Raw genomic sequence first — 143870 nt, forward strand, 5'->3', positions numbered from 1 at the left:
ATCTGGGGTAAACCTACCGAATGGGCTCCAGCCAGCCAATGTCTGACTAATGCCATCAAAGGAAGAGGACCAGTGAGTCTTCTAAACTCAGGTTTGCAGGCTGTGGAGTTGCGTCCTCAAAACAGCACTGCAGAGGTACATTGGCCTGCGGGAGTGGTTCCTCGGGTGAAGGTAACATTTGAGGAGAATGGAAATGAGCTGCGGGTGACAAGGAGGGAGAAGGGAGGACGAGTTCCCTTTCCTCGAGAAAGACGTGGTGAGAGACTGCCAGTTCCAGTTCACGCAGCACTCCAGGGGCTGATGCCTGCACAGGTGGCTAACTTAAGAGCGTTCCCAGAGAAGCATCAAGAAGTCTTTTTTGAGGATTCGGTGAACATTTTAGATGACTGGGTCAAAGGTCACCATGACAGGCTGAAGACAGCCTGTGAAGTTCCTCTCAATACAACTAAAGACACAGCCCAAAGCAGGAAAAGGACTTAGGGTCGCAAGTCCAGTAGGGCTCTCCTCAAGCCTTGTGACCATGTACTAGCTCATAACCATAGACACCAGGGGCGTAATAAAATACAGGACAAGTGGGAGTCAAATCCCCACATTGTAGTTCCTCCCAACCACTCCAGACTCCTCCAACCCCTGCCTGCCCAACAGGAGGAAAGGGACGACCTTCTCACAGCAGGGCTCCGAGCATGATTGCATCTGAGATTCCTAGCTGAATTTATGTCGTTCAACGTCACATCTTCTGTATTCCCTTCCCTGACTCCCAAACCTAGTCCTCACTCAAATGATAAATTCAAACCCTGACCTGAACACTTATTGTGACATTCTCTGATTAGAATATGACCATTTGGATCGTTGTTGCAACAACCATTACATATTTGAAGCAAATATTGTATCAAGGTTGTCAAGAGAGGTGTCTATGAAAAGGTTATGATTTGCTGATGATAATTAGGCTATCTATATACAGGTATCATTTTTGTATGTGAAGTTATCAGTATTGGAATATCCACCTGTTTTATGGGGACTGTCTGCCCCTTTCTTTGCAGTTCACCCAAGTGGAGTGACCATAGCTATCCCCCACTGGGATGCCAGTCACAGCCAGATATGCCATGTAAGATATCAGCAAAAAAGTTATAATTTGGCAGGTGTGATGATCTTGTTTATATGTTTGTATCACCTTTGTCTTATGAGTTATAGCTATGTCTGTATGTCTGTATTTCAAACTTGTGCTATGCTTCTGGTGACACCCCAGGCAGTTTGGCATCAGCACTGCCTAGCCTGCTGGATGGCCCATGAAGGACCCTCAGCGATTCAACTGACCCATTGAGAGAAGGCAGATGCACCTTGTGACTCAGCAAGGCAGGCAGGGACATGCCCAAGGTCAGAACTCTAAGGGCTTGTCTACACTGGCACTTCACAGCCCTGCAACTTTCTGGCTCAGGGGTTTCTCATGAAGGTGGGTTTTTTAGAGCCCTGGGAGAGCTCTCCCCCAGCACTGTGCCATGACCGCACAAGCCACAATAAAGCGCTGCCACGGCAGCATTGTAACGTTGCCAGTGTAGACTAGCCCTGAGGCTTCCCAGCCACGTGCTGGGCAGCTTGTGTTTGAAACAAAGGAAGCACAGGCCGCATGGCAAAAGACTGTAAAAGGCAACTGCATCTTCTCCATTTGGTCTTCAGTCCTGCTTCTTCCCTCTGGAGGAACTTTGCTACAAACTGAAGCTCTGAACAAAGGACTGAATGACCCATCCGGGCTGTGGGTGTCCTCCAGGGACTTGACTTAAGACAGCAGATTACTCCATCACTGCTACAAGCCTGAACCAAGAACTTTGCCGTTACTGGATGCCATTGATTCCTTTAACCAATTGTAACTCTCATCTTTCTTTCTTTCTTTCTTTCTTTCTTTCTTTCTTTCTTTCTTTCTTTCTTTCTTTCTTTCTTTCTTTCTTTCTTTCTTTCTGTCCCTTTATGAATAAACTCTTTAGATTTTACATACTAAGGGATTGGAATCAGCGTGAATTTGGGGTAAGATCAAAGTTGTATATTTACCTGGGTGTGTGGCTGACCCTTTGGGATCAGAAGAACCTATTATTTGATGAGACTGGTTGTAAAGAACCACTCATCTCTGAACCTAATGTTTTTCATGGTGATATAAGAGCTGGAACACCTGAGGAAACTGCCTTTATGTTTTCTTGTTAGTCACTGTGGTGAACCAGGAATTTACTTTTGTGGCGGCTTTGGTATATCTTATAAAAGAATAACCACCAGTTTGGGGCTGTGTTTGTCCTATTTCTCAGCAGTGCATCCAGTCTTTGGCATTTTCAGTTGCGACCCACTAAAACACAGTTGCACTTCTCTTAACCTTAAAATGACCAGAGCTTATTGTGTGACTGGGGAGGCAGGGGTAAAGTGGCATGCCCAAGGTCACCCAGTAATTCCCTGGTAGAGGTGATAACAGAACCCAGGTCCCCTGTGTCTAGTGCATTACTGCAATGGGGCAGCTTCTGCAGCCAGCTGCAAATCTGTGAGGGAATTAAAGTGTAGGCAAAGGCAGTGGACCATCTCTCTACACTGAATTCATTTTTCACTCAGTGCTGGGTAAAACTCTGGTTTCTGTCACTCAGCACAAATTGAGAATAATGATATTTACTCAGGGGAAGTGACTTCATATTTAAAGCAATGTTGCTGGGAGGAGAATTTGGTCCATTCTCTTTATGTTCGATTCATACAGTAATTGTATGGAAGTGTCTGTTTGGGTGTTTGTTTTTATATGTGTTTGTGTGAGAGTTTTCTCTGTGTGGAAAGACCAATCTGTTTGTGTGTGTGTTTAGGTGTGTATATTTGTGTAAGGAAGGGTTTGTTTGTGTCTCTGAGCTTGCTTTTTGTGTTTAGGTGTGTGTTGGTTTTTTGAGTGATTGTGTATATTTATGTGTTTGTATGGGTGTTTGCATGCTGTCTCTGTTTGTGTTTTTTGTGCAGCAGTGATTGCCTGTATGTGCTTATGTGTCTTTGTGTATTTTTCTGTATGCATCACTGTTTTGTTTGTGTGTCTGGAATCGAAGAAAAAGGGAGAGAGAATAAATCTTTCCAGCACCCTGTCTGACGCTCAGAGGAGTTCCAGGGGGAGTGAGTGAAACCGATTCTGAAACTGCTCCAGTCTGCAAGTATTTCGAGCCTGGGAGACTTTCTCGGGGCTGCTCCCATCGCCTGTCCCGGGCAGTCGGGGGCTGGTTCGCGCCCTCAGCAGCGGACACGTCGCGCTGTTACTGAAGGGGGAGGTTTTTGGCTGAGCTCAGACTCGCTTCCCCTCGCTGTGTGTCTGGCGCAGGAATACACGGAGGTGTCCTCCGCTCTCAGGCCGGTCATTTGCAGGGAGAAGTTGGTGCTGTCCTTGGAGGCTGTGAACCGACCCTGGACGGAGGAGGCGTAGTACTTGCTTCCCTCACTGTAATAGTCAGCCAGCCACTCCAGCCCCTGTCCCGGCTCCTGTCTGATCCAGCCCATCCAGGTGCTGCTAAGAGTGAACCCGCTGGTGGCACATTGCAGTTTCTGGGACTCTCCGGGCTTCTTCAGCGCTGCCCCGACTGGGTCAGAACCACCTGCCAGAGGGCCCCTGCGGGAGAAGGGAAATGGCAGATTGGAATTAAAGCTCAGTCACCACATGAAACCAGCCATTAGCCCCGGGTTCAATGGCAAGTGAACAGGGAACAGTGGGAGAACACTTTCCCTACAATCCCACACATCCACCAATGTGATATATGCCATCATGTGCCAGCAATGTCCCTCTGCCATTTACATTGGTCAAACTGGACAGTCTCTACGTAAAAGAATAAATGGACACAAATCAGATGTCAAGAATTATAACATTCATAAACCAGTCGGAGAACACTTCAATCTCTCTGGTCACGCAATCACAGACATGAAGGTCGCTATCTTAAAACAAAACACTTCAAATCCAGACTCCAGCGAGAAACTGCTGAATTGGAATTCATTTGCAAATTGGATACTATTAATTTAGGCTTAAATAGAGACTGGGAGTGGCTAAGTCATTATGCAAGGTAGCCTATTTCCCCTTGTTTTTTCCTAACCCCCCCTCCCCCCCCGGACGTTCTGGTTAAACTTGGATTTAAACTTGGAGAGTGGTCAGTTTGGATGAGCTATTGCCAGCAGGAGAGTGAGTTTGTGTGTGTGTTTTTTGGAGGGGGCTGGGGGGTGAGAAAACCTGGATTTGTGCAGCAAATGGCCCACCTTGATTATCATGCACATTGTGTAGAGAGTTGTCACTTTGGATGGGCTATTACCAGCAGGAGAGTGAGTTTGTGTGTGGGGGGGTGGAGGGTGAGAAAACCTGGATTTGTGCTGGAAATGGCCCAACTTGATGATCACTTTAGATAAGCTATTACCAGCAGGACAGTGGGGTGGGAGGAGGTATTGTTTTATGATCTCTGTGTGTATATAATGTCAGCTGCAGTTTCCACAGTATGTATCCGATGAAGTGAGCTGTAGCTCACGAAAGCTCATGCTCAAATAAATTGGTTAGTCTCTAAGGTGCCACAAGTACTCCTTTTCTTTTTGATGATTAATGAAGAGAACTAGACCCAGAAAGGGGTGTAGTTTGGAAAGTGTCTCTAGCGGCCTTGGCTTTAAACAGATGGCTTCCTCCGTGAATTTGCATGCTTTGTTTGTGGTGTATAAAGAGCAACTGGATGGGGCTGTGGTTAAAGCACTGGACTGAGGGCTGGTTTACACGTACACTTGCAGGAAAATAATTGTATTTGTTTCATTCACACCTTTACAAACTGAAGCTTGAAATAGAACACCAGGCCAAAAGGAATCCACACAGAGACTTGCATTTCAAGTTCAAAGGGTTAACATCAGTGTAGTGATATGGGTGAAAGTTTATGGCACAGGTATAATTTGCAATGGGAAGTCAATTGTTAGCATAGAATCAGACAGGCTGAGAGTCTCAAACTGGCAAAGATCCTCTGCCCTGTTTTCTGCAGGAGCTTGGACTATGCCCTTAAATCTCTGACACTAACAAAGGAACCTAAAGGAGTTAGGAACACAGATTTCATTTTGTTGTTTTAGTGCAATTTGGACACCTAAATCTCAGGGCATCTCCCAATCCCAGCCTTTATCTATTGGGGCCCGGTTATTAAAAATATTGAGGCAAATGAAGAAGCAGATAAATAGCTAGTCAGATTTTTAAGATCACGATGGAACCTAACTTCTACTGAAATCTATGGGAGTTAGGCACTCATCTGATTCTGAACTTCCCACAAGGTGCCTTTCTGATTCTTGAGGCATCTACAGACCAGAGAGTTCAAGGGGTTTAGGCTGAGAGTTTTCAAGGTGTCAGTCATTGCTTCATTCAGCGGTTCAATGCCTAATCGATTTAGGAGCCTGAATCTCATGATCAAATACGGAGATGCCATGAAAAATCTGGGCCTTAGTGCTGCAGGTTTCCACCTATAAAAAGGAGAGATCGCTTCCCAGGGGGCTCAGGGATATAAAGATAAATTGGTATTTGAGGTGTTGTGATATTGGGTTGATGGGGTCTATATAATTATCTAAATAGAAAAAGTGAACTTAAGCTTGAGCTCAGAATGGTGGAATTCCGCTTGTCATGTCACTGATAGAAAAGGTTTCAGGCTAATATTGTTTGTGTTGCAATAACACCAAGAGGACCCAGCCGAATGCCAGGCCTCGGCCCTGTGAGAACGTCCTTTGCACAAAGCTCTTACCAGGCTGAAATTTTTTTCAAAGCTCCTAATGGACATGGTTGCCCAAATGAATAAGAATTGAGAATCCCGATCTCTTACTGGGCTTCGAAAATCCCACGGTAAATAAGGAAAGGGGGGCACGGAGAAATAGAGGCACAGGTCATGGAAGGGAGTGGCCCAGCAACAGGTGAGTGACAGAGGCTGGGAAAAAATCGCTGTCTCCTGACTCCAAATCCAACAGCCTAACAACTAGTAGACAGGTGGAATTTCAGGGAGAGCCAACAGCTTTATGAAATACTGCTAGTTAATTTAATTTGTATCATTTGGGTTTCTCTGTGTGAAGGTGGAGGTCGTGGGGATGGTGTTCCACAGAGGATTTAATATTCATTCAAAAGGGAGAGAATTTAGAATTCAGATTTTCCTTGTACTGTGGGCTTCTCATCTGACACACAAGGAGAGGATCCTGGGGAATGACCAATTGTTTTTCTTTTGCACCCAGAGCACTCCTAGCCAGAGCTTTTCTAGTGCTTTAATCAGTCCAGCTCTAGGCCGTTTCTCTGGGTATTTGCCCAACTCTGTACAGTGCTACAAACCCAGAGAGCCATAGGCTGCTGTACAAACTGCTGGGTAATTCTTGCGCAATCTTCCTCTTTCCCTGCCAGCGGCAGCTTCTGAATGTGGAACAGGAGCTTGGTCAGCACATGACTGAGCCGGGCTGTAGGATAGAAAATTTGAAACACAAGATCAGGCTAAGTAAAGTATTTCAATTGGGTGAAAGTGGCAAGAATCCAGTTCTGCTGATTTACCACTGCCCCATGGACTTCAACGGAGCTCTGGTGGATGGACACTGGCTGCATGGCCACCCGCTGACATTAACACCTGTTGACATCCATTTGAGCACCTGGCCCGCTGGTTCCAGGAAAGCTGGGCTGATTCACACTAGCTGTGGATCTGGCTTTCTCTGCCCACCAGCACCGGCTGCAGTAGACAGCATTGGGGCAGGTAGGAGCTAAGTGGCTGCAATTGTTTGTCCCACAAGTGCGTTAAAAGGCTCAGTTCTGCAAGGGTCAAAATTCAGCCCGTGTGAGTGGGAATGGAGGTGTCTGAACCGCTCCTTCTGAGATGCGTTTCGCAGCATGGGCTGTGCGGGGTGGGTTGCTCAGAGGCTTTGATAAATGAGCTTTGATTGTGAGGTGCGCAGACACCAGAGGGTGTTGGGAGACCTACGTCCCAGACTTGTCAGATCTAAGGTGCATTTAGGCTGTTACCTTTTCTCTGGCAATGGTCAATAATACGCTTCAGAGGAAGATGTAAGAACTCTGGAGGCGGAAGTGGGCCAGTCTGCCCCATACATCTCCCCCTGATCTAGAATAGAGACTAGATTAAACCTTCTTGCTTGAGGTTTAATGACCCTTTCAATTGTATTATAACACTGAATATTATACCCATGTAAATATCCAGTCCTCTTCTGAACATTCTTAAATTCTTGGCCACGATGACTTGTCTTGAGAATGGATTCCACAGTTTAATTACATGGTGTGTCATGTCAATACCCGCTTGTCACAGAGTCCCTGAGCGATGCTCTGGAACTGCTCCCCATGAAGCCAGTCAGGACTCTGGGGCAGTTGCCTTCCTGGGAGCAGCCTGTCTGCAGGACACACAGCTGTTAGCCGACGGCCAAGGATGTTTGGTGAGGTGCCAGCTATGCCCGTTTATACCATCCGTGACTTTAACCGCTAGGACGCACTGTCCCTTCGCGGCGGGCAGCCCGGGCTAGGCTGACGGATGCCCCAAGGTCCTAACCACCCGTGACTTTAACTGCTAGAGCTCAGAGCTCCTTCGCAGCGGGCAGTCAATACTGACTGACAGGTGCCCCAATGGCAGCACTAAGAGCCTCTCCACACCCGTGACTTTAACTGCTAGAGCTCAGAGCTCCTTCGCAGCGGGCAGCCAGGATTGACTGACAGGTGCCCCAAGAGTTTGCCCCGTGGAGGCGGCACAACTCAACGCTAGGCTCTTAGTACTCTCACCTCATGGCCAGGCTTTAGAGCCAAAACGGCTGAGGTTCTTTCATTGTGTTGGCTGCTTTACAGTAAACCAGAGAAAACAAGTCAGGCTTATGCATAAATGGTTACCAAAATTTATTAAGCTAGATTCTAATCATGTGGTTACAAAATTGCTAGTGCCTACTTATTTAAATGTAGAGATGTTACACACACAAACAAGTTACAAAACTGAAGCCACAATCCCAAAGAAAGAAAACAAAGTATAGAGCTCTATTTCAAAATATGTGTACACTAAAGATAGGAGATCAGGTGTGGGTGCTTCTTACCCTCCTTGCATCTCTCGATTCCAGCGGTGCCAAGCCAGGATCGGTCACTCAATTCCGCGGAAAGACGAATAAGGGACAAGGCGTAGGGACCCTCTTAGCTGCAGAAGCCTTGGGAGGCTGTCACTTATCTGACCAGCAGATAGATAGTGAAAAGCACTCCAAAATCATGGTGCTGTAGGTCCCCTACTTATACCTCTGTACTCCTTTATTCTCTTTCTCCTTTCTTATGCCAAATTGAGGCTGGTCTGTCTGGGTGACGCCAGCTTTCGCAAGAGTAGTTTACACTTGCAAGGGAGAGAAACAATAAGTGTTGACTACTGGACATTTCTTTTATCAGGGTAAATATTTTCCCAACTAGGATGTTGGTGTGTGTGCATCACGCTAGTTAGTAGGGGCTAAGAGCCATGTCTGTCACAGGGCCTCTGCCTGCTGTGAGCTTAATCGTTGTATCTGCCCCCAGAGGCACACCTGTGCTTTCACAGCTTCAAAGGCTGTGCTGGAATATATGTTAAGTGCCCTGTTCCGGCTTCCTCCTGTGTTTCCAGCAATGCTGGTCTGAGGGGGGCGGGGCTGGCTGTCTGGCTACAACAGCTCACCCAGCTTCCACCTTCCTGGGTCTGACTTCGGAGCATTCAGCATCCTCTGCCCCTCCGTGCGCTTCCCACAGCGAGTCTGCTCAGGTGGGGCTCCTGGGGAAGCCAGAGGGTCCTGCACCCCAACTTCGCAGTCAGACGGGACTCTCAGCCAGCCAGTAAAACAGAGGGTTTATTAGACGACAGGAACATTGTCTAAAACAGAGCTTGTAGGTGCAGAGAACGGGACCCCTCAGCTGGGTCCATTTTGGGGGGCAGTGAGCCAGACAACACGTCTGCACTTCACTCCACGCCCAGGCCAGCCCCAAACTGAAACTCCCTCCAGCCCCTCCTCCCCTTGGCTTTGTCCCTTTCGTGGGCCAGGAGGTCACCGGATTCCTTTGTTCTCCAACCCTTCAGCTCTCACCTTGCAGGGGGGAAGGGCCCAGGCCATCAGCTGCCAGGAAACAGGGTGTCGGCCATTCTCTATGTTCAGACTCCTGCACACACCTGCCCCCTAGGGCTCTGCAATGATCACACACCCTTATCCCACCACCTAGATACTTAAGAATTGCATAGGGGAAACTGAGGCACCCCCACACTATTCAGAGGAAACATTAAGAAGAGTCCCACCTCATCACATCTCTCCCCCCTTTGAGATTGAACTGAGCGGGGTCACTTTAGCCACCAACGTTCCCATGGATGCCCCAGCATTTCTCCCATTCCTTGGTAGGAGTTACACCAGGCCCTTCCAGTTTCACGCCCTCCCTTAGGTCAGAGGTGGTCGATAGCACTCACAGGCCGCATGTGGGAAGGTTTATGCGGCCTGTGCCCTTTGGCCACCCGAAAATCCCAGGGGGTCAAACTGGGATTGGGTCTTCTCCCCAACAAGCTGGCCAAACACAGCCACTTGGTTATAGGACTGTTTAACTTTCTTAACAGCTTTCCCTTCATCTGAGACCTTCTCAAAGCTATCCACACTGGGTCTTTCAACAGGAAAGTCAGTGGATCCATTCACAACAGAAAATTTCTGGCTGTTAGGAACTGAAACTTTCTTGATTAAATTACTTTCACACCCTTCAGTTGCAGTAAACTGCTTGCAAAGACTCCATGAGGATTCCTTTCCCTAGGGCTTTTCTATGCAACAATTCACCCCTCACAGACATTCTGCTCTTACCCTCTTTTCCTAGGGCTTGCTCTAGAGAAACACTTTCCTGAGCAACAAGAGGCTCTTTCTGGGTCTCCCTTACAGCCAGAATTACCTCTGGCCCATCTGGCGGATTCCTACACAATCCCCTTTCAGGCAAACTGACAGACTTCCTAGATAAAAGGTCAGAAGCATTCTCCTTCCCTTTGCCACACACAAGTTCAAAAGGAATCTTTTCCTTCTTGCTACAGGTTTCCACACCCTCAGTAGGTAACACAATCACATCACCTTCATGCTCTCCTTGTGCCCTGGCTAGGATCTCACCCTGATTAGACAGAGTTGTGACACCCTTTCCCAGCCACACACTAGCAACGGGCAAAATACAAGCACCAGAATTGTCTGGTCTCTGGGATTTTACATAGACACTAACTGGATGCAACCTAGTTACAGGGCCATTCTCCCGAGCGGACACAAACTTAGGACCCTTACCTTCCTGGGCTTTAGCTGGATCCAGAACCAACTCTGAGACAACTGCAGGACCCTCAACCATCACAGGCTGAAAGGCCCCTTTTGTCTGCTCCACAGACAAAGAAGAGCCAGACACACTTTTTTCTTTCCCAGACACCCAGCTTGGGATCTCATTCCCCTGGTCCCAGCACACAAGGCTGGTCACAGACAACTGCTTGGAGATCAGGGTAGCTCCCTCCCTAGGCAAGTCAATACCCCTGACAGACACAGGCACGTTTCCTTCCCTGTCACAATTCTCCACCCAGCTAACAGGTAAGGTCCAGGGACACTCAGCTTCCACTCTCCTCCCCTTCCCACCCTGCTGACTAGACACAGCCATCAGCTCACAAGGCTGCCTAGGCTCATCCAAACTTTCCTTACCAAGCACCTTGCCACTCCCAACAGATCCCCTGCCCTGCCTGTGTCACCCCGCAGTCAGCTTGGGTCTCAGCTCCCCCTGTGCTCAGCGCTGCCCTTGCTTTCCCAGTGGGGGTAGGCAGCGAGCTCTCTGCTTTCCTCACTGCATCAGAGCCAGCCTGAGCCCCCCGCTCCGGTGTGCAAGGGGGGCAGGGAGCATCTCTCTGTCCCACCTAGCCCCAGGGGTCTGGTTACAGGCAGGCAGGTAGCCTAAGCCTAGCCGCTCCTCCCCACTGCCAGCCAGGTCATCTGCATTTTCACTGACCATTTCCCTCTCTGCCGATTGGTTCCCTGGATTCAAATTCAAACCCTTGGCAGTTACAGGAGCAGGGCCTGGATCCTGTCCCAAAGAGACACAGTCACCCCACAACAGGGTCTCGCAGCTGGTATCCTGTGTCACTTTAGCCACCAACGTTCCCATGGATGCACCAGCATCTCTCCCATTCCTTTAGGTGGCTTTTTTTAATTGAAACTCAGCCAGAATTAATACTAAAAAGGGGAGAAAAACCCAACTGGTTTCAAGACTGAGCTTGATAAATGTATGCTGGGTGGTGGTATGACGAGATGGCCACATGCCATTGTAGGCACATCGACAACTGCTGGTAGCAAATATCCCCAATGGCCAGTGATGGGACACTAGGTGGGGAGGGCTCTGAGTTACTACAGAGAACTCTTTCCCAGGTGTCTGGCTGGTGGGTCTAGCCCACATGCTCAGGGCCCAACTGCCTGATATTTGGGGTCATGAAGGGATTTACTGCTACCTCCCCCTGCCAGAGCCTTTCGCTGCCGGGTTTAGCTACACAGACAGTGAGTGTGGAGGCAGCCTATGTATTTCAAACCATGTCTCTGGTTTATCAAGCTCATTTTGAATTCTAATCCTGATCTCTGAAGTGCTTGCAACCCCTCCCAGATTGGTATAATCTGAAAACTTTATAATGTACTCTCTCTGCCATTATCCAAGTCATTTATGGGGCTATTGAATAGAAGTGGACCCAGAACAGATACCTGTGGGACCCCACTCGATATTCCCTTCCAGCTTGACTGTGAATCATTCATAACTACTCTCTGAGTACATTTTCTAACTAGTTCTGCACCTACCTTATAATAGGATCATCAGTCTATATTTCCCTGGTTTGCTTATGAGAAGGCGATCTGAAACTGTATGAAATGTCTGACTAAAGATGAGATGTACCACATCTACTGTTCCCATCCCCTCCCCCATCCCCTAGTCTTGATACCCTGTCAAAGGATGATATGAGGTGGGTTTGACGTGATTTGTTCTTTACAAATCCATGTTGACTGTTACTTGTCACCTTATCTTCTGGGTGCTTGCAAATTGATTATTTGCTCCATTCTTTCTGGGTACAGAAGTGAAATTTTTGGATTATAATTCCTGGGTTGCCCTTATTCTGCTTTTTATTGAAAGGTACCACTTGCCCTCTTCCAGTCCTCTGGGATCACTCCTGTCCTGCGAGAGTTCTCAGAAATAAATTGTTAATGGCTAAGGTCTCTTTGGCCCGTTACTTAAGTATTCTCTGGTGTATTTCATCTGGCCCTGCTGACTTGAGGATGTCTAACTTGTCTAAGGAATTCTTAACTTGTTGTTTCCCTATTTTAGCCTCAGATCCCACCCCATTTACACTGATGTTCACTGTTAGTCCTCGGATTACTGCTAACCTTTTTGGTGAAAACCTAAACAAAATGGTATTTAATATTTCGGCAATTGCTGCATTTTCTTGTGACTGTGTTTCCCTCCTCATTGATCAGTGGTCCTTCCCTGTCCTTCATCTTCCTCTTGCTTCTAATGTATTTGTAAAATGTTTTCTTGTTACCCTAAATACTTCAATGGTTGTGATGCTCAGACACTACAGTAATGTGGACAATATAAATACCAAAGATAGCTTGAGGACTCGAGCTCAAACATGGCTTATTAAAAAAAAGAGAAAAAAGATATGCAAATGCATATCCTTAATGCCGTGCCTAAGTCATTTAATAGGTCTGCACCTGCATGGCTGGGACACAAGGAGGGGTCTGGGCAGCTAATGCTGAGACACCATGAGCACTTTATCCAGCATCAGCAGCATATTTTGGCTGAATTGTTTCTTCAGTCTAGTGGCCTGTAAAGGAATGATGGTTTCTGACCTTTTCTGGAGATATTGGGGAATATTGTGCATTATGGGCCTGGTGCAAAGTTCACTAAATGCAAGGGGAGGACTTCCCTTGGTCTGAGTGGGATTTGGAGCAGGGCCTACTGGAATGTTGATTGACGTTTTTGAAGGGGACTTAAGAAATGGGGTATCTAATTCCCTTTGACTGTACCCTTTGAAAATTCCAGATGTGATTCATGATATTTTTTCCCCCCTAGGGGCTCTGTCAAAGATTCAGCTGGTGGAATGCAGAGGGGATGTGAAAAAACCCAGAGACTCTCTCCGCCTCTCCTGCAAAGCCTCCGGCTTCTTCATCAGTAGCAACTGGCTGGATTGGATCCGTCATGTTCCTGGGAAGGGACTGGAGTGGGTCTCCAGCATAGATAGTGCAGGTACCCCATATGACCTGGACTCAGGGAAAGGGCAATTCACCATCTCCAGAGATGCTGCCAATAACCTGGTGCATTTGCACATCAGCAGCCTGAAACCTGAAGATGCCGGTGTGTATCCTTGTGCTAGAGATATGGGATCCCACAATGATTCACTTCATGACAAATACCCTAATGGGATCCTGCCCCGGAGAAAGTCCCTAAAGAAAGAGAAATACTCTGACTGCCTTCTGCTTCAGTCACAGAGTACAAGAAATTCAGAGAATCCTAGAAAGGTAGGGCTGGAAGAGGGACTTCAAGAGGTCAACTAGCCGACCCCCTGCACTGAGGCAGGATTCGATATACCTAGACCACCCCTGGTTCTTCATCTGTTCTTAAAAACCTCCAGTGATGGGGATTTCACAACCTGCCTAGGTAACCTGTTCCAATGCTGATAGTTAGATCTGCTTATCCTTAAAAACTCCTCCCCCCACCCCCCCCCATAGCTAACCTAAATCTCTCTTGATGGATTTTGCATTTCTTTATTTTCTAAAAGACACAGAATCATACAGACGATAGTTGCTAGTGACGGAGAATCCACCATGACTCTTGATCAGTTGTTCCAATGGTTAATTCACCTCAATGTCTTTTTAAAAAATCACCTTCTTTCCAGCTGGACATTGTCTAGCTTCAGCTTCCAGCACTGGATCCTGTTGTACCTTTGTCTGCCAGACTGAAGAGCCCATTATCAAATTTCTCTTCCCCACCTAGGCTCTAGAACCGGCATCAGTGTAAAGACTCCTTGTTTATTTCCCCAGTCGTGGGGTGGAAGAATAACCTAGTGGCTCTAGCTTGAGTCTCGGTATGAATATTCCCGGGGCTCTTTCCCACACACACAGGGATGGGACCCGGGAGAGCCAACGTGCCAGGTCTCCGAGGGGAGAGCGACTCAGAACAGGACTCACTCCGGCTTGGAGTTCACAGATGGAGCGAGGGGTCTCTGCACCGCAGCCCAGCGGGGCTCTGGGCAGGCAGGGGAGACACATTGCCCGGGAACCGAGAGTGGTAGCGGGCGGTGCCCCTGGGCTTCAGGCTGGTCATTTTCAGAGGCAGCAGGTTGTTGGGATTGTCTCTGGAGATGGTGAATCTCACTCAGGGGGAGCTGCGCTCTGTGACCCTCGTGCCCCCTGCTCCCCCCCCCCCCACGGGCCTCTGCTTCTCCCACAGCAGCCTCCTCCCCCTGAGCGACCCCATAAAATCCCACCGTGTCCCTGTCCACAGCCCTTAGCCCCCTGACTGTCCCCAATGCCCTGCCGGCCAGCGCTGGGCTGAGTGAGGCCATCGGGGCTGAGGGGCGGGGCCTTTTATCTCCATGGTGACTCTGTGACATGGGGGCCCTTTATTGGGGGCAGGATCCTGAGCGGCACCGTTTACACCGGGGCTGTGATTTCCAGCTGTCAAATGGATGGAAAAAAATGCTCGAGTCACTTTGGAAAGTCCCGGCGGTGCCCTATCCCCGGGCTCAGCGGAGCGGGGTTTATTCCGGCGCCGGGTGATCTCTGCCCCCCAGCCCCGCCCGGACCCTGCATGGCCCATTTCCACACCCCGCCCTCCATCTCTGGGGTAGGGAAATGGGCCATTCAGAGTCCGGGAACGGAAGGGTTAAACTGGCGGGAGGTTTGTGTCCCGTTCCCCCGGGGGCCGGGTCTCCTGCCCGAGCCCGAAGCGGGGGGTGTCGCTGCTGCCCCCGCGCGGCCGCCGGGAGAAGGGCGATTCCGCAGCCTGGGTTTTTGTGCGATCACAAACCGGTTTGGTGTCACTGTGTCTCGCACAGTAATAGCGGGCGGTGTCCTCGGGCTTCAGGCCGGTCATTTGCAGATACAGCTCACTCTTGCCGTTATCCCTGGAGATGGTGAATCGCCCTTTCACTGCATCGAGGTAGCCTATACTACCCCCACCGGGGTTTATGTAAGCGACCCATTCTAGTCCCTTCCCGGGAGCCTGGCGGACCCAGTTCATCCCGTAGCTGCTGAAGGTGAACCCGGAGGCTTTGCAGGAGAGGCGGAGAGAGTCTCCGGGCTTTTTCACACCCCCTCCGGACTCCACCAGCGTCTGGGACCGGACACCTGGGAATAAAGACAGGCCATTAATATCGGTATAAAAACAGCAATATGACAATATTCTTCTAACTCTGTCAGTTCTTCAGAGGAGGAAAATACCTTCCAGAGCTGCTAGAGCGACAATGACAAGGAGCAAAAATCCCATTTTCCTGGGTGCTGGAGGGGGAAGTTCTCAGGGGACTGGCTGGTGACTGCACAGACCCAGGGGGCTGCGGATTGTGTCTGCGGGTGCAGCCGGGGCAGGGAGAGGCTCAGATTTAAAGAGGAAACTGTCTCCCTCATTTGCATGCCCCGCTTTATAAGAGACACGCTCCTGCTGTCAGTGATCGGATTGACTCGCCCCAGGCCTCCGGGTGCAGGAGTCAGACTGTCCCGTCCTGTGTGTCTATGCAGCGCCGGGCACAGGGCGCTGGGGTCCTCCTGACACTTTCGGACCCTGGGAAAAATGAACAGCTCCCTGCAGGGACTGTATTTCCTCGCATGGGAACTGAGGGTCTGGCTTTTTTGACCTGATATTGAGGACTGGGGGGACTCAGCTCTGGAGCCCGGTTCCACAAGCATAAGCGCCATGCAACATCCGGTCTGCGGGGGTCACTGACCGATGTGGGGGAGGCGCGAAGTCTTGTCCCAGGGATCCATTGGGCTGGGCCCCCCGCTGGAGACGGAAGATTTCCAATGGCGATGGGAGGGAAGCCCCTTTCCCTTCCCGGCAGTGACCGGCTACATTGAAATGATCCATGACACTAGGGACGTGCTCGTGCTTTGGAGCAGGTCTGGGGGCCCGCCTGTGGGTGCAGGTGAAAGAAGCTGCGGGGGGGCGAGGGAGTCTGAGGACAGAGTTAAGTTTTGCAGTGAAGCCTCCCTGACATTCGTGTGCCAAGAGCAGCATCTCTGGGTGTTGTTCTTCAGGGGAGAGTCGAGGAGGATTCAGGCAACAGTGAAGGAAGATTATTATGCATGGTTGATATTTATATTCCTGTTTATATTTCCATTCCCACTCCACTTCCCATTTACACTCAGATTGTAAACTCAGCAAGGGAGGTCCCATCTGGACCTGGAACTGGAATTCCCTAGGTCCATCAGAGTGGGGCTGAGCTAAGAGGGTAAAGATAGTTGGAGTGAGGACTCAAATCCTTTCGCTAGCCCATTTCACCGGGGTAGTGTATAAGCCAGGAAAGTTCCCCACAGTAGCTGGACCATTCCCCTGCTTACATAATTGGCATCACGAACAGGATCCTATCCACAGGGTCCACCCCACTGGTTTACTGGTTGAGTTCTGACAGCACTGTCCAGGCCTGCTCAAGAACCCGACTATGGCTGGAATTGAAGAACTATGGGCCCACTTTGCTGAACTTGTGCGCAGATGATCAGACCAAGCTGAGGCATTACAACAAGCTAGAACAGAACAGAGAGAAGCCTTATCACTGGCTAAGGCAGTAATGGAGCATCAGGCAGCAGAAGCTCAGAAACCCCCTACTATTTATGTGCTATGGGAGCAGAAAGTCACAGAGTTTGGTGGCTTCCCAAGAAGACCAGGAGACATTACAGTAGAAGAGTGAGTCAAGTCTGTGAAGGCAACTCTCTGTGTGCTAAGAGTACCTGAAGAGGATCATATGGACTTCATAGAGGAACACCTCAAGGGCCAGGCCAAGGCCACAGTTAAGCTCTTATGCCAAATGTCAATGGCAGACATGAAAGATGTGGAAAAGGTATTCGAACTCCTCCTAGCAGTGTACAGAGACAAGATGTCACAGTCACAATAAAATAGCCTCATGGGAATGTCCCAGGCACGATAAAATTGCCCCCCATGAGGTCTCCTGGGTAAGCACCAGCATTGTATATCCCTGACGCCTATATAGGCATATGCATGGGAAAGGATTTTGGGAGGGGTTGAAGGCGTGAGTGTGGAGTGAAAGATTCCTTTGCAGGTTGTGAGAGGCCAAAAGGGAAGGAAGGGAGAAAGGAACGGGTTTACCTGGCGATCCAGCTGGGGCCGAAGTAAAGAAGCTGACTCCAAACACTCAAGGCCAATACACCTAAGCAGACTCTCTGATGCCAAAAAAGACAGGGGCCTGGATTCCAACCCTAACCAGCTGTGAGAACAGAGCAGTAAACTGAACAAGACTACAGGGGATTGCAAAAACTAGTGAGAAGGCAAAGGTCAGCGAATGGGAACATAACAACCCTCTAGCCGAAGTGTTTTGGTGAAGCCAAGGAAGCCTTGGAATGCTGGTTTGGGCTGATACAAAGAGCACAGCGGACAAAGATCCCTGGACAAAACGCACCCAGAAGAACCCAGGACTTGAAACCTTCCCGAGAGCTTAAGCAAGTCGGAGATCAACAGCGAACCCTGGACGACCTGTGTACGGGACAGAATTCCCATCCACCTCTTCCCCCGCTTCTTCGAATGTTACACCTGGGCTTGGCCAGCCTCGGGTAGTGCATGTGTGAGTATGAAAGTCCATTAGGGCTCGGGCATTATCGCTTCCTTTCTTCCTCTGAGTGACGTAGGGAACCCTCAGCACTCTCCGCTGTTATTTTACTTTATTTTATAAATAAAGCTTTAAACTCAGTCACTTGGTGTCCTCTGTCATCTCCTCCCCTAACGATCCTGCGGCCTCAGCCTGATCACCTGACACCTCAGGCAGATTGGTAACTTAATCTGTCACAAAGGTCCCTATTGGAACCAGACAAAAGGAGTTATTTGAGAGCAAGCAGGAGCCTGGTGAAACTGTCTGGCCATATGCATATGAGCTCCAGGAGAGAATGAGCAAAGTGAAGGGGCAAGACCCACGACGAGTTTTAGACCCAGATACGGTTCTGAAAGAGCAGTTGGTGCTGGGGCTCCAGGATGATTCTTTCCACCGTGAAATGAAAAGGAGGTTTAAGGAAGAGCCCAGTCAGAAGTTCCATTAACTCAGGCTGGCTGCCATTATGTGGTCGGAAGAAGAGGAAGTTCCTGTGGCAGAAACGGCCAAGCCGAAGTCCTGCCACGAAGTGGGGGGCCTAGTGAATGCAAGTGCTGGGGAAAAGACCCTGCCCCAAACACAGTTAACACTGGAAAGTTTAAGTGAAGCTGTCCAAAAACTGGCAGTCCAACAGCTGAAAGTGATGACTGAGGTGTTGAAAGGAAAAACCTCCACTAAAATGCCAAAGTATCCAAGGACACCAGGATCCTGAAGACCCCCACTGCAGGATGAGCAGGGAAGGTACATTTGTTACCCTTGTGAAAGGCCAGGACATACTAGCCGAGAATGTCCACTGAGAAGGAGAGGAGAGTCCCAGGCACTGAAAACCAATGGGGCACCAGGAGCAAGTGGTCCATCTACAGTAGAAGGCCAAGCAGTGGCAGAAGGATTCCTCGGCCTGTCGTTGGTGGAAAATCACTCTGCATACAGTGTTGAAAGGAACACGGGCAGTGCCAGCATATCTAGCAACGTCCGTAAGTAAGCATTTGGAGACTCTCTAACTGCTGAAGTATGTATAGTGGGGTGGAAACCAGATGTTTGTTAGATACTGGCTCAGAAGTCACCACCATTACTGAGTCGCATTTTAAAATTATTTGAAAGACAAGGAGCTGACCATGCACAGCACAAAGTTTCTATGTCTAACAGTAGAGAATGGACTGGCAATCCCAGTGGTGGGATGCCTCGAAGCAGACATAGACTACATGGGTCAGACTCTGCCAGGGAAATGCATCTTCATCCTGAAAGACAAAGCCTGTGAAGGGAGCCATGTGGGAGAAGTAGTCCCAGGAATTCTAGGGATGAACATCATTAGTGAGCTGAAGGAGCTACTGTTGCCGGTAGAAGGAACCAGGAGGATAAATTGCCATGGGCACCCCGAGAAGAATGCTGTGCTGAGTCGAGTACTGGCTCGAGCGGAGAGACAAAACCATTGACTGGGCCCTGCAGGGCAGATTGGAAATGTTAACGTGGGCAGAGAACAGAAGAGTGTTGTTCCTCCTCGGAGAGGGAGGGTCCTTGATGAACACTGCTGGGTCCCAGGAAATACCAATGGATATGGAGCTCTTGTAGAGCCTACATCTGGGGTAAACCTACCAAATGGGCTCCAGCCAGCCAATGTCTGACTAATGCCATCAAAGGAAGAGGACCAGTGAGTCTTCTGAACTCAAGTTTGAAGGCTGTGGAGTTGCCTCCTCAAAACAGCACTGCAGAGGTGCATTGGCCTGCGCGAGTGGTTCCTCGGGTGAAGGTAACATTTGAGGAGAATAGAAATGAGCTGCGGGTGACAAGGAGGGAGAAGGGAGGACGAGTTCCCTTTCCTCGAGAAAGACGTGGTGAGAGACTGCCGGTTCCAGTTCACGCAGCACTCCAGGGGCTGTTGCCTGCACAGGTGGCTAACTTAAGGGCGTTACCACAGAAGCATCAAGAAGTCTTTTCTAAGGATGAGGTGAACAGTTTGGATGACTGGGTCAAAGGTTACCATGACAGGCTGAAGACAGCCTGTGAAGTGCTCTCAATACAACTAAAGACACAGCCCAAAGCAGGAAAAGGACTTAGGGTCACAAGTCCAGTGGGGCTCTCCTCAGGCCTGGTGACCTTGAACTAGTTGATAACCATAGACACTGGGGGCGTAATAAAATACAGGACAAGTGGGAGTCAAATCCCCACATTGTAGTTACTCACAACCCCTCTGGACTCCACCAACCCCTGCCTTTCCAACACAAGGAAAGGGACGACCTTCTCACAGCAGGGCTCCGAGCATGATTGCATCTGAGATTCCTAGCTGAATTTATGTCGGTCAAAGTCACATCTTCTGTATCCCCTTCCCTGACTCCCAAACCTAGTCCTCACCCTCATGATAAATTCGAACCCTGACCTGAACACTTATTGTGACATTCTCTGATTAGAATAGGACCATTTGGATCATTGTTGCAACTACTGTTATATATTTGCAGCAAATATTGTATCAAGGTTGTCGAGTGAGGTGTCTATGAGAAGGCTATGATTTGCTGATGATAATTAGGCTATCTATATACAGGTATCAGTTTTGTATGTGAAGTTATCAATATTGGAATATCCTCCTGCTTTATGGGGATTGTCTGCCCCTTTCTTTGCAGTTCAGCCCAGTAGAGTGACCATGGCTATCCCCCACTGGGATGCCAGTCACAGCCAGATATGCCATGTAAGATATCTGCAAAAGAGTTATAATTTGGCAGGTGTGATGATCTTGTTTATATGTTTGTATCACCTTTGTCTGATGAGCTATTGCTATGTGTCTGTATCTCTGTATTTCAAACTTGTGCAATGCTTCTGGTGACACCCCAGACAGTTTGGCATCAGCACTGCCTAGCCTGCTGGATGGCCCATGAAGGACCCTCAGAGATACAACTGACCCATTGAGAGAAGGCAGATGCACCTTGTGAGTCAGCAAGGCAGGCAGGGACATGCCCATGGTCAGAACTCTAAGGGCTTGTCTACACTGGCACTTCACAGCCCTGCAACTTTCTGGCTCAGGGGTTTCTGGTGAAGGTGGGTTTTTTAGAGCGCTGGGAGAGCTCCCCCCCAGCACTGTGCCATGACCACACAAGCCACAATAAAGCGCTGCCACGGCAGCATTGTAACGTTGCCAGTGTAGACTAGCCCTGAGGCTTCCCAGCCACGTGCTGGGCAGCTTGTGTTTGAAACAAAGGAAGCACAGGCCGCATGGCAAATGGCTATAAACGGCAGCTGCATCTTCTCCATTTGGTCTTCAGTCCTGCTTCTTCCCTCTGGAGGAACTTTGCTACAAACGGAAGCTCTGAACAAAGGACTGAATGACCCATCCGGGCTGTGGGTGTCCTCCAGGGACTTGACTTAAGCCAGCAGATTACTCCATCACTGCTACAAGCCTGAACCATGAACTTTGCCATTACTGGATGTCATTGATTCCTTTAACCAATTCTTTCTTTCTTTCTTTCTTTCTTTCTTTCTTTCTTTCTTTCTTTCTTTCTTTCTTTCTTTCTTTCTTTCTTTCTTTCTTTCTTTCTTTCTCTTTATGAATAAACTCTTTAGATTTTAGATACTAAGGGATTGGCATCAGCGTGATTTTGGGGTAAGATCAAAGTTGTATATTGACCTGGGTGTGTGGCTGGTCCTTTGGGATGAGAAGAAGCTATTATTTGATGAGATTGGTTGTAAAAAACCACTCATCTCTGAACCTAGTGTTTTTGGTGGTGATATAAGAGCTGGGATGCCTGAGGAAACTGCCTTTATGTTTTCTTGTTAGTCACTGTGGTGAACCAGGAATTTACTTTTGTGGCTGCTTTGGTATATCTTATAAAAGAATAACCACCAGTTTTGGGTTGTGTTTGCCCTATTTCTCAGCAGTTCATCCTGTCTTTGGCATTTTCAGTTGTGACCCAGTAAGACACAGTTGCACTTATCCTAACCTTAAAATGACCAGACCTTATCGTGCGGCTGGGGAGGCAGGGGTAAAGTGGCATGCCCAAGGTCGCCCAGTAATTCCCTGGAAGAGGTGATAACTGAACCCAAGTCCCACGAGTCTAGTGCATGACTACAACGGGACAGCTTCTGCAGCCAGCTGCCAATCTGTGAGGGAATTAAAGTGTAGGCAAAGGCAGTGGACCATCTCTCTACACTGAATTCATTTTTCCCCCAGTGCGGGGTAAAGCTCTGGTCTCTGTCGCTCAGCACAAATTGAGAATAATGATATTTACCCCAGGGAAGCGAGTTCATATTTAAAGCAGTGTTGCTGGGAGGAGAATATGGTCCATTCTCTTTATGTTCGATTCATACAGTAATTGTATGGAAGTGTCTGTTTTTGTGTTTGTGTTTATATGTGTTTGTGTGAGAGTTTTCTCTGTGTTAAAAGACTAATCTCTTTGTGTGTGTGTTTAGGTGTGTATATTTGTGTAACGAAGGGTTTGTTTGTGTCTCTGAGCTTGCTTTTTGTGTTTAGGTGTGTGTTTGCTTTTTGAGTGATTGTGTATATTTATGTGTTTGTATGTGTGTTTGCATGCTGTCTCTGTTTGTGTTTTTGTGCAGCAGTGATTGCCTGTATTTGCTTGTGTATGTTTGTGTATTTTTCTGTATGCATCACTGTTTTGTTTGTGTGTCTGGAATCGAAGAAAAAGGGAGAGAGAATAAATCTTTCCAGCACCCTGTCTGATGCTCAGGGGCATTGATGAGCTGCCAAAATCTTAACAACTGGTTCCTTATAAACATTTCTGATTTAAGGGATGTGTCCCAGTATGTATTTTTTGTACCAAAAGGGTTACCATATGTCCGTATTTTCCCGGGAGGAATTTTTAAAATTTCTCAAGGATGGTGATTTAAGAACCAAAAAACCTGACCTGTCTGGGAAAATACGGATGTATGTTAACCCTGCCTAAAGTTCTTTTATAAAAAGATGGGCTTGAACTAGAAATGAGCTCCGTTTCACTTGTGTGGGTCCCTGCCACTCCCTGGGGGTGTGCTAGGGTGACCAGATGTTCCAATTTTATAGGGACAGTCCCGATCTTGGGGTCTTTTTCTTATATAGGCTTCTATTACCCCCCAACCCGTCCTGATTTTTCACACTTGCTGTCTGGTCGCCCTAGGGTGTGCACATGTGTGGGTCCCAGCTGCTCCCTGCCCCCCTCATTGAAGCAGGTGTGCAGGGTTACTGCCCTGGGAACTGCAGGGCACCAGTGGACGTGGGGCCAGCTGCAGACAGGGACGTGGCGCAGGGCTAGCTGGAGGCAGGGGGTGCAGGGCTGGCTGCGGGAGGGCAGGGGGTGCGGATCTGGCTGGAGACAGGAGGGTGCAGGGTTGGCTGGAGGCAAGGGGGTGTGGGGCTGGCTGGAGACAGGGGCAGGCTGCGGGCAGGGCAGAGGGTGCGTGTGGCAGGGGCTGGCTGTGGGCAGGGCAGGGGGTGCGTGTGGCAGGGGCTGGCTGGGGGCAGGGGGTGCATGCGGCAGGGGTTGGCTGGATACAGGGCAGGGGGTGCAGGGGTGGCTGGAGATGGGCTGGCTGCAGGCAGGGAATGGGTGCGGGGGTGGCTGGAGGCAGGGGGTGCAGGGGTGGCTGGAGACAGGGGCTGGTGAGACCAGGAGTGCCGGGCTGGCTGCAGGGTGGTGGATGCTCACGGGGAGAGCGGCTCAGAGCAGCCCAAGCAGCAGGACGCAGCCCAGGCCCAGCAGAGCAGCCGGGGACCCACCCGGCAGCAGCGGGAGCCCCAGGGCCAGGGGAGCAGCCGCAGCACCAGGGCTCGTGCCCAGGGCCGGGGGCAGCCCACGTGGCTCCCGCAGCGCAGCGCCCCCGGTGGCCAGAGGAGGAATTACATCACGGGTCCCAACCAGAGCCCAGTAAAGCCTCAGCGCCCCCTGCAGGGAAGCGGGTTAACAACCGGTTCTAAAAACGGTTCAAAATTTAACAATCGGTTCCGCAAACCGGTGAGAACCGGCTCCAGCTCCCCACTGCTCAGAGGAGTTCCGGGCGGAGTGAGTGAAACCGATTCTGAAACTGCTCCAGTCTGCAAGTATTTCGAGCCTGGGAGACTTTCTCGGGGCTGCTCTCATCGCCTGTCCCGGGCAGTCGGGGGCTGGTTCGCGCCCTCAGCAGCGGACACGTCGCGCTGTTACTGCAGGGGGAGGTTTTTGGCTGAGCTCAGACTCGCTTCCCCTCGCTGTGTGTCTGGCGCAGGAATACACGGCGGTGTCCTCCGCTCTCAGGCCGGTCATTTGCAGGGAGAAGTTGGTGCTGTCCTTGGAGGCTGTGAACCGGCCCTGGACGGAGGAGGCGTAGTACTTGCTTCCCTCACTGTAATAGTCAGCCAGCCACTCCAGCCCCTGTCCCGGCTCCTGTCTGATCCAGCCCAGCCAGGTGCTGCTAAGAGTGAACCCGCTGGTGGCACATTGCAGTTTCTGGGACTCTCCGGGCTTCTTCAGCGCTGGCCCCGACTGGGTCAGAACCACCTGCCAGAGGGCCCCTGCGGGAGAAGGGAAATGGCAGATTGGAATTAAAGCTCAGTCACCACATGAAACCAGTCATTAGCCCCGGGTTCAATGGCAAGTGAACAGGGAACAGTGGGAGAACCAGCCACACGGGGCACTTTGTACATCAGTCGGTGGGAGAGGACAGAAGAAAGAAGTGTCCCACCTCACATCGATATCAGCCGCAATAGTCCCAGATACCCGACCCCTCCTGTGTATTAATGGGGGATAAATTACCTTCCAGAGCCGCTGCAAAGAAAACCAAATGGAGCCAAAGTGTCATTTTCCGCGTTGTTGTTGGGGAAAGTTTTCAGACTTTTGGCCGGTAACTGCAGAGACCCAGGGGCTGCAGATTGTCCCTCCGGCTGCAGCCTGGGCCTAGAGAGGGACAGATTTAAACAGGAACCTGTCAGTCCTATTTCCATGTCCCCCTCCTTATAAGAGAGACAAGCTCCCTAAGAGCGGCCTCTGAAAACCTCGGTTTGGGGGTTCAGGGAGGCGCAGTCAGACGTCAGTGGTTAGGGATCCAGAGTGGAGTTAGGGGTATGGGGATCCACCCCCCTTTTCCTCCACAGACTCCCTGGGTTACCCGGGGCAAGTGTAACTTGTCCCCTTGTGTTTCAGGCCCCCACCCGTACCTTGGACACTCCAGCCCTTTCCTGCCTCACAGCGCTGTTGTGAGGACAAATTCATGAAAGACCAGGAAGTCCCCAGATGCCATGTGATGTGGCCACGAGAGGGCCTAAAACAGAGGAGTGTCTCTTCACCTGGTCCTGCTCCTAAGAGCATGGCAATGAGCGGGGGTGTTTTCAGTACCACACGGGAACATTTCCAGCCATTCATCGGGTGGATTCACCTTACCATGGGAAATGTGACTGGTTTCTGCGCTGGGTAACTTGAGTCACGCTGCGTTGTTGTGGGCAGTGTGCTGTAAATACTCCAGCCCTGCTACAGACTGATGGGAAGCCCATGAAAGTCAGAGAAACAAACAAACAAACCCAGAACCACCGGCTGGTTAGTCCCGTGTTCGCTGGAGGCCGCCCTGTGTGCGCGCAACTAAGTCCCGACAATTCTGCCGCGATGGCTTGAAATTTCTGTGCAAGTGTTTGCAAAACAGGGAAGGGAGTTATCATAGAGCCAGAGCTAATGAGGATGATTCCTACAGAGACTCAGCAATTCTGATTGAATGACACACCCCGGTTAGCAATAAGACTAGAGAAATATTCCTGTGCATATCCCTATGCGGGCATGAAATAATCAAATCCTGTGGGCTTTATTCCCCGTGTGTGTGACCCCATTGATTTCATTGGGCCCGGTGGGGGGAGTAAAGAATAAAGAGTCTTGCAGAAGATTAGTAAGGACATTGGCTCATCAAAGCACCAATCATTTGCTATGCATAGTTGGGATTTTGCTTTCCCATGTGCGTTACTTCGCATTTCATAGAATCATAGAATATCAGGGTTGGAAGGGACCTCAGGAGGTCATCTAGTCCAACCCCCTGCTCAAAGCAGGACCAATCCCCAATTAAATCATCCCAGCCAAGGCTTTGTCAAGCCTGACCTTAAAAACTTCTAAGGAAGGAGATTCTACCACCTCCCTAGGTAACGCATTCCAGTGTTTCACCACCCTCTTAGTGAAAAAGTTTTTCCTAATATCCAACCTAAACTTCCCCCACTGCAACTTGAGACCATTACTCCTCGTTCTGTCCTCTTCTACCACTGAGAATAGTCTAGAACCATCCTCTCTGGAACCACCTCTCAGGCAGTTGAAAGCAGCTATCAAATCCCCCCTCATTCTTCTCTTCTGCAGACTAAACAATCCCAGTTCCCTTAGCCTCTCCTCATAAGTCATGTGTTCCAGACCCCTAATCATTTTTGTTGCCCTTCTCTGGACTCTCTCCAATTTATCCACATCCTTCTTGTAGTGTGGGGCCCAAAACTGGACACAGTACTCCAGATGAGGCCTCACCAAGGTCGAACAGAGGGGAACGATCACGTCCCTCGATCTGCTTGCTATGCCCCTACTTACACATCCCAAAATGCCATTGGCCTTCTTGGCAACAAGGGCACACTGCTGACTCATATCCAGCTTCTCGTCCACTGTCACCCCTAGGTCCTTTTCTGCAGAACTGCTGCCTAGCCATTTGGTCCCTAGTCTGTAGCGGTGCATTGGGTTCTTCCGTCCTAAGTGCAGGACCCTGCACTTATCCTTATTGAACCTCATCAGATTTCTTTTGGCCCAACCCTCCAATTTGTCTAGGGCCCTCTGTATCCTATCCCTGCCCTCCAGTGTATCTACCACTCCTCCCAGTTTAATATCATCCGCAAATTTGCTGAGAGTGCAATCCACACCATCCTCCAGATCATTTATGAAGATATTGAACAAAACTGATCCCAGGACCGACCCCTGGGGCACTCCACTTGACACCGGCTGCCAACTAGACATGGAGCCATTGATCTCTACCCGTTGAGCCCAACAATCTAGCCAACTTTCTACCCACCTTATAGTGCATTCATCCAGCCCATACTTCCTTAACTTGCTGACAAGAATACTGTGGGAGACCGTGTCAAAAGCTTTGCTAAAGTCAAGAAACAATACATCCACTGCTTTCCCTTCATCCACAGAACCAGTAATCTCATCATAGAAGGCGATTAGATTAGTCAGGCATGACCTTCCCTTGGTGAATCCATGCTGACTGTTCCTGATCACTTTACTCTCATGTAAGTGCTTCAGGATTGATTCTTTGAGGACCTTCTCCATGATTTTTCCGGGGACTGAAGTGAGGCTGACTGGCCTGTAGTTCCCAGGATCCTCCTTCTTCCCTTTTTTGAAGATTGGCACTACATTAGCCTTTTTCCAGTCATCTGGGACTTCCCCGGTTCGCCACGAGTTTTCAAAGATAATGGCCAATGGCTCTGCAATCACAGCCGCCAATTCCTTTAGCACTCTCAGATGCAACTCGTCCGGCCCCATGGACTTGTGCACGTCCAGCTTTTCTAAATAGTCCCTAACCACCTCTTTCTCCACAGAGGGCTGGCCATCTCTTCCCCATTTTGTGATGCCCAGCGCAGCAGTCTGGGAGCTGACCTTGTTAGTGAAGACAGAGGCAAAAAAAGCATTGAGTACATTAGCTTTTTCCACATCCTCTGTCACTAGGTTGCCTCCCTCATTCAGTAAGGGGCCCACACTTTCCTTGGCTTTCTTCTTGTTGCCAACATACCTGAAGAAACCCTTCTTGTTACTCTTGACATCTCTTGCTAGCTGCAGCTCCAGGTGCGATTTGGCCCTCCTGATTTCATTCCTACATGCCTGAGCAATATTTTCATACTCTTCCCTGGTCATATGTCCAACCTTCCACTTCTTGTAAGCTTCTTTTTTATGTTTAAGATCCGCTAGGATTTCACCGTTAAGCCAAGCTGGTCGCCTGCCATATTTACTATTCTTTCGACTCATCGGGATGGTTTGTCCCTGTAACCTCAACAGGGATTCCTTGAAATACAGCCAGCTCTCCTGAACTCCTTTCCCCTTCATGTTAGTCCCCCAGGGGATCCTACCCATCCGTTCCCTGAGGGAGTCGAAGTCAACATTGAATTTCATCTGCCATTTTATTGCCCAGTCACCTAGATTTGAGAGAACCTTTTGAACACGGGTCTCCAACCTTTTATGCCCAAGATCACTTTTTGAATTTAAGGGCAACCCACGATCTACCTGACCCCTTCCCCAAAGTCCCACCCACTCACTCCGTCCCCCACCCCTTCACTCCCTCTCCCCCACCCCCACTCACTTTCACAAGGCTGGGGTAGGGGGCTGGGGTTTGACAGGGGGTGTGGGCTCTTGGCTGGGGCTGAAGGGTTCACAGTGTGGGAGAGGGCTCTGGGCTGAACCTGGGGTGGGGGTTGGGGTGAAGGAGGGGGTGAGGGGTGCAAGCTGTGGGAGGGAGTTTGGGTGCAGGAGTTGGCTCCGGGCTGGGGCAGGGGGTTGGGGTGAAGGAGGGGGTACATGGTGCTGGCTCTGGGATGGGGTCAGGGCTGGGGTTTGGGGTGCAGGAGGGGGTTCAGGGTGTATGAGGGGGTATGGCAGGGCTGGTCAAAGTTTTTGGCCTGAGGGCCACATCTGGGTATGGAAATTGTATGACGGACCATGAATGCTCACAAAATAGGGCGTTGGGGTGCATGAGGGGGTGAGGGGTCTGGCTGGAGGTGCCAGGCTCTGGGGTGGGGCCAGAAATGAGGAGTTCAGGGTGCGGGAGCAGGCTCCGGGCTGGGGCAGGGTGTTGTGGTGCAGGTGGAGGGGTGAGGGCTCCGGCTGGGGGGTGCGGGCTCTGGGGTGCATGAGGCTGTGACAGAGGGGTTCGGAAGGCAGGAGGGGGATCGGGGTGCAAACTCCGGGTGGTGCTTACCTCAAGCAGCTCCCAGAAGCAGTGGCATGTCTCCACTCCGGCTTCTACATGCTCCCCTAGTTGCCGGGAAGTGCAGAGGTGGCAGTTGGGGCAGGGGCAGCCTGTGGAACCCCCTGGCTGCCCCTATGCATAGGAGCTGGAGCGGGAACATGTTGCGGCTTCCTGCAGCCACGTGAAGCCATGGCACATGTGGAGAGGGCAAGCCCCAGACCCCACTCCCCAGCAGGAGCTCAAGGGCCGGATGTGGCCCCCGGGCTATAGTTTGCCCACACCTGGGGCATGGGGTGCTGGCTCCAGGAGGGGGCTCAGGGCTGGGGGTTGGGGTGCAGCCTCCTGCCAGGCAGCATTTCCCTCCAGAGGCTCACGGTCGGTGGCACAGTGTGGCTGCCACTAAGGCAGGCTCCCTGCCTACCTGTGCATGGCGCCACTCCCGGAAAGGGCCAACGCACCCCTCCGGCCCCTGGGGAGGGTCAGGCAGCACATGGCTCTGTGCACTGCCCCTCTCTGTAAGCACCACCCCCGCAGCTCCCATTGGCCACAGCTCCCCATTCCCGGCCAATGGGAGCTGTTGGGTTGGTGCTTGCAGATCGGAGCAGCATGCAGAGGGAGAACCCTGTCTCCCCACCCACGGGGCCATGCTGGCCACTTCTGGGAGCGGCGTGGGGCTGGGGCAGGCAGACAGCCTGGCTTAGGGGCAACCCGCTGCACTGCCAGAGATCACGATCAACTGGAAGATCCTCTAGGATCGACCAGTTGATCGCAGTCGGCCGGGGTGGGAGAGACCACTGCTCTTGTAGCTCTTTGCAGTCTGCCTGCGACTTAACTATCTTGAGTAGTTTTGTATCATCTGCAAATTTTGCCATCTCCCTGTTTACCCCAGCAGGTTCTGGGTGTTGTCTCTGGAGATGGTGAATGGTCCTTTAACCGGGTCCGTGTAGTATGTGGTGTCACCAGCCCCATTTGTAATTGAAAATCCCCTTTCCAGTCCATTTCCTGGAGACCTCTGTGCCCAGTGAATGCCGTGGCTAGTGAATGTGTGTCCAGACACTTTACAGGAGAGTTTTGCAGAGTCTCCTGGCTTTTTAAATTCTGCTCCGGACTGGATTAACTGGATTTGAGAGAAGAGACACCTGCAAATAGACAAATATTAAAGATCTAGGCCATGATTCAGCAAAACACGTTCTTCAGTGCTCTGGAGAATCAATGATTCCTTTTGGCTGCATTTGTTTCCTCCTTTTACCCCAGGTGCCTCTGAGGTTCTTACCTGAGAAAGCTGCCAGCAGGGAATGAACAATGAAACACAAATTTATTTTTGAATCAGAAACCTACCGGAACAGACGAAGGAATACAGCACAAATTAAGTTACTTGGGGTGTGCCGGAGAAGGAGAAATTCTCTGGCTCTTAAACAAAGAAGTTGCCCTCCTTAATCTGCATGAGGCCTGAGGCAGTTCAAAAAGCCTTCAAAGCCAGGCAGCAAACAAAGGGGCAGGAGAGAGGGAAGAGGAGGTAACAATAGGGTAGGTTACCAGATGACTTGGGTTAAGATTTCCAAAACTGCCTTTCTTCCTCATATAAACCAGGCATCTAAATGCCTTTAGGTGGCTTTGAAAATCTCAGCCAGAATTAAAACGTGGGGAGGGAGAACCGAACTGGTTTCAAGACTGAGCTTGATAAACTTATGTGGAGGGGGATGGTATGATGAGGTGGGCACATCGACAACTGCTGGTAGCAAATATTCCGAAAGGCCAGTGATGGGACACTAGGTGGGGAGGGCTCTGAGTGACTACAGAGAACTCTTTCCCCAGTGTCTGGCTGGTGGGTCTTGCCCACATGCTCAAGGTCCAACTGACTGATATTTGGGGTTGGGAAGAAATTTACTGCTACTTCCCCCTGTCAGAGCCTTTCCTTGCCGGGTTTAGCTTCACAGGAAGAGTGTGTGGATGCAGCCTATGTATTTCAGACCATGTCTCTGGTCTGTCAAGGTCATTCTGAATTCTAATCCTGGTCTCTAAAGTGCTTGCAACCCCTCCCAGATTGGTATAATCTGCAAACTTTGTAAGTGTACTCTCTCTGCCATTATCCAAGTCATTTATGGAGCTATTGAATAGAAGTGGACCCAGGACAGATCCTTGTGGGACCCTTCTCCGTATTCCCTCCCAGCTTGACTGTGAATCGTTGATAACTACTCTCTGAGTACATTTTCTAACTTGTTGTGCACCTACCTTATAATAGGATCATCAGTCTTTTTTTCCCTGGTTTGCTGATGAGAAGGCGATCTGAGACTGTATGAAATGTCTGACTAAAGTTGAGATATATCATATCTACTGTTCTTGTCCCCGCCCCCATTCCCTCGTCTTGTTACCCTGTCAAAGGAGAATAGGAGGTGGGTTTTGTACGGGGAGACTTTGGCAAACCAGTAAAGTGCCTGAAACCACTATGGCTTATTGCTAAAAGCAGCCAAGTCAGCAGGCTGTAAATTGGCCATTCAGCACTCTCAGTTTGACCAAGGCAGGAGCGGGAGTGATGGAGGGGAGTTTTGGGTGCCACAGAGAGGGCAGATTGACCCCGTGTCCTTCCTGATAAGAATTGTGTTGAAGTTGCTGATACATGCATCTTAGAAGACCAGAATATGCCTCAGGAATGTCTATTGGGGCCCCAAGGCTGCAAACTCTGGAAAAACCCACACCTGGTTAATTGATAATCAGAAGGAACCTCTCACTTGACCATTGAAACTGCTTACTTAACAAGTTTGCTTTAAGGGACATGTCATTCTATTACTAAGGTATAAATAAGGGGGGAAAGTTTTTATTTACTGACAGCACCTCACACAGAGTAAAAGTTACCAAGAGTTTGGGGTTGAAAGGGTAACAGGTTTGATGTGATTTGTTTTTATAAATCCACGTTGACTGTTAGTTGTCACCTCATCTTCTAGGTGCTTGCAAATTGATTATTTGCTCCATTCTTTCTGGGTACAGAAGTTAAATTGAGTGGTTTATAATTCCTGGATTGCCCTTATCTGCTTTTTATTGATAGGTATCACTTGCCCTCTTCCAGTCCTCTGGGATCTCTCCTGTCCTCCGAGAGTTCTCAAAAATATTCTTTAATCGCTATGATCTCTTTGGCCAGTCCCTTAAGTATTCTCTGGTGTATTTCATCTGGCCCTGCTGACTTGAGGACGTCTAACTTATCTACATAATTCTTAACTTGTTGTTTCCCTATTTTAGCCTCAGACCCTACCCCATTTACACTGATGTTCACTGTTAGTCCTCTGATTAATGCTAACCTCTTTGCAGAAAACCTGAACAAAAATGGCATTTAATATTTCGGCAATTGCTGCATTTTCTTGTGACTGTGTTTCCCTCCTCACTGAGCAGTGGTCCTTCCCTGTCCTTCATCTTCCTCTTGCTTCTAATGTATTTGTAAAATGTTTTCTTGTTACCCTAAATACTTCAATGGTTGTGATGCTCAAACACTACAGTAATGGGGACAGTATAAAAACCTAAGATAGCTTGAGGGCTCGAGCTCAAACATGGCTTATATATATATATATATATATATATATATATATATATATATTCCAATGCATATCCTTAATGCCCTGCCTAAGTCATTTAATAGCTCTGCACTTGCATGGCTAGGACACAAGGAGGGGTTTGGGCAGCTAATTCCTAGACACCATGAGCACTTTATCCAGCATCAACAGCATATTTTGGCTGAATTGTCTCTTCAGTCTAGAGGCCTTTAAAGGAATGATCATTTCTGACATTTTCTGGAGATATTGGGGAATATTGTGCTTTATGGGCCTGATGCAAAGTTCACTCAAGGCAAGGGGAGAACTTCCATTGGTCTGAGTGGGGTTTGGAGCAGGGCCTATTGGAATGTTGATTGACATTTTTGAAGGGGACTTAGGTAATGGGGTATCTAATTCCCCTTGAATTTACCCTTTGAAAAGTCCAGATGTGATTCATGATACTTTCCCCCTCTCTCTCCTCTCCTCCCCCCCCCTCCCCCCACCATCCGCCCCAGGAGCTCTGTCAAAGGTCCAGCTGGTGGAGTCTGGAGGGGATGTGAAAAAGCCAGAGACTCTCTCCGCCTCTCCTGCAAAGCCTCCGGCTTCTCCATCAGTAGCAAGTGGCTGGATTGGATCCGTCATGTTCCTGGGAAGGGACTGGAGTGGGTCTCCAGTGTAGACAGTGCAGGTACCCCATATGACCTGGACTCAGGGAAAGGGCAATTCACCATCTCCAGAGATGCCTCAGGTAACCTGGTGCATTTGCACATCAGCAGCCTGAAACCTGAAGATGACAGTGTGTATCCTTGTGCTAGAGATGTGGGATCCCAGAATGATTCACTTCATAACAAATACTCTAATGGGATCCTGCGCTGGAGAAAGTCCCTGAAGAAAGTGAAATACTCTGACTGCCTTCTGCTTCAGTCACAGAGTACAAGAAATTCAGAGAATCCTAGAAAGGTAGGGCTGGAAGAGGGACTTCAAGAGATCAACTAGCCGACCCCCTGCACTGAGGCAGGATTAGATATACCTGGACTACCCCTGGTTCTTCATCTGTTCTTAAAAACCTCCAGTGATGGGGATTTCACAACCTCCCTAGGTAACCGGTTCCAATGTGGATAGTTAGATATGCTTATCCTTAAAAACTCCTTCCCCCACCCCGCATATCTAACCTAAATCTCCCTTGATGGATTTTGCATTTCTTTATTTTCTAAAAGACACAGAATCATAGGGACGATAGTTGCTAGTGACGGAGAATCCACCGTGACTCTTGATCAGTTGTTCCAATGGTTAATTCACCTCAATGTCTTTTTAAAAAATCACCTTCTTTCCAGCTGGACATTGTCTAGCTTCAGCTTCCAGCATCGAATCCTGTTGTACCTTTGTCTGCCAGACTGAAGAGCCCCTGATCAAATTTCTCTTCCCCATCCAGGATCTACTGCTCTGGGCAGGCAGGGGAGACACATTGCCCGGAACCGAGAGTGGTAGCGGGCGGTGCCCCTGGGCTTCAAGCAGGTCATTTTCAGAGGCAGCAGGTTGTTGGGATTGTCTCTGGAGATGGTGAATCTCACTCAGTGGGAGCTGCGCTCTGTGACCCTCGTGCCCCCCACGGGCCTCTGCTTCTCCCTCGGCAGCCGCCTCCCCCTGAGCGACCCCATGAAATCCCACCGTGTCCCTGTCCACAGCCCTTAGCCCCCTGACTGTCCCCAATGCCCTGCGGGCCAGCGCTGGGCTGAGTGAGGCCATCGGGGGCTGAGGGGCGGGGCCTTTTATCTCCATGGTGACTCTGTGACATGGGGGCCCTTTATTGGGGGCAGGATCCTGACCTGCACCGTTTACACCAGGGCTGTGATTTCCAGCTGTCAAATGGATGGAAAAAATGCTCGAGTCTCTTTGGAAAGTCCCGGCGGTGCCCCATCCCCAGGCTCAGCAGAGCGGGGTTTATTCCGGCTCCCGGTGATCTCTGCCCCCCAGCCCCGCCCGGACCCTGCGTGGCCCATTTCCACACCCCGCCCTCCATCTCTGGGGTAGGGAAATGGGCCATTCAGAGTCCGGGAACGGAAGGGTTAAACTGGCGGGAGGTTTGTGTCCCGTTCCCCCGGGGGCCGGGTCTCCTGCCCGAGCCCGAAGCGGGGGGTGTCGCTGCTGCCCCCGCGCGGCCGCCGGGAGAAGGGCGATTCCGCAGCCTGGGTTTTTGTGCGATCACAAACCGGTTTGGTGTCACTGTGTCTCTCGCACAGTAATAGCGGGCGGTGTCCTCGGGCTTCAGGCCGGTCATCTGCAGATACAGCTCACTCTTGGCGTTATCCCTGGAGATGGTGAATCGCCCTTTCACTGCATCGAGGTAGCCTGTAGTACCCCCACCGTAGTTTATAGCAGCGACCCATTCCAGTCCCTTCCCGGGAGCCTGGCGGACCCAGCTCATGTAGTAATCGCTGAAGGTGAACCCGGAGGCTTTGCAGGAGAGGCGGAGAGAGTCTCCGGGCTTCTTCACATCCCCTCCGGACTCCACCAGCGTCTGGGACCGGACACCTGAGAATAAAGACAGGCCATTAATATCGGTATAAAAACAGCGAGAACACAATATTCTTCTAACTCTGCCAGGACTTCAGAGGAGGAAAATACCTTCCAGAGCTGCTAGAGCGACAATGACAAGGAGCAAAAATCCCATTTTGCCGGGTGCTGGAGGGGAAAGCTCTCCGGGGACTGGCTGGTGACTGCACAGAGCCAGGGGGCTGCGGATTGTGTCTCCGGGTGCAGCCTGGGCAGAGAGAGGCAGAGATTTAAACAGGAAACTGTCTCCTCATTTGCATGCCCCGCTTTATAAGAGACACACACTCCTGCTGTCAGTGATCGGATTGACTCGCCCTCGGGCTCCGACTGCAGGAGTCAGAGTGTCCCGTCCCGTGTGTCTGTGCAGCGCCGGGCACAGGGAGCTGGGGTGCTCCTGACACTTTTGGACCCTGGGAGGAATGAACAGCTCCCTGCAGGGACTGTATTTCCTCTCATGGGAACTGAGGGTCCATCTTTTTTCACCTGATACTGGGGGGACTCAGCTCTGGAGCCCGGTTCCACAAGCATAAGGTCTATGCAACGTCCGGTCAGGGGCGTCAGTGTCCGATGTGGGGGAGGCGCGAAGCCTAGTCTCAGGGATCCATTGGGCGGTGCCACCCGCTGGAGGAGGAATATTTCCCATGGCGCTGGGAGGGATTTGGGAGGGAAGCCCCTTTCCCTTCCCTTCCCAGCAGTGACCGGCTACACTGAAATGATCCATGACACTAGGAACCTGATCTGAGCAAGCCTGGCTCCCGCTTTGGAGCAGGTCTGGGGGCCCTCCTGTGGGTGCAGGTGGGAGAAGCTGGCAGGGGGGGGGAGTCTGAGGACAGAGTTAAGTTTTGCAGTGAAGCCTACCTGACATTAGTGTGTCAAGAGCGGGGTCTCTGGGTGTTGTTCTTTAGGGGAGAGTTGAGGAGGATTCAGGCGACAGTGAATGAAGATTATTTTGCACGGTTGATATTTATATTCCTGTTTATATTTCCATTCCCACTCCACTTCCCATTTACACTCAGACTGTAAACTGGACAAGGGAGGTCCCATTCTCTGTGTGAGCTAGAATTGCCTGGGACAGTCAGAGTGGGGCCAATCTAAGGGGGTAAAGGTAGTTGGAGTGAGGACTGAAATCCTTTCGCTAGCCCATTTCACCGGGGTAGTCTATAAGCCAGGAAAGTTCCCCACTGTAGCTGGACCATTCCCCTGCTTACAGAATTGGCATCATGAACAGGATCCTATCCACAGGGTCCACCCCACTGGTTTCCTGGTTGAGTTCTGACAGCACTTTCCAGGCCTGGTCAAGAACCCGACTATGGCTGGAATTGAAGAACTATGGGCCCACTTTGCTGAACTTGTGCGCAGATGATCAGACCAAGCTGAGACATTACAACAAGCTAGAACAGAACAGAGAGAAGCCTTATCACTGGCTAAGGCAGTAATAGACCATCAGGCAGCAGAAGCTCAGAAACCCCCTACTATTTATGTCCTACGGCAGCAGAAAGTCACAGAGTTTGGTGGCTTCCCAAGAAGACCAGGAGACATTACAGTAGAGGAGTGAGTCAAGTCTGTGAAGGCAACTCTCTGTGTGCTAAGAGTACCTGAAGAGGATCATATGGACTTCATAGAGGAACACCTCGAGGGCCAGGGCCAAGGCCACAGTTAAGCTCCTGGCAATGGCAGACAAGAAAGATGTGGAAAAGGTATCTGAACTCCTCCTAGAAGTGAATGGAGACAAGATGTCACAGTCACAATAGAATAGCCTCATGGGAATGTCCCAGGCACGATAAAATTGCCCCCCCCATGAGGTCTCCTGGGTAAGCAGCAGCATTGTATATCCCTGCCGCCTATATAGGCATATGCATGGGAAAGGATTTTGGGAGGGGTTGAAGGCGTGAGTGTGGAGTGAAAGATTCCTTTGCAGGTTGTGAGAGGCCAAAAGGGGAGGAAGGGAGAAAGGAACGGGTTAACATGACGATCCAGTTAGGTCTGAAGAAAAGAAGCTGACGCCAGCCACTCAAGGCCAATGCACCCAAGCAGACTCTCTGATGCCAAGAAAGGCGGAGGCCTGGATTCCAGCCCCAACCAGCTGTGAGAACAGAGCAGTAAACTGAACAAGACTGCAGGGCATTGCAAAAACTAGTGAGAAGGCAAAGGTCAGCGAATGGGAACATAACAAACCTGAAGCCGATGTGTTTTGGGGAAGCCAAGGAAGCCTCGGAAGGCCAGTTTGGACTGATAGAAAGAGCACGGTGGACAAAGGTCCCTGGACAAAACGCACCCAGAAGAACCCAAGACTTAAAACCTTCCCGAGAGCTGAAGCAAGTCAGAGATCAACAGCAGACCTTGGACAACCTGTGCACAGGACAGAATTCCCGTCCACCTCTTCCCCCAGCTTCTTTGCACGTTACACCTGGGCTTGGCCAGCCTCGGGTAGTGCATGTGTGAGTATGAAAGTGGATTAGGGCTGGGGCATTAACACTTCCTTCCTTCCTCTGAGTGACGTAGGGAACCCTCAGCAGTCTCCGCTGTTATTTTACTTTATTTTATGAATAAAGCTTTAAACTCAGTCACTTGGTGTCCTCTGTCATCTCCTCCCCTAACAATCCTGCAGCCTCAGCCTGATCACCTGACACCTCAGGCAGATTGGTAACTTAATCTGTCACAAAGGTCCCTATTGGAACCAGACGAAAGGAGTTATTTGAGAGCAAGCAGGAGCCTGGTGAAACTGTCTGGCCATATGCATATGAGCTCCAGGAGAGAATGAGAAAAGTGGAGGGGCGAGACCCTCGACGAGTTCCAGACCCAGATATGGTTCTGAAAGAGCAGTTGGTGCTGGGGCTCCAGGATGATTCCTTCCACCATGAAATGAAAAGGTGGTTTAAGGAAGAGCCCAGTCAGAAGTTCCATTAACTCAGTCTGGCTGCCATTATGTGGTCGGAACAAGAGGAAGTTCCTGTGGCAGAGACGTCCAAGCCGAAGTCCTGTACATGAAGTGGGGGCCTAGTGAATGCAACTGCTGGGGAAAACACCCTGCCCCAAACACAGTTAATGCTGGAAAGATTAAGTGAAGCTGTCCAAAAACTGGCAGTCCAACAGCTGAAAGTGATGACTGAGGTGATGAAAGGAAAAACCTCCACTAAAATGCCAAAGTATCCAAGGACACCAGGATCCTGAAGACCCCCACTGCAGGATGAGCAGGGAAGGTACATTTGTTACCCTTGTGAAAGGCCAGGGCATACTAGCCGAGAATGTCCACTGAGAAGGAGAAGAGAGTCCCAGGCACTGGAAACCAGTGGGGCACCAGGAGCAAGTGGTCCATCTACAGTAGAAGGCCAAGCAGCGGCAGAAGGATTCCTCGGCCTGTCGTTGGTGGAAAATCACTCTGCATACAGTGTTGAAAGGGACACGGGCAGTTCCAGCATATCTAGTGACTTCCGTAAGTGAGCATTTGGAGGCTGTCTAACTGCTGAATTATGTATAACAGGGGTGAAAACCAGATGTTTGTTAGATACTGGCTCAGAAGTCACCACCATTACTGAGTTATTATTTGAAAGACAAGGAGCTGACCATGCACAGCACACAGTTTCTATGTCTAACAGTAGTTAATGGACTGGCAGTCCCAGTGGTGGGATGCCTCGAAGCAGACATAGACTACATGGGTCAGACTCTGCCAGGGAAATGCATCTTCATCCTGAAAGACGAAGCCTCTGAAGGGAGCCATGTGGGAGAAGGAGTCCCAGGGATTCTAGGGATGAACATCATTAGTGAGCTGAAGGAGCTACTGTTGCCAGTAGAAGGAACCAGGAGGGTAAATTGCCATGGGCACCCCGAGAAGAATGCTGTGCTGAGTCGAGTACTGGCTTGAGCAGAGAGACAAAACCATTGACTGGGCCCTGCGGGGCAGATTGGAAATGTTAACGTGGGCAGAAAACAGAAGAGTGTTGTTCCTCCTCGGAGAGGGAAGGTCCTTGATGAACACTGCTGGGTACCAGGAAATACCAATAGATACCTGTGGGACCCCACTCAATATTCCCTCCCAGCTTGACTGTGAATCATTCATAACTACTCTCTGAGTACATTTTCTAAGTCGTTGTGCACCTACCTTATAATAGGATCATCAGTGTTTTTTTCCCTGGTTTGCTGATGAGAAGGCGATCTGAGACCGTATGAAATGTCTGACTAAAGTTGAGATATACCATGTCTACTGTTCTTGTCCCCGCCCCCAACCCTCGTCTTCTTACCCGGTCAAAGGAGGATATGAGGTGTGTTTTGTATGGGGAGACTTTGGCAAACCAGTAAAGTGCCTGAAACCACTATGGCTTATTGCCAGAAGCAGCCAAGTCAGCAGGCTGTAAATTGGCCATTCAGCACTCTCAGTTTGACTAAGGCAGGAGCGGGAGTGATGGAGGGGAGTTTTGGGTGCCACAGAGAGGGCAGCTTGACCCTGTGTCCTTCCTGATAAGAATTGTGTTGAAGTTGCTGATACATGCAACTTAGAAGAACAGAATGTGCCCCAGGAATGTCTACTGGGGCCTCAAGGCTGCAAACTCTGGAAAAACCCACACCTGGTTAATTGATAATCAGAAGGAACCTCTCGCTTGACCATTGAAACTGCTTACTTAACAAGTTTGCTTTAAGGGACATGTCATTCTATTACTAAGGTATAAATAAGGGGGAAAAGTTTTTATTTACTGACAGCACCTCACACAGAGTAAAAGTTACCAAGAGTTTTGGGTTGAAAGAACCCCGGGTAACAGGTTTGACATGATTTGTTCTTTACAAATCCATGTTGACTGTTAGTTGTCACCTCATCTTCCAGGTACTTGCAAATTGATTATTTGCTCCATTCTTTCCGGGTACAGAAGTTAAGTTGAGTGGTTTATAATTCCTGGGTTGCCCTTATCTGCTTTTTATTGATAGGTACCACTTGCCCTCTTCCAGTCCTCTGGGATCTCTCCTGTCCTCCGAGAGTTCTCAAAAATATTCTTTAATTGCTAAGATCTCTTTGGCCAGTCCCTTAAGTATTCTCTGGTGTATTTCATCTGGCCCTGCTGACTTGAGGACTTCTAACTTCTAACTTCTAATTGGAATTCATTTGCAAATTGGATACTATTAATTTAGGCTTAAATAGAGACCGGGAGTGGCTAAGTCATTATGCAAGGTAGCCTATTTCCTCTTGTTTTTTCCTACCCCCCCCCCCCCCGCAGATGTTCTGGTTTAACTTGGATTTAAACTTGGAGAGTGGTCAGTTTGGACGAGCTATTACCAGCAGGAGAGTGAGTCTGTGTGTGTATGGGGGTGGGTTTTTGGAGGGGGGTGAGAGAACCTGGATTTGTGCAGGAAATGGCCTAACTTCATTATCATGCACATTGTGTAAAGAGTTGTCACTTTGGATGGGCTATCACCAGCAGGAGAGTGAATTTGTGTGGGGGGGTGGAGGGTGAGAAAACCTGGATTTGTGCTGGAAATGGCCTAATCTGACGATTACTTTAGATAAGCTATTACCAGCAGGACAGTGGGGTGGGAGGAGGTATTGTTTCATATTCTCTGTGTATATATAAAGTCTGCTGCAGTTTCCACGGTATGCATCTGATGAAGTGAGCTGTAGCTCACGAAAGCTCATGCTCAAATAAATTGGTTAGTCTCTAAGGTGCCACAAGTACTCCTTTTCTTTTTGCGAATACAGACTAACACGGCTGTTACTCTGTAACTCGTCTAAGTAATTCTTAACTTGTTGTATCCCTATTTTAGCCTCAGATCCTACCCCATTTGCACTGATGTTCACTGTTAGTCCTCTGATAACTGATAACCTTTTTGGTGAAAACCTAAACAAAAATGGCATTTAATATTTGGGCAATTCCTGCATTTTCTTGTGACTGTGTTTCCCTCCTCGTTGAGCAGTGGTCCTTTCCTGTCCTTCATCTTCCTCTTGCTTCTAATGTATTTGTAAAATGTTTTCTTGTTACCCTAAATACTTCAATGGTTGCGATTCTCAAACACTACAGTAATGGGGACAGTATAAAAACCTAAGATAGCTTGAGGGCTAGAGCTCAAACATGGCTTATTAAAAAAAGAGAAAAAAGATATGCAAATGCATATCCTTAATGCCGTGCCTAAGTCATTTAATAGGTCTGCACCTGCATGGCTAGGACACAAGGAGGGGTCTGGGCAGCTAATGCTGAGACACCATGAGCACTTTATCCAGCATCAGAAGCATATTTTGGCTGAATTGTCTCTTCAGTCTAGTGGCCTGTAAAGGAATTATGGTTTCTGATATTTTCTGGAGATATTGGGGAATATTGTGCTCTATGGGCCTGGTGCAAAGGTCACTAAAGGCAAGGGGAGGACTTCCCTTGGTCTGAGTGGGGTTTGGAGCAGGGTCTACTGGAATGTTGATTGACGTTTTTGAAGGGAACTTAGGTAATGGGGTATCTAATTCCCCTTGACTTTACCCTTTGAAAATTCCAGATGTGATTCATGATACTTCCCTCCTGCAGGAGCTCTGTCAGAGGTCCAGCTGGTGGAGTCTGGAGGGGGTGTGAAAAAGCCCGGAGACTCTCTCCACCTCTCCTGCAAAGCCTCCAGCTTCTTCATCAGTAGCAAGTGGCTGGATTGGATCCGTCATGTTCCTGGGAAGGGACTGGAGTGGGTCTCCAGTGTAGACAGTGCAGGTACCCCATATGACCTGGACTCAGGGAAAGGGCAATTCACCATCTCCAGAGACGCCTCAGGTAACCTGGTGCATTTGCACATCAGCAGCCTGAAACCTGAAGATGACAGTGTGTATCCTCGTGCTAGAGATATGGGATCCCACAGTGATTCACTTCATTACAGATACCCTAATGGGATGCTGCGCTGGAGAAAGTCACTAAAGAAAGTGAAAAGAAAAGGAGGACTTGTGGCACCTTAGAGACTAACCAATTTATTTGAGCATTAGCTTTCGTGAGCTACAGCTCACTCTTTCCACGGTATGCATCCGATGAAGTGAGCTGTAGCTCACGAAAGCTTATGCTCAAATAAATTGGTTAGTCTCTAAGGTGCCACAAGGACTCCTTTTCTTTTTGCGAATACAGACTAATATGGCTGTTACTCTGAAACCTAAAGAAAGTGAAATCCTCTGACTGCCTTCTGCTTCAGTCACAGAGTACAAGAAATTCAGAGAATCCTAGAAAGGTAGGGCTGGAAGAGGGACTTCAAGAGATCATCTAGCCAACGCCCCTGCACAGAGGCAGGATTAGATATACCTAGACCACCCCTGGTGGAACCTTTCCTCATCTGTTCTTAAAAACCTCCAGTGGTGGGGATTTCACAGCCTCTCTAGGTAACTGGTTCCAATGCTGATAGTGAGATATGCTTATCCTTAGAACGTTTTTTCCCCCTGGTGTCTAATCTAAATCTCCCTTGACGGATTTTCCATTTGTTTATTTTCTCAAAGCCATAGAATCATAGAGGCGATAATTGCTAGTGATGGAGAATCCACCATGACTCTTGTCAAGTTGTTCCAATGGTTAATTCACCTCAATGTCTTTTTAAAAAAATCACCTTATTTCCAGCTGGACATTGTCTAGCTTCAGCTTCCAGCATTGGATCCTTTATATCTTTGTCTGCTATACTGAAGAGCCTGTTATCAAATTTCTCTTCCACATCTAGGTACTTGGAATGCAAGCAAGTCACCCCTTAATCTTCTCTTTGTTTTAGATAAAGCAGATTGAGCTCTTGGAGCTTCTCACTATAAGGCAGGTTTGTCTAATCCTTTAATCATTGTGGTGGTACTTCTCTGAACCGTTTCCAATTTATCAACATCCGTTTTGACCTGTAGCCACTGGAAGTAGACAAAGGAGTCCAGCAGCCATCACACCAGTGCCAACTACAGAGGTAATATAACCTCCGATTCCAACCAGAGATTCCCCTGTTTACCAGGGGGTAGCCTTTCAGGGAACTACATGAGTCTTTCTTTAAAATTGTCCCTGGGAATAGGATATTTCAGGAACTGTGCCTTGTGTATACTTCTCTGAGGACATGACTCTTACACTAGGCTTTTCAAGCCCCATTAAGAATACCAGCCAATATGGTTACACACGTGGGTAAAGGTCAGCATGGGTGTAAGTGCTTCCAGGACTGGGGCCTGAGTATTGCTGTGTCACAATAGGACATTTTAGGGGCTCTGCATATTTGATGCCATAGTCAGCGATGACTTCCTCTCTCGGGGGCGGGGGTTTATGAATGGCCGTGAATGTGTTTTTTCTCACTGTGTGTTTTGCACAGTAGTACGCGGTGGTGTCTTCAGATTTCAAGCTGTTCATCAGGAGATACGTTGTGCTGATGGAGCTGTGCGTGCTGATGGTGGTTCGCCCTTTGAGTCTCCGGGTAGAAAGTGTTGAAATTATCAGTCCTAATCGTTGCTACTCACTCCAGGCCTTTCCCCGGAGCCTGTCGGACATAGCTCATGGAGTAGTCAGTAAATGTGTAACCGGACGCTTTGCAGGTGAGCTTCACAGACTCTCCAGGCTTTTTAATTTCTGCCCCAGGCTGAACCAACTGGATTTGGGACCCGACACCTGTGGATAAACAGGAAGAATGCTTACTAATGTCTTTGACTTCTCCACCTTTCCCCTTGTAATTCAACAACCCCTCTGTAAAATATTGATAGTAACCCTTTCTTTCTCCCACCCTTTATCTACCTGGTCTGTTTAGATTTTAATCTTTTTAGGGCAAGAACAGTTTCTGTCTGTCTGCACAGAGCCCAATGAATGGGGCTTTGATGTCAGTCTGGGTCACTACAAGCTACCTTAATACTGCTTATGAGAAATTCATAGATCTTTTTGGACATGCTCACCTGTTAAAGTTGCTAGCAGGAAGAGAAAGCAGAGCAGAGGGGCCATGGTTGCTGTTCTCAAACACCAGCTTCTGTGGACCCAGAGAGAGCAAATTGCCTTTGCAGGTGAGTTTTTTCTCTGAGGTTTTAAACAGGCGATTCGCCTACTTCATTTGCATGTGGACAGCGCAGTGGACTTAAAAGTCCTGCAGGCGGAAGATCTAGGGCTGGCTTGATGCATCAGTGTGGCTTGTCAGCCCGATTATTTCTGTTACATGATCCCATTGCTCTTCTGTCTCGTCTCATCTGTTCTTCTGCATGGTGCTTGGTCACTTTTGGCACAGAAAGCAACTCTTGAGATCTAAGGGAGTAAAGGGCTTTAGACCCTCAACTCCCATTGCCTTACAATGGGATTTGGGCACCTAACTCCCTTAGGTTCATTGTGCTTGGTGGAGGGAAAAGAGAACCTCTACTCTACCTTGATTTAAATCCAACATGTCATGTTAGAGCTCCTTGCCTTATTTGAACTTTATTTTAGATCTTTGCACTTCTGGCTGGAAAGTGTAAGAATTACAAATGCCCTGTATGGTAAAGAACAGATGAACTAGTTCTGAGGCGCACTGAGGATGGACTAGATGGGGGTAAAAGGGGTTACAGAATTCAGGAGAAACGTCCCAAGAAATGGGAGAACCCAACGGTCCCTCTCGTTCAGTCTATTTGCTCCAGCACCAGCTGCCTCAGAGGAAACTGCATGACATCCTCTTGCAGCCCGTTTTAGAATACTCTGCACACAAGGGGAAACGACTTCCCAACACCTCCTTGGCTCTGTGTCTGTGCGTTCGTTTTTGTGTAGGTGGACGGGGAGATCACAACGCTGGGGTCACCAAGGAGCTTAATGACAGGTTAGTCTCTAAGGTGCCACAAGTACTTCTTTTCTCTTTTCAAGGAGCTTAAGGATGTTAGACACTGAAATGAATGGTATTTATGTGCTCAGTACTCTTAGCCTCCTTTCAAAATGCCAGCTGGACACTGGGGCCGAGTGAACTTCACAGTGAGAATTCAGGCATTGGGTAAGCTTAGGTGCCTACAGGATTGGGCAGCCGTTGAATGGGGGTTTTGTGAATATAGCCCTTAGTCATCAACACTTTCCTTTGTGCAGGTGAATAGTTGCATTGAACTCAGGAGCTAGGAACTGCAAAGGAACCCAAGGGAACTAGGCACCTAACTACCTTTGAAGTTCAGTAGGATTTGGGTGCCTAACTCCCTTAATTCCCCCTGAGAAGCCCAGCCCATGCAACTACTCATGTGAGTAAAGGCAAGCATGTGTGTAAGTGTTTCCAGGATCAGGGCTTCAGATTCGCTGTGACATTAGGGCACTTGGGGGGCATTGCATTTCTGATACCACTGTCAGCAACAGTGAGCCATTTCAGGCAGGGTTGATGAGTGGCCAGGGATGTGTCTCTTCTCACTGTGCCCCTTGCACAGTAATACACAGCACTGTCTTCAGATTTTAGGCTGTTCATTTGCAAATACGCTGTGCTGAGGGGAACATCCACGCTGATGGTGACTCGCCCTTTCAGATTTTGGGGATAGAAGGTCTCAAAAGTATCTGTCCTGATGGATGCTACCCACTCCAGTCCTTTCCCGGGAGCCTGTCGGATCCAGTTCATTCGGTACTCATTAAATGTGTAGCCGGACGCTTTACAGGTCAGCTTCATAGACTCTCCAGGCTTTTTGATTTCTGCCCCAGACTGGACAAACTGGATTTCGGACCTGACACCTGCTGATAAAGAGCAAAGAATTATTGAGTCCTTTAGCTGCCCTACATTTCTCCCCACCCTGCCAGACACCCACCCTTAGTCTGCTTTGTCTATTCAAGGTGAGATTTTCAATGCCAACCAGCACATACGGCTGTCCAATTCCCATTCAGATAAATGGGAACTGTGGGGCCAACCCCCCTAGGTAGCTTTGAAAATCTAAAGCTAGGCACTTCAGGAACAGTGATTATGTCTCGCTTTGTACAGGGCCTAGCACAAGAGACCCAGTCTCATCGGGGTCTTTGAAATCTTACTGTTCTAATACCAACTGTAAGGTCAAAGTTAATACTAATTCCACTACTATTACTTTTGCTAGTACTATTTTTATGTCTCCGAGGGGATTTGAATGCCAATTCCCACTAATTTTAATGGGAATGGAGTGTTCCAATCCTTTAGGCAGCTTTGAAAGTCTGACTCTAAACGACGTAAGATGCCTTTGCTCATTCTTACCTGATAACACTGCTGCTAAGAAGAGGAAGCTTAGCAACGGGGTCATGGTTGCTTGGATAAAAGAGCGTCTGAGGAGACAAGGAAGCAAATTCCTTTTGCTGGTGACAGTTCCCACTGAGGCTTTAAAGAGGAAATGGCCCTACCTCATTTGCATATGGGTAATGCTGTAACCTTAAAAGTCACAAAGCGTGACTGGGTGGAGTTTGTCTGAGGCACTCTGGAAAGCACTAGATTAGACATAACGCAGCAACATTTTCTGGGCAGGGACTGTATTGTTTCACTTTTGTCCTGCACTAAGAGATCTTTGGGGCAGTGCTGCAAATATAACCAACTCTCCTGCTTTGGCAGATGGGTGCAGCTGAGGCACAGAGGTTCGTCTAAGAGCACACACGGTATCTGTCAGACTCGAGCTTGGTAAATGAACCTGTATCCCCCCGGCTCTCAGACCAGTGCATAAACTGCAACCTTGAACTCTTAAAGCAGAAAAGTGTCCAGAATTATCACACTTGATGGCAACTGAAAATCTGGAAGGGCTATTAAGCCTCTTGCTTCAGAGTTTAAGCCAATCTCTAATTATTAGACACCAGGATGAGATCTACTTAGTGACAGATTATACCACATATGCCTGCTGAGTGGTTCTTATGCCGTCCTCTGAAACATCCGAGGCTGACCCCATGTAGGTACTGCATATTCCTGGTGAATAACTAACGTCCATAGTAAAAGGTATAGTAGATTTCACTGAGGAAATGTTAGCATAATTCACATAGACAGAATGTGTGGCTTTGTCCCACAAAATTAATTTGAATTGTGGTAGCACATAGGGGCCGAATAGAAAGTAGGACCCCCTGTATCTAGGCACCAATACATATATATTCCCTATCCCAAAGAGTTTATGATGTAAATAGACAAGGGATGGGAGGGAAAACAGAAGTTCAGTGGCTTACGAATACAACAAGGGATGGGAGGGAAAACAGAAGTTCAGTGGCTTACAACTACATCGTGGGGGTCAACACCAAGGAGGGAGAAGAACTATTAAGGCTAAAGGATAATGTTGGCACAAAGAACAAATGGAGACAAACTGACCACGAACACATTTCGGCAGGAAATAAAGATTCTAACCTTTGAAGGGGTGAGGGTCTAGACCAGCCTCCCACTAGAAATAGTGGGACCAAAATAACTAAGTAGTTTTAAGATGGAGCTTGGTGAATTTATGAGCTGGGTTATGTGCTGGGGTTGTTTGGGAGAGAAGGAACTGGACTAAATGACCCAGGAGGTCCCTTCCTGTCATGTGTTCCGGTGAGTTTCCCAAGATCACACAGCCCATTCACGGCAGAAACAAGAATAGACGCCAATTCTCCTGTCTCCTAGTCACATTTGGAAGTATTAGACTTTTATCAGTAAATGTTGATTTCACTGTACACACACAGACCAAAAAAATTTCCATTGATAATAGCTGAAATTTACAGATAGGCAAAGAAAATGCTGCTTGTGAACTTAGTTTGATTTCAGAATATTTACACCGTATATTTTGACATGATGTTGACCATTTGTGTTTAACACTTTAACTTTTTGAATCTCAGTATCTACCAGTATTTTATGTGTCCAATCCCCCAACTGTGAACATTTAGATAAAAATAAAAAGAAATCTTAAAAATAAGTATTAATATCTGAAATCAGAGCAAAATAAAAATTGAACTCTGCCAAGACAACTCATATTCCCGAACCCTATTCACTGGATCAATTTTATGAACGGTAAGAGACTGCTGATGCTTCAGGCTAAGTACATTCATGGGGAGAAAATATCAGGAACTAAAGAGATCTTTTAATGTTCTGGATAAAGACATAAGAACCAATGACTGGAATTTAAAGCCAGACATTCCAAGTAGAAATCCAAATTTTTGACAGGAAGGATGTTTAACTTTTGCAACAAGCAAATGGCAGACTCTCCATCTCTCACGGTCTTCAGATCAAGAGAGGATGCTTTTCTGGAAGATACTTTAGTCAAACACAAATTACTGGGCTCAATCCAGAGGCAACTGGATGAAATTCTTTGGCCCGGGTTATGGAGATCAGACTGGATGAACTAATGGTTCCTTCTGGCGTGAAAAATCAATGAACATAATGGATCTGAGTCGAGGACCAATGAAGTCAATAGAGAGACTCCCATTGACTCAGTGTTCCTTGGGCTGGGCTTACAGCTGAATAATAGAAGCTCCTGCTTCTAATGCTGAGGATGCTGCTGTGGATTGAGTGACATTCGCCTCTGGGTTATTGTACTAGCCTGCGATACAGTGGGCAGCACAGTGATACGTTGCACTGTCATCCGCCTACAAGTTCCTCATTTCCAAGTGAACCATGTTGTGGGTGTTATCCCTCGTGATACTGAACCGCGGCCGAAGAGACTGCGGCACGTTTGTTGATACCCCATTTGTGCTGACCTCTCCGATCCAGGTCAGTCCAATCTCACGGGCTTGCCGGACTCATTGCATCAATATTTGGTGAAATTGAAGCCAGAAAACTTGCAAGACAGCTTCAGGGACTCTCCCAGCCTTTTAACTTCTGCAATTGGTTGAATCAGGGACACTTGGCTCTGGACAACTAAAGATATAAAGATATGTTTTGTAGGTAGTCAGATAACTGCAGAAGCAATGATATTAGCAAGATAGATATTTTAGAAGATTTCAGAGAGAGACTGCAGAAGGATGGATTGATGGATGGATAACTTGTTCATGTGAATATGTGGCTAGAAAAAAGCCAGAAAAAAAGTTTCCTTAAAGAAAATCCAGTAAGGGTCGATCTACACAGCATCTTGGAATGAGCTTTCCAACCCAGTTCTACAGACTAGGACTAGCCAGGTTCACACTCGTGCTGTAAAAATAGCTATATAAACAGCACTTTGTAGGTGCAGCTTGGGCTGGAGCTGAGTCTTTGAAGCCCATTCCCCCACAGACTGTTTGTCAATCCAAAATGCTGTGTAGACATACCTTTGAAGACCCTAGTGGAGCTCAAGGTGCTGTCACCACTTGGGTGTTGTAGTTCATAAATCATTTATATCATTCAAATGATTTGCCAGGAAAAGACTTTTCTCTAGGTTCCAGACAACTCTACCTACCCACAGAGCAGCTCAGCAGTATGGAGAGACAAATGAAGGTACACATGGTGGTGTATATGAACAACAGCAAAATATTTGGCAGAGGGAGAAGGCAATAGAAATGGGTAGCCTTCTTCAGAAAGAAATTGTTCCAGACAGTCTTTAATAGAGAAAAAGGAACTCACATTTGCATTAGGATGACTACAAAATAACTCAGTCAGCCCCATCCCCATGAAATTCTGCTGTCTCTCGGTTCATCCTATGCTCTAACTCAACCACAAGTTACGGGTTTGCCATGGGAATCACTGGGTGAGGTTCTCTGGCCTGTGCTGACTTTTCAGCTTGGAAAAGAGATGACTAAGGGGGGATTTGATAAAGGTCTCTAAAATCATGACTGCTGTGGAGAAAGTAAATAAGGAAGTGTTATTTACTCCTTCTCATAACACAAGAACTAGGGGTCACCCAATTAAATTAATAAGCAGCAGGTTTAAAACTAACAAAAGGCAATATTTCTTCACACAGCCGCACAGTCAACCTGTGGAGCTCTGCCAGAGGATGCTGTGAAGGCCAAGACTAGAATAGGGTTCAAAAAAGAACTAGATGTAAGTTTATGGAGGACAGGTCCATCAATGGCTATTAGCCTGGATGAACAGGAATGGTGTCCCTGTCCTCTGTTTGCCAGAAGCTGGGAATGGGCGACAGGGGATGGATCATTTGATGATTCCCTGTTCTGTTCATTCCCTCTAGGGCACCTGGCATTGGCCTCCGTTGGATGACAGGATACTGGGCTAGGTGGACCTTTGGTCTGTCCCAGGATGGCTGTTCTTATGTTCTTATGCTATGCAGAAAATCAGACTAGATTATTTTAATGGTCCCTTCTGGCTTTGAAATCTAGAAATCTCAGAATTCAGTTTTCAACTGTCCAGGCTGGCTTCAGAAGGTGGCATTTTCAAAGTGCTGGAAGGGATTTAGACACTCAGTATGCAAAGTTAGGCATCTCCCACCCTTAGGCTCCTCTGGAAATTAAAGCTCAAGTTTCCAGGGCTTTATTTCTGGACTAAGTCAAGGACTGCTGACTTCTCCTCCCTTCCAGAAAGCGAAGAGGCAAGGCACCACTGTGAGAATTGACATAGCCCTCCTGGCATCTTTCACAGCCTTCCTATAGCTCCCAATCCCCCAGGGGCTCTCCAAATGTTTCCCACAAATATTTCTATCTTTTCTTCCTCGATAATTCCTGTCCCACTGCTGCCAGATGTGGAATAGCCATCACATTTTTCCTTCTCAGCCCTCTGCTGCCATCATATGGGCACTTCACCTGGTCAGAGATTTTTTTTAGAAAAAGGCATCTACCTCTGTGACATTTAAAAATAAGTTGAATTTATATTTCCCTTTCCAGTGAAAATAGGATTTGTTCTCTGCTCAGTGACTTCTTTTTCCTGCCACAATCCTATCAAAAAACTCTCAGCTTCTTCAGTATTTCTGCTCCACCTCCCTTCCATTTGCCAAACACATGCTTGATGTGCTCTTGCAAGGACAATAACCTGTTTTTCCTCACTGTGTGTCTGGAACAGTAATACACGGCAGTGTCTTCAGGTTTCAGGCTGCCCATCTGAAAGAACACCAGGCTGTTGGAATTGTCCCTGGAGATGGTGAACCTCCTAAGAATAGCCGGGGAGTGGTAGGCTTGGCTGCCATCATTGGTAACTGTGGACACCCACTCCAGTCCCTTCGCAGGAGCCTGGTGGACCCAATTCATCCAGTAGCTGCTGAAGATGAACCCAGAGGCTTGACAGGTGAGGCGGAGAGAATCTCCCGGCTTCTTCACACCCCCTCCAGACTCTGCTAGTTGTACATCTGCCTTGACCCCTGTAAAGACAGAATTATGGTAGTTAATATTATTTTTAAAAAGTAGCCAAGTTATTCATTTCTGGGGGCTGGGCATGTCAAACTTCCAGAGTTGGGTGCCCATATCCCATCGAAATTCAATAGGATTTTGGCATCTAACTCCCTTGGGGGTCTCTGGAAATCCCAACTTTGGCCCTAAAGTTAATTTCCAACAGCACTTAAAAGACTCAGAAGCCTAAATCCCATTGGCTTTCATTGAGACTTGTGCATCTAACTCACTTCAGCACTTTTCAAACTTTTTACTCTAGCCTCCTTAAGAGCCCGATATTTAAAGGTCTTTATGGGACTAAAGATGCAGTTAGAGACCTAGTGGGGTTTCCACCAAGGTGTCTAACTCCCATTGAAATAAGTGAGGGCCAGGGGTTCAGGGCCTAGTGTGATTTTTCAAAGGTGTCTATCTGCACATTTAGATGCCTAAATAGATTTTAAAATCTGCCCCTAAATTCACATTGGGCATCTAAATAAACAAATGTCTTCAGAATTGCTTGAGCACAAAACGATTCTTGTGTAAATCCACAGAAGCTGGTGGAGTCAATTATACGTCTAAATGAAGATTTGGCATCTGGATGTTCAAAGTGCTGTAAGGCATTTAGGCACCTAACTCTCACTGACTTTCAGTGGGATTTGGGTGCATAAGTCCCCTAGGCTCCTTTGGAAAAATATCAGCCCTAGGGTGTGATTTTTCAAAGCTCCATATGGTGATAATTGATCAAGCACCTCTAATTAATTTTAATGGCAATTTTGCTTCCAAATTAAGTCAAAATCTTAATTCTTGGCACCAGCGTCTGAAAGTCCTTGCCAGAATGTCCTGGTTTTGCATAAACTAAACTTAAAAAAAAAGGAAGAAAAATGCTGACCTGAAAAGATTTCTGAAAGGGAAAACCAGAGAATAATTGGAATTATATTGCAGATTTGGGATATACTCCTTTAACAGCTCAGATACTCCTTTGTGGAGAATGATTTGGGTACCAGTTTTCTCAGTGAGTATTCCTGTTTGCTTGCCTTTTAATAGGCTGGCTTGTTACTGGATTTGCATAGACCACTTCAATTAAGTTTCAAGCACCCTCCGAACTATAAATACAAGCCAATAAGGACTGTCAGTGTAGGAGTAAAAAGAATCCAGTGAACACGGAAAGTAAGGGGGCGAATGGGATTCACTATCAAACTCTAGGCTTGTGGGATGGTCAAAAAACTGTGGACTTCAGGAGCGGTCTGTCTGCTGTGGGAAGACTGCAGGGCTAGGAGAGGAAGTGGTCAATGTGAGGGGGTTTCCTCAGTGTGAATTCTGCCGCAGAACAAAAGCAGGTGTGAATTGTATCGGTGTGAAATAGAGCAGCCCTAACCTCTTTTCTAGTCCTTTGCCTCCCTCTGGTGTTCATTTACAGCCAACAGTAATGTCAATGGATATGTAAAGGTTCACACATGCTCCTTTCATATCTCTCTGCTGCAAAGGGGGAAAAAATAGCTTAATAACAAGCTATGTACGTGGATACTGTGATTGAGCTTTGAATTCAGATGAATCCTGTCTTGGTTTGGGATCTACCCTAGGGCTTGGGAGATGGGGAATGTGTTCCCTGTTCAACCCCCAACTCTGTGACCCTGGGGCTCTGTGCCGCAGTTTCCCCATTTATAAAATGGGGATAGTAGAATTGCCCTACTTCCCAGGGGTGTTGAGAAGCTAAATGCATTAACGGCTGTGCGGTGCTCAGACACTACAGTGATGCGGGACAGATAAATATCCCAGACTGCAAAAGCCCCTTAGAACAGTAACTCTCTATAGTGTCAGGTTTCAGAGCGGTAGCCGTGTTAGTGTGTATCCGCAAAAACAACGAGGAGTCCTTGTGGCACCTTAGAGACTAACACATTTATTTGGGAATAAGCTTTTGTGAGCTAGAATCCACTTCATCAGATGCATGAAGTGAAAAATACAGGAACAGGTATAAATACATGAAAGGATGGAGGTTGCTTTACCAAGTGTGAGGTCAGTCTAACGAGATAAGTCAATTAACAGCAGGATACCAAGGGAGGAAAAATAACTTTTGAAATGGTAAGAGAGTGGCCCATTACAGACAGTTGACAAGAAGGTGTGAGTAAGAGTAGGGGGAAATGAGTATTGGGGAAATTAAGTTTAGGTTTTGTAATGACCCAACCACTTCCAGTCTTTATCCAGGCCTAATCTGACGGTATCCAGTTTGCAAATTAATTCCAGTTCTGCAGCTTCATGTTGGAGTCTGTTTCTGAAGTTTTTTTGTTGAAGAATTGCTACTTTCAGGTCTGTTATTGAGTGACCAGCAATGCCAGCGGTGCCCCTCTGCCATGTACATTGGCCAAACCGGACAGTCTCTACGCAAAAGAAAAATCTGACATCAGGAATCATAACATTCAAAACCATTCAAAAACCAGGAGGAGAACACTTCAATCTCTCTGGTCACTCAATAACAGGTGCTTTAAGGTAGTGCAGTTTGCTCTTCGACTCCCTTACAAATCCCAACCTCTGCACTCCTCTTACTATTACTTCTAGATCTTCTCCCTCCTGGGCTCTTCCTCTGATGTCACCTACCACCACCAGGCTCCATGGTCCAGGCTCCCCACTTCCTGGCTTCTTGCCCCAGTCTCTTAGCCCAGCCAGTCCCAGTTTACTCCCTGAACCCCAGATTCTCATCAGAGGTGTTTTCCCTCCTCACCGAACACTATCCCCATTCCCCACTGGCTCCCAGTCCCAGACTCTTTGTCCAGTCAGTCCCAGACCCCCACATCCCTATAGTGATAGGAACCATGCAGAGTAGGAAATGGAGGGACAGAGACATGTAAATGACTTATCAAGGTCACACAGCAAGTCAGGCAGAACTGAGAAGAGAAACCAGGTATCTTGGTCTCCATTCCATTGGGTCCTACACGCTCACCAGCTGTACCTGTGGTAACTGCGTGGAGATGATAAAAGTCCCATGACAAGGCTTTGATATGCTGAGATGTTGGGCATTTTTTCCTATTTCAGACAGAACAAATAGCTACATATGGGAAAACTTTTGCTTCTGATTTTGAGAGACATAGAGAGAGTCAAAACCCCAGAAAGGCTCTTCCATCCCAAACACAAAATCTTTATTGTAAGTGAAGAAAGAAATGAGGCCCCTCTGTTTTTATGGGTTCTGCTGTGCTCTGAACAGCAGACAGCCTGTGGGTGCTGATTGAGGGGCATCTGCAGTTCTATGGGGAAGGGGAAGCACTGGGCTGGGATAGCAAAAGGGCTGTGGGTCAGGAGACAGAGACTTCGGTAGAGATGTGTGTGATGTGGGAGCCCAGGGCTGCAATGAGAGTGAGGCTGTGGGAGAGAAAAGGTGGATGAGGTCGTATCTTTTATTCCACCAACTTCTGTTGATGAGAGAGACAAGCTTTCAGGCCACAAGGACCTCTTGTTCAGCTCTCTGGAAGGGTGGTCGTGGGTCTGTAATGAGGGGCATCAGCAGAGCTGGGTTTGTGTGACGTCAGGATTTGAATAGAAGGGGGCTGCTGATCAGGACTGAGGAGCATCAGGAATTGGGGATGGTGGAGAATCCCTGTGGATTCAACAGAACTGTTTGGTTTGTGAGCCTGGGATTTGACTAGATGGAGCCTGAGGGGTTGAAGGGTAACAGCGGAGGGGAGGCTGGAGAAAGGTGTCCAGGGCTGGAATAGGAAGGGGCTGTGGTGATGGTTCATGACTGAGAGATATTAAAAGAGCTCTGTGTGGGGAAGCAAGTGCTTGTGTCAATGGAGCAGAAAGGCATCTTCAGCTGGGGCAAACTTTACCTGTTTCAAAGACAGTTTACTCTGTTTTTCCTTGAGAGAGCCGAGACCAGACTCTGCAGCCTAAATAGTTGCTGCAAGTTCATCCCAGGTGATATTCTTACGCTAATTAATTGTGTCCCAAGGGAAAGCAAAGCCTTGAAATAAGCAGTGAAGAAATTGTTATGTTTATAATGCAAGAAGAAACATGAAAGGTACAGAAAGAAGGGTGGGGGAAGAGGTCTGGAAGTAGCGAATCAGAATTCCTAAATTTAAGTTGTGTGCTTGACTCGAGTCCATAGAAAGAATATTTAAAAAGGTAGATGTTACTATTCCACAAATGCTGGCTGTATCGACGTAGAACAGGGAAGTTCAGACTAGAGCTCTATATATCTATCTTCTTCTGTTTGTACATCTCACATCCTCAGCTCTATCTCTCTGTCTCCAACCCGGCTTGTCTGCCTTTCTATGCTCATGAAGAAAGTGTTTTGTATTTTCTGCAGAAGCTAATAAGTACTACTGTTACTCATCATCAGTTATCAATCAACTTAATATACAAAGTAAGGATCTAACTAAACTTCATATTGTTCTTTGTTTGAAGGTAGGTACCTTGTCCGCCTCCGGTCAACTTCAAATTGAGAATTCAAATGTTGGCTCCAGTTCAGCGCACTGATATTTTGAATGAAATCATCTGGAAAATGGAATTTCTCAGACCTTCTTAAAGAGGAAAAACTGGTGTAATCTCTACATGGATTCACTGTGTGAGTATATCTGAACCGCTACGATTGGTTTTCAGATATTATGATGGTGTCGCCTGCTTTTGAAAACAAAGGGGATCTATCTAGTGATTCCAATGGGAGTCTGCCCACTAATATCTACAGACCTGACATCAGATGTGTCATGAGCTATCCAAACATGAACAATTTCATATTGTGCTTTGCTGGCCTGATTTACTAATGTATCGGTCCAGCTTTCCACTAGTGTGAGCACATTAAAACAGAGGTTGGCATTTATTTTTATCTTTTGCATAACAGTTTATTCACACACAAAAAATGTCAGACAAGTTTTTGTGAATTTGGGTCAAATATCAGAAATCGTTTGGGACAAAAAAAATTAAAAAATCAAAATGGTTCATTCTGATATTTCCAAAATAAGATGTTTTGACATTTTAATTTGAAATGATGTTTCCTTTTGAAATTAAGCAAGCTTTGTTTTTAGCAAATTAAAACGTGTAAAAAGCACCCAAAAAGTGTCACAAAATGAAATCAAAAGAAGATGACAAAGAAAAATCATTTGGGGTCAAGGAAATTGTTCAACTTGAAAAGATTACTTTTTTTGTGGGAGAAACTCTCCTTGCTCCCCGAATAACAAAAACAATTTTGGTTCACCCAAAACTTTATTTAACTAAGACTTTTTTGTCTCAGCCAATGAAGTAATAAAATTCAAAATTTGTGGAGGTCTACATTGAAATCAAATTCATATGAATCTGAAAATGGAGCAACTCACTGGTGAATCAGACTTTCCATTTGATTATGTATTTTCTGCTGTTCTATTTCAAGAAGCAGTTTATTTGTAAAGTCCATTTTCTCAAAATGTTACATAATACGCTTCACCACCTCAGTAAGAAAACATACATGTAATATATACATCTATGTATACATATTTGAGAGAGAGAGAGAGAGAACCTGCTACTTAAGAGAATTTAAGAAAGAAACTTAAGAGAAACCTGAACCTGCAAATGTTAGTCAGGTGATTTTCATGTATACGCTGCTCAGTTACTTCTGAGCACCCACACATCTTTCCTGGCCTTGTTGTTGAGTGTTTGTACGTGGGATGAAACTTCTGAACTGAATTTTTTGTTTAAAAAACCTTTTCATAGGATGTGGGAGTTTGAGGAAATTCCATTTTCAAAAGAATTAAGAGTTAAGAAAGCTGGCAGTGATTAAAAAGTCAAGAGCTCAATTCCTAGCTGAGAGGCGGATCTGGTAAATCATTCATTTATTTGTGTGCATGTGAGTAACTAAAAATGTGTTTGTGTGTGGTTGACATCCACGGATTAAAGACGTCATGAGCTGAAATTGCAGCAAACGAGATTTCGGTTGGACAGGAGGAAACACTTCCCAATGTTAAGGGTAGTTAAGCACTAGAACAAATGACCTAACAAGGCGGTGGAATCTCTGTCTTTGCAGGTTTCTATGAACAGGTTACACAAGCACCTGATGTCATTGATGATCTGCGTAGCACTTAGTCCCACAGCAGTGCAGGGGACTGGACTAGCTGACCTACTGAGGTCCCTGCCCCGCCTATATTTCTATGATTCTATACGTTTGTGAAGGTTTTTTCCCTAGATCTTCAATCATTTTTGAGATTTAAAGCTGAGACTTACAAAGCCACATTTCAGATCCAGACAATCAGTTCCCATTAATTTTAATTTTATTTATAAAATGAATTTCCCCCTAGACATGTTATTTCAACTACATGAAATGTTTTTCTCTAGGTCCCTCACCTTTCATATCCATCCTCCCACAGGACCTACACTGTACATGAATCCTCTCAATCAAACTGTGGGGTCAGCGTTCATTCTGCTGGCTTTTCCAGTCACCTCAGAACTGCAGATATTCCTCTTTGTGGTCCTGCTGCTGCTTTACCTGCTCACCCTCGTGGGGAATATGCTCATCGTTTCCGTCATATGGTTCCATCATCGCCTGCACACTGCCATGTATTTCTTCCTCAGCAACTTATCCTTCCTGGACATCTTGTTCACCTCGGTCATTTCCCCTACAATGCTGGTCAGCCTCCTTTCAGATAGGAAGACCATCTCCATCACTGCTTGTCTGGCCCAAACCTTCTTCTTCATCTTCCTGTGCACAGTGGAGTTTGTCCTACTATAGATATAGTATACTATAGATATACCTCTATCATATCCCCCCCTTAGTCTCCTCTTTTCCAAGCTGAAGAGGCTAGGACTTTTCAGCTTGGAAAAGAGGAGACTAAGGGGGGATATGATAGAGGTCTATAAAATCATGAGTGGTGTGAGAAAGTGAATAAGGAAAAGTTATTTACTTGTTCCCATAATATAAGAACTAGGGGCCACCAAATGAAATTAATGGGGAGCAGGTTTAAAACAAATAAAAGGAAGTTCTTCTTCACTCAGCGCACAGTCAACCTGGGGAACTCCTTGCCTGAGGAGGTTGTGAAGGCTAGGCCTATAACAGGGTTTAAAAGGGATAAATTCATGGAGGTTAAGTCCATTAATGACTATTAGCCAGGATGGGTAAGGAATGGTGTCCCTAGCCTGTGTTTGTCAGAGGGTGGAGATGGATGGCAGGAGAGAAATCATTTGATACCTCTTAGGTTCACTCCCTCTGGGGCACCTGGCATTGGCCACATTGGCGGACAGGATACCGGGCTCGATGGACCTTTGGTCTGACCCAGTATAGCCGTTCTTATGTGCTTACTGAAGGTGATGTCCTTCAAAAGATATGTAGCCATCTTCAAGCCCTTATGCTACACAGTCATTATGAATGGCAGGGTGTGCTCCAGGCTTCTCCTTAGCTGTTGGATGGTAGCTTCTCTATCCATGCTTGGTCCAACCATAGTGTACACCAGGCTACCTTTCTGCAGCCAAGAACTAGACCATTTATTTGGTCTTATCAACCCTCTGCGAAAAGCTTCCTGTGTCGACACCAGCTACCTCAAAATGCTAGACTTCATTCTCTCCTCCATTGTATCACGGAGCTCCTTAACGTTGACCATAGTGTCCTACACCCACATCATAGCCACTATCCTCAGGATCCCCTCCATCCAAGGGCGCAAAAAAGCCTTTTCCACTTGCGTCTCTCACCTCACCATAGTAACCCTTGCCTACGGGAGTTCCATTTTTCTGCATGTCCAACCGCAGCACAACCAATCCTTGGCTTCTGAAAAAGGAGCTTCTCTGCTCACTGAGGTGGTGATACCCCTGTTGAACCCTTTCATCTACAGCCTCAGGAATGATAGAGTTAAGGAGGTCTTGAGAGATGCTGTAGTGAGGCTTATGGGTTGCTCAAAGAAGGTCAGTCCTTGAAACTATTCATTTTAAAAAGAGATAAAATGGTATATAAAGTCCAGGTAGGTCTGAATTAAATTACCTTGTTTTCAAGCATGACCCAGGCCCTTGCAGGAAAAGTTACAAAGGAATTTAGGGGCTAGATAACATGAGATTTAGACACCTAAGTCCAATATTTAGGCCCCAAAGAGCTGCTCAAAACCTCTACTCCACTGTCACCTAAACCTGGACTCACCTGAATTCCCTGGGTGCCTAAATTCCTGATGATGAAGTCTCCATGGTGTTTAAGTTTCTGTCCATGGGCATGTGCAAAGCTGCCTACATTCTGTTGTAGCTACACTGCTCACTGCCTAAACCCCAGTGAGATTCTCAGGGCGTGTCTACATTACCTGCTGGATCGAGGGGCAGCGATCGATCCAGCGGGGGTCGATTTCTCGTGTCTAGTCTAGACAGGATAAATTGACCACCGAGCACTCTCCCGTTGACTCCGAATCTCCACCAGGGCGAGAGGCACAGGCGGAGTCGATGGGAGAGCGTCAGCCGTCCACTTACCGCAGTGAAGACACTGTGGTGAGTAGATCTAAGTACATCGACTTCAGCTATGTTATTCACATAATATAGATGGATCCCCCCCTGAGTGTAGACCAGACCTCAAACTAGTTGCCTTTCATAATTCCTCTTCGTGCCTTCCTACATCTTTAGGTGCCTAAATACCATTGAAAATCTGGCCCTAAGTCTCCTTTTGCCTCAGTTCCCTATCTGTACAAAGGGAAGAGTCCTTCCTTACTTCATAGTGATGTTATGACCATAAATACATTACACATTGAGAGGGGCTGAGATTCTGTGGTAGTGGGGGGGTCAGATAAGTACCTTGGATAGGTTCTCAGCTAGGGACCACCCTATCACCTAGTCTGAACTCCTGCATTTCTAGACTTGGCAGAATTGGAATTTTTTAATCTTTTTATAATTTCGATGGTTCATATCAATGTTCTTATTGTCACTTTTTAAAACTTTGACTTTTAAATTTTTCACAGTTGGGGGAAATGATAGTGGGGGGGGTCAGAGAATATTTTTTTTAAGGATTGTAGACTTTAAGATTCAAAAACTTGAAACTTGTTAAGCGTTAAAGCACAAATTGTCCACATCTCGTGTCAAAATGTACAAAGCAAATATCTTGACATCAAAATCTGTTCTCAAACAGCATTTTTCTTACTGTGCTTAACTGTAAATGTGGATTATTAGTGATGGAAATTTTTTTTTCATTTATATAGTGAAATTCACATTCATTTACATTTATCCATAAAACTTAAAGCTCTCCAAATCTATGTATATTACAGGCCACCACAACCACCCAGTGCCCATGCACTAAACTCAGCACCCAGAACTAGACCAAAGTAGTACAGATCAGAGGAGGCTGGACTGTTACTTGTCACAGGAAGAGAAAAGGAGAGGCTGAGGTGCACCAATGCTTCTCAAATGCCTGGGGACTGATTAAATGAGACTTACCTCGGTGATCTTGGCAAGTGATCCATACCCCTTGTTGCAAAGGAAGGAGAAAACCCCCACGATCGCTGCCAATCTAATTGGGGTGAACATTTCTTCCCGATGCCGCATACGACTCCACTGTGCCCATAAAGATAGAAAAAAGCAGGGTCATGGCTGTGAGGCCTGCATGGAAATAGGTGAATCCTCCCGCCTGGCGTCACGTTCCTACCTCCCTTGGAAATCTCACCATTAGCCTCCTTTGAAAAGGACCCTTATTCACTCGGTGTCTCGGTTCCGCATCTTACATGCTGGGATAAGGATACTTTCCTACCTCAGGGAGAAGCTGTTAGGACCAGCTCATGGGTTTGGTGCTCTGCTACATTGTGATGCAGGCTATAGGGACAGTATTGCAACACTTGGGCAGGTCCTGCGTTATCTCTGTTTCAGAATGTTTCATCTTGTTATTTTTGCATTTGCAGTTGGTGTGTAAACATCTGGCACTGGGGTTCCTTTCTCTCCTGTCCGGTTGTAGAGCACATTGTGTACGTTGTCAGCACCTTTGTGCTGTACCCGTGGTGTGAGTGCACTTGAAGAAATCACTTGCTTCTCCTGGGAGGCAGGTAATTTCTCACGGGGGTGGCTAAGCTCTGTAGAGTCTATGAACAAACCAGCAGTCGCTTTGCAGGTGGTGTGTGGTTTGACCATTGCTTTCCATGATGACCAGATTTGTCTCGTGGTTACCTGGGAAATCAGTCTCCCTCCCGCTTCTCATCCTTAATAAATAAATGATTGTATCATGCTGATCAAAATTGCTTGTGTTACCATCTGCTTCCCCTGTCTGTGAGGACTGGAAGGGACCTCGATAGGCCATCTAGTCCAGTCCCCTGCACTGAAGCAGGACTATATATTATTTAGACACGCCCTGACAAGCGTTTGCCTAATATGTTATTGAAAACCTCCAGTGCCAGAGAATCCACAAGCTCCCAAGGTAACTTGTTCCATTGCTTAACTACCCTGACAGTGAGGAAGATTTTCCTAATGTCCAACCGAAACCTGTCTCTTTAACATTTAACCACACTACTTCATTTCCTGTCCTCAGTGCTTAAAGAGAAGAATTTAGCACCTTCCTCTTTATAACCTTTTACATACTTGAAGACTGTTATCATGTTTCCTCTCAGACTACCCTTCTCTGCACTAAACAAACCCAACTTTTAAAATCTTTCCTCATAGGTCAGGCTTTATAGACTTTTAATGGAATTATAGAACTGGAAGGGACCTCGAGAGGTCATCTAGTCCAGTCCCCTGCACTCAAGGCAGGACTATGTATTATCTAGACCATTCCTGACAGTTTTTTGTCTAACCTGCTTTTAAAAATCTCCAATGATGGAGATTCCACAACCTCCCTCGGCAATTTATTCCAGTGCTTAACCACCCTGACAGTTAGGATTTTTTTCCTAATGTCCAGCCTAAACCACCCTTGCTGCATTTTAAGCCCATTGTTTTTTGTCCTATCCTTAGAGGTTAAGAACAATTCTTCTCCCTACTCCTTGTATCAACCTTTTATGTACTTGAAAACTGTTATCATATCCCCTCTCAGTCTTCTCTTTTCAATCTTCCCTCATAGGTCATGTTTTCTAGACCTTTAATCATTTGTGTCACTCTTCTCTGGATTCTCTCCAATTTGTCCACATCCTTCCTGAAATGTAGCACCCAGAACTGGACACAATGCTCCAGCTGAGGCCTAATCAGCACAGAGTAAAGGGGAAAAATTACTTCTCGTGTCTTGCTTACAACACTCCTGCTAATACATCCCAGAAGGATGTTTGCTTTTTTTGCAACAGTGTTACACTGTTAACTCATATTTAGCTTGTGGTCCACTATGATCCCCAGATCCCTTTCCGCAGTACTCCTTCCTAGGCAGTCATTTCCTATTTTGTATGTGTGCAAATGATTGTTCCTTCCTAAGTGGAGTACTTTGCATTTGTCTTTATTGAATTTCATCCTATTTACTTCAGACCATTTCTCCAGTTTGTCCAGATCATTTTGAATTTTAATCCTATCCTCCAAAGCACTTGCAACCCCTCCAGCTTGGTATCGTTCACAAATTTTACAAGTGTATTCTCTATGCCATTATCTAAATCATTGATGAAGATATTGACCAGAACCAGACCCTGAACTGATCCCTGCAGGACCCCACCTGTTATGCCCTTCCAGCATGACTGTGAACCACTGATAATTGCTCTCTGGGAACGATTTTCCAACCAGTTTTGCACCCACCTTCTAGTAGCTCCATCTAGGTTGCATTTCCCTAGTCTTTCTGTTGTTGTTGTTGTTGCTGTCTTCTGGACTTTCTCCAATTTGTTCACATCTTTCCCAAAGTGCAGTGCCCAGAACTGGACATGCTGCGCCACGGGACCTCTGATTTGAGGATCCACTGATTGGTCCAACTACACCATTTAAGCCAGGAGGAGGAAGAGAAAGTTTGTCCAAGCAATGAGGTGGTTTCCTGTTGTGGTTGCATTGGACCTTGCTCGTGCCTGCACCCAGCCCTGTTCCTGATTCCTGCTCCTCCCTTACCCCCACATTCCTTCCTGTTCCCAGCCTGCTTCTGCTCAGTGCTTGATCCCTGTCTCTCCTCCTGGCCGTACGCCTCGCCTCCATTCCTCAGTGACCAGACCTGGCCTCTGACTTCCGACCCTCTCTCCAGCTTCACCCTTGGCTCTGGCATTGGGCAGCTGACCTCAGCTCTGACCCTCATTTCCATTCCTGATTCTGGATCTATCTTGACCCCTGGCTCAGGTAATTGGCAGTTAACCCTGGTACTGACCCTTGGCTTCATTCCTCACCTTGGATGCCAGCTCTGCACCCTACACCTGACTCCTGTGTTGACTATGAGGCCAGACTGCCTACATGCCGGTCCATAACACCTGACTTTTTTGGAATTTAATGGAACTTAAGTGCTTAAGATGCTTAGATGCCTTTCATAATCCCACTTGGAGCCTTCGTACATCTTTAGGTGCCTAAATATCTTTAACAATCTGGCACTCAGCTCCCTTGTGCCCCAGCTCCCTGTTTGTAAAATGGGTAGGGGGCATTGTGAGGATAAGTACATTAGCCGTGGCGAGGTGGTCAGATACTGTAGTGCTGGTGGGGGGAGAGAGAAACCCTATGGACAGACCTTCCACTAGTGTATACTGATTAACACCTGCAGGAGTTCTGTGCTGTAAATCCCCAGCAAGCGGAGCCCCAGGGATTTACTCAGTGCTTCTACTGAGGCGTCCCAGGGCAAAGAGGCACTGAAAAGGGGATGCCACGCTACTGAGAGTCACTTAGAACTGAGGACAGAGACAGCCACTTAAATTCCAGATTAGGGAGAGCAATTCTGAGACCGAGACTACAAGTAAACAGTCAGCATTGACATAGTCCCTGGTTGCAAAAACCCTGGCCTTGCGATCTCTCTCTCTCTTTGATTTAAAGGCAGAAAGAGTCACTGGACATTTCAACACTTCAAGCAAATCCGAAGATCACTCATCCGATGGAGAAGGGATTGTAGAACTGTCTTGAAAGTAGGAAGTTAGCGGTCAGGAGCCGGGAGTAGAATAGGAGTGAGGTGTAATGTTAGAGAGAGACAGACCTGCCAGGGAGATATCAGTTCATCTGATATTTCGACTGTACCGATTGTCTCAGAATTCCAGACCTGGATTGACAGTGGATAACTCTCGTGCATTCCTGTATCAAAGAGGGAAGAGTTACTAATGCCAGGTTATAACATCTACCTGACAGAACCTTGGCAGTGTGAGTGAATTTGTAACTGTTGTATTTTGTTAGCTCAGTTTATAACTTTACTCTGTTTTATTTAAAACAATGAATTTATGGATCTGAGTGGAGCTAAATTCACATCAGCTGAGGAAACGACCTGTAGCAATTAATACTCAGATCTATCAAAAGATGATTCAAAAGCATGTGCAAATTCATCCCTCTGTATTTCAAGAGAAGTAAATACCAAAATTACTTACAATGTCTGAAACACTAATAAAGGAAATTCTGATTAGGATCCTATTTAATATCACAAGCAGCCCTGTCGTACAGTCCCACTCATCCATTAAGCCAGCTCTCTCTTAATTAGTTTTAAGACTTTAAGTGTAACGGAGAGAGCAGGACAAATTTATGAGTGGGTTTGTATGATGGGGTTGGTTGTGATGGTGGGGGAGCAGGGCTCAGTAGCCCTGTGGGTCCCTTCCCATTTATGTATTGAGTTCATGGTCATGATTCAGGATTTCAGCTGGTCACTTGTGGGAGGTCAGGAAGGGATTACTCTCCACCTCACCCCACAATGTATTCTTTTTTATGCTTGTTTTTCTTTGATTCCTTGCATACCACAGTTCAGAGAATTTCATGTTCTGGCTACTGCAGTGGATGGGAATATTTTTTCCCTCTGATATGTAAGTCAGACTAATTCCTTGAAATACAGCATACCTCTTAGGTAACATATCTCAGAGGCAGATTTTAAAGGACGTTAGCCACCTAGTGGGATTTTCGAAAGCAAGACATGCCAAACTCGCACTGATTTCATCTTTTGGTGCCCAAATAGCTTTAACAATCAGACCCTGAGTGTCAGTTTAGACATTTCAAGTAATGCCAAATTTGGGTGTTGTAAAAGGTTTAAAAGTGTGTGTGTGTGTAGGATGGTGGGGTTATATAAAGAATAGGGAGCATCAAAAGGGACAGTCGGTTATTTATATTTTCTTTAGCACAGCAGTCAGGATCAATATGTTGACTCAGAACCACAGCTGGATTAAATTGCAATAGCTCAGTTGAACTCAGTGGGGCTACAGCAATGTACCCCAGATAAGAATGAGGCTAATTGTTTGTCTTTTTTTTTGCTGTGTGTGTGTGGGGGGGGGCCTATAGGCATTGCATTCCATATATACCTAAAACTCCCCGGGTGATCTTGGGAAAGTCACTTGGCCTAAGCTGTTCCCATCTGTAAAATTCAGATAATACCTCACACGGGTGCTGTAAGAATCCACCTAAATTTGCAAGAATCTCCGATACAAGAGTAATAAGGCCCATGTGATTCTTATGTAGCAAACGTGGTCATTTTTTTTTGTCAAGGTCAAAGTTCCTTGGTCAAGGTATAGTTAAGGTTCACATCCCATAGGGAAAAAAAATAACAATAATGATAATAAGTACATAAAAAGCTTTTGGGGTGCATTCAAAAGTGTCTTGTGGTCTAGATTGGGCCCACAGTCCACCTACTGACTGTATAGTGTCTAGAAAACAGGGTAACAGTTCTGTAAATAGTTGGTCAGCTCTCTAGTTGTGCTCACTGTGTTCTAAGAAAGCAGTGGGAGGAACTGTACACATGTAGCCTGGCTTTCCTTGTTTGTGAATATCAAACAAAGACATTTATTTGGGGACCAGCTCTTTCTTCAGGTTTCATTTGTTATATAATCAGCAATAGACAGATCGAACTAGTTAGCCTGGGAAACCATGTTCTCTGCCAATCTCAGAAATTCTCTATTTCCTTCATTAGCTTGTGAGCTTGCCATACCTTGAGTGTACATCTTTTCTGTCTCATAGGCCTCCAGAACATTGTGGTTGAATGTGGTATAACCTGCTGGTTAGGCACTAGCCTAAAATGGGAGGCACCCGATTAAAATGCTGGCTCCAAGTAAGGCAGAGCAGGGATTTTAATCTTGTCCTCATGTGTTCTAACACTGTACCCTACACACTGGGCTCTAGGTTGGAAAAGAGTGATCTCTACAACTGCCCAGAAATGCAGAATGAAAACAAACATTGAAGCCCTAAATTGAAATTGTTTTCTAGCTGGCATCTCACTTTCTTCCCCTATCCTGGTACCAGATTACATACGTGTTTCAGACACTATTTTTTACTGCGCCTCCCTCACACACAAACTCCCTGTGTGATCTTGGGAAAGTCACTTCTTCTAAGCTGTTCCCATCTGTAAAATTCAGATAATACCTCACACAGCTGCTGTAAGAATCCACCAGTATTTGCGAGGTTCTCCAATACGAGAGTGACAAAGGCCCCATGTAATTCCTGTGTACTTTGTAGAAACAGGGTAAGATCTCTTTAAATAGTTGGTGAACTCTCTCTAGTTGTGCTTGCTATGGTCTGAGATTTAGAAGGCACCAGAAAGCACTGAGAGGAGCTGGGTGTGTATAGCCAGGTGTTGCTTGTTTGTGAATACTGAGCAAAGACAATTATTTGGAAACCAGCTCTTTCCTCAGGTTTAATTTGTTATATAAAATACAGTGGACACATCACCTTAGTCATCCTGGGAACTCATGTTCTCTATCAATCTCACTAATTCTCTGTCTTCTTCCTTAGTGTGTGATCTCGAGTGTTCAGCTTTTCTGTCTCACAACCCTCCAGAACATTGTGGTTGAATCCATAAATGTGATAGATAAAGGATCATGCTCTTATTTTTTTATTGTTGCTCTTTCTACAGGGGAAACTGAAATCGGAAATGGAGGAAGCAAATGAAACCACAGTGGCTGAATTCATGCTCTTGGGGTTTTCCGGAGTTCGTGACAAACTCCAGATGTTTCTCTTCTTTGTTCTTTTACTGACCTACTTGGTCACACTAACCGGGAACTCATTAATCATTTTCATAGTGTGGGTGGATCACCGACTCCACACACCCATCTACTTTTTCATCAGCAATCTGTCCTTCTTGGAGATCTGGTTCACCTCGGTCACAAACCCCAAGATGCTGTTGAACTTTCTCTCAGACAGCAAAACCATCTCATTCCTTGCCTGCATGGCCCAATCCTACTTCTATTTCGCCCTGGGAGCTGTGGAGTTCATCCTTCTCATGGTCATGTCCTTTGACCGCTATGTTACCATCTGCCACCCGTTGTGATATGCTGCCATCATGAAACAGAGACTCTGAATTCAACTAGTTTTTGTTTCTTGGGTGGGAGGTTTCCTGGTTATAAGTTTACGGATGGTCCTGGTGTACCAGCTGAGATTCTGTGGCCCGAATTTGATCAACCATTTCTTTTGTGATAGTACCCCCCTTTTCCAACTCTCCTGCACCAATACCCAACTAATTAAGAGGGTAGATTCCATTTTGCAGCCATCCATAGTGATGACTTCATTATGTTTAACCATGATCTCATATGCTTCCATCTTCTACTCTATCCTGAGAATCCCATCTGCCACTGGGAGGCAGAAAGCCTTTGCCACCTGCGCTTCCCCTCTAAATGTTGTAGTGATGGCCTATGGAAGCTGCTTTGTTTGTATGGCAGGCCCACAGGATACTTATCTCTGGAAATCAACAAAGGGGTGGCTCTGGTGAACACTGTAGTGTACCCATTCCTCAACTCCTTCATCTGTAGCCTCAGAAACAAGAGTGTTAAACTTGCCCTAAGAGTTGCTTTAGTCATAACAGGACAAAGTTGTTCCCCAAGTTGTGTTGTGCTTCTTGATGGAGGCAAGACATGTAATACTAATAATTAGAAAAGCATAAATCAGTGTTGCAACATGTAGCCAAATTCTGTGCAATAGCCTCTTCTACATCTGCTTTTTTTTAAAAAAAAAAAAAAAAGTTTGGTCAAGTCTATTGTTTGGGGAATTAATTCAAATTCTTTGTTTCATTCTTTTGAAAAGTGCTGGACTAGGAAACACTGGATACCCAGGTGTATGGCTCCACAGAACAGACACAATATTGACAGAAGCAAGTTACACTGAGTTTACAACCACTAAGTGCCTCATAATCATTGATGGGTTTTATCTTCACAATCTCACCCCCCAGCTTCTATAGATGGTAAAATGAGGCACAGAATAGATTAAGTGCCTTGCCCAAATTTACCCATGAAGTAGTTAATTTGGTCTGGAATTTTCAAATGAGCTTTTATTTTGGATTCAATGGTAGTGTGGTGCCTTACTCAGGCTTCTTTGAACATCTCAGCCTAGTTTCTTATCTCTCCATCTTACTTCTGGTTGGAAAGTTTTTAATTAAGGCCCAGATCCTTCTCAATAGTTCTAACACTTAGTGCTATGTTGTCCATTTTGTAGTTGTGCAATTGTTTTTTCCTCCTTCCTAAGTGTACTGGCTTGTAATTGTCTCTCTTGAATTTCCTCTTGTTGATTTCAGACCAATCCCCTAATTTGTCAAGACTATTTTGAATTCTAGTACTGTCCTCCAAAGTGTTTGCAACCCCTCGCAGCTTGGTGTCATCCATAAATTGTATAAGCACTTGTGACAGGGTCGGGCCAGATGGCTACAGGAGAGTAATAGAAGGCAGATATATTAGCCCCATGTTAAGTAGGTCCCTTTTCCCTGGGTAAGGTAACAGGGAAGGTTCCAGAACAATCAGGAACCTTCTAGAGACAATTCAGACAGACAGGCTGATTAGAACACCTGCAGCCAATCAAGAAGCTGCTACAATCAATTAAGGCAGGCTAATCAGGGCACCTGGATTTACAAATTTCAGAGTAACAGCCATGTTAGTCTGTATTCGCAAAAAGAAAAGGAGGACTTGTGGCACCTTAGAGACTAACCAATTTATTTGAGCATAAGCTTTTGTGAGCTACAGCTCATTTCATCGGATGCATACTGTGGAAAGTGTAGAAGATCTTTTTATATACACACAAAGCATGAAAAAATACCTCCTCCCACCCCACTCTCCTGCTGGTAATAGCTTATCTAAAGTGATCACTCTCCTTACAATGTGTATGATAATCAAGTTGGGCCATTTCCAGCACAAATCCAGGTTTTCTCACCCCCCCCCCCCTCCCACACACACACACAGAAACCCACTCTCCTGCTGGTAATAGCTTATCTAAAGTGACCACTCTCCTTACAATGTGTATGATAATCAAGGTGGGCCATTTCCAGCACAAATCCAGGGTTTAACAAGAACGTCTGAGGGGGAGGGGGGTAGGAAAAAACAAGGGGAAATAGGTTACCTTGCATAATGACTTAGCCACTCCCAGTCTCTATTCAGGCCTAAGTTAATTGTATCCAATTTGCAAATGAATTCCAATTCAACAGTTTCTCGCTGGAGTCTGGATTTGAAGTTTTTTTGTTGTAATATAGCAACTTTCATGTCTGTAATCGCGTGACCAGAGAGATTGAAGTGTCGGAGAACAGGAGGAGTTGACCTGGACTGTGGGTTTATGAAAACAGCCAAACTGAGGGCTGCTGTGAAGCTCAAAGGTGAGCAAATCCATCAATAAGTGCAAGACCCACCAAGGTAGAGGAGGAACTTTTTCACACACTCCATTATCCATGGCATTACTTAAAATATTGAGTAGTAGTGGACCGAGGACTGATGCCTGTGGGACCCCCACTAGATATGAACCATTCATATCTACTCTCTGCGTATGGTCTTTAAACCAGTTTTGTACCCAGCTGATAGTAATTTCATCTAGACCACATTTCCCTAGCTTGCATATGAGACTGCCATGTGGGATTGTGTCAAAGGCATTGCAATCTAGATAAATCACCTCTACAGCCTCCCCACATTCATTAAGCCCGTAACCCTCTCAAAGAAGGCAATTAGGTTGGTTTGGCATGATTTGTTCTTGACAAATTCATGCGGGCTATTCTTTATAATCCTACTGTCCTCTAGGTGCTTACAAATTGATTGTTTAATAATTTGTCCCAGTATCTTTCCAGGTATTTAAGTTAGGTTCCCTGAGTCCACCTTGTTTCCCTTTATAAAGTTTTTACTATGTTTACCCTTCTCCAGTCCTCTGGCAGACTGCAGAATCCGGAGTCCAGATCTCCATAGTGGCTTGGAAAGTCTCAGCAACAGGACCTAATAGGTATACCTGAGATTTCATCACTCAGAGAAAAATTGTAGAAGCCTGTAATCTTCCTAGATTATAACTATTGGTATGTAATGACTGTTCAGGCAAGCATGTCCTGCCGTAAGTCTCTGATGCCATATAAACTTTAATTATTACTGCAATAATATAGTTGTCCTGACTTGGTGTTGCTTATCTTTGGATAGAAGTCTATTCTCTCGTCTTCTTTAGTAGTGGCCTCCAAGATAATATGGCTCTCAAGCCTCTACTGGAACAATAATCTAACCTTTCCATTTGATTTGGTAAAGAGAATGTCATTCTGGCCCATCTCAATATCAAGAAATTCACACAGAAACACGGTATAACACACGTACAGATGCTCACCTCTTTTTGACCGAAAATACTGATTTAGCAACACTGACAGGGTTTGGAAGTTTCATGCTGGTTTCACTGAATTGGGTCAGCCACATTTTCACTGCAGCATTTTCCACCTGAAATGTTTCAGTTTTTCTGAGCAAAACAATGTCTCAAAATTTTCTTACTTTTATTTTAAAAAAACAGAAACATTTTCAATGGTCAGAATGGAAACGAGGCGTTTCAGCTCTGTGATGGGGCATGCAAGGATTTTGGGGTTTTTACTTTTGCATTCACCAAAAAAAGAAAAAAAAATTGGTTCAACCTCAAAACACTTTTATTTGTTTTAATTGCAAGTCACATTATTCACTCAGCTACACCCACAAACACACCCTGATTTCCTTAGGATTTTCAAAGATTCCTAAGGGATTTGAGCACCTGAATCCCCTGGGAGCTCTGCGCATAACTTCCTTAGGCTCTTCTGAAAATTGGAGCCATTAAAAAGATGACAATTTTTGTGTTCAATTTGATCACATACCTCAAGGTGTCCTATGAGATTTCTTGCCTCTGGTAATTTCCCACTGGCGCTGCCAGAGCTCAGGTGAAGTCACGGCACTTTCAAAACCTTATTTGAAGAGTGGCTGAAGGCAAAGTTTATTTCCCAGATGGACAGAGGCAACATGCTGGGAAGAGCAACAGAGACGGAGAAAGCAATTCAGTGAAAGAGAGAGAGAGATGGTTATTTCATTTCTAAATGACAGCATCCGTTCCTCAAGCAGTCTGAAAAGGTAAAGAAATGTAACGAAGGTACGCTATTCCTATTTTCTGATGTTCCACAGTTCATAAATTCGTAGATTAGAAGGCCAGAAGGGACCATTTTGATCATCTTGTCTGAAATCCTGTGTAACACAGGCCAAGAACTTCACAGGAAAAACTCCTGGAACAGAACTTTTAGGGAAAAAAAAATCCAATCTTCATTTAAAAATGGTCAGTTATCAAGAATCCACCACAACCCTTGGTAAATTGTTACATGGTTGATTATCCTCACCGTTAAAATTTACACCTTATTTCCAGTTTGAATTTGTCTTGCTTCAACTTCCTTCCAATGGCTCATGATATGTGTTTCTCTGCTACATAGAAGAGTCCATTTGCTCCTCATGTCCGTACTTTGGACTCTAACCAAGTCACCAGGCTCTTAAACTTTTCTTTGCTAAGCTGAATAGATTGAGTTTCCTTGCGTCTATCACTAGAAGGTATATATAAGTGGGACTTTAGCTACTACATTTATGTCACTGCTCTACAAAAGGGGTATAAAAAGAATTTAGCAAGGAATACAGAGTGGTGGAGCAACAGAATGTAGTAATGACATTCAGTCTATGTTTAGATTATTGAAGAAAAGGTTCAGAGATGACTTTGTGGTGTACAAATGCCTACATGGGGAAAAGATTTCTGATAGTAGAAGATTCCTTAATCTAGCAGAAAAAAATATCCCATGGTTGGAAGCTGAAGTTAGACACATTCAAACAAGAAGTAAGGTGCACATTTTTAAGGGTGAGAGCTATTAAGTATTGGGGCAATTTACCTAGAGATGTGGTGGATATTCCATCACGTGAAGTCTTTACACTGAGTTTGGATGTCTTTCTAGAAGATATCCTCTACTTCAACCACAAGTTGTGGGCTAAATGGTGAAATTATTAGATACAATCAAATGGTTTATGGGATGTTGAGGGCAGATTAGATCTTTGTTTGGCAACTGATGAGTTGTGTGCTCTGGGAGGCAATTGGGGGTAAATTTTTTATTATAATTCTGATGCAAAGAAAATAAAGTTTCCTGATTAAATTAGAGGTCATTAAAAGCTTAAAAGTTTCTGAGCTCAAATGTAGCAGTTGTATTAAACAGGCTTATCATCGTTATCACTGATAAATATAGGTTTCAGAGTAACAGCCGTGTTAGTCTGTATTCGCAAAAAGAAAAGGAGGACTCGTGGCACCTTAGAGACTAACCAATTTATTTGAGCATGAGCTTTCGTGAGCTACAGCTCACTTCATCGGATGCATACTGTGGAAACTGCAGCAGACTTTATATACACACAGAGATCATGAAACAATACCTCCTCCCACCCCACTGTCCAGCACCTCCTCCCACCCCACTGTCCTGCTGGACAGTGGGGTGGGAGGAGGTATTGTTTCATGAGTAGAAGTAGATCGAATGGCTGAGAGCTAAAGCTCAAAAAATTGAGGCTGCAGCTCGGGTGCGCATTTTTTAATCGTGAGGGGAATTAACCAGTTGAATAAGTCACGAAGCATTGTGGCTGAGTCTCCATCCCTGGTAACGTTTAAACCAAGACTGGATGGTTTTCCTCGTTTCTAGTTCAGAAGGAATTATTTGGAGAAAGTTCAATGGCAGAAGTTTTACAAGAGGTCAGACAAGATGATCATTCATGATTTTATAGGTCTCTACCTATCCCTCCTCTCTTCCCCAAGATGAAGAGTTCCAGTCTTTTAATCTCTCCTCATTTGAAAACTGTTCCCTACACCTAATTATTTTCATTACCCTTCTTTGTACCTTTCCCATGCCTAATATATATTTTTGGGATTTGGGCAAACTATGGATTTATTTGGATTTATATGGTGGCATCATGATTTTACTGTCTTATTATCTGTTCCTAACATTCTGCTAGCTTTTTTGACTGCTGCTGCACAAAGATGGAAAAGTTTGCAGATGAGACAAAGTTACAGAAGATAGTTAAATGCAAAGGAGAGTTACAAAAGAATCTCACAAAACAGGATGATTGGGAAACAAAAAGGCAGATGAAATTCAATGTTGAGAAATGCAAAGTAATGCACATTGGAAAGCATAATTCCAACTATACATATAAAATGATGGGGTCTAAATTAGCTGTTCCCACTCAAGAAAGAGATCTTGGAGTCAGTGTGGATAGTTCTCTGAAAACATCTACTCAATATGCAGCAGCAGTCAAAAAAGCAAACAATGTTAGGAAACATTAGCAAAAGGATAGATAATACGATAGCAAATAACATAATTCAACAAAATAAATACATACTATGCCCACACGTAGAACACTGTGGGCATTTCTGGTCACCCCGTATAAGAAAAGATGTATTAGAAATGGAAAAGTTACAGAGAAAGGTAACAAAAATGATGACGGGTATGGAACAACTTCCATACGAGGGGAGATTAATAAGGCTGGGACTCTTCAGCTTGGAAAAGAGATGACTATGGGGGGATATGAGAGAGGTCTAGAAAATCATGACTGGTGTGGAGACAGTGAATAAGGAAGTGCTATTTACCCCTTCTCAGAACACAAGAACTAAGGGCCACCTGATAAAACTGATAGGCAACAGGTTTAAAACAAACAAAACGAAATACTTCTTCACACAACACACAGTCAACCTGTGGAACTCATTGCCAGGGGATGCTATGAAGGCCAAATGTATAACTGTGTTCAAAAAGAATTAGCTAAGTTCATGGAGGATAGCTCGATCAAGGGTTATTAATGCAGATAGTCAGGGATACAAAGCCATGCTTTGGCTGTCTGCGCCTCTGATTGCCAGATGCTGGGAGTGGACAACAGGGGATGGATCACCTGATAATTGCCCTGCTTTGTTCATTTCCTCTGGGGCACCTGGCACTGTCCACTGTCATAAGACAGGATACTGGGCTAGATGGACCATTGGTCTTACCCAGTTAGGCTCTTCTTATGACAACAAGTTAGGGAAGGAATGGAGTTACTAGGTAAAATCCTATGTTTTGTATGAAGTGGGGCTAGAAGATCACCAGGGTTCCATCTGGCTTTAAAATGTATGAATCTGTGAAAATGGCATTCACTTATTTTCACAGTTACTCTTTCCACAGCCAAGGCTGATGTCGGACATGCAGGAAAGGAATGAAACGGCTGTGTCTGTGTTCATCCTACTGGGATTTTCCAGTCTTGGTGAGAAACTGAAGATTTTCCTCTTCCTGGTTCTTCTCCTCATCTACCTGATCACAGTAATGGGGAACATGGTCATCATTTTCATAGTGTGGGTGGATCGCCGACTCCACTCTCCCATGTACTTTTTCATCGCCAATTTGTCCTTCTTGGAAATCTGGTTCACCTCAGTCACAAGCCCTAAGCTAATGCTGATCTTTCTGTCAGTCAGCAAAACCATTTCATTCCACGGCTGCATGGCCCAGACCTTCTTCTATTTCGCCTTGGGTGCAACAGAGTTCTGTCTCCTAGTGGTCATGTCCTTTGATCGCTATGTTGCCATCTGCCGCCCTTTGCAATATGCCACTATCATGAAGCAGAGACTTTGCTTCCAACTGGTTCTTGGTTCATGGGTGGGAAGTTTCACAGTTATTAGTTTACGGATGCTTCTGATTTCGACGCTGAGATTCTGTGGGCCAAATGTGATCAACCATTTCTTCTGTGACAATTCTCCCCTTTTCCAGCTCTCCTGCACTGACACCAGTGCGGTTAAGAGGGTGGACTCCATTTTGATGTCAACTTTAGTACTGACTTCGTTATGTTTAACAATGTTGTCTTACATGAGCATCTTCTTCTCTATTCTACAAATGCCAATGGCCATAGGCAGACAGAAAGCTTTTGATACCTGTGGCTCCCATCTCACAGCTTTGACAATTGCCTATGGAAGCTGCATTGTGTTGTATGCCAGGCCTTCAGGAAGTTTTTCCTTGGATGTCAACAAAGGGGTGGCTCTGTTGAACACCGTACTGTACCCTTTCCTCAACCCCTTTATCTACAGCCTCAGAAACAAGACCGTGAAGCTTGCCCTGAGAGAAACGTTTAGTTGTAGTATTGTAATGTTGTTCCCCAATCTGTGCCACAGTTCTGGATAGATATAAGTAAAGCAAAAGAAAAAAAACTCACCACAATAATGAAAGAACCAATCTGTTATGATTAGCAAAATTATGTGTAATAGTCCTTTCTCCATCTGCATTTTTTAAAATAAACGTTTTGTCAATTCTTCTTTTCAAGGAAATAATTAGAATTATTATTTGTGTATATAATGTGCAGTTTCCACGGTATGCATCCGATGAAGTGAGCTGTAGCTCACGAAAGCTCATGCTCAAATAAATTGGTTAGTTTCTAAGGTGCCACAAGTCCTCCTTTTCTTTTTGTGAATACAGACTAACACGGCTATTACTCTGAAACCTAGAATTATTCAGTCTCTCTTGAAAGTGCTGATCCGTCACATGCTTGAGAGAAATGGGTAATTATCCACAGATCAGACACATCACTCATAGTAGCAGGTCAAGCTTCTTTCACAATTTTTAACCAGACACATGCTAAGCACTTAGTTATTCTTTCTGGCTCTGGTCTCTGGGCATTCACAGCACCCTGGTGGAAGAGGAAAGATTTTCCTGGTTTTCAACAAATAGAAAACTGAGGCTATGAGGGTATAAGAAATGAATTGCCCAATATATGACAAAAGGTCTGTGACTGTGCTTGGATTTGGAGTCTGGCTCCTGAGTACAGGGTCTTACCAATTCAACGGGCCAATAGCCCATCCCGCACAGGTAAATACTCAGAACCCAGGTACAGCCTAGCTCCAGTTTCAGACTCTCGTTATTTCTATCATTACATGTGGAGTGTTAGTCACGGTATGGAGGTTTCTAAAATACAGAATGAATTACTAGAGAGAGGTTCTTCAACTATTGAGCCTGGTGGTTAGGCTACATGCATGGGATGTGAAAGACCAGTTCAACTCCCAGCTTCAAATCAGGCCATCGAGTGATTGGAACCCGCATCTGCCGGGTACCAGACGTGACCCAAGCCATTGGGCAGTAGGGACAGAGCTGAGCTCTCTAGGGTAACCAGTAATACCGCACTGGAGGAGAGGAACCGTTTCACACACAATGTCAAAAGCTCTCGGTTTCATTCTGATGCAGAAGAAAAACACACTTTGAAATCATAAAATGGAATTCAAAAGTTCCAACTAGAGTCTCTCTCCTTCCCCCCCCTTCCCTTTCATTGCCATGGTAAAAGATAAATACCGGAGAGGGAGAGGAATTATTTAAGCTCAGTACCAATGTGGACACAAGAACAAATGGATATAAACTGGTCATTGGGAAGTTTAGCCTTGAAATTAGACGAAGATTTCTAACCATCAGAGGAGTGAAGTTTTGGAATAGCCTTCCAAGGGAAGCAGTGGGGCAAAAGAGCTATCTGGCTTTAAAATTAAACTCGATAAATTTATGGAGGAGATGGTATGATGGGATAACATGATTTTGGCAATTAATTGATCTTTAAATATTCATGGTAAATAGGCCCAACGGCCTTTGATGGGATGTTAGATGGGGTGGGATCTGAGTTACTACAGAGAATTCTTTCCTGGGTATCTGGCCGGTGAATCTTGCTCACATGCTCAGGGATCAGCTGATCGCCATATTTGGGGTCAGGAAGGAATTTTCCTCCAGGGCAGATTGGAAGAGTCCCTGGAGGTTTTTCGCCTTCCTCTGTAGCATGGGGCACGGGTCACTTGCTGGAGGATTCTCTGCTCCTTGAAGTCTTTAAACTACGATTTGAGGACTTCAATAGCTCAGACATAGGTGAGAGGTTTATCGCAGGAGTGGGTGGGTGAGATTCTGTGGCCGGCATTGTGCAGGAGGTCAGACCAGATGATCATAATGGTCCCTTCTGACTTTAATATCTATGAATCTAAGATCAACGAAGCATTCAGATGCACCAATTTTTAGAGTGCTTTTCTGTTTCACCTCTCGTTATAAGTGTTGAAAAAAAATCACTTGGAAAGATGGAACGCAAATAATTAATCCCAAGAAAGAATGTGCTGAAATAGACTTTGCTTTTACTGTTTAAAACTAAATATTCCCCCCAACCTCCCATTCCCACAGCGTATCAGAAAACATTTTAACTGATTAATCATCCTGAAAACATTTTCTCTGGTGTGGCGAAAAGGCCCCTGCCGGCAGCTCAGCACTTTCTAGCACCACACGGGGCATTGGCCTCAACCTTGACTCAAAGGAAACAGCAGCCTGTTCTGAGCCAAGCGCACGGCGGCCTGACGCACGTCGTCCCGTAGTGATGTCCGTGGGATCAGTGCTGACTCAGAGAGGAAATCCGCCCCCCGTTTCTGGCAGCACAGTGCAACCTAGCATTTTGCCCTAATTTTCCTAGTCCCCCAAAAGTGTCGGGCTGTGTAGCCCATAGGGCTAGCTTAGCCTTTATTACCTTCAACTGTAATGCAAGGAACCGACAGGCCTGTATCCTGTAAGACATTAGCTTCAGCAAGTTAGCATCAGTGTAGTGACATGTAATAGGCCGGTAACCTTTGGCATAGATCAGTGGTCTGACAGTTACCCTCCGATTTGGGGGGATTTGGGCTAGCTTGCTCAATGGCAGGAGTTGGAACTTAACGGTACATGGCAACAGCAGGACCATGCAAGTAATAACTGTAAACTGGCTTAAACAAGAAGTGACAGGTATCATAATGGGCTAAAATGGCATTAATATGTATGAATATGTTAACCTGTAGAATAAGTCCACCTCAGTGTTATGTGGCTGAGGAAGTTAGATTTGGGCATAGATGCTTGAGCATTAGCGTGAATATTCACAATCGTGCCCAGGCCTTACAATAGGGCAGACCACCGTGGGGAGAGTTCGTTTTCTGGGCGTAGCCACCATTTGACCCTTCAGCTCTATTGTTATCTACTATCAGTCTTCGGCATTGAGGAACCCGGGCCATCGGACTCATTTGGCACGCCAGAGACAGGGCTGGTCCTTCATCTCTCATCACCAAGCATAGGCGCCGACCCCGTGGGTGCTCTGGGGCTGAAGCACCCACCGGCAACTTCCCGCCCCCCCCGCTCCAGCTCACATCTGCCTTCGCCTCCTCCCCTGAGCATGCCGCATGCCCGCTTTTCCCCCTAGCTCCCAGCACTTGCGCCGTGAAACAGCTATTTTGCGCGGCAAGAGCTGGGAGGAGGGGGAACGCAGTGCAGTCGGGGAAGAGGCGGGGCCGGGATTTGTGGAAGGGGTGCAATAGGGGCAGGAAAGAGGCAGAGTTGGGGTGGGGACTTTGGGGGAGGGGTTGGAATGGGGGCAGGGCAGGGGCAGGGAAAGGGTGGAGTTGGGGCGGGGCCAGGGGCAGGGCCAGGGTTGTGGGGGCGCGAGCACCCACCGGTGCCGGGGAATGTTGGTGCCTATGTGACACCAGGTACTCAACAAAGGGTGTAAGTAGGCAGATTTAAGAGCTCGTGCCGAGAATGATACCACAGATATCCCCAATACGGTGCTACTTCTATCTTTTTATGTGTCTCGGAGCTTTTCTGGCTTTGTTCATTATTCTAATAAAGAGCTATTATCTTTACCATACGCCCCAAGGCTCCCAACAAGATATTGAACTTGTCGGGTTTAATTCTATGTAGCCTGATTCTTGGGACAAGAACCTTATGACCTTCTGATCAACTGCCAAATAATACAAATATGATTAATCTTTAAAAGAGTCAGGCAACAGCTGCAAGGGACCTAGATAGCTCACCTAATCCAGCCCCCTGTACTGAGGGAGGCCCAAATAAACATCACCCATCCCTCACCAATGTTTGTCCAACCAGTTTTTAAAATCTCTAGTGGTGGGGGTTCCACATCCCCCCTTGGAAACTATTCTAGTGCTTAACTGTCCTTATAGTTTGGTTAGAAATTAGGGAAATCATTCTAAATCTCCCTTACTGCAGACTGAGCCCATTACTTCTTGCCCTACCTTCCGTGGACACGGAGAACAGATCATTATTCTCTTTATACTAGCCCTTAACACATTTGCAGACTGTTAAAAGGTCCCCCTTGCTCTTCTGTTCTCAAGACTAAATATGCCCCACTTTTTAACCTTTTCTCATAGGTCAAGTTTTCTAAACCTTGTTTTCATTTTTGTTGCTCTCCTCTGGCCTCTCTCCAATTTGTTTCAGAGTAGCAGCCGTGTTAGTCTGTATTCGCAAAAAGAAAAGGAGTACTTGTGGCACCTTAGAGACTAACCAATTTATTTGAGCATAAGCTTTCGTGAGCTACAACTCACTTCTTCGGATGCATCTGATGAAGTGAGCTGTAGCTCACGAAAGCTCATGCTCAAATAAATTGGTTAGTCTCTAAGGTGCCACAAGTCCTCCTTTTCTTTTTGCAAAGATCTTAAGTAGCTTGGAAAAATCTAAACCACAGTGTGGACAGGGCCTAATAGATGTACCTGGGATTTCATTACTCAGAACAAAATTGTAGAACCCCGTCATTTTTCCAGATTATTGCTCTGTGTGAGTGATGAATGTTCAGGTAAGCCCATCTCATACCAAAGCTCCTACACCACATCAAATGCAATAAAACCTCTACAATAAAATCTACAATAATGCTACAATGTAGCAAAAATGCTACAATAAAATCACTAGTCTTGACTAGCGAAGCCTATCTTTGGATGGAAGTCTAGTCTCTGTCCTTCCTTAACCTTGGCCCCTAAAATGATACTGTTAGCAATCTTGTATTAGAAAAAGAGTCTAACTTTCCCATTTCATCTGTTAAGTGGAACGTTATTGTGGCACATCTTAACATCAAGGGCGTCCCACCAAAACCTGGTGTAAAACATACAAATGTTCATAAATAGGAGGGAAGGGAAATTTTTCTGTTGAAACTCTTTTTGATGGAAAATGCTGATCGACAACACTGAAACATTTTGCAAGTTTATGTCGGTTTCGCTGAGTTGTGTCGACCGTTTTATAAAAAAATCAAACCATTTTACTGCGGCACTTTGACAATACAAATGCCGTGGGGGCTCTTTAGTGCAAGACAACTTTTTTTGTTTGAAAATTTCCTTTGCTTTTGTTTGTTTGGAAAACCTTTTAAAATGGCCCAACCTGAAACAATTACATATCAACGTGTTCATTTGACCCAACACAAATTTACTGTTTCTGTTTAACTTTTTCATTCACGGCAAATTCTTTAAAAACATTATTTCAACCCGAAACAATGTTCCATTTTTTAAATGGCGAGCTTACTGAAATAGCTTTTATTCACACAGCCCTACTAAGAAAACCCACATTAATTTGCCAATCTGTAGGATTAAGAACATAATCATTAGCCATGTTTGGAAAAGGGTCAATAATTTTGTGAATGTTTGAGGGAGATGTTCTTGTTTCTTTTCAGAGCATGATTACAAATTCTGATTAAAAATAATAAAAAAACAAAATTTTGAACGTTCAAAAAAAGATGAATTCATCTTCCTATTCTGCCTTAAAATTTTGGGGTAGGATTTTTAAAGATTCCTAAGTGTTTGAGCACCAGAATCCCAGGGAAAGATAATGGGAGCTCTGCACCTAACTACTGTAGACTTTTTGAAAATCTTAGCCTTAAAGAAGATGACTATTTTAGGGTTCAATTTGATCAGGTAACTCAGGATGTCCTGTGAGAGTTCTTGCCTCTGGTAATTTCCTATTGGTGTTGCCATGGTTCAGATTAAATGATTGCACTTTCAAAACCTTATTTAATGAGTGGGTGAAAGCGAGACTTTCCCCCAGATGGACAGAGGAGGAGAGATGGCGAGAGAGCAATGGCTACGGAGAGAGAGATTCAGAGAACAGAGCTGGTTTTTTTATTTTTCTAAATGACAGCAGCCGTTCCTCCACGAGTCTGAAAAGGTAAATATATAAAACGGCTATTCATATGCTTTGGTGTTCCATAGTTCATTTATTTGTAGAATAGGAGGGACCATTGTGATAATCTAATATGATTTTCTGTGTAACACAGGCCAGAGGACATCTCAGGAAAAAGTTCCCAGAGTATAGACAAAAGTAGAACAAGATCTAATGGCTGGGAGTTGAAGATAGACAAAGTCAGACTGGACATAGTGTCTATTTTTAACAGTAAGGAGAATTGCCCATTTGAATAACTTAGCAAGGGTGATGTGGTGGATTCTCCCATCCCTGGTCATTTTGAAATCAAGATTGGATGTTTTCCTAAAAGGCAGGCTCTCGTTCAAAAGGAATTCTTTTGAGGAAGTTCTGTGGCCGGAGTTAGACAGGAGGTCAGACTAGATGATCACAGTGGTCCCTTCTCACCTTGGAATCTGTGAATCTATTATGATGGGTGTTGTGGGACGAACACCGAAAAGAACATATGCTGCTGGGTGCTCAGAGACAAAAGTTTAGACCCTGCAGGGAGGCTCCACCTAAATGGCTTATTCGGATTTTTTTTTTTTATGAGAATGGTCATCGGTTTTCTCCAGAGAGGAGAGGGAGCAGAACCACAGAGAGGATGTGGGAGCTGGACCCTGATCAGGAATGACGCATGGCCATGCTTTGATAAGATCAGGGTCTCCCTAGAGATGCAGGAAGTGGAAGGGTCACTGAATGCTATATTTATGTTTATGTTTAGCCTGGTTAAATAAAAGTATAATGGTTTTTCAAACCCACAAATCAGAGGAGTAGTATCGATAGGCTTGGAAGAGACCTGTAAAGTCCTTGAAATAGAGGAAGGAAAACAGCCAGGATCACGGAATATTTACCGGCGAGTGTCTGGAGAGCAATATCAAAGGAGTAAAAGGCCAGTAGTACCAAACCGGAGACACTGCTGTTGAATCAGGGAGGGGCAGCTCATGACAAGTGAGAGGATTATCGGAGGAGTTTCAAGGTAAAATGCTATGATGTCTGTTAGTCAAGAAATCTGACTAGAAAATCAAAAGGGTCTCACCTGAATTTAAAATGTAGGAATCTGTGAAAATGGCATGCTCTCATTTTCAGTATCTATTTGGGCATAAGCTTTTGTGGGCTATAACCCACTTTGTCAGATGCATCTGATGAAATGGATTATAGCCCATGAAAGTTTATGCCCAAATAGATTTGTTAGTCTCTAAGGTGCCACAAGGACTCCTCATTGGTTTTGCTCATACAGACTAGCACGGCGACCACTCTGAAACTTATTTCCACTGTAACTCTTTCCATAGCCAAGGCTGACATTGGACATGGCGGAAAGAAATGAAACGGCCGTGTCTGAGTTCATCCTAGTGGGATTTTCCAGTCTTGGTGAGAAACTGAAGATTTTCCTCTTCCTGGTTCTTCTCCTCATCTACCTGATCACAATAACGGGGAATGTGCTCATCATTTTCATAGTGTGGGGGAATCCCCGACTCCACTCTCCCATGTACTTTTTCATCGCCAATTTGTCCTTCTTGGAAACGTGGTTCACCTCGGTCACAAGCCCTAAGCTGATGCTGAACTTTCTCTCAATCAGCCGAAGCATTTCATTCCATGGCTGCATGGCCCAGTCCTTCTTCTATTTTGCTTTGGGTGGTACAGAGTTAGCCTTCCTCGTGGTCATGTCCTTTGATCGCTATGTTGCCATCTGCCGCCCTTTGCAATACGCCACCATCATGGAGCAGAGATTCTGCATCCAGTTAGTTCTTGGTACATGGGTGGGAGGTTTTATGCTCATGAGTTTACGGATGCTCCTGTTTTTGAAGTTGAGTTTCTGTGGGCCGAATGTGATCAACCATTTCTTCTGTGACAACACACCCCTTTTCCTACTGTCCTGCTCTGACACCAGTGGGGCTAGAAGGGTGGATTCTATTTTGATCTCAGTTTTAGTGCTGAGCTCATTAGGCCTAACAATGTTGTCATATGTGAGCATCTTATTTTCTGTTCTCCGAATCCCAATGGCCACAGGCAGACAGAAAGCGTTTGCTACCTGTGGCTCCCATCTCACATCTTTGGCAATTGCCTATGGAAGCTGTATTGTGTTGTATGCCAGGCCTTCAGGAAGTTTTTCCTTGGATGTCAACAAAGGGGTGGCTTTGCTGAACACTGTACTGTACCCTTTCCTCAACCCCTTTATCTACAGCCTCAGAAACAAGACTGTGAAACTCGCCCTGAGAGAAACGTTTAGGTTGGGTACTGAAAAGTTGCTCCCCGATCTGTGACATGCTTCCAAATAGATACAAGAAAAGCAACAGAAAGATAATGGAAGGGCATGAATCGATCCACTAATCTGAAGTCCAATTTTGTGTAATACTCCTTCCTTCACATGTATTTTCTATAAATAAATGTTCAGTTAATTCTGTTATTCAAGAAAATAATTAGAATAATTAAACCTTCCTTTAAAGTGCTGAACTGTCGCCCACTTGAGATCAATGTGCAATTATCCACAGAACAAACACCGCACTGATAGTAGCAGAGCAAGTTTCCTTCAGGCCACACCACTTTCAGTAGGACTTGGGTACCAAATATCTGTTAGGCACTTTTTTCTCTTCATGACTATGGTTTCTGAGGACTTCACAGCACCCTTGCATGGTAGGAAAACATTATCTTTAACTTTTATTGATAGGGAACTTAGCCAATGGTTAGAATAAATGAATTGCCCAAGGTCAGACAAGAAATCTGTGGCTGTGCTAGGATTTAAAGTCAGGTTTCCCGAGTCCAAGATTGCTCAAAGATCCAATGGACTAAGACCACAGGATGTATGGAGAAATATTCAGTAGCCTCATATCTCGAATGTCAGATTTCAGACCTTCATCATTTCCATCAGTAGCTGCAGAAGATTAGTCACAGTATGGAGGTTTCTCAGATACAGAATGAATTGCCAGAGAGAGATTCTTCATCTGCAGTTCCTGCTGGTTCGCAGACATTCCTGGGATATGAAAGACACCGGGTCAACTCCCAGTTTCAAATCAGGCCATATAGTGTTTGGAATCTGTATCTCCCATGTTCCAAGACATTATCCAAACCATAGGCCTCTAGGTTCAGAGCTGGTTTGTCTCTAGAATTGACTAATAACACTACCCTGAACAGAGAAACTCTTTCATAATTCATGTCCAAATGTCTAGGTTTTATTCTGATGCAGAATGAGAACACATTTCCCACCATCTCCCCTCCCACCTTTTCATTGCCATTGTACCAGGTTAACTGAACATTTCAGACTCAAAATTTTACATTGCTTTTCTGATTCACCAGTAGTAATAAATTCTGTGAGAAAAAAATATTTTCACACTTAAAGATAGAACACAAATAATTAATCCCCAAAAAGGAAGCACTGAAATAAAAACACCTTAGGCATTGGCTTGGTTTTGCTGCTTAAAATTAAATGTTCTCCCCTCACTCCTACAGGACACATTTTGGCTGATGAATCTTGTGGAAATCCTTCTTTCTTGTTCGGGTGGAAATGTCCCTCTTCAGCCCCCATTGCCTCCTAGAGTCACACTAGGCATGGGGGTCAGAATTCACTGACATAAAATAATATCCTCTACTGAGTGAAGCACACAGCTCCCTGAACCAAATTGCCCCATAGTGATGTTCTTGGGATTGGGATCTGTGCTGAATCGGAGAGGGAAGCAACCTCTCCTGAGTCCTGCTCCCTGTTCTTTGCAGCACAGCACAACCTAAAACTATCCCCTGACACTTGTAGAATCCTAGAAGTGTAGGCCTGGAAGGGACCTTGAGAGGTTGTCTAGTCCAGCTCCCAGCGCTGAGGCAGAGCCACATAAACCTAGGCCATCCGTCACAGGCGTTGGTCCAACTGTTCTTTAAAACCTCCAGTGACAGGGATTCCAGACCCACCCTTGGAAGCCAATTCTAGAATTTAACTACCATTGTAATTGAAATGTTTTTTCCTAATACCTCACCTGTATCACCCTTTCTGAAAATTAAGCCCATTACTTCTTGTCCTACCTTTAGGAGACATAGAGAAGAATTCATCAAGGTCCTTTTCATAACAGCCCTTAACAGATTGGAAGACTGTTATAAGGTGCACCCCACTCTCCTTTTCTCAAGACAAAGCATACCCATTTTAAAATGTCTCCCCTCATAGGTTAGGATTTCTCAACCTTTTATCACTTTTGTTGCTCTCCTCTGGACTGTTTCCATTTTATCCACCTCTCTCCTAACATGTGGTAGCCAGAACTGGACACAGTACTCCAGCTGAGGCCTCACCAGTGCAAGTAGAGTGGGACAATTACCTCCCATTTCTTAGATACAACATTCCCGTTATTACACCCTAGAATGATGATATCCTTTTTAGCAACTGCATCACATTATTGACTCATATCCGGTTTGTGATTCACTATTAGCCCGATACTTTTTAACACTTCTATCCCCTAGCCAGTTATTACCCATTTCATAATTGTGCATTTGATTTTTCCTTCCTAAAGGAAGTACTTTGCACTAGTCTTCATTGAATTTCATCTTGTTGAATTCAGACCAGTTTTCTCATTTGTCTAGGTCATTTTGAATTCTAATCCTGTCCTCCAAAGTACTTGCAAAACATCAAAGCTTGGTGCCATGTGCAAATTTTACAGACACACTTTCTACTCCATTATACAAGTCAGTGAAATTAATTAACTGTACCAGCCCCAGGGCTGACCCCTTCAGGACTCCCTAGATACTCCCTCCCAGTCTGTCAGTGAATCATGGATAACTACTCCTTTTTGTATAAGGTCATTCAACCACTTCTGCATGTATCTTACAATAATTTCATCTCAACCCCATTTCCTTAGGTTGCTTATGATAATGTCATATGGGGCTGTGTCAAAAGCCTTACTACAATCTAGAGATTTCCTGTCTACTGCTTCTCCTCTATCTACAGGACCACTAAACCTGTCAGAGAAGGAAATTAAGTTGGTTTGACAAGATATGTTCTTGATAAATCCATGCTGGTTACTTTTTTTTACACTAGTGTCATCTCGGTGTATGCGTCGAACTTAGGCTGACTGGTCTACAATTCTATGGGTTTGCTTCATTCTCTTTTTTAAAGAAATATGATAGTTGCCCTTTTCTAGTACTCTGGGAGACTGCACCTAACTTCCTTAGTCTTTTTGTACATGTTTGGATGAAAATCTATTCTCTGTTCTTGGCCTCTAAACTAATACTGGTAGCAGACCTCAATTAGAACAATATTCTAACTTGCTGTTTGATTTGCTAAAGTGTATGTCATTCTGGCCCATCTCAATACCAAGAGAATCATGCTGGAAATTATGCAACACAAATACAGATGCTCATAAATAGAAGTGGATGACTTTTGTGGCTGAAACTCTTTTTGGTCTAAAACGGTGATTTAGCAACATGTTCAGGTTTTACAAATTCATGCTGGTTTCAGTGAAGTGTAATAGTCGTGTAGTTTTTTTTGAAAAAAGAAACACAAAAGGTTTTATTGCAGCATTTTCCACATGAAATGTTTGTTTTTCAGTGCAAGGCAACCTTTTCCCTTTCAAAATTCCCTTTTCTTTTGTTTAAAAAAAATAGAAAACATTTTAATAGGGTCAATATTAAAAGTTAAACATTTCAATTTTATCATTTCACCCAAAATAAATGTGTGGGGTTTTTATCTTTTGTATTCACCGAACTGTTTATTCATTAGTTTCAAATTGAAACATTTGATTTGATTTTTTTTTCAATTGCCAGCTGTCTGAAAAAGTCATTATTCACACAATTACACTCCCAAATAAACACTACATTGCCATTCCACCTACACTCTGTTTATTTTAGAACATGATCAATAGAAAGATTTTCAAAAAGGGCAAAGAACTTCATGCAAGATGAAGAGTAATATTTTTCAGTTTCCTTTCACAGCATAAAGAACAGGAGTACTTGTGGCACCTTAGAGACTAACCAATTTATTTGAGCATGAGCTTTCGTGAGCTACAGCTCACTTCATCGGATGCATACCGTGGAAACTGCAGCAGACATTATACACACAGAGATCATGAAACAATACCTCCTCCCACCCCACTGTTCTGCTGGTAATAGCTTATCTAAAGTGATCATCAAGTTGGGCCATTTCCAGCACAAATCCAGGTTTTCTCACCCTCCGCCCCCCCCCCCCCACACAAACTCACTCTCCTGCTGGTAATAGCCCATCCAAAGTGACAACTCTCATCACAATGTGTATGATAAACAAGGTGGGCCATTTCCTGATATGTGGAATCATGTGGGCACAGTTGGCAATGGGATATGTGGGCACAGTTGGCAATGGGCTTTGTTGCAAGGATAAGTTCCTGGGTTAGTGGTTCTGTTGTGTGGTATGTGGTTGTTGGTGAGTATTTGCTTCAGGTTGCGGGGTTGTCTGTAGGCAAGGACTGGCCTGTCTCCCAAGATTTGTGAGAGTGTTGGGTCATCCTTCAGGATAGGTTGTAGATCCTTGATGATGCATTGGAGGGGTTTTAGTTGGGGGCTGAAGGTGACGGCTAGTGGCGTTCTGTTATTTTCTTTGTTAGGCCTGTCCTGTAGTAGGTGACTTCTGGGAACTCTTCTGGCTCTATCAATCTGTTTCTTCACTTCCGCAGGTGGGTATTGTAGTTGTAAGAAAGCTTGACAGAGATCTTGTAGGTGTTTGTCTCTGTCTGAGGGGTTGGAGCAAATGCGGTTGTATCGCAGAGCTTGGCTGTAGACGATGGATCGTGTGGTGTGGTCAGGGTGAAAGCTGGAGGCATGTAGGTAGGAATAGAGGTCAGTAGGTTTCCGGTATAGGGTGGTGTTTATGTGACCATTGTTTATTAGCACTGTAGTGTCCAGGAAGTGGATCTCTTGTGTGGACTGGACCAGGCTGAGGTTGATGGTGGGATGGAAGTTGTTGAAATCATGGTGGAATTCCTCAAGGGCTTCTTTTCCATGGGTCCAGATGATGAAGATGTCATCAATATAGCTCAAGTAGAGTAGGGGCTTTAGGGGACCAGAGCTGAGGAAGCGTTGTTCTAAATCAGCCATAAAAATGTTGGCATACTGTGGGGCCATGCGGGTACCCATAGCAGTGCCGCTGATCTGAAGGTATACATTGTCCCCAAATGTAAAATAGTTATGGGTAAGGACAAAGTCACAAAGTTCAGCCACCAGGTTAGCCGTGACATTATCGGGGATAGTGTTCCTGACGGCTTGTAGTCCATCTTTGTGTGGAATGATGGTGTAGAGGGCTTCTACATCCATAGTGGCCAGGATGGTGTTATCAGGAAGATCACCGATGGATTGTAGTTTCCTCAGGAAGTCAGTGGTGTCTCGAAGGTAGCTGGGAGTGCTGGTAGCATAGGGCCTGAGGAGGGAGTCTACATAGCCAGACAATCCTGCTGTCAGGGTGCCAATGCCTGAGATGATGGGGCGCCCAGGGTTTCCAGGTTTATGGATCTTAGGTAGTAGATAGAATATCCCAGGTCGGCGTTCCAGGGGTGTGTCTGTGAGGATTTGATCTTGTGCTTTTTCAGGAAGTTTCTTGAGCAAATGCTGTAGTTGCTTTTGGTAACTCTCAGTGGGATCAGAGGGTAATGGCTTGTAGAAAGTGGTGTTGGAGAGCTGCCGAGCAGCCTCTTGTTCATATTCCGACCTATTCATGATGAAAACAGCACCTCCTTTGTCAGCCTTTTGGATTATGATGTCAGAGTTGTTTCTGAGGCTGTGGATGGCATTGTGTTCTGCACGGCTGAGGTTATGGGGCAAGTGATGCTGCTTTTCCACAATTTCAGCCCGTGCACGTCGGCGGAAGCACTCTATGTAGAAGTCCAGTCTGCTGTCTCGACCTTCAGGAGGAGTCCACCTAGAATCCTTCTTTTTGTAGTGTTGGTAGGGAGGCCTCTGTGGATTAGTATGTTGTTCAGAGGTGTGTTGGAAATATTCCTTGAGTCGGAGATGTTGAAAATAGGATTCTAGGTCACCACAGAACTGTATCATGTTCGTGGGGGTGGAGGGGCAGAAGGAGAGGCCCCGAGATAGAACAGTTGCTTCTGCTGGGCTGAGAGTATAGTTGGATAGGTTAACAATATTGCTGGGTGGGTTGAGGGAACCATTGCTGTGGCCCCTTGTAGCATGTAGTAGTTTAGAAAGTTTAGTGTCCTTTTTCTTTTGTAGAGAAGCAAAGTGTGCGTTGTAAATGGCTTGTCTAGTTTTAGTAAAATCCAGCCACGAGGAAGTTTGTGTGGAAGGTTGTTTTTTATGAGAGTATCCATTTTTGAGAGCTCATTCTTAATCTTTCCCTGTTTGCAGTAGAGGATGTTGATCAGGTGGTTCCGCAGTTTCTTTGAGAGCGTGTGGCACAAGCTGTCAGCATAGTCTGTGTGGTATGTAGATTGTAATGGATTTTTTACCTTCAGTCCTTTTGGTACAATGTCCATCTGTTTGCATTTGGAAACAAATCCTTGCAACAAAGCCCGTTGCCAACTGTGCCCACATATCTATTCAGGGGACACCGTCACAGGGCCTAATAACATCGGCCACACTATCAGAGGCTCGTTCACCTGCACATCCACCAATGTGATTTATGCCATCATGTGCCAGCAATGCCCCTCTGCCATGTACATTGGTCAAACTGGACAGTCTCTACGTAAAAGAATAAATGGACACAAATCAGATGTCAAGAATTATAACATTCATAAACCAGTCGGAGAACACTTCAATCTCTCTGGTCACGCAATCACAGACATGAAAGTCGCTATCTTAAAACAAAAAAACTTCAAATCCAGACTCCAGCGAGAAACTGCTGAATTGGAATTCATTTGCAAATTGGATACTATTAATTTAGGCTTAAATAGAGACGGGGAGTGGCTAAGTCATTATGCAAGGTAGCCTATTTCCCCTTGTTTTTTCCTACCCCCCCACAAACGTTCTGGTTAAACTTGGATTTAAACTTGGAGAGTGGTCAGTTTGGATGAGCTATTGCCAGCAGGAGAGTGAGTTTGTGTGTGTGTGTGTGTCCCCGGGGGAAAAAAACGGGGGGGGGGGAGAAAGCCTGGAATTGTGCTGGAAATGGCTCACCTGGATTACCATGCACATTGTAGGGAGAGTGGTCACTTTGGATGAGCTATTACCAGCAGGAGAGTGAGTTTGTGTGTGTATGGGGGTGGGGGGGGGGGGAGAAAACCTGGATTTGTGCTGGAAATGGCCCACCTTGATTATCATGCACATTGTAGGGAGAGTGGTCACTTTGGATAAGCTATTACCAGCAGGAGAGTGAGTTTGTGTGTGTGGTTTTTGGGAGGGGAGTGAGGGGGTGAGAGAACCTGGATTTGTGCAGGAAATGGCCCAACTTGTTTATCATACACATTGTGAAGAGAGTTGTCACTTTGGATGGGCTATCACCAGCAGGAGAGTGAGTTGGGGGGGGGGGGGGCGGAGAGTGAGAAAACCTGGATTTGTGCTGGAAATGGCCCATCTTGATGATCACTTTAGATAAGCTATTACCAGCAGGACAGTGGGATGGGAGGAGGTATTGTTTCATGATCTCTGTGTATATAATGTCTGCTGCAGTTTCCACGGTATGCATCCGATGAAGTGAGCTGTAGCTCACGAAAGCTCATGCTCAAATAAATTGGTTAGTCTCTTAGGTGCCACAAGTACTCCTTTTCTTTTTGCGAATACAGACTAACACGGCTGTTACTCTGAAACCTTTCACAGCATGATTCCAAACCTTGATGGAAATAATCATGAAAAAGGTGAAAAGCTGGGAAATTCCAAAAAGCTGAATTCATCACCCAGTTCTGCCTTGACAGTTCATAGTATGATTTTCAAAGATCCCTAAGGGATGTGAGCACCTAAATCCCATGGAAAGATCATGGGAGCTCTGCATCTAACTGCTTTAGTCTTCTAAAAAATCTTAGCATTAAAGATGACCATTTTTGTGTTCAATTTGATCACGCATGTCAGGTTGTCCTAGGAGATTGCTTGCCTCTGGTAATTTCCTACTGTTGTTGCAAGACCTCAGATGAAAACATCGCACTTTCAAAACCTTATGTATAGAGTGGATGAAGGCAAAGACTTTCTCCAGCTGCACAGAGAAGGAGAAATTCTAAGAGAGCAACAGAGACAGAGAGAGAGATTTTCAGAGAAAGAGAGAGAGAGGTGTTTTCTTTTGCTTTTCTAAATGACAGCATCCAGTGCTCAGCCATCTGGAAAGGTAAAGATATGAAACTATGGTATGGCTATTCCTATGCTTGTCCCATGGTTCGTAAATTCGTAGATTAAAGGGCTAGAAGAGAACATTGTGATCATCTAGGCTGGTCTTCTTTAGAACACAGTCCATAGAAATTCCTGGTAAAATTCCCTAGAGCAGATCTTTTAGATAAACACATTCAATCTTGATTTAAAAATGGTCAGTGATGGAGACTCCACCATAACCCAGGGCCAGAAGAGACCACTGTGATGAGTATGTTGTAAAAAAAAAAAAAAGAAAAATCTCAAAAGAATCTAAACTGCTGCATGCTCAGACTCAGAGGCTTGGGCTCCTGGATGCCTGGCTTGGAATTTTTTTGTTTATTTAAAGGGTTATCAGTTGTCTCCAGAGGACAGGGGCAGCTGGATCAAAGAAATTATTCAGGGAGCTGGACCCTGATCAAGAAGGGAATCGCTGCCACACGCTGGTAAAATCTGGCTTCACTAGTGGTGTGAAAATAGAAGGTGACCGAATTCTATGTCTAGATTTCTGTTTGATCAGGTTAAATACAAGTTTACCGGTTTTTCAAACACAGAACTCAGAGACACAGTTTGTCAGTGGGATTTGAAATGACCTGCAGGGAACTTGAAATGGAATTATGAAAAAACCACATCCTTTATTTACCTGCAAGGGTCAGGAGAGGAACAGTAAGGTGTAAAAGGGCTGTGGTACCAAATCTGGGACGCTGGTGTTGAAAAAGTGTGTTCCCAGGGAGCAGCAGGTTGTAGAAACAAGTTAGGAGATTAACAGAAGAGTTATTAGTCAAAATCCTATGTCATATGCTAGGGACAGAGTCAGAAGATTACAAGCTTCCATCAAGTTTTAATATCCAAGAATCTGTGAAAATGGCATGCTATTATTTTCACTGTTACTTTTTCCACAGACAAGGCTGACGCTGGACGTGGAGGAAAGGAATGAAACGGCTGTGTCTGTGTTCATCCTACTGGGATTTTCAGGCCTTGGTAAGAAACTGAAAATTTGCTCTTCCTGGTTCTTCTCCTCACCTACCTGATCACAGTAATGGGGAATGTGGTCATCATTTTCATAGTGTGGGTGGACTGCTGACTCCACTCTCCCATGTACGTTTTCATCGCCAATTTGTCCTTCTTGGAAATCTGGTTCACCTCAGTCACGAGCCCTAAGCTGATACTGAACCTTCTGTCAGTCAGCAAAACCATTTAATTCCACGGCTGCATGGCCCAGACCTTCTTCTATTTCACCTTGGGTGCAACAGAGTTCTGTCTCCTACTGGTCATGTCCTTTTTTTGATCTCAAGTGGAGTCCTGAGTTCATTATGTTTAACCATGTTGTCTTATGTAATCACCTTCTTCTCTATTCCGTGACTCCCAATGGCCACAGGCAGACAGAAAGGTTTTGCAACCCGTGCCTCTCATCTTACAGCTTTAGCAGTTGTCTATGGAAGCTGCATTGTTTTGTACACCCTTTATTCAGGCAATTCCTCTTTGGATCTTAACAAAGGGGTGGCTCTGCTGAACACTGTACTGTACCCTTTCCTCGACCCCTGCATCTACAGGCTCAGAAACAAGACTGTGAGGCTCGCTCTGAGAGAAGCCTTTAGTCAGAGCTCAGCAAAGTTTTCCCCAAACTATGACATGCTTCTGGATAGACACAATCAAAGCAGGCAAAAGATAATGAATGGGCATGAGTCAATCTGCTAATGTTTAGCCCAATTATGTGTAATGATTCTTTCTCCATCTGTATGCTCTCTAAATAAACGATCAGTGCATTCTGTTTTTCATGGAAATAATTAGAATAATGAAGTCTTTCTTCAAAGTGCTAAGCTGTCTGACAATTGAGATCAATGCACATCATAGCACAAACAAATCATTGATAGTAGCAGAGCGAGCTTCCTTCAGGACTCGGGTACCATATCTATGTCAGGCTCTAATTTTGTCTGCATCACTGTAGTTTCTGAGCCTTCACAAGATCCTAGAAAAGCATTGTCCATATGTGTTCACACAGCTAGAGAACTGAGGCAAAGGATAGATGTAACGAATGGCCCAAGGTCTGAAAAAAAGCCGGCAGCTGAGCTAGGGTTTGCAGTCAGGCTTCCTGAGTCCAAGCCTTGCTCACCAACCCAATACCCCGATCTGTAGAGGAAAACACTCACGAGTCTCCTATCTCAGGTCAGATTTCAGTCTTGCATCATTTCTCTCAGTGGATGTAGAATGTTAGTCAGGAAATGGAGGTTTCTTGGGTACGGAAGAAATCAACAGATTCTTCAACTGCAGATCCTGCTGGTCAGGGACATGCATGGGCCATGGAAGACTCCAGTTCAACTCCCAGCTTCAAATCAGGCCAAATAGTGGAACTATTTGGAACCCGCATCTCCCGTGTACCAGGACATGATCCTAACTGTTGGGCTCTTGGGGAAGAGCAAATCTCTCTCTAGAATTGATGAATACTACCCTTGAACAGAGTCACTGTTTCATTCTGATGCGGAAGGAAAACACATTTTCAAACCATGAAATGTAATTCTCGATTTCCAACCAGAGTCTCTCTCTCCCCTCCCCCATTGCCATGGAACCAGATTGTCTAAGCATTTCAGACACTAATTTTTACAGTGCTTTTCTATTTCACCTCTAGCCATAAGTATTGAGAGAGAAAAAAACTTTCCCCTTTACAGAAATAATTAACCCCTCAAAAGCAGGAGATGAAATAAAAGAAAATTGGGTGTAGACTTTGCTTTTGCTGTTTAAAGTGAAATATTCTCTGACCACTCCCCCCCGGGTATCAGAAAATACTTTGAAGGGTGAACCTTCCTGAAGTCATTTTCTCTTGCGAGACGAAGAGGCCCCTGCTGTCCAGCACTTCCCAGCACCACTCAGGGGCATCGAGAGCCGCGTAGACCCAAAGAAAATAGCATCGTCTATTGAGTCAGGCACGCTGCTCCCTGAAGCACAGTGTGTCTTGGCGATGTTCATGGGTACTGGGGCCAGTGCTGATTCAGAGAGGAAAGTACCCCATTCTAGGCCCCGAAACCTGCTTTTTGCAGCACATCACAACCTAGCATTTCACCCTCGTGTTAATAAAAAACAAGACATGTGGGGCTTGAAGGAACATCGGGAGGTCATATAACCCAGCTGCCTGTGCTGGGGCACAAAGGAACAGACCATCCCACTTGTATATTTGTCCAACCAGTTATGAAGCCTCTAATGATGGGGATTCCACAACCTTCCTTCAGAAACCTATTTTCATGCGGAACTACACTTGCCATCAGAATTTTTTCCTAATATCTAACCTAAATCTCCCTCACTGCAGATTAAGCCCATTGCTTCTTGTCCTGCTTCTATGAACATGGAGAACAAACTTGTAGGTTTTGAAAATTCATGTTGGTTTCATTTAAGTGTATTAGCCAATGTTTTTTGGAAAAAATCAAAAGGTTTCATTGCAGCATTTTCCACATGAAATCTTTCAGGGTTTGAGTGCAAAGCAACAATTCGTTTCAAAATATCCTTCACTCTTATTAAAAAAAAATACAAAACATTTTAACAGTCACAGTTAAAAACAGTACATTTCAATTTTGTCCTTGAACCAAAAGTAAGCCCGCCTATTTTTATGTTTTGCCTTCACCAAACCTTTTTTCACTCATTTTTGGTTCCACATGAAACTATTTTTCATTTTAAAGTGCTAGCTGACTGAAAGACACAGTTACACTCTCAAACAAACACCACCTTGCCATTCTACCTACAATCTTTATCTTAGAACATGATCAATAGAAAGGTTTGCAAAAGGGGTAAAGAACTTTATGAGTGGTTAAGAGTGATAGTTTCCATTTCCTTTCACAGCATCAATCCAAACTTTGATGGAAACTATAACTGAAAAAATATCAAAATATGTGAAACTCAAAAAAGCTGAACGAATCATCCAGTTCTGCCTTATCTGTTTATGGTAGGATTTCAAAGATTCTTAAGAGATTTGAGCACCTAAATCCCATGGAAAGATCATATGAGCTCTGCACCTCACTCCCTTAAGCTTTTTGAAAACTTAGCCTTAAAGATGACCATTTCTGTGTTCAGTTTGAGCATGCATCTCACGTTGTCCTAGGAGATTTCTTGCCTCTGGTAATTTCCCATTGGTGTTGAGAGTCTTCAGATGAAATCATAGCACTTTCAAAAGCTTATTTATAGAGTGGGTGAAAGCAAAGACTTTTCTTCAGATGCACAGAAAAGGAGAGATGCTGAGAGAGCAACAGAGACAGAGAGAAACTCAGAGAAAGAGATTCGTATTTTCTGTTTCATTTCTGAATGAGAGCATCCATTGCTCGGCCAGTCTGGAAAGGTAAAGATATAAGAGCATGGTATGGCTATTCCTGTGCTTTGTTCCATGGTTCATAAATTCATAGCTTAGAAGGCCAGAAAGTACCATTGAGATTATCTGGTCTGTCCTTCTGTATGATACAGGCCATGGAACTTCCCAGTAAAAATTCCTAGAGCAGACTCCACCACAACCCTCAGTAAGTTCTTCCAACTGTTAATTATCTTCAGTCTTAAAAATTTACACTGTGTTTCCAGTCTCAAATTCCTCTAGCTTCTACCTTCATCCAATGGGTCTTGTTATACCTGTCTCTGCTAGGTGGATGAGCCCATTTACTCCCAAAATAGGTGCTTCAGACTGTAATCAAATCATCCCTTAAACGTCTCTTTTTTTAAGCTAGGTAGAATGACTTCCTTGAGTCAATCATTGTAAGGTTTGTTTCAATCAGTCTTCAGCTACTGCATTTCTCATGTCAGGATGGTAGCAAAGGGGTATAAAAGAAGAATTTAGCAAGGTGAACTATAGAATATAGCAGTGAAATTCAATCTATTTAGCTTATTGAAGAAAAGGTTCCGAGATGACTTGATCATGGGTTCAATTGCCTACGTGGGGAAGAGATTTCTTACCGTTGATGACTTCTTAGCCTAGCAGAAACTGAAGATAGACAAATTCAAACAGGAAGTAAGGTGCACATTTTTAAGGGTGAGAATTATTAACAATTGGGATAATGTATGTAGGGATGTGGTGTATATTCTGTTGCATGGAGCCTTTACATTGAGTTTAAAGTTCTTTCTTCAAGATATCCTCTACTTAATCACAAATTGTGGGCTGAATGGAGGAATTACTAGATACAGTTTAGGTTAAAACTTCCCCAAGGCACAAAGTCTTTGCCCTTGGATTAGTTAAACACTGCCACCACCAAGTGATTTAACAAACAATCAGGGAAAGGACCACTTGGAGTTCTTATTTCCCCAAAATTACCCCTCTCCCCAAGCCTTTACACCCCCTTTCCTGGGGAGGCTTGAGAATAAACAAGATGAGCAGAGACCAGCCTTGGATTTTTAAGACCCAAAAAACCCAGTCAGATTCTTAAAAAACAGAAGAACAAAAAAAGATAAGAGAACAACTCTGTAAGAATTGCAGAATGCAAGATAATCTTACAGGGTAATCAGATTAAAAACATAGAGAATCTCTCCAGGCAAAACCTTAAGTTACAAAAAGACACAAAAAACAGGAATACACATTTCCTCCAGCACAGCAAATTTCACAAGCCAAAACAAAGAAAACCTAACACATTTTCTAGCTAGATTACTTACTAACTTTTCAAGAGTTGGAGGGCTTGCATCCTTGATCTGTTCCCGGCAAAGGTATCACACAGACAGACAAAAGCCTTTCCCTCCCCCTCCAGATCTGAAAGTATCTTGTCCCCTCATTGGTCATTTTGGGTCAGGTGCCAGCCAGGTTACCTGAGCTTCTTAACCCTTTACAGGTAAAAGGACTTTGCCTCTGGCCAGGAGGGATTTTATAGCACTGTATACAGAAAGGTGGTTACCCTTCCCTTTAAACAGAGTCTAGGGACACCATCCCTGCCCATCTTGGCTAATAGCCATTGATGGACCTATCCTCCATGAATTTATGACACACCTTTATATTTATGACACACCTTTTGTGGTTAGGCGAGCACTTAGGATGTTGTAGACTTAAGTTCAAGTCCCTGCACCAATGGCTGTTTAATTTGTTATATAAATTGGAAGAGCTTCAACAGGAAATATTAAGAACACCCTACCCCCATCAGGCAGTACGCCATTGTCCTGTGGTTACCCAGGAAGAGGAAGACTTAAGTTCAAATCTCTCTTCCAAAGCAGATTTTAACATGGGTCTGTTACATCCCAGGTGAGTGTTTCTCCCCTGAGCTAAAGGACACTTGGGGAATCTTACTCTGGTATTTATAATTTGGGCATCTCCTGGTCACCTTATCTAGGCCAAGGTTTCCAAAGCAGCCTAAGAGATTTATGCACACTAACCTCTTTGAATTAAGGTGTTTTACTCCCTTAGGCTTGTTTGAAAAATCCAGCCCTAGCAACTAGGTATTTTTCACCAGACAAAAGCAGTCAGGCTTCAGGGAACCCTCCCACTCCCTTCCACCTCCCCCCCCCACCCCCGCACTGCATTCCTGAAGGCCACTTTCACCTCTTTGTTTCTTATCATGTAAAGCAAAGGGTTCAGGATGGGGCTCAAGACTGAATTTATCCCGGACACCACGTTGTTCACAGGAACACCTTCTTTAGCTGTTGTGAATCTCGCCCAAAATGTTTTGCATCTAACAAAATACTTTCTTTGATCCAAACAGGAATTTTTGACAACTTTTTTAATTCTCCACTAATTCCAAAAAGGTTCAGATTTGGTCCAAATCAATTTTTGCCTCCCCTGATTCTCCCTGATTCTTTGGAACCACCACTGAATTGAACCCCCACCTCCAAATGACTGCGCCTTTTGCTGTTCCTGTGAGTCATAACCCAAAGAAGGAAGGAAACAGAGACCTGATGTGCAAGAAGAATACTACAACAGTGAATGAGTTCATTCTCTGGGGGCTTCCCTGTTGGTCACAGTTTTCAGATTGTGTTCTTCTTGGTCATTTTACTCATGTATATCCTGACCATCATAGGAAATGGCCTTATGGTGATGATCGTGAGGACCAGTCACAAGCTGTACACCCCAATGTACTTTTTTCTGAGCAACCTCTCATTCCTGGAGATCTGGTACACCGCCACGGTGCCCAAAATGCTGGAGACCTTTGTAGAAGTTGAGACAAAAATTTGCGTGTACTGCTGCCTCGTTCAGGCTTTCTTCCATTTCTTCATGGGCAGCACGGAGTTCTTCATCCTGGCTGTGATGTCCTTCAACCACTATTTGACCATATGCAAACTCTTGCTATACGCCACAATCATGACCATCAGGGTCTGCCTCCAGCTGTCCATAGGGGCTTGGTTCGGGGGCTTCATGGCTATATTATTCCAAACTATTCTGGTCTTCCAGCTGCCCACATGTGACTCCAACATTATTAACTATTTCTGCTGTGACATTGGGCTGATCTTAAAAATAACCTTCACTGATACCTGCCTCATTGAGTTGCTGGGTTTCCTGGCTGCGATCACAGCTATTTTCAGTTCCTTGATGTTCACCATGGTATCCTACATCTATATAATATCCACCATCATCCGCATCCCCTCCGCAACAGGGTGCCAGAAGGTATTTTCTACTTGTGCTTCCCAGCTGACTGTAGTCTCGCTACTCTACAGGGCTGTTATGTTTATGTACCTGAGGCCCAGTGTGCATTCCTCATTCAGTCTCTACAAAGTGGTGTCAGTGCTAAATACTGCCTTCACCCCCTTGCTGAACCCTTTTATTTACGCAATAAGGAACAAGAAGGTGAAGGCGGCCTTCTGGAATGCGGTGAGCAAGCAAATGGGTTTCCTGAAGCCTGGCTGCTTTTCTATGGTGGAAAAAAAAACCCTAGTTGCTAGGAATGGAATTTTCAAAGAAGCCTAAGGGAATTAAGCACATTAATTCAAAGGGATTAGCATGCATAAATCTCTTAGGCTGCTTTGAAAATCCCAGCCTACATGAGGTGACCAGGAGATACCCAAGTTATAAATACCAGAATAAGATTGACTTGCTCTTCAGAGGGCCAGCAAATATTAATCAAACCAATGCATCCCCCTACACAACCAGTGCTGAGGATTTAAGTGAGACAAAGAACCGTACAGCTCAGAGGGGCAACACAAGGCCTGTGTATCACAGTCATCAGCAGGAGTTTAACCCGCAACGCTAAAAGACTGAGCTTTTGCTACTGCCTTACCTGAGAGCTGTTATCATCTTAGGTTGACTAACCACTAGCATGGGATAAACATGAGAGCTGGTCGGGAATTTTTCAATTAAACATTTTTTTTTATTGGGGAATGTCAATTCATCAAAAGCAAAATATTCTGTGAAAACACATTTGTTCCAATGAAACTTTCCCAGGAAGGTTTCTGACATCAGAAGTTCTCCCAAGCCAATGGCTCACTCATTTAAGGCACATCAGTTTCATAGCTAACAGTACACAGGGGAGTGATGGGGCCAGCGTCATGTCGACCTGCCTTTGAATGCCCTAACCGAATGGACCCTTTTGTAGATGGGTAAACCAGACGTGGCCTTTCACTATGAGATCAAGCGAGACTCAACCCCATGACCTTCAGGAGTGCAGTCAAACAGACTCAGTGCATGTCCAGGCTGGAATTTCTGAAAGCAAGCCCACACTTTTCAGCTTGGAAAAGAAATAACTGAGGAGGGATATGACTGAGGTCTATAAAATCATGAGTGGTGTGGAGAAAGTAAATAAGGAAGTGCTATTTACTCCTTCTCATAACACAAGAACTAGGGGTCACCAAATGAAATTAATAGGCAGCAGGTGTAAAACAAACAAAAGGAAGTATTTCTTCACACAACGCACAGTCAACCTGTGGAACTCCTTGCCAGAGGATGTTGTGAAGGTCAAGACTATAACAGAGTTCAAAAAAGAACTAGATAAATTCATGGAGGATAGGTCCATCAATGGCTATTAGCCAAGATGGGCAGGGATGGTGTCCCTAGACTCTGTTTCCCAGAGTCTGGAAGTGAGTGGCAGGGGATGGATCACTTGATGATTACCTGTTCTGTTCATTCCCTCTGAGGCACCTGGGATTGGCCACTGTCATACTCGGTTAGAGGGACCTTTGGTCTGACCCAGTATGGCCATTCTTATGTTCAAATGTTCTTACAGAATAGCCATTAGCCTGGTGATTAGGGTACTTACCTGCAATATGGAAGATCTTAATTCAGATCAGGGACTTGAAGCTGGAGTTCCCAAATTCCAGGTGACTGCCAAACCTACCAGACTTTAGAGTCAGTCTTTTTCTCTCTGTCCCAATGAATATTTGATTATTCACACAAAGTGGAACAGCTCCATCTACCTCAAAGGATTAAGTATTTCATAGACCTTGTGCTGGCCCTGTATGTCAAGGGGAATTTCATCCTTGGAACTATATTTATGTCAGTAACTTGGGTGTATTTTTCAGTGAAATCGCCAGTGTTATGGTGAGGAAGCTACTGAAACCTTCCTGGTGGCCCCCATTACATTGCTCAGTCATGATTTTTGTTTATTTGTTTTTAATTGGGGGATTGGGGTAGACACAAGTCCTAGGTTTGCTCGCAGCTTGCTAGACTCAGAAGCCCATTATGCATCTTCTGGTACCTGCACAGCACTCCAGCTACGCTTCCTGGAGGGAGCAGTTGCCCTTTCATGGTAATACCCCTCCAGGAAGGTCACTGAGGTTTGAAACAAGGACTATCATCAGCTCTAAAACCAGGCATCTAGTGGGTGGCTGTTTTAGCAGGCAGCTGTCGCAGACGCTCAGGTGACGTCTACACTGAGGGCGGCCCATGGGGGACAGGCACTGCGTGTGTAGCGACCTGCCGCAGTACAAGGCCGGCTGTGTCTAGATTTGCCACACCACAGTGTCAGGCCCTGGCGGTGAGGAGGCAGCGGGACACGACACTACCAGTCGCAGTGTAGAGGTGGACGGCACTGCCCGGGTGTGCGGAGAGCCTGCGTAGGGTATATGCCCTGGGGGGCGAAGGCATGGGGGCACTTTCTTCTTCTCTGCCTGCCAAAGCTGGGCCTCACCATCTACGCGGCTGCTTAAACCTCTGCTAGCCGGCCATGCAGTGTGAGTCTGCCGCACGCTGCCGTAAGGGGAGACGTACGCTTCGGCTGAGATTTTCAAAGCTGCGAAAGGGGATTTGGACACCCAATTTCTAGTAAATTAATCAAATCTATCTATCTATCTATCTATCCATGCACGCCCTCTATCTATCTATCTATCCCCATGCACCCCTCTTTCTCTCTGTTGTATCTGAATTCTTCCCACGTGACTTTAAACAAAATTCTCTCTTTCTCTTCTCTAATTCCTGGAATAACTTCAGATTTTTCACTTTTTCTCTCTTCTCTAAAGCTGTCTCTTCCTATACATAGCCATTGATAGAATACAGAGACATAGTCTGTATTACTGTTTGTTAGTCATTGAATACGTGTATAATTGCTTTGTTGGTATTCCCTTGCAATGCTTGTAATCCTAAATTTCTTAATCATTATTAAAAAACAATCAAACGATGGGACAAGCCCATGAATTAATATAAACCCAACTAAAATGTATCTGTGTCTATGGGATGAGTCTACGCTGCACCCTAGTGGGGAAGGAATAGACATGACCCAACTAGATTTTCATATGTCAGATGTATTTGAAGTTGTGCTTCCCTCACGCTGAGAGTTTTTGCAGGGCTAGAACTAGGTGTCTCTCACTGTGTGTCTAGCACAGTAGTACACAGCCGTGTCTTCCGCTCTCAGGCTGCGGAGCTGCAGATACACGGTGCTGATGGAGTTTTCTGTCGAGATGGTGACTCTGTTTTTCATGGAGTCGGCATAGCTAGTAGCACCATCTTCAGGGTCAATTCTTCCAACCCAAACCAGTCCTTTCCCAGGAGTCTGCCTGATCCAATACATATAGTAGGCGGTGAGAGTGAAGCCTGAGGTTTTACAGGATATTTTCACAGACTCTCCGGGCTTCTTCATTTCTGCCCCAGATTGGACCAGCTGGACCTCCGACTGGACACCTGTAGGGAAGGCATATAATGAATATTGGAACACCAGATTTATCCCCATTATTCCAGCATCCTCTGAATCCCCCATGTTCTCAGATTACCTGGATATGCTGCCATTAAGCAAAGATAAATTAAAATACGCCTCATATTTATTATCCTCTGTAGCCAAACCAAACACCGATATTCTGAGCAGTAAAAGCAAGTCACAGCCTCGCTGTTTCGATGTGGTTATTCTAGAGGGGAAAAGAGGTTGGCTCTTTAAACAGGAAACTCCCCACAGACTTTGCATAAATACTCATCGCCTTCAGAAGCAGAGGGGGATAAAAAGCAGCAAGACACTTGGGCCCAGTTTCTGATCATCGCGCTCATGTGGGGGAGTTGCTCACCACTCCAGTGGAACCTTTGCGGACAATGAGTTAGGCTTTTATTTTAGGCACAACCCTGAAAGGATCTGCACTAGCCCAGGGCTAACCCTGGGAGGTGTTGTGTTTCAGAGATATGGTTCTGATTCACATCTCTTCCTTTGCTCCCTTCATCATCCCAGGGTGTAATCCAATTCCTCTTAGCTCAGTTATGGACGGATTCTCGTTTACTTCAGTGGGGTTGGATCAGGCCTTTACTGCTGGAAATTACCTGCACTAAATAACTCCCTGTCGCTAACATCAGCTAAAGTGACCTTTGAGTCGGGGAGTGGAGCCAAGACTCTGCCAATTCCCAGTCCTGCTTTTTCACCTCCTCCTGGGAGAAGGAGTAAGCAGCCGATTAGCCCTGTCTCAAATCTCTGCACCCAGATTGGCCCACATGAGATATATTTTCTGTTGCCTAGATTCATCGTTTCCAGGGCCAGGTTGGACCACTGGGATCATCTAGCCTGACCTCCTGTGTAACACAGGCCAGAAAATTTCCTCCAGTTGCTCCTGCATTTGGCCCAGTTCCTTGTCTTTGATTAAAACACATCTTTCAGAAAGGCATCCAGGTGTAACTTGACTTTCAACAGTGGGCTGAGATTTCCAAAACTCCCTTAAGGGTTTGGATCCCCAACTCCTCTGAATGGGAGCAGATCCCTTAGGAATTTTCAATATATCAGTTGTGGATTCTGTTTATGAAAATCATGACAGGTTAGACAGTCTATAATTTTAAAGCAATATAAACTAGCAACAGCTATCTTTACATGACTCTAATTTTCTTTTCTTTGATGCTGGACGGATTTTAAGTAAAATATTTTCCTCACATAAAAGAACTTTGTGGGAAAACTTTAAAAGTATGTTAATCTTTCTGTGACATTTCCTCAGTTTCATATTGATTTATCTTTTCATTCTGTCTTTTTCAGTGCACTCAAGGAAAAACCCCTTACTTCTGAGATGTTTTAAAGGTGGAATGATCTTCCAAGGAAAGTGATGGATTCCACATAATTATGAACAAATGAACTGCGTCCTGAACAGATAAGAACAGAATAGACTAGACTAGAACGCCGTAGAGTAGATAATCCTCCACTGCCCTACAGGGGATAAGCAGTAGATGTGTGACCTGGCAAGGCTGTAGCATATGTTCAGTCTACAATATTGTGTTTCCTCTCTACTGAGAGTTTTTGCATGGCTTTAAATAAGCTTCTTCTCAATGTGTATCTAGCACAGTAATACACAGCGGTGTCTTCTATTCTCAGGCTGTTGAGTTGGAGATACGCAGTGCTGATGGAATTATCTGTAGTAATGGTGAACCTCCCTTTAAAGGACTCGGAATATTTTGTTTCACTATCTGCAGGGTCAATTCTTCCTACCCAAACAAGACCTTTCCCGGGAGTCTGTCTGACCCAATGCATGTAGACAGAAGTGAAAGTGAACCCTGAGGTTTTACAGGATAGCTTCACAGACTCGCCGGGCTTCTTAATTTCTGCACCAGATTGGACCAGCTGAACATCCGACTGGACACCTGTGGAAAAGTATATCATAAATATTGACATTCCAGATTTATCTGTAATACCCTAGAATCACATGTATCCTCTAGGTTTTCCGTTTACCTGGACAAAGTGCCATCAAGCAAAGATAAATGAAAATATCCCTCATATTTACTGTCCCCTGCAGCCAAACCAAATGCCGATATTCTGAGCTGTAAAAGCAGGTGACAGCCCCGCTGTTTTGACGTGATTATTCCAGAGGGGAAAAGAGGTTGGCTTTTAAACAGGAAGTGTCCCACAGACTTTGCATAAACACTCAACACATTCAGAAGCAGAGGGGGATAAAAGGTAGCAAGACACTTAGGCCCAGATTCTCATCTGCTTGCTCACATGGCAGAGTCTCTAACCCTCCAGCCATACCTTCAGGGCAATGGGTTGGGTTCTTATTCAAGGTATGACATGGAGCAAGACTGTCCTGATTCAGCAATATACCTGGAAGGTGTTGTGTCTCAGAGATAGGCATAAAGGATTCGATCCATTTCCCATTCAGATCAAGGGAGAGAATCCATTGACTAGAATGGAATTTGGATTGGGTTTTTACAGATTAAATAATCTAGCGGTAAGCAGCAGATTTTCAAAGGCATTTAGGTGCCAGTAAAATGCACATAAACAGCTAGGGGGATTTTCCAAAGGGCCTAGGGCTGTGATCCTCCAAGGTATTTAGGGGCTTAACTCCCATTGACATCAATGGGATTTAGGCACCTAGACCTAGATTTTTTAAGGTATTTAGGAATTGCTGTTTTCAGCTTTGCAACACCTAACTGATTGAGGAGCCTAAATCTCACTTTCAAAAGGGATTTAAGTATGTAGGAATCTAACTCCCTAAATCCCTTTTGAAAATGAGACAGGCTCCTAAATCAGTTGGACGTTGTGACACTGAGTGCAGAAACACCTAAATATCTTTTAAAACCTGGCCTTAACTTGCTACTTACCCCAATCTGTTCTTACTCAACTACTCTGACCATTGATTCAAAAGAGGAAAAAGCCAAAATGATGCCCATTCTATAACCCTCCCTCCCAATCTGCTCCTGACCGAACGTATAAGCAAGTAAATAGTCCCATTTACTCTCGTACAGCCAAATCTAACATATATTCAGGATCCCCTTAGGGCTGGCTATTAAGTAGATTTAGACACCTAGTGGAATTTTCAAAAACGTCTAGGTGCCCAACACCCATTGATATCCATGAGTTTTAGGATCCTAGGAACTTTTGAACATTCCACTGGGTGCCTAAATACCTTTCAAAAATCTGGCCCTTTAGCGATTCGGATGCCAGTTCCTATGAAGGGGACATGAAAATCCTTTTGGTCCCTCTGAAAATATCAGGCATGGATTCTGTTTATGAGATGAAGATAAGCCATTACATAATTTAAAATGAGTGTTTGAACCACAGCCATGCTTTGAATTGCAGCAATTTTCATTTCTTTGATGACAGCCAGACTTTAATTTAAATGTTTTTCTGGCAGAAAGGAAGGTGGTAGAAAACTTTTAAAAATATATTTCTCTGTCTCTGACATTCCTTCAAGTTTTTGCTCTTGTTAAATATGATTAAGGGAATTCTACTTATGAAAAATTTTTAGAGTTTAAATTTCCAAGGGAAGGGGTGGATGCTCCAAAATTAAAGAGACATAAAGCGGGAAAGTTCTGGATCTATCAGAATCTGACTAATTAGAATACAACAGAATTTTGTATAAGCGACAAGCCTACATTGCCCCCAAGTTGATATAGAGTAGACATTGCCAGACAGGTCTATTGCATACAGTCTATGTGTTATACCAATAAAATAAAAACCCGCAGGATCTTATTAAAGGGGAAAAGGCAAAATACCACATTTATTGTGAATACAGAAAGAATCATAGTAAGCAGTTAGTTATAGCTATAACATTCCATTCAATCTCATATTTATTCACACATTCATTCACACACACACACAGGTTCTGCAAGATTGTTATCATAGTTACCAGCCTTTAAGAGTTGCTCATGCCAAGCCACTGGCCAGGTGGCCTGGACATGAGCAGGGCCTTGTCAGATGCTCATCTGATGCTCCTGGAAGTTGGTTTGCAGAATCAGACCCCAAAGTTCTCACTTTCTAGCGTCCATTTTTATAGGAATTTCTTCCTATGCCAGTCTATGGGACTTGCTGAATTCATCATGCTGTTGCTGAATCAATCAGCAGATGGCACATTCCTGAGGGCTCTGTGCTGCCAGATGTTATCTTGTTCTTTGGTTCTCCCATTCTTGAGGCTGTTTGGTGGATTCCAGTCTGCCCTCCGGGGGTCCTCTGGTTATTTCCACTTGACGCCTTCTTCAGCCGATGGACACTGGATTCTTAGGCTGGCACCTCCCTGATCATTCAGTTATTATCCACACCAAGCATCCATCCACATACATCCTCTATCTCTATTTTAATCACAATTGTTAACAAAGCGAGATTAATACAACAAAAGGGCGGGGAGTCTCTGGGTGCTGTTTCTGTTGTTACAGAGTATTGCTTTGAGTCTCTCTCTGTGTGAGTAGTTGTTGTTACAAAGAATTGCTTTGAGAACAGATTCTGTCTTAGAATGTACTAACACAATTAGAAGCTTGCAAGTTTCACACATAGAGGGAGAGAAACAGTACCAAAAACCAAGAGACCTCTTAATTAGTAATACCCTGGAATTTAAACTATGGGAAATCAAACTCATCTGTGATTTTAATACAGAACTTCTTTAATATGATCCAACATATGCTGCCTTCACACTGAGAGTTTTTGCAGGGTTAGAACTAGGTTTCTTCTCACTGTGTGTCTAGCACAGTAATACACAGCCGTGTCTTCCGCTCTCAGGCTGCGGAGTTGCAGATACACGGTGCTGATGGAGTTTTCTGTCGAGATGGTGACTCTGTTTTTCATGGAGTCGGCATAGCTAGTAGCACCATCTTCAGGGTCAATTCTTCCAACCCAAACCAGTCCTTTCCCAGGAGTCTGCCTGATCCAATGCATATAGTAGTCGGTGAGAGTGAAGCCTGAGGTTTTACAGGATATTTTCACAGACTCTCCGGGCTTCTTCATTTCTGCCCCAGATTGGACAAGCTGAACCTCTGATTGGACACCTGTAGGAAAGGCATATAATGAATAATGGAACAGCAGATTTATTACCATTATCCTAGCATCCTGTGAATTTCCCATGTTCTCAATTTACCTGGATAAGCTGCCATCAAGCAAAGATAAATTAAAATATGCCTCATATTTATTATCCTCTGTAACCAAACCAAGCACTGATATTCTGAGCTGGAAAAGCAGGTGGAAGCTTTGTCGTTTTGATGTGGTTATTCTAGAGGGGAAAAGAGGTTGGCGTTTTAAACAGGAAGCTCCCCACAGACTTTGCATAAACATTCAATGCCTTCAGAAGCAGAGGGGGATAAAAGCAGAAAGACACTTGGGACCAGATTCTGATCTGCTTGCTCATGTGGGGGAGTCGCTCAACCCCCCGGTGGTGCCTTTGTGGACAATGAGTTCGGTTTTTATTTTAGGCAGAACCCTGAAAGGATCTGCACTAACCGAGGGCTAACCCTGGGAGGCGTTGTGTCTCAGAAATAGGGTTCTGAGTCACAGCTCTTCCTTTGCTCCCTTCATCTTCCCAGGGCATAGTGATACAGGGTCTAATCCAATTCCTCTTCTTACAATTCCAGAAGGATTCTCATTGACTTTAGTGGGTTTGCATCAGGCCTTTACGGCTGGAAATTACCGGCACTAAATAACTCCCTGTCCATAACATCAGCTACAGTGACCTTTGAGTAGGGGAATGGAGGCAGGACTCTGCCAATCCCCAGTCCTGCTTCTCTACCTTTTCCTGGGGGAAGGAGTATGCAATTGAGTAGCCCTGGCTCCATACCTCTGCACCCAGATCAGCCCACATGAGACATATTTTCTGTTTCATAGATTCACTATGTCCAAGGCCACAATGGAGCACTCTGATCATCTTGTCTGACCTCCTGTGTAACTAGGTAAATGTCGACAAAAGTCAATTTCACCCCCACACATGGAAACCAACCAAAAACATTTCCCTCAATAAAAACTGAAATTTGTAGAAAGGCAAAGTAAGAAAAACACTGCTTATGAACTTCTTAAAGTTTATTTTAAAGATATTTCCTTTGCATACATTGACAATTCGTGTTTTAACAGTTATAAAGCTTTAAGTTTTTGAATCTCGACGTCTACTGTCATTCAATAGTGATTCTCACCTTCTCATTAGCTGACGACTCATAATTTCTCACAACTGTGAAAATATAAAGAGATGAAAATCATAAAAAATACTTAAAATCCAAATTTTTTTGCAACTGAAAATTTAAATCTAACTCTATATTTTAAAATGCTTAAAAATAAATATTGATATCTGCCATCATAGAATCATAGAATATCAGGGTTGGAAGGGACCTCAGGAGGTCATCTAGTCCAACCCCCTGCTCAAAGCAGGACCAATCCCCAACTAAATCATCCCAGCCAGGGCTTTGTCAAGCCTGACTTTAAAAACTTCTAAGGAAGGAGATTCCACCACCTCCCTAGGTAACCCATTCCAATGTTTCACCACCCTCCTTGTGAAAAAGTTTTTCCTAATATCCAACCTAAACCTCACCCACTGCAACTTGAGACCATTACTCCTTGTTCTGTCATCTGCTACCACTGAGAACAGTCTAGAGCCATCCTCTTTGGAACCCCCTTTCAGGTAGTTGAAAGCAGCTATCAAATCCCCTCTCATTCTTCTCTTCCACAGACTAAACAATCCCAGTTCCCTCAGCCTCTCCTCATAAGTCATGTGTTCCAGTCCCCTAATCATTTTTGTTGCCCTCCGCTGGACTCTTTCCAATTTATCCACATCCTTCTTGTAGTGTGGGGCCCAAAACTGGACACAGTACTCCAGATGAGGCCTCACCAATGTTGAATAGAGGGGAACGATCACGTCCCTCGATCTGCTCGCTATGCCCCTACTTATACAGCCCAAAATGCCATTGGCCTTCTTGGCAACAAGGGCACACTGTTGACTCATACCCAGCTTCTCATCCACTGAAACCCCCAGGGCATTTTCTGCAGAACTGCTGCCAAGCCATTCGGTCCCTAGTCTGTAGCGGTGCATGGGATTCTTCCGTCCTAAGTGCAGGACTCTGCACTTGTCCTTGTTGAACCTCATCAGATTTCTTTTGGCCCAATCCTCCAATTTGTCTAGGTCCCTCTGTATCCTATCCCTACCCTCCAGCGTATCTACCTCTCCTCCCAATTTAGTGTCATCTGCAAACTTGCTGAGGGTGCAATCCACACCATCCTCCAGATCATTTATGAAGATATTGAACAAAACCGGCCCCAGGACCGACCCCTGGGGCACTCCACTTGATACCGGCTGCCAACTAGACATGGAGCCATTGATCACTACCCATTTGTTAGGGGGCTTATTCCTTCACCCACTTACTTCCCTGGTCCTTCTCGCATGGACAGAGAGCAACAATACCCAAAGTCCAAAGGTGCAAACAATTCGATGTTTATTGGGGTGAACTTCCAGCAAGCATGATTCCAGTTTCCTTCCTTAGTATCCTCCTTCCCAGCTCTGACACCACAGAGCCTTACACCTGTGTCCCTGTTCCCATTCCTACCCTTAGCCAAACATGATTCCAACTTCCTTACTCCCATTCCCTGTTCCCATTTCCCCCTTTAGCAAAACATGATTCCGATTTTCTTACCCCCATTCCCTGTTCCCATCTCACACACCCACATGCCCACCCCCACCCACTCACTTCCTCAATGACTACAGATTATATAGTAAAACTTGAGTTCTGCTTAGCTATACCTTAACCAATCATTTTCCTGAAATTTAACTAACCAATCCTAACATATTGTAACATGATTATGTAACCAATTATATCCCACCACCTCAATTAATTTACACCCAGCAAAATTAATTATACAGCAGACAGGAACAATCACAGAACCCGACGGAGATTATACAGACAAACAATAGCAAAGTGGGAACTATAATGACAAGACAACACAGAAGTGAGGATTTCACATCCCAGCTATTGATAAGTGAGTTCTTACCAGACAGGATGCTATCAAACTAAGTTTCCTTTTACATTTTCTAGGCACTTCCCTTTCTCTGGAGGTGATAGGAATACAATCCTGTCCTGACAGTGCCTAACAGCCCAATAGCACCTTCTTTCAATGTGACTAGTTTGGAATGTGAGGATGTGACCGGTCGCTTCCCAGCTTATGGCTGCCTCTGCTGCTTAGCCAAAGGCCTGAGCCTAAGAACAGGGCCTCAGACTGTCACAGTAAGAGAAGACCCTTACACCAGCAGACAGTGATTTTGATTCTTTCTTTTATACCTCTAGAACTAGCCAAGTGATAAGAATACACCTAAATTCTTAGAGTATAGGCCTTTATAGACAAGCCTGAATATCTATATCCTAACACCATTGAGCCTGACAATCTAGCCAGCTTTCTATCCACCTTATAATCCATTCATCCAGCCCATACTTCTTTAACTTTCTGGCAAGAATACTGTGGGAGACCATGTCAAAAGCTTTGCTAAAGTCAAGGAATAACACATCCACTGCTTTCCCCTCATCCACAGAGCCAGTTATCTCCCCATAGAAGGCAATTAGATTAGTCAGGCATGACTTGCCCTTGGTGAATTCCCTCGATCGTCATGAGTTTTCAAAGATACTGGCCAGTGGCTCTGCAATCACTTCCACCAACTCCTTTAGCACTCTCGGATGCAGCGCATCCGGCCCCATGGACTTGTGCTCGTCCAGCTTTTCTAAATAGTCCCGAACCACTTCTTTCTCCACAGAGGGCTGGTCACCTCCTCCCCATGCTGTGCTGCCCAGTGCAGTAGTTTGGGAGCTGATCTTGTTCGTGAAGACAGAGGCAAAAAAAGCATTGAGTACATTAGCTTTTTCCACATCCTCTGTCACTAGGTTGCCTCCCCCATTCAGTAAGGGGCCCACACTTTCCTTGACTTTCTTCTTGGTGCTCACATACGTGAAGAAACCCTTCTTGTTACTCTTAACATCTCTTGCGAGCTGCAGCTCCAGGTGCGATTTGACCCTCCTGATTTCACTCTTCCCTGGTCATTTGTCCAATCTTCCACTTCTTGTAAGCTTCTTTTTTATGTTTAAGATCCGCAAGGATTTCATTGTTAAGCCAAGCTGGTCGCCTGCCATATTTACTATTCTTTCGACACATCGGGATGGTTTGTCCCTGTAACCTCAACAGGGATTCCTTGAAATACAGCCAGCTCTCCTGGACTCCTTTCCCCCTCATAAAAAGAAAAGGAGTATTTGCGAATACAGACTAACACGGCTGTTACTCTGAAACCTTTCCCCCTCATGTTATTCTCCCAGGGGATCCTGCCCATCAGTTCCCTGAGGGAGTCAAAGTCTGCTTTTCTGAAGTCCAGGGTCCGTATTCTGCTGCTTTCCTTTCTTCCTTGTGTCAGGATCCTGAACTTGACCATCTCATGGTCACTGCCTCCCAGATTCCCATCCACTTTTGCTTCCCCTACTAATTCTTCCCGGTTTGTGAGCAGCAGGTCAAGAAGAGCTCTGCCCCTAGTTGGTTCCTCCAGCACTTGCACCAGGAAATTGTCACCTACACTTTCCAAAAACTTCCTGGATTGTCTGTGCACCGCTGTATTGCTCTCCCAGCAGATATCAGGGTGATTGAAGTCTCCCATGAGAACCAGGGCCTGCGATCTGGTAACTTCCATTAGTTGCCGGAAGAAAGCCTCGTCCACCTCATCCCCCTGGTCTGGTGGTCTATAGCAGACTCCCACCACAACATCACCCTTGTTGCTCAGACTTCTAAACTTAATCCAGAGACTCTCAGGTTTTTCTGCAGTTTCATACCAGAGCTCTGAGCAGTCATACTGCTTCCTGACATACAGTGCAACTCCCCCACCTTTTCTGCCCTGCCTGTCCTTCTTGAACAGTTTATATCCATCCATGACAGTCCTCCAGTCATGTGAGTTATCCCACCAAGTCTCTGTTATTCCAATCACATCATAATTCCTTGACTGTGCCAGGACTTCCAGTTCTCCCTGCTTGTTTCTCAGGCTTCTTGCATTTGTGTATAGGCACTTGAGATAACTCGCTGATCGTCCCTCTTTCTCAGTATGAGGCAGGAGCCCTGCCCTCTCGCGCCCTCCTGCTCGTGCTTCCTCCCGGTATCCCACTTCCCCACTTACCTCAGGGCATTGCTCTCCTTCCCCTGGTGAACCTAGTTTAAAGCCCTCCTCACTAGGTTAGCCAGCCTGCTTGCGAAGATGCTCTTCCCTCTCTTCATTAGGTGGAGCCCGTCTCTGCCTAGCACTCCTCCTTCTTGGAACACCATCCCATGATCAAAGAATCCAAAGCCTTCTCTCCGACACCACCTGCGTAGCCATTCGTTGACTTCCACGATTCGACGGTTTCTACCCAGGCCTTTTCCTTCCACGGGGAGGACGGACGAGAACACCACTTGCACCTCAAACTCCTTTATCCTTCTTCCCAGAGCCACGTAGTCTGCAGTGATCCGCTCAAGGTCATTCTTGGCAGTATCATTGGTGCCCATGTGGAGAAGCAGGAAGGGGTAGCGATCCGAGGGCTTGATGAGGCTCGGCAGTCTCTCCATCACATCGTGAATCTTAGCCCCTGGTGAGCAGCAGACTTCTCAGTTTTCCCGGTCGGGGTGGCAGATAGATGACTCAGTCCTCCTGAGGAGACAGTCCCCGACTACCACCACCCGCCTCCTTCTCTTGGGAGCGGTGGTCATGGAACCCTCAATCCTAGGACAGTGCATCCCATGCCTTCCAATCAGTGGAGTCTCCTTCTGCTCCCTTCCCCCAGACGTATCATCTAGTCCACTCTCCGCATTAGTATCTGTGGAGAGAACATGAAAACGGTTGCTTACCTGTATCTGCCCTGCTGGTACATGGACTTTCCCCTTTCTTCTTCTGGAGGTCACATGCTGCCAAATTTCTTCACCATCCTTCTGTCCCCGATGTGCAGCCTGCTCTGAATCTTCAGAATGTTGTGTCCGTAGAAGCCTATCCTGACATCCGTCCAGGAAATCTTCAGTTTCTCTTATGCAACGCAGGGTCGATACCTGTTGCTCCAGACCTTGAATCTTCTCTTCCAGTATGGAGACCAGCTTACACTTTGTACAGACAAAGTCGCTTCTGTCCTGTGGAAGAAAGACAAATGTGGCACATCCAGTGCAGGTCACAACAGCTGAACACCCCCCTTCCATATCACCTTCCTTCTTCGAGCTTCCTCAGGAGTTGTAGTAACTACTCAGAGAAGCTGGCAAGATGTAAGCCTCAGTGGGCTCTCCCCAGGCGACCTCCCAGGCAACCTCCCTCTGTTAGCTGCTCTGCTGTTCGCTGCTCAGCTGGTTCGCAGCTGACTGGCTTTTTATAACAGTCAGGCCCACTCAAGGCTCACCTGGAACAAAGCACTCCCAATTCACACTTTTCACACCACCAATCAAGCACACAGTCAAACTGTCAAACTGTCCCCACAACAGACACTCCGATACTCACCAACACAGCCTCCCTAATGCAGCCCTTAGCGTACCTCCTCTCAGGCAGATCCCAGGCAAACTCCCTCTGTTAGCCTCTCTGTTTCAATATGATCAAAAAGAAAAAAACTGAACTCTGCCAAGCCTTTGTATTATACAGGCCACAAAATTTCATCCAGCTGTTCCTGCACTGAGCCCAGTAACCTGTGTTTGATTGGGCTGTATTTTCTGGGTAGGTCTAAGGGGTGATCCTCCAACAAACAGAAGGAACTATTTCACTAGACACCAGTACAAAGAGAGATACCTTCCCCTGCCTCCTCGCTGGGGCGGGGCATCCTCCTGTGGTTTGCCTGGGGGTGTCAGGCCTTCCCCTAGCAGGGGCTCAGGCTTGTCTGTTTCCCCTCTGGGAAGGAGCAGAGCCTCTCCTCCTGGAGAAGCTGATGCCATTAGCCTAGTGACAGCTGTCTCCCTCGCTCTCTCCTCCTTTCTCTCAACAGGGGAGGGGCTTTAAATGGTCTCAGGCAGCATTTAATTGGATTCAGCTGTTCCTAATTGATGACCTGGACTTCGCAGATGTCACTCTCCTACTACACACCCAACACCATACGCAAGAAAAAAACATCTCGACTCTGTGCATTCAGCCCCCAAATTGGACTGAAAATCAACCGCAATAAGACAGCTATCATGATCTTTAATATTGCCTCACCATCACCAGTATAGATCATGTTCTCACCAATGTAGAAACATTCACATACTTGGGCAGCACCATCAGCCAGGATGCTGCAACAAGCCAGGACATACAGAAGAAAATCAATAAAGCCAGGAACACCTTCAGGAGCTTAAATATAGTCTGGAAATCATCAAAATACAACACAAAAACCAAACTCAAGATTTATCAGAGCTGTGTACTTTCAACACTACTTTATAGTGCAGAATGCTGGGAAATGAGAAAGTATGACATGTCCAAACTGTCTTCATTCCATATAACCCAGAACAATCTCAAACCAAGATCTATGGACAGGCTGGAGATGGATCGGCCATGTGCTTCGGATGGAAACTGGTTCCATCACCACAGTAGCAATAAGATGGACACCTGAAGGCAAGTGAAAACGAGGCCGCCCGAAAACAAGATGGCAAAGAGCTGTGGAAGCCGAGCTGAAAAACCTGGGGCACAGCTGGGGAACCATTGAAAGACTTGCCAGAAACTGACAGGAGTGGAGGATCTTCGTCACTGCCCTGAACGCCAGAGGTGTAATAAGAACGTCATGATTATATATATATCTATATATAACAGGCAGACTCTGATTGAACCAGCATGCTAAAATTGAATGTAGTCATGGCAAAGCAAGAGGCAGGAGGGACTAGCTGCCTCAGATATGTGCCTAGCGTTTTGGATAGGTACGTACTCAGCATGGTTAGCGCATCCCACGACTCGTCCTGCTCCGTGGCTACATTCTATGATTAGCATAAGAGCTCAGTCAGAACAAGCGAAGATACGTCTCCTCTAGCTTGGAATGCAGACGTACAGCTCAAAGTGTGGACATACCTTAAATATTCCTTCAGTTTTTCTTTCATTCATTCATTTAGTCGTGTTCAGTAGAATTTTATAAAATCTTCTTCCTGGTGAGATGTTTCTCTTTGTGCGATGATATGTTGGTATGTTTCTCGAGTGCAAGGATATTTCAGGGGAAGTGGTGCATATCACATAATTAGGAACAAGTAAAATTTAGAGATACGAATTCTTGAACACATACGAATGTGAATAGAACAGAACAGAATAGAAATATGTATAGCAGATATCCCTACAGTGCCCTACAATGGAAATAGAGTAGATGTGGCCTGGAAGGGCTGTACCATAGGTATAATCTGTGATCCAGTGCTGCCCTCGCACTGAGAGTTTTTGCATGTCTATGAACTGGATTCTGCTCACTGTGTGTCTAGCACAGTAATACACAGCAGTGTCTTCTGTTTTCAGGCTGCTAACTTGCAGATACGCAGTGCTGATGGAATTATCTGCGGTGATGGAGATTCTGTCTTTAAATGACTGGGAATATCTGGTAGAGCCATCTTCAGGGTCAATTCTTCCTAGCCAAAGCAGACCTTTCCCGGGAGCCTGCCTGACCCACTGCATGTAGACAGAAGTGAAAGTGAACCCTGAGGTTTTACAAGGTAGCTTCACAGACTCGCCAGGCTTCTTCATTTCTGCACCAGATTGGACCAGCTGAATTTCCGACTGGACACCTGTAGGGAAGGTAGATAATAAATATTGACATTCGAAATTCATCCCCATTAACACAGTTTTCTATAAATTCCCCATGTTTTCAAATTACCAGCATAAGCTGCCATCAAGCAAAGGTAAATTAAAAAAAGCCTCATAATTATCCTCTGCCGTGAAGCCAAGCACGAATATGCTCCACTGTAAAAAGAGGTGACAGCCCTGTTTTTTCAAAGTGGTTATCACAGAGCGGACAAGGGCTTGGCTTTTTAAACAGGAAGCTCCCAGCTGACTTTGCATAAACACTCATTGCCTTCAGAAACAGGTGGGGATAAAAAGTAGCAAGACACTGGTCTGGATTCTGTTTGGTTTGCTCATGGTGTGGATTCACTCATCCCCTCAGCAGTGCCTTTTAGGACAAAGGGTAGGATCCTTAATTTAGGCAGAGCTTGAAGTGAGACTTCTACCACAGAGGAATAGCCCCAGAGGTCATTGTGTCTCAGAGACAGGCTTCTTGATCAAAAGTTTTCACATTTATCCTTCCAAGGTTGTGGCATAAAAAGACTGATCAAACTCCCATTGAGGTCAGTGGAAGAACTCCCTTTGACTTTACTGGGGGTTGGAGTGGGCTTTTTTCTGCTGAAATATTATAGCAGTAAATCATTCCCTCCCCAACCTGAGCTGGCTCAAATTGAGTTCAAGGGGTATGAAATTAAGATTCTTAGATGCAAGGTCTTGGAAGCACAAATGGAGTCGTAAGTGAGTTCTCACTCCCTCTTACTGAGTGACATGCCTGGGGGAGTGGGTTAAGTCAGTGGTTCTCAAAGCCGGTCTGCCGCTTGTTCAGGGAAAGCCCCTGGTGGTTTGTTTACCTGCCTCGTCCACAGGTTTGGCCGATTGCGGCTCCCACTGGCCGCGGTTCGCCGCTCCAGGCCAATGGAGGCTGCAGGAGGCGGCGTGGGCCAAGGGACATGCATTCCCTGAACAAGCGGCAGACCGGCTTTGAGAACCACTGGGTTAAGTAACAATCTAGCACAATAGGACAAGTTACGGCATAAGATACACTTCACAGAGTCATGGATTATAAGGCTAGAAGTGATCATCTTGTGACCTCCTCTATAACCCAGGCCAAAGAACCTCACCCAGTAATCTCAGCAGGAAGCCCATAACTTCTTTTTGGTTTAGGGCCGAGTCATTTAGAAAACATCTAGTTCTGACTTCAAGCGATGGCGAATCTACCCCAGGCCACTGTAGGTGGTTCCAAGGGGTAAGTACTCTCACTGTTACAACTTTGCACCCTAATTCTAACCTGAATTTGTCTAGCTTCACCTGCCACTTGCTGGCACTCATTAGGCCTTTTTCTATTAGATTATCGACCCCAGAAATAGCTTCCCCATGTTGGCAGTTGTAGCCCATGATGAATTCACCTCTTAACCTTCTCCTGGATAAACTAAATCCCTTGAGCTGCTTTAGTCTCTTAATACAAGGCACATTTTCCAGACACCAGATCATTCTCGTGGCTCTTTTCTGAACCTTTTCCATTTTTTCAACGTACTCGTTGAGCTGCAGACCCCAGAAGTGGGCACAATCTTGTAGCTGGGGGTCTCAATAACATTCATAGTAATGGTGGCAGAATCAGCCATTTAGAGGTATATGGGCCCCCTGATGGGCCAACCATTCCTCACATTGGGCGGTACATTGTAACGTTCCCTTACAGAACCACAAGGATTTATTGGAACGATGTAATTGCCAACTCCAGCACACATAGGCAGGACTGAACTTCCTGCGCACATACGACCCCCACCGCAACCTCAAATACAACAACATAACCACATACAAGGCAACAGCTTAACACACAAATTGAGTTGCAGCACCGTTCACTGGTGGAAGTGCTTTCTTGTGCTAAGCACTACAATATAGCTCTTCACCTCAATGGGAATATTTGCAGTATAAAGTACTACTTAGTCAGTAAAAGTGTGGAAGATTCTGACCTTTGAAGCATGAATGTGAGTTTTGATGAAGTGGTATTGAAATATTTGGTCTCTCTGCTAACGCAGTTTTAGGGCTATTGGGTTTATGTTTCATTGTTGTTTTTCTCATATCTTACTACATTTGTGGTTTTTAGCTGAGATGTCAAAACTGTCTAATATAGTTGAACACCCAACTCCAATTACGAGTGGGAATTGGTCAGCCCCATATCCTAGGCTGCTATGAAATTCTTATCTTTGTTCCACTTGGAAAAGAACAGAGTATTTTAAGAATGACACTTGACAAACCAAGGGATAGATTATGATCTTTGTTTGTTTCACTTCAGCGTCCAATGTCCATTGACCTGAAGTGGGTATTCCTTGAAAATCCCAGGTTTAGTATCACTGTACTGCAGTAGCAGTTCTGTTCTCTTTCGCAGACCCACCCGTGGAATGAGGTATTGCTCAATCAGAGTAGGAGTGTCAGAACCCGCTCCCAACAGTTCTGCACCTTGCGTCTCCTTCAGGCCTTCCATGCATGTTCTGTTGATGAAAAGTGGGAAATCTGAGGCATTGTGAACATTTTAAAATATTGAAATGCAGATCAGTTCTTGAACTACACTGATAGCTATTTGTTTAAGGACACACAGGTTGTAATAAAACACAACCTAAAGGAAGGATCATCCAGTGGTTAGGTCCAGGTGCTAGTCTAGGTCTTGGGAGGTAGAGGTACAATTCTCTGTTCCCCCACAGACTTCATGGGTGACTTTAGGCATGTCACTTAGCTTCTCTGCCTGTAAAAGGGGGATGGCAACACTTCTCCACCTCACAGGAGGGCAGAGAGGTTAAATATATTACACATTGTTTAGTGATTTGAGATCCACAGCTGAAAAGAGCTGTTTACGAGTTAGGGATTCTTATTAAAGATTTTCTTCTTAGGAAGGAAGTTTGTGGCAGCCTTTCACATCATATGGCTTTAGTCTATTATGTTCTCTCCACATATCTGAATTTCTTCTTGCTCACTTCAATTAAAAAAAAAGTCTTCAAGTTACTATTGAGATGTTTTGTAGGGTTACATACTCTCCCAAGAGGAGTGGTGGATATCCCCATAACTGGAGATATTTAAAAATGAGGGGACAAAGTCCTGAATGGATCAGTAATGGAAAGGAATAGAATAGAGATTACCAGAGTGGAATAGGACAGACAGGTGTATATGTGATAATCCTGCACTGACCCCTAGTGCTTTTGCTTGAAATGACCTTTTCATTTTCAGTAGCATTTCAACTAAGGCCTCTGATTCAATGCTACTCTTACACTCAGTTTTTGCATGGTGATGTCTGGGTTGCCTCTCACTGTGTGTCTAGCACAGTAATACACAGCCGTGTCTTCTGCTCTCAGGCTGCGGAGTTGCAGGTACATGGTGCTGATGGAGTTATCAGTGGTGATGGAGAATCTGTCTTTAAAGGACTGGGAGTAGACGGTAGCACCATCTTCAGGGTCAATTCTTCCAACCCATGCCAGTCCTTTCCCAGGAGTCTGCTGGAGCCAGCTCATATAATAGCTAGTGAGCGTGAACCCTGAAGTTTTACACGATATCTTGAGAGAATCTCCGGGCTTCTTAATTTCTGCCCCAGACTGGACCAGCTGAACCTGTGACTGGCCACCTAGAGGGAAGGTACAATGAATATTGACATATCTGGACTCATCCCCGTCATCCTGGTAACCCTCAGCCACCTTCCCATCCTCTACATGCTCCCCTTACCTTGGAAAGTGGACATTAAGCAAAGATAAATAAAAAAAACCCTCATATTTGTTACTCTCCGCAAGAAAACAGAGCACTAGTATTCTCCGTTGTAAAAGCAGGTGACTGCTGTGCTTTTTGGATGTGACCAATCCAGAGAAGAAAAGACATTGACTTTTAAAGAGGAAGCTCCCCCACTGACTTTGCATAAGCACTCAATGCATACAGCAGCAGGGGATATAAAAGTGTGAAGATACTGAGAAAAATATTTGTTCCTTGACTAGCACAATGGGATTCTTACCTAGCTGGGGCTTTTAGGTGCTACACAACTTGTTTTCAACACTGAGTCTCTTCATTGACTTCAGAGAGCTTTGGGTTAGACCTTAAAGGGTGAACAGAAGTTTGCAATAACTTTTGTGTTCAGCAGAGTTAACAGTAGGAGTGAAATTCTCCCAGATGTAGAGAGCCAGAACAAGATCAATGTACTTCTGACCATAAGAACATAACATACTTCTAAACAATGAGAGAATGGTGGACTTAATTGCTTATGAATGACTAACAATTAAAATGCTGATGTTATTGAAGTACTTCCCAAGGGTAATGCTTTGGGAACTCTAGGGATTGAATCCTGCATAAACTTAAAATCATCAGACAATAATTATTTCTAGTGAGGGAATAATTATGTGGGGCTTGATCCAATGCTTTCTGAAATCTATGGGAGTCTTTTTGTTGACTTCAATTGACTTTGGATCAGGCCCTAAAATAGGATATAATAAGCAAGTCTTAACTTCTACTCCAACTAGTTTCAGATCTATGAAACACATCACTTACTCAGATTAGAGAGATTGGATTTGTTTCAGGATCTTCTCTATCTGCTAATTTTGAGAAAGAAATGATGGTGACACGCAATATCTTTCCATAAAATTTTCTTGCACTTAATACGATTTGAAAAGAAGAATAAAGAATGACAGGGCTCAGAGTGCAAATGGAGTGGATTTCATTAAGAAACTCACCTTGTAAACTTCTAGCAACACAACACAGAAATTAGAAATATTTAATTTAGAAAATGCTCCGCTGTATTTTGATCCCTTTCAAACTTACTTCTGTTGATTTGTGGTTAAAGAAAATAATATCCACTGCACTTGTGACGGCACTGCCAATGAACACCCAAGTATCAGTGTTACTGTGTTGAAATTCCTACTATAACATTCCTACTTCCTTAGAAGAAAATAGTTTATATACAGCAGTGATGGGACATAAAAGAAGGTGGATAGATCAGATTCAGATCTTGTGGGGTTTTCCCCATTTGCTGCAAAAATGTGGAGATACCAGCTTCACCTTATGAATCAGTCACTGACCATTGGAGGAGGTAAGTCAAAGCTTTAGTGATATTGTAGCAACATGATTATCTATCTATCTATCCCTCCTTTTGTGGTCCTCACTGTGATAGCATCAAAATGATAACTATATTTTTCAAATGTATACCATATGACCGAATATTTTTCCTGATCAATATTGTTCCTGGACGTGTTGGTATAGGAAAAGACAAACATCAGAAGAGATGAAGTTAAATGAAAAATATTATTATACTTCTAACCAGAAAGGAATTCAGGATCATCCTATACAAACTCCAGAAAAAATATAGTGTAAAATATTCTTAATTTTTAGTTAAGTCTAACTGGAGCTTTTGTGGCTATGTTATCCAGTGAATTTATCCCTCCATTCAGACAGATAGATATTGGTTTTTTTCTGTATTCTTTATGGCCACCGCTCTATGTGATCTCTATCTAATTCTAACCCGTTCATCTGTATGTCTACATTGAGATAAAAGACCCATAGCACTGAGTCTCAGACCTGGGTCAGCTGACTCTGGCTCCTGGGACTAGCCTGCAGGGCTCTAAAATTGCTGTGTAGATGGTCAGTCTCAGGCTGGAGCCCAGGCTATGAAACCTGTGTATCAGCTGCGAGTCTCTTAAGCGAGACAAGTAATCAACCTATTTTTCTTAATTCTTATAAACATAGGTGTGGAGAATGGGTCACCCGTAAAAGAGTTCGTCCTGCTGGGCTTCCCAAGTCTTCAGAGGCGGCATATGGTCTTATTTGTCATCATCTTCTTCATATACCTTCTCACTCTAGCAGGGAAGCCTCATCATTGTAATTGTGAGGGCTGACCAGCATCTCCAGGCCCCGATGTCTTTCTTCCTGAGCAAAATTTCCTTCCTGGAGATCTGGTACACCACTGCCATTGTACCCAAATGTTGGAGATGTTCCTGGTGGACAGAATGACCATCTGTGTTTATTGCTGCCTGGTGCAGTCATTCTTCCACTTTTTCCTGGCCTCACTGAGTTCCTGATTCTATTAGCCATGTCCTTTGACCGCTATATCACTGTATGCAAACCCCTGCACTACAGCACCATCATGACCAAGAAAGTCTGCTTTCTTTTGGCCCTGGGAGCCTGGGCATTGAGTTTCTTGGTTATCTTCTCCTAGGCTGCTTTGCTCCTGCAGTTGCCGTTCTGTACCGAGAACATCGTCGACCATTTTTACTGTGACATTGGGCCCTTCTTGAAACTGGCCTGTGCAGACACAAGTGTCATTGAGTTCCTTGGCTACCCGGGGTCCATCACCATTATACCAACCAGCCTCCTCTGCAGTGTGGTGTCATACACCTACATCATCACTACCATACTCCACATCCACTCCACCAGTGCACACCAGAAACGTTTTCCACCTGCACGTCCCATCTCACTGTGGTCTCCTTACTGTACAGAGCCGTTATCTTAATGTATTTGAAGCCCATGGCCCACTCCTCCCTCAGTCTCAACAAGGCCGTGTCTGTCCTCAACACTGTCCTAACCCCCTTGCTGAACCCCTTCATATATCCCATAAGGAACAAAGAGGTGAAAACAGCCTTGAGGAAAGCTATGAGCAAGAGAAAGACTAGGTCAGAATGTCTATGGTTCCTGGGAGGGTAAAGAAATTAGATCATTTCCTGGTTTTCCCACAGACTGTTGACCTTCACCGAAAACAAGGTGTGTTTTCACATTGACATTCATAGTTCCAATGGAGACAAGGTAAATGTAGTTTTTAATCTCATTATTATTAGTTAAGGTAGAAAGCAGGTGGAAGGAAGGGATTGACTTTGATGAGCTACATCAAGGCTAAACTACCTATGCCCTGTCTCCACTAGGATCTTACACCAAGTTATCCTTCCCATTAGGAGAAAACACTTAGTTTCACAGTGAAGACAAAGCCATGACAAAGGAGAGATTTTCAAAGGCCAGGACAGGAGCTGGGCATGCAACTCCCATTGACTTATAATGGGAATTGGTCACTGCAATGCCCTTTATGCTTTTGAAAATCTCCACATAAGGATCTGAGTCCACTGAAGTCCATGATGGTCTCACCATTGATTTCAGAAGATTTTTAGATCCAGCTCTCTTGGGAAGAATTGGAAGGAAGGGTCATCTGGTAGGATGTGATACAGAAGAAATGGTTTAAATTTCTAGCTCCATCATGGATTTAGAGATGTCCCTTAAATTGGGATTTTCAAATGAGCATATGGTAATTTACTCTGTGTGTGTATACAGTGGCCAGTATAAAGGCACTGTGATCTCAGTACGGTCCTTGAGGTGCTACTGGACTGCAATTAATAGCAATGAAGGGCTTGAGTCAAGCCTCATTGAAATCAACAGGAGTCTTTCAATGGCACATAATAGCCTAGTCTCCTATGGGCTGTAATACTCAGGTCTCATTTTGGTGGTTGGGGTATTGTGTGAGTGCTGAGTGGCTGTGGAGGTGGTATAGGTGTGAGCCTTATACTCTATCTAAATGGCTTGCCAGTGAGGAAAGCAGCTGGATTTTTAAACATGAAGCTCACCCACAGACTTTGCAATCTGCTTGTCAGGTAACTATAAAGGGTTTAGAAGGGCTGAGAGAAATACACTTGACCCTTTTATAGTGAGGAAAAAGTGTGCATGGATTGGTCTATGTGGAATGTCCCCAGAAGCACTGAGAGAGTCTTTCCTACTGTAAACCTCTGAGCCAGGTTTTCAGAGGGTGCAGATCAGAAAAGGGGCTACGTTGGTTTACAGCAACTGGGGATAACAGTACCGAGCATTTCAGTTGTGGTGTTGGACCCATTCTAAAAGTGGCCTAGGCTGACACCTCCAGAATAGAGTTCATGAATTTTAGAGTAACCATCATTCTTCAGGGCAACTCATTCACATTGACATCTTACATTGTTAGAGAGACCAGGTGGGTGAAGTAATATCTTTAATTGGACCAACTTCTGTTAGTGAGCAAGACAAGCTTTCGAGCTATACAAAAGCTCTTCTTCAGGTCCCATAAAAGTTAGTCCAAAAATATTTCCTTACCCACCATGTCTCTCTGATATCCTGGGACCAACAAGGCTACAACAACACTGAATACATCTTACATCTTTATAACGTTTACTTTCATTCAGATCCCTTCCACAAGTGGCAAAAAACTGGAATTTTCTACTTGTGTGACTCATCAGAAGGTGGACAATATATTTCACAGAGCAGTGATCTTTATGTACATGAGATCCTCAACCCAAACCAACCTAATAGACTTTTAGCCAGGTTAACAAACCTTGTGCATGGGGGGAAGCAATGGACATGATATATCTTGACTATAGTGAGGCTTTAGATATTCTCTCACATGATCTTCTCATAAACTAGGGGAATATAGCGTCAATAAACCTTCTATATTGTGGGTGCCCAACTGGTTGGGAAACCGTATTCAGAGAGTAGTTATCAGTAGTTCACAGTCACCCTGGAAGAGCATCATATTGAGTGGGGTCCCACAGGGCTCTGTCCTGGGTCCAGTTCTATTCAATGTCTTCATCAATGATTTAGATAATGGCATAGAGAGCACACTTATAACTTTTGTGGATTGCACCAGTCTGGGAGGGGTTGCAAGTGCTTTGGAGGACAGGATTTGAAATCAAAATGATCTTGACAAACTGGAGAAATGGCCTGAAATAAACAGAATGCCATTCAAAAAGGACAAATGCAAAGTACTCCACTTAGGAAGGAATAATCAAATGGGAAATGACTACCTAGGAAGGAGTACTACAGAAAAGGATCGGGGGTTTATAGTGGATCACAAACTAATTATGACTCAAGAATGTAACACTGTTGCAAAAAAAAAGTGAACATTATTCTGGGTGTGGCAAGGCGATGACTCACTGGTGTGGCGCCTCCTGCTGGTTGTCCTGGGGAATTAGCTCTTCCAGCCTGGAGCGCCCTCTGCAGGCCAGTGTCTCGCCTGCCGCTGGCCCCCGAGTCCCTCCTGGACCCCGGTGCCCCTTTACGTCAGGATTCTGCCCCCAGCAGTAACCCACAATCTGGGTCTCCCCACCCAGGGGAACCCCCACCCCTCTATCCCCACCTTCCCTCAGTGGCTACTGCCAGTCATCATCTAGCCCCCGCTCACTGGGGCAGACTGCAGTCTGTAAACCACTCATCATCGGCAAGGGGGTAGGACCAGCTGCCTCTGCCGAACCCCAGGCTGCCCCTCTGCAGCCCCAGTACCTTTCCTGGCCTTTAGCAAGGCCTCAGCCTGGGGGTTTCCCAGGCTGGAGCTCCCCAGATCCTCTGGCCTTCCCCCAGCCCTGCTCACTCTAGGTGCCCTGCTCAGCTCCCAGGCAGGCAGGTCCTTCTCTCTCAGAAGCTAGAAAGAGACTCTTTCTGCCTGAGCTCCTGGCTCACAGCCCTTTCATTGGGCCCGCTGTGGCCTGACTGGGGCATGGCCCCAGCTGTGGCTGCCCTCCCAATCTAGCCTTTTCTCTCAGCCCCAGCCCTCCCCCAAGGCGGGCTTTAACCCTTTCAGGGCCGGAGCGGGCGACCACCCCGCTACACTGGGATGTATTAGCCAAAGTGTTGTAAGCAAGAAATGAGCAGCAATTCTTCCACTCCACCCAGCACTAATGAGGTTTCCACTGGAGAATTGTGTCTGGTTCTGGGCACCACACTTTGGGAAAGATATGGACAAATTGGAGAAAGACCACTGGAGAGCAGCAAAAATGATTATAGGTCTAGAAAACCTGACCTATGAGGAAAGATTAAAAAAAATATTGTTTGTTTAGTCTGGAGAAGGCTGAGATAGGATATAACAGTCTTCAAGTACATAAAGGGTTATTATAAAGAGGAGGGTGATAAATTGTTCTTGTCCTGTCCTCAGTGGATAAGGAGAAGTAATGGCCTTAAATTGCAGCAAGGGAGATTTAGGTTAGACATTAGCAAGTGAAACTCCAACACTAGTTTGCAACTCCTTGTTAAGAGGAACTGTAGGGAGTTGGAGAAACTGGACTCCCGGTGGGACATAGGCGGAAACAAAACAGTAACTCCCCACAAATGATATTTGATTTTAGTCAAAAAACAATGCTGGAAACAAATAAAAAAGTTTAGTTTCACCCAAAAATGATTACTTCAAGGAAAGGATGATAACAGAAGTATGAAAGGTTGAAATCTCTGAACCTTTACTTTTGATATGAATATAATACTAATTCTAAAGGTCAGTAGAAAAGAGAGGTGAACATCCTTGTGCTCAGTGATCTATAGATTGGCATGGTTAAACTCACTGAACCTTGTAAAACATTGAGTTTTTTGAAGGATAGCGAAGTTGAGTTTCAGTGGAATACAGTTCTACTTCTACAGAACTGAGCATTGCAGTTTCGAAAATGTTTTTATATTAGATCAGGTGACATTCTTCACCAACTTCTGTTCCCTTCTGCAAGACAAAGGTTAGTTTTTGGAATTTCCAATGTTTATCCCAGTTCCTGGAATGTGTTGGTACATATCTTCCTGGTGATAACTCATGAATGGTTTTGTTCTGTAGCGTGTGTCAGATTGTCAAAGGCAGCCAGGGAAACTGGGCACTGGTTAAAAGTCAAAGGCAGCTGGGCAATGAATATAGGGGATGAGGATGCTGTCTGCTGTAGGGGATATTTCCATCACTCTCTTACAGCGGAGAAGTAGCTCTGCTATATTTATGGTTGAGATTCGCTTACTGTTAAATAACCCTTTGTCCTGAGTGCTCAGAATTCCAATTGCCTACTCAGATTCTGCTGAGAATTGCCATGTCCTGGGTAGGGTTAATGGTCTATATTTGGCAGTAATTTATGTGCGGGTTTCCCGAATCAATGGGCCCCCAGAATATACCATGTGACATCAAAACTCTACTGTTGTCGTAACTCTGTTGCTCACATCTTGGGCTCAGATTATGGCTCTGATCTGCCACAGACAATACCAACACACTCAGGGCTGATCTCTGCTGGGTCCAGAGAAAGTAACCTTATTGGGAGTAGGCTGACAAGCAGGAGAACATGGGCATCAGGACTAGGCCATCTTTGCTTACTCGAGAGTTTTCAGACAGCCTTGCATCAGTGTAACTGGCTCCAAGAGACAGATCGTGCCAGTTTAACCCTGTGTTTTCTGTCTTTGGGTCCAGACCGCAGCAGCATTCTGAGAATGCAGCTTGTGCTTGCTGCCTACTTCAGCTCAGGTCCTCTTTTTGTAAGATTTGGCGTATGACCAAAGCTTCTGGTTTAAGGGCCAATCCTTCACAGTGCTCTAAAGTGCATATAAATAGTCAGATTGCTTTGCAAACTGCAACATTTAATGTGGTCCAGGGTTAGTGTGTGTCGACTGAGGTCATTTAGGCCGAGAGTCCGTCAGATACAGACCCCAAATTAGGAGCTGACTTTAATATTCCAATAGCTCCAAAACCCATGTGCATAGGGATAATGGCTTGAAAATTGGGATGCCACTAGCCATCTGGTGTAGAGTTTGTGATGCAAATTGGAGGTCGCTTGATTAAGGGGTTCCACAACACTCCCACTGTAAAATGATCTGCCTCTATCGCTTTTAGATGGGAATAACCCTTTTTGTTGCTGACATGGGAAATCTAAGATTTGATCTACATAAAACTGACATCACTTATCTGCCCCTTGGTCCCAAGCTGAACTAAGGGGCAGTTTACAAATCGTTCAAAACTTATTGCACTCTAAAAGCTTTAGCACCTCTGCTTAGACACAGCTTCCATCTCTGAGCTCTATTTTTCCTCAGGCACTCCTTGACAAGTGACAGTAATATACTCGGAGTCTTATACTCATGTGGGAAGTCAGCGGAACAGGCATGGCTCCCTTGAATACGAGGGCCAAAACGCAGGTTCCTGAGATGCCATCAGACCTGCATGCTGACAAACAGTTGGTATATATGGGGCAGTTTACCTGGGTTCTTTTCTAAAAGTGGGAGAGTTGCAAGATTCCACCCAAGATGTGAAAGAGTAAGGGTCTGTCTACTCAGCAACTAGACACCTGTGGCTGGTGCATGCCAACCGACTTGGGATTGCGGGGCTCGGCTGCTGGGCTGTTTCATTGCTGTGTTGACTTCCGGGCTTGGGCCGCAGCCCAAACTCTAGGATCCTCCCACCTCGTGGGGTCCTAGAGCCCGGGGTCCAGTCCGAGCCTGGAAGTGTAACGATATGGGTGACAGCAGGGTGAAGCCCTTGTTCATTTACTTATTTCATATTTCTTTTCCTGATGAGGATTTTTCTTTCTCCAAAGAACAACAAAATACCAAAATATTTCTTGTAGGAATTGAAGGCTGCCCTCTTGAAGGCACAAATTAGGGTACAAGTTAATTTCTCCCTTATTCTGGTGCACCTGCATTGAAAATTAGTGGAATTATCACAAGTTTGAATGGATCTAGTAGACTACATTTATTTATCCTTACAACTGTACCAAAAAGAAAAGTTGGGATATCCCTAGGAATTCATCAGAGAAGATTAGCAAAGAATATTATGAAATAACTAAATTGAGACTAATACTTTGTAGTAAAATCTAAAATGTTTCTTAATTTCTTATTCCCATTAGAGAGAGAGAGAGAGAGAGAGAGAGAGAGAGAATATGGGCAATGGTACAACGATCAGAGTTCATTCTCTTGGGATTTCCCAATCTTCATGGAATGCAGATGGTGTTCTTTGGTGTCATTTTATTCATGTATCTCTTACCTCTTGTGGGGAACAGCCTCATCATCACAGTTGTGAGTTGATCAAAAACTTCACACTCTGATGTATTTCTTCCTCTGTAAGCTGTCCTTGTTGGAGATCTGGAGCATGACCCTTGTGGTCCCAAAGATGCTGGACAACCTACTCTCGGACAGAACCACCATCTGTTTTTCTCCATTTCTCCCTGAGCAAAAGGGAGTAGGTCATCCTGACGTCCATGTCTTTCGACCACTATTTGGCCATATGCCGACCATTGCATCATGCCACCATCATGACTAGCAGAGTCTGTCTCCATTTGGCATTGCTGGGTTGGCTTGGAGGAATTGTGCTCATCTTCTTCCATTCACTGCCAATGTGGATCCTGCCGTTCTTCAGGGACAATCGAGTTGACCATTTCTATTGTGACCTTGGGCCACTTCTGAAACTGGCTTGTGTTGACACATCCATCATAGATTTCACAGGTTTTATAACAACTGTCATACTGCAGGGCAGTGCATTTCTTTTTACGTTGACATCACACATACATCTTTATCATATCCACTATCATCCAGATCCCTTCCTCCACTGACCAAAAAAAGGCTTTTTCTACTTGTGCTATTCATCTGGCAGTGGTTAATATATTTTATGGGGCACTGATATTTATGTATATGAGACCTTCAACTCATTCTTCCTTTAAGATAAACAAGGTGGTCTCCTTATTCAACACAGTCCTAGTTCCAGTTTTAGACTCTTTCATCTATACCATCCAAAACAAAGAGTTCAAAGAGTCCCTGAGCAAAATGATAAACAGGAAAAAGAAATTCCTACACATGTAGGATTCTCTGGGCTGTGAGAACTAAAATTTAAACCCAAACACAATAAGCGAGGTTTCCCTATTGTTCTGAGCGAGGCTAAGGATCAGATGAAGGTGGAATTTTAATTTATACCTTCTGAAGATTTGGATCTGTGGATTGTGTTCACCATGATAATATCTTGCAGATTTTAGCAGTGTTTTTAATCCATTGATTTGGATTTTCATTTTATATACCTGAAGGGATATACTTGTGACTTTGGCCTCAAATAAATTCAGAGCTTCTAGTATCATTATTTTTAAAAAAATGATAAAAATGCATTTTGGATCTAAAATGTCAAAGACTGGGGTAATGTATTTGTAGATAGAAATTAGAATATGTACAAAGTTGGTTATATAAAACATGACATTTTTAGTGTGCTCCCTGCATGTATTTTTACAGCTGCATTTACTAAGTTTATGAACAATTATTCTTTTTCACTTCTTTTACCCCGTAGTCTTTGTAATATTTTTCAGCATGTCCTGAAGGTGATAAAAACACAACATGAACAAAAGTTGAGGTTTCTAAACTGCCTAAGGGGGCTAGACATGCACATCCCTTTGAAGGGTACTTGGGCTTTGGTGCCTAACTCCCTTAGGCTTACCTGAAAATCCAAACTTTAGTGATTTATATATCTGTATTAAATATTATATAAACCAATGTTTTGTACTCTTCATATTACTATATTGTTAAGTTTGGAATATTAGAAATAAGACTATAAATAATTCCTTTATTTCTTGGTCTTGTTCTATACATTTTAAAACATTGTTGTCTTTAAATTTCCAAAAAAAAAAAATTACATATTACTCTATGCACATTTGAGTTAGGTTGATTTAAAAAAATAGTTCTCTCATTGCAATGAAAAAGCATGATTTTTATCGGCACACAATTCAGGTTAAACTGTGTTAAATTACCATTCAAATTCCATCGTGCTATTTGAGTTTGGAAGTTTTCAGGTTTTCAATACCCAAGAAACTTAAAAAAAAATGCTGCAGGAAATTTCAAAACATGCAGAATCAGTCCATTTTCAAACTGCAAAGTCGTGTTTCAAATTTTGGCAAAACATTCGTTTTTTCCAGCCATTGCTGGTAGTTCCTCATTGATTTGTGTGAATTTAGTCGTTAATGACAGATTTCACCAAGCAGAATTATAGTTTAGTTACATACTAATAGAAACGTAAGTGCAGTCACTATATTATACAGTGTTAGAATTTACAAATTGTCTTGTATAGCATAATTAGTGCTGTTAGTTTGAGATTTTGAACCCCACCCCAAAGCAGATTTGAACATGCAATCACCAGATTTTAAATTCTCGGGCTGAGTGTCAGTCAGGTAAAATCTAAAGCAGAAAACTCCTGTAAACACTTGTATATGTGAGTGACTTGATGGCTGTGCTTCTCCTAGTCCTTTCACTGGGATTATTTATGTGCTCAAAGCACTCCTCTGCACAAGGGTTTACACTACTGGGAACTGCATTCTATGATTTCTGTGGATGATTGTCTTGTTTTGTCTAAGTAATTATGTAAATGCATTTTGGGGAGTTTTGACTAATACCAAATGCTATTCACCAAGAATTGAGAATGGGATTTTCCAGTGACCTTAAGGGAGATAAATAGGGTCAGATTTCTAAAGCTAAGGGCCTAAAATGCAGCTCGGCACCTAGTGGGGTTTTAAAAAGTGCTTAGATGCTGAACTCTCCTCGATTTAAATGATGTTAGGTGCCAGATTCACAAAAATTGGCACCGATGTCCAACTTTTAGGCATCATGGGTGTGACGGTGCCCACCATAAGGCTTTATGAATGTAAATATGACATAACTGGAATATGTTCTATGATACATATGCCATATAACATATCTCTGTAAAGGTTATGATCTACTGAATCTATTCATCCTATTTGTATGCAAGTACCATTTTTGTATTCGAAGTTATGAATATTGGCTGGGTATTGGCTTGATTTTTAAGTAACCTTTGTAAAGCATTTGGTCAGTTTCTTGAGAAAGGAATGTGCAAATCAAGAAGGACTTAAACTACAATGGATCTTGGAAGGCTCCAATCCATGTAAGAAGTCTACTTGAGGACGTTCAAGATAGCATATGACCCATGGCTGCTACCTGGTAAGAAACTGTGACTCATGCATGGACATGTGACTTGCCCAGGTGACTCCAGAACTCCATCTTGGAGCTGGACTTTGCATAGGCGAGAGGAGGGGTTCTCCACCCACAAGAGAAAGTCTGTTTAAGCCCATGGGAGACCCCTCCATTTTGTCTTCAGCTGGCTAAGGAGATAGCCTCTCCACCCCCAAGGATACCTGAAAGAAACTGGAACAAAGGACAGTAACTACAGGGGGTGTGAGTGCTTGCTGGACCCAGACTAGAAGGAGTCTAGTCTGTAAAAGAGAGCTTACTGGAACTGGTGAGGTTTTTATCTCTGTTTAGTTTGATTAGACATAAATTTGTGTGTTTTATTTTATTTTGCTTTGTTCTGTCTGTTACTACTTGGAACCACTGAAATCCTACTTTCTGTATTTAATAAAATTGCTTTTTACTTATTAATTAACCCAGAGTCTGTATTAATATTGGGGGGGGGGGACAGCTGTGCATATCTCTCTATCAGTGTTATAGAGGGCGAACAATTTATGAGTTTACCCTGTATACACTTTATATAGGATAAAACAGATTTATTTAGGGTTTCGACCCCATTGGGAGTTGGGCATCTGAGTGGCTAGTGGCTAGCGGTTCTGGCTCAAACCAGGCAGGGCACTGAAATCCTAAGCTGCCAGGGCAGGAAAGCAGGAGCAGAAGTAGTCTTGGCACATCGGGTGGCAGCTCCCAGGGGGTTTCTGTGATCCAAACCCAGACCCAGGTCTGAACCATGTCCCCTAACATCTGTAGGCTTAACTGAAAGCAGCTAACAGAAGTATTCCTGTCCTTGATACTCAGATGGCCAACTCCCAATGGGGTCCAAACCCTAAATAAATCCGTTTTACCCTGTATAAAGTGGATAAAGGGTAAACTCATAAATTGTTCACCCTCTAGAACACTGATAGAGTTCCACTGGTGGACATGCAAAAATATCTGCTGCAGTCCCGACAAAGCTAGGTTCCTCAGTGCCCCCATTTACACCCAAGGCCTGGAGGAATTCCCTAACTAGGCACCCCATCATCTATCTCACCTGTGGGCCCCCGATCCAGTAGGCATAGTTAGTATACTTCCCTGGGAGACCCAAGTTCCAATCCCTCCTTTGCTGGATTTGGGGCGGGAACTTGAAACCAGGTCTTCCACACTCTAGGTAAATGACCCAAAGAAAAGCCCATTGGGTATTCTGGATTGATGCTGTTTCAATCTCTTGTTGAAGCTTTTCCACTTTGTGTAAACGATTAAATATTCATTGGGTAGGGACCTGAACTTGTATTTCCCTCATACAAGACGGTTCTTCCTCACATGCTCAGCGTCTAACTGGTCGCCATATGCGTGAAATTTCCCCCCAAGTCAGTCTGGCAGTGATCTATTCACCTTCCTCGGAAGCATGTGAATGCACCACAGTCCCTCCTAGTCTCTGCCCATGGCATAGAATAGTGCAGTCGCCTTTGGTCTAATTTTGGCTGTTGGGTTTAGGGTGCGGGTCCCTCTCACAGGTGCCTAACTCTCCCACTGTAATGCACAGGGAGTCAAGCAAGTAAATCTCTTTAGGGCCCTGATATCTCAACGTCCTATTAATGTCAATGGGATTTAGGCATCTAATACATTTGAGGATCTGGGGCTGGGTGTCTAATACAGAGCTGTAAACTCCATGGGTACCAGGGTGCCTAGGAGTTAGCCATGCCTACGTCCCCTTTGAGAATCTAGGCCTAGGTGTTCTTGAAAAGCCCACCTTTTGGGATGCTGCAGAGCTGGGAACCCTGGGAGTCCTGGCTCAAGCTTGGTTTAGGGTGCGGGTACCTCTCACAGGTGCCTAACTCTCCCACTGCAATGCACAGGGAGTCAAGCAGGTAAATCTCTTTAGGGCCCTGATATCTCAAAGTCCTATTAATGTCAATGGGATTTAGGCAGCTAATACATTTGAGGATCTGGGGCTGGGTGTCTAATACAGAGGTGTAAATTCCATGGGTACCAGGGTGCCTAGGAGTTAGCCATGCCTACGTCCCCTTTGAGAATCAAGGCCTAGGTGCTCTTGAAAAGTCCCGGGATGCTGCAGAGCTGGGAACCCTGGGAGTCCTGGCTCAAGCTTGGGCTCTCAGGACTTCTAGGTTCCCTCCTTCATGGCAGGGAACCTGGCAGCCCACAAACCCCTATCTTGAATCAGGGATGTCAGGGCCTCCAGGCGTCTGGCTTCTCACCAGCCGACCAGCCAGAGCTCTGGGCAGCTCGGGCAGTCTTGTCAATTCCATTTAGAAAAAATTGTTCTGATATTTAAAAGTGAACATTTCGGACTCTCTTTCCTCCCCCCGCCATCTTTCACCATCTTTCTTTTTGCCCCTGAGTCTGCATTTACCAATTAATGTATTAATGAGCATTTGGTCCCACTGGTGTTTGACTATTGCTGGGATCGTGGACTATAGACTTGGAATTCATGACCCAAGTTATGATAAAAGCAGTTGTGTCACACTCTGAGGCTGGAGATGCTGATGAAAAAACAGTAGTCAAGCTTCTGTGAGTAAGAAAGGAAATAACTGTGTGGAATCTATGTTATTGTCTTTGCCATCATATTACACTTCTTCTATATATAAACTGGAGTATCAATAGGACTTTACCCAGAGAATATCTTTAGTAATGGAGAATGCCTTATATAGTATGGTGACAGATTTCGGAGGGGTAGCCATGTTCGTCTGTATCAGTAAAAACAACGAGGAGTCTTTGGGGCACCTTAGAAACTAACAAATTTATTTGGGCATAAGGTGTGTGGGCTAAGACCCACTTCATCAGATGCATGGAGTGGAAAATACAGTAGGCAGGTTTAAATATACAGGACATGAAAAGATAGGAGTTGCCTTACCAAGGTGGGGGGCAGTGCTAACGAGGCCAATTCAATCAGGGTGGATGTGGCCCATTCCCAGCAGTTGACGAGAAGGTCTGAGTATCAACAGAGGGAAAATTATTTTTTGTAGTGACCCAGCCACTCCCAGTCTTTATTCAGGCCTAATTTGATGGTGTCAAGTCTGCAAATTAATTCCGGTTCTGCAGTTTCTCGTTGAAGTCTGTTTTTGAAGTTTTTTTTTTTGTTGAAGAATGGCCAATTTTAAGCCTCTTTTCAACTTTCCCTTATGGTACTTGTTGACTGTCGGTCTCGTGCCAGTATTTAGCCTTAGATGGAGTTTACCACCAGCTTTGGACTGCATTCCCAAGCAACCAGACTCCAAGAAGACCCGGTCCCGGCATGCCGGGGGCCACTACCGGCCTCACACAGTCCACAGGTGTTCGGATCCCCCCCATTTACCTCTTAATGGTTTCACACCCTCTTGACTGGGGTCTTCTTTCTATATGCTGTAGAGGGCTATATTACTCTTGGCCAAATAACAGGCTCATTTGGAATTATTTCATCAAAGATTATTAATCCATCTCAGATCATTATTACATTAAGAAAAGCAACACCAAAGAAAGTAAGCACACAAATCCCATTGAATTTCAGGGAGAGTTGGACAACTCCCTTTTACTGCTTTATAATTGAAATGGGATTTTTTCAAATAAGAAGTTGTGATGATTGTATCTTCCTTCTCTTCTTTATGCAGCTGAGTGAGAAATGAAGCCATAGAAACTGAGAACCAAACCAGAGTGAAGGAATTCATCATAGTAGGATTTCCAGGCAATTCCAGATTGAAAATCCTGGTCTTCCTACTTCTTCTGGTGATCTACACGCTGACGCTTATGGGGACCATTGGGATCATAGCCTTGGTGTGGAGCGATATCCGCCTCCACACTCCAATGTACTGGTTTCTCTGCAACTTGTCCATCTTGGAGATATGGTTCACCATGGCCATCCTTCCCAAAACAATGATGAATCTTATGTCGGCACATCAAGCTATTTCTTTCAATGGGTGTTTCATCCAAACCTATTTCTATTTCTTCCTTAGGACCTCAGAGTATATCCTGGTAGCCGTGATGTCCTTTGGATACATAGCTATTTGTAAGCTGTTGCATTACCCCATCATCATGAACGGGAAGTTGACTCTCTAGTTGATTATTGGCACTTGGTTGGCAGCCTTTATATCAGTTCTCTGCCCAACCATTCTGGTGTCCCGCTTGCCATTCTGTGGCCTCAATGACATTAACCATTTCTTCTGTGACATAAGACCCATTTTGAAACTGGCTTGTACAGACATACACCTCATTGAATGGATGAGCTCCCTATACACTTCCACTGTGGTGCTTAGCTCTTTGCTCTTAACAACAGTGACCTACATGTATATCATCACCACCATCTTACACATCCCATCCACCACCGGTCAGCAAAAGGCATTTTCCACCTGCGCAGCTCACATTGCAGTGGCGTCCATCTTCTACAGCTGTTCCATTTTTATGTATATATTACCCCAAAAGACCCACTCGTCAGGGTTGTACAAAGCAGCAGCCATTCTTCACACAGTGGTCACCCCTTTGCTAAACCCATTCATATATCACCTCGGGAATGAGAAAGTAAGAGATGTCTTCAAAGACATGCTCAGGCAGGGATGGGTGGTTCGCTTCAAAAGAGTCTGAAAAACTTTACATTGTGATTCACAATTTGCAAAGATCAAGGAATGAAATGGAGGTCAAAGAAGGAGTCATGGGCAAAATATGCAGATGTATCAAAATGACTTAGGATCCTAAGTTCCATTTTAAAAGTGATTTAGGGCCAGATTTTTAAATAAATATGGCATCTGAAGATGCATATACATGCCTGGTGGGACTTTCAAAAGGATTTCAGTGTGAAAATCCCATTAGGTGCCTATCTGCACCTTTATGCATACAAATACTTGAAAAAAATCTGTCCCTTTAGACAATTAGGAGCCTAACTTTAATTGGAAAAAAAATAGAATTGAAGGTTTCAAATGCCCAAGTCATGTTTGAAAATGGGACTTAAGCACCCAATTGCCTTTAAAAATCTGGCCTAAGTCCCATTAGGAGTTGAAATCAATGGAAATTAGCAGCAGATTTTTAAAGATATTTAGCCTCCTAAGGATCTCAAATGACTTAGGTGCTTTTAAAACTTTTGCACTGGTCCCATTTTCAAAAGCAATGTAGGGAATCTTAGTCCCACTGACTCAGTGTGACCCTGGGAGAGGGGTTCAAATGATCTCTGCTGTAATAATAATAACAATATTATCACCCAGGCACGATTTAGTCCTAGCAGCCACGGATTCCATGACTTTGCCAGGCCTCCGTGACTTCTAGGGTTTCAGGAAGCAGAGGCGGGACTGTGCACCCTGCAACTGGGGCTGGCTGGAACCAGGACCCTGCAGCCCCAGCCCCGTCGCTGCACTCCCACGGTGGCTTCCCAGGGATATGCACCCCCCATTCCCCTGCCAGGGCCGGATTAGTCTTTTGTGGGCCCCCATGGAGGCAGTGGAGGCTGGCACGGGGAGATCAGTCCCAAGAATGAGGGGCCAGCCAGGGGCAATGGGGCATGGCATGGCAGGGGTGGTCCCGCTCCACCCAGCCCAGTGCGAGGCCACTATTTACAAACCAGCAGTTACCAGATGCACAGTGGCCTGCCCAGCCCTGTGCTACCAGCATGCCCCTTCTCCCCGGGGGGGAGGGCCCATGACACACCACACAGCCCCCCTCCAGCCCAACACCCCCAATGGCCAGAGCCCCGCTGGAGCCACTATTCGCAGTGCCTTCCCAGACCCCTCCAAAAATGCACAGCGCCCCCCACAGAACCCCCACTCCCTAGTGCCCCAACACACACACATCCTCCCCGCCCCTTCACAGCCCAGCACCCCCCCAGGCTCCCCACAGACCCAGTCCCCCAAGCCCTGCCTCCTGGCCGCATGCACCGGCCCTGCTGGGAGGCGACTATGTCTGCCGGGCAGAGCCGGCAGCGCAGCCAGGGTTGGTCCCAGGGCCGGGAATCGCTCCGGCCCCTCGGGAGTGGTGTGATCAGCCAGGCCAGGACCTGCCCTGGCCGGGCTCCCTCAAGACGCACTTGCCTGGAGGGGCCCAGCCAAGCCCTCTACACTGTTCTCCCCAACACACACCTGGCTGAGACTGGCCAGGCTTCTGCACCGGTCCTAGGCGGCTCGGCTCCGGGGAGACAGGCGGGACCCACAGGTGGTGGGAAGCAGAGACAGCCCGGAGCCCGAGGTGCCCTGGGGTCCGGCCAGGGGTCAGAGAGGAGCAGGTGTAAGGGGACTGTTGCCCCCTTACTAACATTCAGTGGGGGTGTTTTGGTTGGCTAGCTCCCAGTACTAAAAGGGGAAGGGTCTGTGGGAAATCAGGACCCTGAGACTGATAGTCCCCAGGAACAATGGGGAGAGGCCAATGCTGCAGGTCAGCTGGAATGACAGGGCAGGAAGGCTGATCAGGGAGTCAGCAGGCCAGGGAGGTCCCGTCCTCTGTGTGAGCTGGATTTGCCTGGGTCAGACAGAGTGGGGCCCATCTAAGGAGAAAGCAGGGGCCCAAGCTGAGCTGGGGAGCAGAGCTGGGCCAGATCCAGAGGGACCAGAAATGCAGCCCAGAGAGAGCAGACCCTGTCCTGGGAGCAGAGCTGCAGCAACCAGAGCCCGAGGGGCCAGAGAAGCAGCCCAGGGAGCTGGAGGCCGAGCAGCAGCAGCCGTGCAGAGACCGAGTGGTGGGGCTGGGGCTGGAGCAGTCCGGAGCTGGGTGCGGTGAGCAGCTGGGGAGAGCGAGGGGGACCCTGGGCAGCGGGACCCGCACAGGGAGACGCCTCAGCCAAGGGGCTCTGCAGGCCAGGCTTGGATCGTAACCCCGACAGGGCGGGGGCGACACTAGGAAGAAGGGTCCTAACACCTAGAGCCTAAGAGCATGTGGCCACCACCAGAGCAAGTGTCCAACCCCCAGCATCCCTGCAGCACAGCCAGGGCCGGAGCAGGGGCCTGGGACTTACAAGGAACAGACTGTGAACTGCCCGGATGTTCCAGAGACCCTGTTTGTGATGTTCCCTGCCACAGAGCGGGGTGATGTGTTTCCTTTCACCTTTCCCATTTTCCCTTATTCTTTTTAAAATGAATTGTTGATTAAATATCTTGCATTTGCTTTAACTTGCATATAGTGGTCAGTGGGTCAGAGAAGTGCCCGGTGCAGAGAGAGCTCCGCGGAGTGGGGACACCCTAGCCCCTGTCCTAGGTGACCGCGGCAGGGTTGGGGGGCCGAGCCCCCCAGGAATCCTGGGCCCAGCCTTGTTGGGGTGACGAGGACTCTGCCAGACAGGAGAGGGGAAGGGTAGCCCTCCAGGGCAGGGAGGCCACTAGGTAAAGGAAGCAGGAGCGAGGTCTCAGATCCTTTCGCTAGCCCACTTCACCGGGGTAGTGCAGAAGCCAGGAAAGTTCCCCACAAGAGCAGGACTATTCCCCCGCTTACACAGGGAGTGGAAGGGCCAGGGGGCGGAGAGGAGATCTTGGCCAGCTGGCGGGCAGGCCAAGAGGAGCAACGGATGGGCAGGGGGAGCAAGCGGGGTCTCGGGGTGCAGGGCAAGCAGAGCAGGCCAGGGCCCCTTCTCAACATGGGCCCGGCTCCATGGCACCATTGGTGCCATTGTGAACCTTGGCAAGGGCTGCAGCTGTGGCCAGCGCTGTAGCAGGGGCTGTGTGCTCCCCGTGGCTGCACCCCCCGCTGGGGTCCCTGGAGCCGGGGCTATGCCCCCCTGCCATGGCAGGGAAGCTCAGCCTCTCAGTCACCCCCCCATGGAACTCCATTCCTTCCCCCTACCTATCCCTGCCCCCCCCGGTTATCTTTTAGTAAAGTCACAGACAGGTCACGAGCTCCATGAATTTTTGTTTATTTCCTGTGACCTGTCTGTGACTTTACTAAAAATAACTGTGACAAAATCTTAATATTTATAAGTAAGGCTAACTGATGGTCAGAAAAGCAGAGGTAACTGAGGCTTTAGTGAGAGAGGTTTAAATGTCAAAAAATGCATAGTTAAGGTTGCCTGGTGATAGTCGTGCCCTTCCAGAACATCAAGTTCAGCAAAACTTCAAAGCTATTAATTGCTCGACAGTTTTATGTCGATAGTATTTCATTCAAACTTTTATCCCTTAAAAATTTCACACAGTAGGACAATCAGACAGTCACTCTTAAAATCTCTCTCTCATATGGTATGGTTAGTTAAGAAGGCAGCAGGCAGTGGGGAAACCACAGACTTTCAGCTGGAATTTAAAATGAAAGAGAAAAGCCATGTGGTTTTCACAGAAGACCACGGCTGCAGGTGGAACTAAGAACTGCTAGATCTCTGTCCTTCAAAAACTCTGCTACCGTGACTTGCCCAGTAGCAGGTACAGCAGCTTCTGTCTCATTCCCCTACCTGCGTTACCAACTCCCGGTCATTGTCCAGGGCACCGCATGCTCTCACTTCCTGACCCTTTCCTGCTTCCTCCAGGTCACTACGCAATAGACGTGTCTGTCTCCTTCCCCAGGTTCTGCTGCCCTCTGGAGACCACTGCACCAAGGGATTCCTGTTTCCTCTCGGCCATTGCAAATTGGTGGCACATTAGGATTAGAATCCAGATCACCTCCCGCCCTGTCCAGCATTGTCACCAATATCAGATAGATATACTTTAGCTCAAATGATACGCTGTGGCTCCAACCAAAGTCATGGGTTTGTTACAGAAATGACTAGGGTGGGGTTCTCTGCTGTGTGTCACGCAGAGGGGCACAGTGGCCTCAGAACTCTCTGACTCTGTCCTCCATATTCCCTAGAGTGCTCCAGTTCAACATTTCAGCTGGATGCAGGACCCACTGCGTGGGACGGTCACACATAATGGTCCTTTCTGCCATTCAAATCCACAGGTAATTATTGTTGCCATTTTAGTAACACCTGAAGGGTCCCAAACAAGGTCAGGGTTCCAGTGGGTCAGGTGCTGCCCATCCCCACCACAGGAGACAGGCTTTGCACTGAAGAGGTTTCCATGTAAACAGAAAAGCCAGACAAAGGAACCAGAGACAGGGGAAGTCACTTGCTTCACTTCACATTGGTTCTGTTCTAGGCTGTGACACTGATCTACAAATTCTCCTGATTCCCACTGTGGTGGCCAAACCAGCAGACCATGCTGCTTCCCGATCACCATTTGATTTGAAGAACAGACATTGAAATTGCAGAGACCAAAGCCCTAAATCTCTCAGGGTAAAATCCTACCCATTGGAGAGGCAGCAGAGCAAGGCCTGTTCCCCAAGGAACCCGCACTCTGAGGACTGAGGAGGGAGACCAGTGATACTGGGCCCCTCTACTGTCCTTATGGTGGGGGTGAAGTTCATGCAAAGAGAAAAACCGGTTAAGTGAGCAGAGGCCAGTTCCACGAGGGATATTGTTGGAGAGGAAGCCAGGCAGCGACCACTGGGTATTTCTGGCACAGTAGTAAGTAGCGGTGTCTGCAGCTGTGAGACGGTCTGTCTTTAGCCTGGCAGTGGAGCCGCTGGTGGAGGGGGTAACCCATCCTTTGAACTCATCCGCGATGTAGGTCGTTCTGAAGGCTGCTAGCCAGACCAGACTTTTCCCAGGGGCGTGTCGGATCCAGCTCAAATGATGGTCATTGATATTATATCCAGAGACGACACAGTCCAGAGTAATAGAACTCCGTGGCTTTGCCTGGGCAGAGCTTGGCTGGGTAAAAGTGACAGTGGCCATGCAACCTGTCAAAGAACCAGAACAGAGATATTGTTATATCACATCCGACGATGCAATAGACATTTCAGGGGCAACTGCAGTGGGCAATTACAAAATAACCAGCCTATATGAAAAGCTTTTCCTAACCCTGCTCTTTTACAAATTGCTTCGGTTCTTAAACCAATGACTCAGTGATGTCATCAGTTCCTGGTTCATAAGAAAAAACCCCAAGACCTTACATGAGGCTGTATCTCGCTGCTCACCTGAGAAGATGCACCACAAGATAATGCAAAGACAATGTTACAACAGCATGACTGCTGATGACCTTTGCTTTAGCGCAGGGGGTTGGTGCTGTTAAGGAAAAGTTAGCACATGTGACTCCATTTTGGTTTGGGGCCCACCATTGTTTAAATGCCAGCACATCATACATCAGGAGGAGTAATCCTTAGATATTGAATCCCTGTGAAAATCCTCCTCCTTGTCTCCAGCCTGCCTTGTCTCCCAGTATCTGGTTTTTGTCAGTCTCTAACTCCCTGTCTCTTGGCCTTGATGTGAGGCCTCCCATCCTGATAATAAAAGTTACTGATGCATGGCTTTAGGACCATGCTGTGTAATTAACATACTGGTATAGCACGAGGAATGCACCAAGCAGGGATAGGTGGTAGATAAGACAAGGGTTTGTTTATTGGCTAAGGTTTCCGATGCACGAGGGCAACATGCTTTGCTAAAAGGTATATAACCTTTGTATAATCTGCATTCAGGGTCCCCTCCTGGCTAGCAGGGGGGCACCACGCTCGAGCGTAATAAACTTAGTGTCTTTTGGGAACTCTGCAGTTGTGGATGTTGTTTCTGTGCCTCAGCCTAGATTCGAACTGTGCGTGACCTATCAGGTATAATTCGCAGCACTGGTGTGCGTGTCCTATCAGGTGTAATTCGTAGCACTTGTGTGCGTGTCCTACCAGGTGTAATTCGTAGCACTTGTGTGCGTGTCCTACCAGGTGTAATTCGTAGCACTTGTGTGCGTGTCCTACAAGGTGTAATTCGTAACAGTGCCAGCGATTTCCTCCAAAGCTACAAGACAGTTATCTCCCCAAGTGCTTATATCCTCCGAGGCAGGCAAATGATTTTGCATTTCAGAAATTTCCCTTCTCCCGTCGGTCTGTCCTCTCTCCCCTCCACCTGCCCTTTTGTGTGTGGTTCAAGCAGTGGAGTGGGACACTGGGGATCTGTCTTCAGGGTGGGATTTTTCAAAGCTGCCTAAAGAAGGGAGGTTCCCAACTCCCTATGAAATTCAATGGGAACTTGGTGCCTAACTCCCATAGGTTCCTTTGAAAACCTCTATTACCAGCGCCCCCACATACTCAGGCTGTGTCTGGAATAGAGGGAGTACTCTAATGAATCAGACCTGTCGATCTATCCAACAGTGGCCAATACAAAAGGCTTGGAAGGAAAGTGCACGACAGACCCTAGTAGTCAGTTATGGAAAAACCTATCCATGGGGTAATTTTCTTCTAAACCCTGGTGAATAAGAGGGTGGCTTGTTCACACAGGACAGCAGAGACCATGCACAATTCACTCATTCTTAATTTAACTCCCTATTCCAGCCGCAAACCACAGTAATGCAATGGCTTCCTACCACTCATGGCTGCTGTGCCTATAAATTCATTAAATACTCGTGAAGTGATCAGATACTACTGTGATGGAGGCCATGGGAGATTCTAAACAGAAGGTTCACATCGGACTTAATGTCCATACTTTTAATTTGGAAAATCTATGGTACAACTAACCAAAAAAGGTTCACCATAAAAGTATTCTAAGTTATGAGGATAATTTCATCGGGCGTTAGGCAATATGGCATTTCCAAATGCATTCAGATTTGCCTGAATCCATTTAGAAATAGAGCCCCAAATACTTTGGAATCAAGGTGAGTTATTCTTTTCTTATTCACCTCAGTGTAAAGCAGGAGTAACTCCATTGAGGGTCAATGGGACTGAGTCTCAGAGGAAACTCCATTGACTCATCAGGGCTAATTCTCCAGTCACACATTCTAGTGTAAATCTGGAGTAGTTCTTTTGGAATCAGTTAGGCTGATTCTCCTCTCACTCATCCAGGCGTAAAGCAGGAGAAATTCTAGAGTAAAGCAATATAAGTGTGAGGGGGGCCAATGGACCTACTCATGCAGTAAAGCACAACTTTGACACGAGTAACGGGAACATAATCTCACCCTACGCTAGCATTGTTTTAATTTGAAAGGTAAAACCAAAACATTAATACAGGCTATTTGAACGTGTAGATCTAAATATTAGAGTAGTTCCAGGGAAGCCTATGGCATTACACCAATTTACCATCTGACCCTTTAACTTCAAATACTCTTATCAGAATAATTTCTCTTTAGCCGAAACTCGGTACAGCGGGAAGGCCTCATACTGAGCCAAAAACTACGCAATGCACTAAAGTGTTATTTCGTAAGGCTTTTTATTCATCCTCCCAAAATGTTACAGTACAAAAATAGAATAATATTTGTGAAAATCTCTTCTTCTGGACCGTGCTGGTTATGAAGATGGTAGTCAATGGGGAGAGTTCAGAATTTCAGCTGTGACTTGGGATGAAGTGGAAAGGCCATGTGGTTTGCAGCGATGAGAGCCCTTGAAATCTCAGAAGTCCATCCCTGAGAACTTCTCTGCCACTGTGTGCTCATTAATGACTATACAGGAAAGGCATATAGCTCTCTGTGCCACC

General features: G+C 45.5%; 4 protein-coding genes, 4 pseudogenes and 1 gene segment (V, D, J or C); 8 read left to right on the plus strand and 1 right to left on the minus strand.

Moving 5' to 3' along the window:
• Positions 1-38381: 38381 nt before the first annotated feature.
• On the plus strand, positions 38382-58632 carry LOC144273282 (olfactory receptor 6M1-like). The gene is made up of 4 exons (XM_077831763.1): positions 38382-38579; positions 42995-43211; positions 57096-57447; positions 58020-58632. Exons 1-4 carry the CDS (start codon positions 38382-38384, stop codon positions 58630-58632), a joined length of 1380 nt encoding a protein of 459 aa, XP_077687889.1.
• Positions 58633-58658: 26 nt separating this feature from the next.
• LOC144273283 (olfactory receptor 6E1-like) lies at positions 58659-67556 on the plus strand (annotated as a pseudogene).
• Positions 67557-74122: 6566 nt separating this feature from the next.
• On the plus strand, positions 74123-75100 carry LOC144273747 (olfactory receptor 6M1-like). The gene has a single exon (XM_077832448.1). It carries the CDS (start codon positions 74123-74125, stop codon positions 75098-75100), a length of 978 nt encoding a protein of 325 aa, XP_077688574.1.
• A 7118-nt stretch (positions 75101-82218) lies between these two features.
• LOC144273284 (olfactory receptor 226-like) lies at positions 82219-83169 on the plus strand. Its single transcript, XM_077831764.1, has one exon. The coding sequence runs from the start codon at positions 82393-82395 to the stop codon at positions 83167-83169; it is 777 nt and encodes a 258-aa protein (XP_077687890.1). The 5' UTR covers positions 82219-82392.
• Positions 83170-97997: 14828 nt separating this feature from the next.
• Positions 97998-99657, plus strand: LOC144273285 (olfactory receptor 6X1-like). The gene is made up of 2 exons (XM_077831766.1): positions 97998-98879; positions 99601-99657. The coding sequence occupies exons 1-2, from the start codon at positions 97998-98000 to the stop codon at positions 99655-99657; spliced, it is 939 nt and encodes a 312-aa protein (XP_077687892.1).
• A 2133-nt stretch (positions 99658-101790) lies between these two features.
• Positions 101791-102192, minus strand: LOC144273286 (immunoglobulin heavy variable 1-69-2-like). The segment is given in 1 exon segment: positions 101791-102192. A coding segment is annotated over 1 exon segment (402 nt).
• Positions 102193-120823: 18631 nt separating this feature from the next.
• LOC144273287 (olfactory receptor 6X1-like) lies at positions 120824-122482 on the plus strand (annotated as a pseudogene).
• Positions 122483-128606: 6124 nt separating this feature from the next.
• Positions 128607-129358, plus strand: LOC144273288 (olfactory receptor 6X1-like; annotated as a pseudogene).
• Positions 129359-133955: 4597 nt separating this feature from the next.
• On the plus strand, positions 133956-136066 carry LOC144273289 (olfactory receptor 6M1-like; annotated as a pseudogene).
• The last annotated feature ends 7804 nt before the right edge of the window (positions 136067-143870 follow it).

The sequence above is a fragment of the Eretmochelys imbricata genome, chromosome 13 (genome assembly GCF_965152235.1).
Source record: "Eretmochelys imbricata isolate rEreImb1 chromosome 13, rEreImb1.hap1, whole genome shotgun sequence".
In the NCBI taxonomy this organism is placed as follows: Eukaryota; Metazoa; Chordata; order Testudines; family Cheloniidae; genus Eretmochelys; species Eretmochelys imbricata.

What these genes read in the sequence shown, in the direction of transcription:
- LOC144273282 (XM_077831763.1), top strand. Translation starts at nt 38,382, where the DNA reads ATGGGTCAGACTCTGCCAGGGAAATGCATCTTCATCCTGAAAGACGAA. An exon ending in AGAATGCTGTGCTGAGTCGA is followed by an intron (nt 38,580 to 42,994) that starts GTACTGGCTTGA and finishes TTTGCACAGTAG; the next exon opens with TACGCGGTGGTGTCTTCAGA. An exon ending in CTGTGCACAGTGGAGTTTGT is followed by an intron (nt 57,448 to 58,019) that starts CCTACTATAGAT and finishes CGTTCTTATGTG; the next exon opens with CTTACTGAAGGTGATGTCCT.
- LOC144273285 (XM_077831766.1), top strand. Translation starts at nt 97,998, where the DNA reads ATGAGTTCATTCTCTGGGGGCTTCCCTGTTGGTCACAGTTTTCAGATT. An exon ending in AGGCGGCCTTCTGGAATGCG is followed by an intron (nt 98,880 to 99,600) that starts GTGAGCAAGCAA and finishes ACCCTTTTGTAG; the next exon opens with ATGGGTAAACCAGACGTGGC.
- LOC144273747 (XM_077832448.1), top strand. Translation starts at nt 74,123, where the DNA reads ATGTCGGACATGCAGGAAAGGAATGAAACGGCTGTGTCTGTGTTCATC.
- LOC144273284 (XM_077831764.1), top strand. Translation starts at nt 82,393, where the DNA reads ATGTACTTTTTCATCGCCAATTTGTCCTTCTTGGAAACGTGGTTCACC.